At 42.3% G+C, this 144179-nt stretch overlaps 1 protein-coding gene across 1 annotated transcript; it reads left to right on the top strand.

Moving 5' to 3' along the window:
* The first annotated feature begins 4882 nt into the window (after nucleotides 1-4882).
* Nucleotides 4883-114113, top strand: msna (moesin a). Its single transcript, XM_068047404.1, has 13 exons — nucleotides 4883-5181; nucleotides 56012-56095; nucleotides 78355-78450; nucleotides 85527-85801; nucleotides 90240-90323; nucleotides 91991-92137; nucleotides 95675-95771; nucleotides 96614-96777; nucleotides 98357-98487; nucleotides 100444-100604; nucleotides 103093-103185; nucleotides 110401-110637; nucleotides 112145-114113. The coding sequence occupies exons 1-13, from the start codon at nucleotides 5170-5172 to the stop codon at nucleotides 112307-112309; spliced, it is 1746 nt and encodes a 581-aa protein (XP_067903505.1). The 5' UTR covers nucleotides 4883-5169; the 3' UTR covers nucleotides 112310-114113.
* The last annotated feature ends 30066 nt before the right edge of the window (nucleotides 114114-144179 follow it).

Below are 144179 nucleotides of genomic sequence, written 5' to 3' on the forward strand. Positions count from 1 at the left end.
TTGTCTGCTTATGCATTCTCTTGTAATATGTAAAACGTCCTCAGGCCACTTATAAGGCAAACGATCAGCTGGGTGGGGCCAAGGGAGGGATTCTCTTAGCTGGAGGTTCCTGCTACTGGGCCTCAAATTAGGCCTGCTGTTTCAGAAAGATGAGGTGCCCTGGCCTCCACTTGTGGGCCCCACAGTTGTCTGGAAAAGGGGACTGGACCCCCTAAGATAGATTTTTTCAAAAATTATTTCCTCGTTTGGTCATCTCGCTCAGGAGCTGCTCAAAGTCATCACAGGGTGGGGGGTGAGGATGGGGGCGGGTCGGTCGAAGGTAGGGCTGGGCAAGGCCCTTCCCCTCTCTGGCAGCCACTATAGGTCCCTGGCCCATGGAGCAGGCGGACACCAAGGACTCAGGGGTAGCAGTGCTTCCAGCTGTCAGCCCCGTGCAAATAGAATTCCCTCACAACCTCTGTTGAAGGGCATCAATGAGATGCACTCCCAGGTTTTGACCATTATGTACAATGGGGATTTAACATGATAAAGATTCTTGATGAAGGACAATTGTGTAACAATTTACTGTCATTGTTTATTTCTAATAATGATAAAAACCATTGAATATTATTTTCAAAGGTTATAGAGAGTGGTTTCAGATTCTGCTAAATCCAGATTCAGATCCTTGCAGTTATTAATTCAAATTTATTTTTCTTCTCTCCAGAAGCAGCAAGTTTTGGTTTGGGTACAGTTCCTCTGGTACCACAATTAACAAGTGGCCAGTCTTCATATTTTGACCTACATAATGACTGTGAAGTTACACTGCATTATATTAGTGTACAAATGAATACAAAGCATTTGCCTGAAATTCCTCTTTCCACTATTTTAGATTAGATTATGATTAGATTAGAGATACAGCACTGAAACAGGCCCTTCGGCCCACCGAGTCTGTGCCGACCATCAACCACCCATTTATACTAATCCTACACTAATCCCATATTCCTACCAAACATCCCCACCTGTCCCTATATTTCCCTACCACCTACCTATACTAGTGACAATTTATAATGGCCAATTTACCTACCAACCTGCAAGTCTTTTGGCTTGTGGGAGGAAACCGGAGCACCCGGAGAAAACCCACGCAGACACAGGGAGAACTTGCAAACTCCACACAGGCAGTACCCAGAATCGAACCCGGGTCCCTGGAGCTGTGAGGCTGCAGTGCTAACCACTGCGCCACTGTGCCGCCCTAATGAGACAGATTAACTTTAAAGCAATAAAAACAAGAAATGCTGGAACCACTCAGCAGGTCTGGCAGCATCTGTGAAAAGAGAAGCAGAGTTAACGTTTCGGGTCAGTGACTCTTCTTCGGAACTGACAAATATTAGAAAAGTCACAGGTTATAAGTAGGTGAGGTGGGGGTGGGGCAAGAGATAACAAAGGAGGTCGAGATTGGACCAGGCCACATAGCTGACCAAAAGGTCACGGACCAAAGGCAAACAATATGTTAATGGTGTGTTGAAAGACAAAGCATTAGTACAGATTAGGTGTTAATACACTGAATATTGAACAGCAGCAAGTGCAAACCTGAAAAAAAAACAGTGGGCAAGCAAACTGAACAAACTAAGATGAAATGAAATAAATGCAAAAAAAAAAAGATTGTAAAGAATGTAAAAAAGAATGTAAAAAAAAAGGAAGAAAAAATAACTAAAAATGAAAGTAAAATGGGGGACTGTCATGCTCTGAAATTATTGAACTCAATGTTCAGTCCGGCAGGCTGTAGTGTGCCTAATCGGTAGATGAGATGCTGTTCCTCGAGCTTGCGTTGATGTTCACTGGAACACTGCAGCAATCTCAGGACAGAGATGTGAGCATGAGAGCAGGGGGGAGTGTTGAAATGGCAAACAACCGGAAGCTCAGGGTCCTGCTTGCGGACTGAGCGGAGATGTTCCGCAAAGCGGTCTCCCAGTCTGCGCTTGGTCTCCCCAATGTAGAGGAGACCACACTGTGAGCAGCGAATACAGTATACTACATTGAAAGAAGTACAAGTAAATCGCTGCTTCACCTGAAAGAAGTGTTTGGGGCCTGGGATAGTGAGGAGAGAGGAGGTAAATGGGCAGGTATTACACCTCCTGCGATTGCAGGGGAAGGTGCCATGGGAAGGGGACGAGGTGGTGGGGGTAATGGAGGAGTGGACCAAGGTGTCGCGGAGGGAACGATCCCTTCGGAATGCTGACAGGGGAAGGGAGGGGAAGATGCGACTGGTAGTGGCATCAAGCTGGAGGTGGCGGAAATGGCGGAGGATGATCCTTTGGATATGGAGGCTGATGGGGTGAAAAGTGAGGACAAGGGGAACCCTGTCACGGTTCTGGGAGGGAGGGGAAGGGGTGAGGGTAGAGGTGCGGGGAATGGGCCGGACACGGTTGAGGGCCCTGTCAACCACAGTGGGGGGAAATCCTCGGTTGAGGAAAAAGGAGGTCATATCAGAAGCACCGTCATAGAAGTTTTGCTTTTATTTTAACTTTAAAGCAATTGTGTATATGAGAATCCTGTTCACGTGCATTTAATATATGTCACCTTTGTCTTTGTCAATTTGGCATAATATTTCTTTGACGTCAAGGAAAGGTGCAGACAGGTCATCAATGGAGACAACACGTTACCAGCTTTGATGTGTGTGCTGAAAGATCAGATCCAAAATGGTGGGCCCGAGAGCAAATGTACATTCAACCATCAGAGGCATCCTGAGAGACTTCTGGCAAAGGAGGACTTTGATCATCTCCAATGGCACTGACACCGAGATTTTACTTAACAAAGTTGCTACTGAGTATTGTTATCAGTGGAAATAAGGCAGTAAACAAGGTATCAATTCGAAAATACCCTCAGCCAACAACAGCAACTTTTATTTATATAGGGCTTTTAACATAGTAAACATCCAAAGATGGTTTACAGGAGGATTATCAAACAAAATTGACACCGAGCCACATAGGGTATATTTGGGCAGATGACCAAAAGCTTGGTCAAAGAGGTAGGTTTTGAGGAGTGTGGTAAAGTGGCAATAAGAGTTTAGAGAGGCGGAGAGGTGTAGGGAGGGAATCCCAGAGCTTAGGGTCTCGGCAGTTGAAGGCACAGCCACCAATAGTGGAATCATTAAAATAAAGGATGCACAAGAGGCCAGAATTGGAGGAGCACCGATATCTCAGACGGTTGTAGGGCTGGAGGAGGTTGCAGAGATAGAGAGGGATATGCCCATCCAGGGATTTGAGCCAATGTAAGTCAGCAAGCACAGGGTGATGGGCGAATGGGACTTGGTGCGAGTCGGGACATGGGCAGCAACGTTTTTGATGACCTCAGATTTATGGAGGGTGGAAAATGGGAGGTCAGCCAGGAGTGCATTGGATTAGTCAAGATAACAAAGACATGGAGGAGGGTTTCAGCAGCAGAAGAGCTGAAGCAGAGGCAGAATCAGGCAATACAATGGAGGTGGAAATAGGCAGGCTTAGTGATGGCGTGGATATGGGGTCAGAAACTCTCCTCAGGGTCAAATATGACACCAAGGTTGTGAACAGTCTGGTTCAGCCTCATACATTTGCCAGTGAGAGGGTAGAGTTGGTAACTAGGTAACAGAGTTTGTGATTCAGGCTGAAGATAGGAGTCAAGGATAGATCCTTGGGGGACATCAGAGCTTACAGTGCGGTGCCAGAAGAAAAGCCATTGGCTGTGATTGGAGAGATAAGAATGAAACCAGGCAAGTGCGCAGTCCACCTAGATGATGACAGAGGAGAGGGTTTGGAGGAGGATGGTGTGGTAAACCATCTCAAAGGCTCCAAATAGTTCAAGAAGGATGATGAGGGATAGTTTACCACAGCCACATAGGATGTCATTTGACTTTGAAAAGAATTGTTTCGGTACGGTGGCAAGGTGTAAACCTGATTGGAGGGATTCAATCGTGGAGTTCTTGGAAAGATGGGCATGGATTTGGGTGGCAACAGTACATTCAAGATCTTTGGAGAGGAAATGGAGGTTGGAAATTAGACTGTAGTTTGCAAGGACAGAAGGGTCAAGGGTTTTTTTGAGGAGGGGGTGTTGACGGCAGAGGAAGGAGGAGAGAGGAACAGTACCTGAAGAGAGTTAATGTTCACAATATCAGCTAATTTGGGAACCAGGAAGGGAAATTAGGTGGTCAGTAGTTTTGTGGGACTAAGCTCGAGGGAGCAGGCCGTGGGTCTCATGGACAAGATGAGCTCGGAGACAGCACGATGGGAGATACGCCCGCAAAATAAATTTTAATCAAATTTTAGAGTATGCTGCAGTAGAAGTGGTTGGTGTTATAATGCCATATCACTGTGCCAACACTCATGTGGCTATTCCTCAAATTTTGTTTTTAAAGCTGATAAAGCCATGGTATCATGGAATGATTCAGCACAGCATGAGCCCATTTGGCCCGCTGAATCTCTGCCACAAAGTGTCTTGGAAGAAGATTGTAGGCATCTGTGAAGGTCCACAGAGAGAAAAGGCCTTTTGTCCTACTTAGCTTGATCCAGAGTTTATGGATGATTATTTTTTCATACTCCTCCACCTAGTAACGCCCAACTTTAAGGAACATTAAGTTTCTTCGCTAACTCCTGATACTTCTAAGAACTCGCATGCCAATTCTCAAGAAATGCCATTCAGTTCCTCTTTAAATGTGTTAATTGATCCAGAATCAACCATGTATCATCTTTTGTTAAGACCTCTGCTTGCTAGAATAAGATATAAAGTACGAAAATAAGTCATATATGTGTTGAATATACTTTTCTACTTATGTGCAGAGAAACTGCGGCAACACAGAAGCCAACGTTATGAGGCGGGGTCTGTTTCCTCATCACTTAAAATGTGAACGTTTTCCTGGGTGTGGTGTCACATTCAGACATTCAAGTTCCGTTAGCAGGAAGTTCGAGCTGTGCTTCAATACTAAATACAAGCGGAGACAGTTCGTAGCGTGCAGATAATATAAGCTCAAGGCTGTTTTCAATCCATTCGCTTTTAAGAGCGTGTAATTGATCTGTTTGTACTGATTTGCATTTTGAATCGCAGTAGAGCGGTCGGAAGCCGCGTCTGGGTATAAAACAGAAACCGGCGATTTGGAGAAGGGGGAAAACTGATCATTTTAGCAACGTTTCAGTTGGAAGTAGGAGTTGGCAAGAAAACAAAATGCCGAAAACGGTAAGTAGACAACTAACAAATTTGTATAAACGTGATTTGTAATGTCTATCGTCTCCTCTCGAACACTTATCTGAGTAAAAATTAAGTTTATAACCGGGGATACGGAGTAATAGTTTTTTGGGGGAGTTTTCTTACAAAAAAGTCTGAGTTTGAGCTTTGTTTAATGGTTTTAGTGCGCGTTTCTTCTCTCGTCTCCTCTCTCTGCAACTATATTGAAACTTCAATTTCCGCTCAAGCTACTCCTGCTGACTATTAAGATGGTTTGAGTTGGCTGAGTGTGAGCAGTGTACCAGCTGCCAGCACTGACCCGCACTTTTCTCGGTAGTGTACTCGGTGAATGACTGGGCTCATTGCCAATCGCAGCCTGCCTTTCAGATGGAGTGAAGCAGTGGATTGCGCTGTTAGTTTGTAGCGGGGCTCCACGCTAGCTCAACTCTTGACAGTCTTAGAAACGAAACTGGCTCGATTGATATTAATTTGCAGCGGGTCAAATTAACTTTGTTACCCTTTTAAATCTTTCCTTTCTTTCTCTAATTAAAGGAAGCTAGTTTGCATTTTTTTGCTCATGTTTATTGCTATTTGGAAGTACTTTAATATTTTTTTAAAAAAAGCTCTTAAGTACTGTTATATTTGGCTGTAGTCCAATTTCTAACGGAACTAAAATGACTCAAAGCTTCCTGCAATGCGTCATGTATAGGATTCTTTCCTAACAGTAGTCTGGTGGGTAATGGAAGAACCTTATTTGGCATTTTAGCTGCTGTAAGGCCGCGGCTTTAGGACAATGGCCTTTTTTGAGTTTAACTCTGCTTAATCATTCACCCCTTTCTTGCCTCCCCACCCTCGGCAAATTAGTTTAGTCAAGTCCTGCATCAATGCAACAAGGCAATTTCTCATGAACCACCCACTCAATCTATTTTTTTTGACTCAATTAAAACTGGCAACGTCTTGAGCGTTATGTGAACTTTTGAGTTTCCTACTAAATAAGGTCAAGGACGCAAAGTTAAATTGAAGTAATGCAAGCTAATAATCTGGAGTCCTTTTCAATTACAGGTGTATATAGTCACAATAATTTCATTGGCAGTAAAAGGCCAATGAAAATTTTCTTGTGGATATTCATGGGTGTCTCAAGAAAATGAAAATAGTAACTTTAAATTTCAAAGTTTGGAAGTGATTTGTCTTCCTAATTTTAAAAATCTGAGTGGTGGTGGCGGTAAGGTACATATTACATAGTCAAAAGTTGGCATGTCCAACTTGTGTTGCCCACATTTTTAATTCAATTATATGTTGGAAAACTTTTCCCCCGACAACCCTGAAAGGCAACAACGTTGCAGTGCAGTGGCTCCTTTTTAAGAGTTTGTTATTGTGAGCCTTCACACATTGTGCTCATCCACTTTGGAATTTGTTTGCTATCTCCATCACTGCCCTCTGCTCTGCTGACATCATGGACTGCTGCTGTTAACCTTATGTTGTGTTAAGGTCCCTCTTTTAAGTTGAGAGATCTTTCATGAGAAGAGTGTGGTGTTTTTTCCTGAAGGTGCTGACTCACATTGGATGTAATTCCGTAGATGACGTCTGGTGCCTCGCCCAAGGGGCCATTCTTGTGTGTGCCTTGATGTCAGCAGGCATTGCCAATGGCTAAAATTAGCTAATGTAGCACAAATATAGGTTTGAAACTGGCTCAGTACCAGGTCACTGCATTTACTCAATGATCCTTCAGAGGAATTTATGTACACTGGTTTAATAGAAGTAGTTGTGAAAATGTTGTCTCTTGTGAACAGCCCTCACCATATTGTGACTTTTAATTCAAGTTCACGTAGGGGTGGATTTACTTTAGCAATTTTTACTTAACTTTTAAACAGAATGTCTGTGACTTCCCAATGAATAGTCTTGTACTTAGTGCTTGAAGGCTTGGGCAACACTGAGTCGGAGTCCCAATTCTTTTTTTGTCTCGACTCCTTGTAAACTATCACCATCTCCTATCTACCTTTTCCCTCAAGTCTGTGGCCATCTTTCCAAAAACTCCTTGTTTTGAATGTCTCCAGTCTGTTTTCTGTCCTGCCACAGTACCAAAACTGCGCTTATCAAAGTCACAAATGACCTCCTATGTGTCTGACAAAGGTAACCTAACCCTTTTCTCTGTCTGCAGCCTTTGATGTGGTTAACCACACTGTCTGTCTTCAATGTCTCCTCTATTTTCCAGCTGGGTGGGACGGCACTTGCCTAGTTCCCTTCTTACCTAGCTAATTGTAGCAAGAGTACCATTTGCAACAGCTGCTCTTCTGACTCCTGCATCTCTGGTGCCCTTAAGGATGTTTTCATGGCCCTCTCCTGGTTCTCCTGCACATATGACCCCTCAGTGACATCTGAAAATGCATGTATGCTGATGACACTCCACCTCCCCATCACCTCTCTGGACTCCTCCCAATATTGCTAAATTATCAGACTACTTGTCCAACACCCAGTACTGGATGCGCAGCATATTGATAAGATTGAAGCAATTGTCTTCAGTCCTTGCTACAAACTCTGTTCCTTAGCTACCGATTCCATCCTTCTCCCTAGCAACTGTCTGAGGCTGAACCAGACTGTTTGCAAACTTGTCATATTTGACCCAAGATGAGCTTCCAACCACACATCCACACCATTACTAAGGCTGCCTATTTCTATCTCTGACATCACCAGACTCTGCCCTGCCTCAGCTCATCTGATAACACTCATCCATGTCTCTTCCAAAGCACTCCTGACCAGCCTTGCACTTTCTATCTTCTGTAAAATTGAGGTAATTAAAAACTCTGCTGCTCATGTCCTTGCTTGTGCCAAGTCCCCTTCCCCCATCACCCCTCTGCTCGTTGACCTACATTGACTCCTGATCATGCAACGCCCCTTTTATAAAAAAAAAAAATATTCTCATTCTTTGTTTTCAAGTCCCTCCAAGGCCTCACTCCTCCCTATCTCATTTCCTACAGCCCACAACCCTCACACACCTGTTCATCTAATTCTGTCTTGAGCATCCCAAATTTTAATTGCTTCACCATTGGTGGTTGTGCCTTCAGCTGCTGTGGTCCTAAGCTCTGGAGTTCCCTCCCTCAAACCACTCTGCCTCTTCACCCCTCTCTGTCTTCCTTTTTAAGATGCTCCTTAAAACCTATTCCTGGAAATCCTGTGACAAATTTAGTCAGAGTATTTCGAGGATGTAATCAGTAGGGTAGATAAAGGGGAGCTAGTAGAAGTAGCATACTTGGATTTCCTGTAGGCATTTGATAAGGTGCTACACAAAAAGTTATTAGGCAAGATAAGGGCTCGTGGAGTTAGGGCTGATATATTAGCATGCATAGAGGATTGGTTAATGGCCGGGAAGCTGAGTAGGGATCAACATGGCATTTTCAAGTTGGCAGGCTGTAACTCGTGAAGTGCTGCAAGGCTCACCTTGCTAGCACTCTCGGCTGAGTCATAAGGTTGTGGGTTCAAGTCCTGCTCTAGGTCAAAGAATCAAAGCTGACAATCCAATCAGGGCTGAGGGAATGCTGCACAGTTGGAGGTGCCTTCTTTTGGATTGGATGTCCAACCGAGGCCCGATCTGCCTGCTTTGGTGGATGTAAAAGATCCCATGGCACTATTTTTGAAGAAGAGCAGGGGAGTTATCCCCAGTGTCCTAGCCAATATTTATTCCTCAATCAACACCACAAAAGCAGATTATCTGGTCATCACATTGCTGTTTATGGGAATTTGCTGTGTTCATACTGCCTTTGGTCTCTATATCTAAGGAAGGATATACTTGCATTGTAGGTGGTATAGTGGAGGTTTGCAAGATTGGTTCCTGAAACAGGAGGATTGTTCTATGATAGGATGAGTAAATTGGGCCTGTACTCTCTGGAATATGGAAGAATTTGAAGTGATCTCATTGAAACGCACAAGATTCTAAAGGAGCTTGATGGGGTAGATGCATAAGTTGTTTCCCCTGGCTGAGGAATCTAGAACACGGAGGGGCACAGTCTTGGGAGAAGAGGTCGATCATTTAAGGACTGAGATGAGGAAGTTCTTCACTTAAAGGCTATCTGGTCATTTTGCTGTTTGTGGGTATTTGAGTGCAAATTAGTTGCTGCATTTCCTACATTACAACACTGACTACACTTCACAAGTACTTCATTGGCTGCAAAGTGCTTTGAGATATCCAGTGGTTGAATTTTTGGAATTCTTTACCTGAGGGTTGTAGATGCTCCATCTTTGAGTATATTCAAGACAAAAACAAAAATCAATCTGATCTCTCGGAATCAAAGGATATGGAGAGTGGGCAGAAAAGTGGAGTTTTTTTAATTTCCAAAATATACTTTATTCATAAAACCTGTATTTAAAAAAAAAAATACTTTACCAAACAGTTTCAAACCGCACCAAGTCAAAAATTACAAACCGTGCAAAGGAGGTCTGTTTCCTTCAATACAATCGTGAGTTGCGCCTCAACCCTTCCATTTCATTGTCATGCCAGATACATTTTTACATTTTACAGCAGACAAAATTTTCCCGATTTACAGTTTGAGGGGTTTCCCATGGATCCAGCCCCTCAGGTTAGCTTGTTGGGGGGACCTTACACAGTGGTCTTTCCCCATTGAGCCTTTGCAGCTTGCCCCAAGCTTTAGTGCATCCCTCAACACGTAGTCCTGGACCTTGGAATGTGCCAGTCTGCAACATTCGGTCATAGACAACTCTTTGCACTGGAAGACCAGCAAGTTTCGGGCAGACCAAAGGGCGTCTTTCACCGAATTGATAGTCTTCCAGCAGCAGTTGATGATTGTCTTGGTGTGCGTCCCTGGGAACAGCCCGTAGAGCACAGACTCCTGTGTTAGAGCTGCTTGTGATGAACCTCGACATAAACCACTGCATCTCTTTCCACACCTGTTGTGCAAAGACACATTCCAGAAGGAGGTGGGCAACCATCTCTTCCCCCACCACAGCCACCGCGAGGGCATTGTGCGGAGGGTGTGAGACTTCAGGTGTGCAGGAAGGATCTGATGGGGAGGGCTCTTCTCACCACCAGCCAAGCTACATCTTGGTGCTTGTTTGAAAGTTCTGGTGATGAGGTATTCTGCCAAATGACTTTGGCGATCTGCTCGGGGAACCATCCGACAGGATCCACCGTCTCCTTTTCCCATAGGGCCTTGAGGACATTCTGTGCAGACCACTGCCTGATGGATCGGTGGTCAAAGGTGTTTTTCCACAGAAACTGCTCCACGAAGGATAGATGGTATGGCACAGTCCAACTGGATGGAGCGTTCCGCGGCAATGTGACCAGGCCCATCCTTCGCAACACCAGGGACAGATAGAACCTCAGCACGTAGTGACACTTGGAGTTTGCGTACTGGAGGTCTACATATAGCTTGATGCAGCCGCACGCTAAGGTAGTCATCAGGATGAGGGCGACGTTGGGTACATTTTTTCCCGCCTTTATCCAGAGGTTTGAACATCATATCCCTCTGGACCTGGTCCATTTTGGATCCCCAGATGAAGCGAAAAATGGCTTGGGTGACCGCCACAGCGCAGAAGTTGGGTATGGGTCAGACCTGCGCCACGTACAGTAGCAACGTGAGTGCCTCGTACCTGATGACCAGGTTCTTGCCCACAATGGAGAGAGATCGCTGCCCCCACATGCTCAACTTGTGTTGTACCCTGGCTACTCGCTCCTCCCAGGTTTTGGTGCACGCCCCGGCCCTTCCGAACCATATCCCCAGCACCTTCAGGTCATCTGACCTGACGGTGAAGGGGACAAAGGATCAGTCAGCCCAGTTCCCAAAGAACATGGCCTTGTTCTTGCCATGGTTAACTTTGGCTCCCGAGGCCAGTTCGAACTGGTTGCAGATGCTCATCAGTCTGCACACAGACAGCGGATCTGAGCAAAAGATGGCGAGGTCATCCATGTACAGGGAGGTTTTGACCTGAGTGTCTCCACTGCCTGGGATTGTCACCCCTCTTATGCTCACATCCTTCCTAATAGACTCAGCAAAGGGTTCAATGCAGCAAACAAACAAGACCGGGGCGAGAGGGCAGTTTTGTCTGACTCCAGATTGGATCGGGAAACTTTCCGATTCCCACCCGTTGATTGAGACTGCGCTACTGATTGTGTAGAGCAGTTTGACCCAATTGCAGATTCCCTCCCCAAACCCCATTTTGGAAAGCACGTCCATCATGTCGGTGTGCGATATCCTGTCAAAAGCCTTCTCCTGGTCCAGTCTGATTGGGCAGGTGTCCACCCTCCTGTCCCATACATAGGCGATCGTGTCCCTGAGTAGCGCGAGACTATCGGAGATCTTCCTGCCGGGTACGGTACAGGTCTGATCAGGGTGGATCGCCAACTCCAGAGCAGACTTGACTCGACTGGCTATGACTTTGGACAAAATCTTGTCAACATTAAGCAGTGAGATGGGCCGCCAATTTCTGATTTCTGCCGTCTTCCCCCTTCTGCTTGTAGATGAGGGTGATGATGCCTTTCCTCATGGATTCTGACATGCTGCTGGCCAAAGGAGCAGGAGTGGGCCAATTTCTTACATTCTCTTTTGACCAAGCTTTTTGCCATCTGCCCTAATATCCACTTGTGTGGCTTGATGTCAGATTTTGCATTATAATGCTCCTGTCAAATGCCTTGGGGTGTTTTTTTAGTTGAAAATGCTATATGAATACAACTTGTTGCAGTGTGGTGATGGGCTGAGAAGTTAACTTTTCCCCTTTGCAAGGAAAGGGAAAATATTCAAATAGAGCTCTTAGAAACTTAATTGTTTTGATCATAATATGGAGAAAAGAGTTTGTATCCATTGCTCCTTCGCTCCCACCAGCCTCCTTTTTTATATAGAAAAAAACCTTAGGAAATTGCAGTATTTGTAACCTTGTAGCCATTTGGAACAAAACATTTTCAAACAGTTTTTTTTCATCTATCCTCGTGAAGTTTAAAAAAAACCTGCAGATGTGAGACACGCACAAACTTGAATTACTTATTCTTTCCTCACTGCCCTATCCTGCCAACAACTTGTCGAGTGGGCTTGATATTTAGCATCGAAGTGAGTTCTTTTGCATTTGTGACACACCCAGAGAAGTTGCTACTATGTTTTTAAAAAAAAAAAAATTATTTGGAAGTAACCCACTTTAAACTGCTGAGAAATCCATTTTTGAGATTTTTTTTTCTCCAATAGTTTGTTTCTGAAGGTTCTGGCTCCGTATTGGGTTGCTTTTCCAGAGGTGCCCATTGCCACTCCATGTTTGAGCCTAGACACGCAAAGGACCTGATTTTTAACCCATTCAGCCATTCACTTTTACAGAGTTAAAATCGGGCTCTTGGTGTCAGCAGTGTTTTTAACCTTTTGGAGGAAACGTTACTAACAAATCTAGCATTGGCCTGATGTTTACATGTATGCACTTGCTAGCAGAGGTTTCTGGGTGGTAATTGAGTGCAAACCCTGCTATTTATTGTCTTATCTGGCTCTGGGGTGCTGAGCCAATTTTGTGCTGATGTCTTAGTTGACTGAAATCAGTTAACTCAATAGAGATTGGGGGGGTGGAATTTTATGCTCTTCCGTGGAAGGTTTGGAGGTGGGGGGAAGCATTAAACGGGGGTGGGGGGGTTTCCCGCCACCATCCTGCCTCTGCCAAAATTTAGTCCAGGACAAGAAGGCATGTAAATGGCCTTCCTGCCCTGCTGCCAATTGAGATCCTTAACTAGCCAGTTAAAGGCCTCCTTCTGCCGCAGCCGCAATTAGCCATGTGGTGGGCGGTGCTGTTGTCTCACGGAAAACCGCGGGGGCTGCTTCCTGGCTCTCGGGAGGGGTGGGGGGCAGGGATCCCTTGTTAAAAGGCACTTAGTGCCTGAATGAGGGACCCGGCATCAGGGAAGGGTCTGGGGGTGGAGGGTGCTGCCGACAACCTCCACCCCACCCCCTCTTTTTTTTCCCCCCCCCCAACCACCATGCGAAACTTCTCCTCCTCCTGTCCTGACCTACTTGAGGCCTGGTTCCCTGGTTCCAGCAATGCACTTAGGGCTCCATTAGGTGCCTCTGACTGGCAGGCAGCTCCACTGGTGTGGGACTTCAGGCAACAGGGTCCTTGATCCTGTGAAAGGCTCCCCCACTGTCCACTTAAGTGCCTGATTGGCACTAAATTCAGTGGACTTTCCGTAGAAGAGGCGACACAGGGGATCTTGGTGTCAGTTTCTCCGGACTTTGAGACCCCTGCCGCCAGGATAAAATTCTCCCCTGGGTATCAAACCGGAAAGTCATAGTTCAGGTACATGCTGCCTTTGCAACCCAAGTTAGTTATAGGAGAAAGTTGGGATGAAGTCTTTTCTAATATATATTTCATAATCCTGAAAACAAGTCATGAATATCTAATAATAACACACTGCCAGATCTGCAGCGCATTTCCAGCACTATCTGTGGATAGAGAAACAGTTCACGTTTTCAAGTCTGACCTTTCATCGTGTATATTTAATTGGTAAAAGATCCCCCACGGCATTGCTCACATGGATGATGTGCTGCTTTACAAAGATGGGCGTTTTTATATCCTGCAATACACATCTGTACTTTTCTTAGGCAGACAAGTCAAACTGTGAAATGAACAAAAGTTCTAATTGTTTAACTGTTTCCTCCAGGAACTTTGCAGATTGTGAAGTGTCAATTTATCACTTGGCTTTTCAATGTTTTGAATCGATAATGTAGTGACAACTTGTTCTAGATACCTGTGTTTGGCATTTAAATATTCTCTCATCTGTGCTGCTGGCAGTGGAAGAAACATTTTCCATGTATTCCACAGAAGCGACATTAAAATTGTTTAGTATCCCCAGTGGCTTTCCTCACTGATATAGCTTTCGGGTTTTTAGTACGGGTGATGCTGTGCTTTCCTGTGAAAGATATTTGTTTTAAAAATGCCTGACCGCGTTCTTCATTAAGATGAAGTGTTTTTGCATAGAATATCTTGCCTTTTTTGCCACTACTCATCTTATTTGACTTGTAACAAAGGAAACCGGTTCACAAACATTGCTTCCTGGTTCCTTGTCCTAATTTTTCCTTCCTCCACCCCGGTCTCAGTCTTGAGAGTAAAAATCTATTTGTGGGCACTGTAACTGCCCGTGATCTTTCATAAAACCAATACCCATGCTTATCCAGCCGGAGTCACTAGATTGTAATCAAGAGCAGGAATATTGACAGCCTTTCCTATCATTGAGAGGAGCTGTGGTGAATCAGCCTTACTGTTAGACTAGCTGGCATCATCTAAGTCAGTACAGAACAGGAATCCACTCTTGATGCTGGCTGGATTATATCACTAAGTGCTATACCAAGGAATCTGATAGCATGCAAGTCCAACTGTATACATTTTCTTGAGTGCAAATGGTCGTTATGGGTGATTAAAAGTTTCTACATTGCTTACTCACTTCAATAGTGGGGCTGGGTCAGAAACCAATGCCTTTAGATGCCAGACGAATGTCTGGAGTTTGCTGAGGTGGTCCTGAATGATTTGGGTAAACAAATTGTTAAATGAACAAATAAGAAATTTCTGGCAGTCTTGGCGAGCATGCACTTTGTATAGCATTTGGTCAGGTACACATTTCAGTTATTGTGTAGCTTTGGGAATCGAACTATCCTAACAGCACTTGCATAACTCTCCTAGGCTACTGATCTATGGGTACTTAATATTCTCAAACCTTACTAGAGCAGTCAGTCCATGTATAAACCTTAAAATAAAAGCAAAATACTGCGGATGAAGAAGGGTCACTGACCCGAAACGTTAACTCTGCTTCTCTTTCCACAGATGCTGCCAGACCTGCTGAGTGAATCCAGCATTTCTTGTTTTTGCATGTATAAACCTTGATGTACTGTGGGGAGTCCATCCGAGTGAAGTCCAATTTGCTCTCAATTGAGAGCAAAATTGCAATACAAAAGCAAAATATTGCAGATGTTGGAAATACTTAGCAGGTCAGACAGCATCTGTGGAGAGAGAAAAACAGAACGTTTCAGGTTGATCTTTGATCAGAATTGGGAAAAGGTGGAAATGTAATAGATTTTAGAAATACTTTAGTGATAGGGTAATGTGTGACTTGGAGGGAAACTTGCAGATGGTGTTCCCATGTGTCTGCTCCTCTTATTCTTCAAGGTGGTGTTTGTGGATTTGAAAGGTGCTGACTAAGGAGCCTTGTCAAGTTGCTGCAGTGCATCTTGTATATGGTACACATTGCTGCTACTGTGCATTGGTAGTGGAGGCAGTGAGTTTTTAAGGTGGTGGATGGAGTGCCGGTCAAGCAAGTTGCTTTGTCCTGGGTGGTGTCGAGCTTTTTGAGCGTTTGTTGAAGCTGCACTCATCCAGGCAATTGGAGAGTATTCCGTTATACTCCTGTCTTGTGCCATGTAGATGGTGGACAGGTTTTGGGGCATTTGAGGGTGGATTACTTGCTGCAGAATTCCCAGCCTCCAACTTGCTCTTGTAGCCACATTATTGATATGACTGGCCAACGGTAACCCCCCAGGATGTTGATGGTTTGTGCTTTTGTTTTCTTTTTTCTGCGTTCTTCCTTCTGCATCCCTCCTGAAAATTGGTTTAAGGCTAAAATAGCCCAGCTCATGGACAAATTTATACATCCTGTCATTGGCACTTGAGCACGCCGAGTTAGGAAGGTATTTTCTTTCTTGACCAGGACTAGCTAACCACACTGCTATGGACAGGTATAGTTTTGTTCACAGTTGCATCTCATTACTGTCCTGTATACTGAGAACAAGCCAAGGCTTTGGTGATAATTAAGCTTTTCTTATTTTGTTGTCCAATTATACTTGAACTACACAACCGCTGCTCACAAGTAGAGCTTTTGTTTGTGGAATTTGTTTTTTTCCTTCATTTTCTTTAAATTAATTTCATAGACCACAAGACAAAATGGAGAGAGTGCTATCAAACGATTTATAGTGAATAAGTTAGTAGAGGACTGGTGGAACTCTATCCCAGCAAAGGACTCTTCAGAGCTACCGAGAAAACTTTTCATTTTTCATTTAGTAGAAACCAAAAACATTGTGCAAAGGGGTCAAAAATTCAGATGTTAAATAATTCTGTTGGGTTAATCCTGAGATTATAATTTTTTAAAAAGCTTTTCAAATTGCTCTTTTAAAAGTTGTTAGTCTTTCTCCATGAGTTGCTATTACTAGTTCTTAACTTTATTGTGCCTTTTTTTCCCCTTGCAAGTGTTTTCATGTTTCCCATATGGGTTTAAAAGATTAAGTCAATTAATTGAGCTACTTGGTGTGAAACTTTCAAAACTCTTATTAACTTTCAGTATGTCGACAGGCTCTTTGATTTAAATGAGCACAGAGCAGGAAATTACATCATATGCCGATATATTCTTTTAAACTGCTTTTATATCTAGTTTATTTGGATGCGAAGGTGGCTGACTCTAAGTCTTGTGTAGCTGTTGGGACCCCTAAGTAAGCTTGCATTAGCTGGGGAAATTAAAGCAAAAACATTAGTCTCTACTGGGTTATCTTAGTAGATGACTGAATCAGGTAAGGTTAATTTAAGGCCTCCACCAACAATGAGACTTGCAGGTCAGAAATCGGTGATCCTTGTGACCCCACAAATGCAAACAAAAAAAACCCTCAATTTTTCTCTCTCTCTCGCATTTTTTTCTTTTGAATAGCATGCTTAATAGAACTCTAAATTAAAATGATGGTTTCCATCATGGATTTGTAGGGGTTGCAAAGTCTTAAAGATTTGTTAGCATGCTGGTAGTCTTGAAAAAAATTAATAAGCAGTTAAAGCTTTGCAAACTTGATGCAGACAGCTGTGGGTGGCAATGAGTTCTCGACTAGTTAAAATTCTGAAGTATGGTAGCCTCCTAGAGAGGAAAGGGTGACTGTTTTTTGAAACCTGTGGTTTGGCAGCCACTCCCTATTTTTTTTAAATTTATAGTAAAAATACCTCTTGAAATGATGAATGCAAGTAATAGATTGCACTTCATTTAAACAGAGAATCTGACTCATTTGTAACCTGGTAATTCTGGGCATATATTCAGGATTTGATGTATGTAATCGGATGAGTTTTCAATTGTGCTAATGATCTGACCTTGAACAAATGTGCAGAGGTGCGCTTGATGGGACTAAGTAATGGATGGTTTTGCTCTGCATCTGATGGTGCTATAATCTTGCCTCAGAGTTCCTTATGTTTAGTTTAGAGATACAGCACTGAAACAGGCCCTTTGGTCCACCGAGTCTGTGCTGACCATCAACCACCCATTTATACTAATCCTACACTATTTCCATATTCCTACCACATCCCCACCTGTCCCTATATTTCCCTACACTAGGGGCAATTTATAATGGCCAATTAACCTATCAACCTGCAAGTCTTTTGGCATGTGGGAGGAAACCCACGCAGACACGGGGAGAACTTGCAAACTCCACGCAGGCAGTACCCAGAACTGAACCCGGGTCACTGGAGCTGAGGCTGCGGTGCTAGCCACTGTGCCGCCCCAAACTATGTGACTAAGTGTTTTAAACAAATGTTACATAGCACAAACACTTCTCAAATCAAACCTCCCATTTACGAAAGGGCAGTTGATAAGAATGTGGCAGTTGCCAGCTCCTGACCAATCTTATGCCTTGCAGCTTTCAAAATGCAAAACTCTGGGAGATCAGCAAACTGCCTTAGGATGATGTCCCTAAACTGCAGCATATTTGAAAAGATACTCCATACTGAATAAGTTTTTGATCTATCTCTCTGGGAGAGTTCCTGCTATTTTTTTTTTAAACTTAGATTTCATTTGCACTCCGATAATGACCATGTGGAACTGAAGGTCCAAGCAGATCAAGGGAGTTTCAGTGAATTCAAGATGGCACTAGAGGTTATTAAAGATTTTAACTGTTGGAGGTGGTTCAGAAGAGCCATGAGACTGAACCCGAAGTATCAGGGACTGAATTATGAAGAAAGATTCAATTTCCAACAGCTGAGCAGTGTTGGAAAGGAAGTGATGGGGGCTTGTATTTCTATAGCACCTTTTCACATTGTTGGAATATCCCAAATCTGTACAGAAGCAATGAATTAATTTGGTTTTTCACTGTGTGGCCACTGTTATGTAGACACATGTGGCAGTTATTCAGAAGTACTAATAAGGCAAATGAACTAATCTGTTTTGTCGGTTGTGGGATAAATGTATGTTAGGACAATTCAACTCTTTTCCCACTCATCTGTGGGTCTTTAAAAATTACCATGGAATCTTTTACACCCCCATCTGAATATGTGGATAGGGCCTTGGTTTAATGTGTCATCTGAAAGACAGTTTTGTATTCCCTCAATAGTGTGTTGAAGTTTTTAGTCTAGATTTTATGCTCCAGTCTTGGCGGGGGGCTTTAATGCATCATTTCCTGACTGAGATATTCGTACTAAATGCACTGCAGGAGAGTGTGATGGAGGTAGATTCAATTGTGGCTTTCAAAAGGGAATTGGATAATTATCTGAAGAGAAGGGTGGGAGAGTGGGACTAACTGAGTTGCTGTTGCAGAGAGCTGGCACAGACACGATGGGCTGAATTGCTGCCTCCTGTACTGTAACCATTCTGATTCTGAGGGTGCTATCAATAATGATTACACTAGTGACCTTGAAAGATAGCGAGGTATCTTTAGAAAAAACACAATACAGAAGATTAAACTATATTTTTGTAGTAGTAAAAGGCAAATTTAGAACTAATGTTCAAGTATAGGGAGCAAATTGGGGACTGGGATTGGACTAGGTGACTAATGTAGAGAAAAATACTAGTGCAGACTTGATGGACTGAATAACAAAATAATTGATTTGCATAAAATTATGAGGGGGAAATTGGGCAGAAAGATCAATTGACAAAACATTGAGAATTATCCTGCAAACAAGTAGCAGTCCTAATGTCATGTCCACTTGCTCTACCTTTTTATTTTCTTTCAACTACCTGGTAACTAGGTGGACTTGTATCTGATATCTGCTTTGCTGTCCATGTGTATCATGATGGCAAGGCAGAAATTTGCAAACAATGCAATATTTGTTCCTACTTAGTTGCAAAAAATGTGTTGGTTAGTTCAGAAGGCATATCTACCATGTAAGCAGCTGGTGCTGATAGATCTTATATGAAATATCTTTGTCATTTGAATAACTTCACTTGGTCCTTCAAGCTTCTACCAAGGTTTTTGGGTCCCTTCTCTGAATGTTAAAGCACCAAGGCCCATTGTGTAGGGCACTACCAAAATTGAAAAGAATAGACAATGATGTAAATCAGATATTAGTGATGTGATTGTTGCAAAGTGTGCGATGGAGGAAAGGAATTTAGTAATTGAGTCCTGGGGTGGAGAAAGAGCAATGAATCCCTCAAATTGTGTTATGGGCATAATTTTTTAATATATACTGAGGATGTTGGGTGAAAGATTTTTTTGATTTCATTTGTTTTTAAAAAGCTCTTTTTGAGGGAGATCAATGAGGAATTCTATAGCCATTCATAATCAGTAACAATACTAAATTTTAACTTCTAATAGTGGATTTTTACCAGTAATGTTTTGTATAACTATACACTTAAACTTTTTTTTTTTTTAAACAATGAGAATTTCAAGCAATTGCTGTTCCACTTAACTAGCAGAGAGAAAATATTGTTAACCTGGCTGTTTTTAATGTGTCTATGCAAATGCTGACAAAATCTTGGCCAGGGTCGGGGTGGGTGCAGCTGAAGGAGGTGGTGTCTTAATTTCAAAAAGATGGTGTCAGCTGCTTAAAGGAAAATGATGCTGTTGATGCGGAGAACATTTGGTTATAACAGGAATACTATCCCAGTAGTAGAATACATTTATAAGTCTGAGTATAGGGATTCTCTATAACCAGCAGTGCTAAACCGATTACTTGCCACAATGAGTGGGTCCTAGATAAATAATTGTAAAGGAACTTCATTTACTTGGCTGAACAAAGATAATTGACAAAATCATGGACATCTCATACATTTTAGTATTTCTTAATGCTCTGATAGTACAATATATGAAGCAAGTTTGGTTTGGGGCTTGCTGAGAAATTGTCATCTCAAAACCATAAATGCCACAGTTGCTGTCGAACATTTGATGTGAAGCTGACCTTTTATGTTGCCTCTAAGCAAGTTCAAGACCACTTTTAAAATTGCTGTAGTTCCTAGAAGGAGAGAAAAGCAATGGTGGAATGTGTAATGAGTTCTTTATGTTGCTTGATGTCACATATGACATGTGTGGAGTCCAGTTGGTTGAATATCTCGAACAGCTTTATTAACAGCTGAGCTATTATGTACAATACAGAGCTAACTATATTTATAGAACCTTACTCTGGGTGTTACATTTGCAAAGTAACTCTGGCTCTGAGTCATATGACTGCATCTGGGTACATGGCTCCTTGCCTTTAAGATCTTGGTATGCTAATCATACAACAGAATATAGCAAAATAACAACTTGCATTTATATAGGACCTTTTTAATGTAAACATTCCCAAGGTGTTTGTTTAAAATACTTCATTTGAATCCTCTGCCAATGCTATTAGGTGAGCTGGAGACATTTTAATGTTCAGTTCATTTTGAGACCAATTTAAGATCTATGTTAAGGTTTTAAAGATTTTCTCTGAAAAGCCATTACTGTAATAGTTTTGTACAGAAGTCTATCTAATGTAGAATGTAAGTGATTACTAATTACCTTGCCTTATCTCCTTGGTGTCCTTCATCTTGGTCTTTATGAGCTAAGGATTTTGTTAAAACTGAAAAGGAATGTTTTTTTTTATTACTTGAAAAGAAATATCCTTTTTTTTCCTCTCTGCTAATGTTGTAGAATTGGAATTGAGGCCAAATCAGTGTAATAGAACTGTTCGCAACCTCCTGTTTTGTTTAAAGCCGAGCTGAGTTACTGACCTCATGTCCTCTTCATCACAAAGGCCACCTCTAACATTCAGTCCTCACATCTGCCAAAACCATCAGTCATAACTTTGTCAGCTTCAGATGCTAGTATTCAATACTCCATTTAGCCTCCCATCTTCATCCTCCATAGACTTCAATTTGATCATAACTTTAATGCTTGCATTCCATCCTGCATCAAGTCCTGTTCACCATCAGGGCATTAAAATGAATGAAATTGGTGTATTTGAAGTTGCTTTTCTGCTATGCATGGCTAATGCTATTAGCTTGTTTCTAGTGCCAATCTGTGCCTGCACCAGTTTACAATCATGGGAACCACACACCTCCAAGTCACAAATCATTGTAACTTGGAAATGTATCATTCCTTCATTGTCATTGGGTCAAATCCTGGAACTCCCCACGTAACTGCACTGTGGAGTAACTTCACAACACACTGCGGTGGTTCAAGTGGGGCTGAGCCATCACCTTTCTCAAAGGCAGTTGGTGTGGGCAATAAGTGATGCTCATGTTCTGTGAATGAATGTGGGGGAAAAAATTCAAAGGTAAAGCTTTACTGAGATTTCCTAGAATGTTTTACTTCTAACTTTTTAAAAAAAAAAAAAAAATCTGGTACTGGAAATATTATCCTTCAAACTACAACTGGCTGTGCATGATCTGTGCCTTGGGAAACAGCAGTACTAGCACAGGTCTTGTAGCTTTAGCCACGAAGTAGTGATAATGGGTGTTGATCCTTGACTGTCTACCAAAATGGAAGTGATCTTCATCTGTGATATATGGCAATATGCAGATGTTTTGCATCTCCCTGTATTTGAAAATTAAGGAGGTTCCTAAAAAGTTTTAGCATCCTTTTCTCCAGTTCTTATTTGTTAAAGTCAAGATATCATTTACTTAAGTATAGAACAAAAATTTCAATTTTGTGGATATGAAGGTGAACAAGGTGATCGGTGCTAGAGAAAATTTTCATTTTGTTCATCTTGCATCTGTCTGGAAAAGTGCAAACCCTGGCTTTAGGTCGATCATGTTTTCTTCCCTGTTACTAATAGAAAAAATGACTGGTCCCTTTGCAATTATCCTGTCCTAAAATAGCTTGAATTATGAGCATGTATTTATGTCCTTGCTCTCTTCCTCTCCTGCTCTATCCATGTTTTGTAATTCTTTTGGAAGTGACCTACATTGTGTGTGTGTGTACATCCTGAAAATTACTGCTTGCTGCTTCCTATCAAACTGACAGTACTTTTTACTCTAAACTAGATGACTCAGCACAACTGAAACTGGGATCAGCAGAAGTTTATTGCGTATTGAGATCAGGCCAATACAGTGTATGCTACTGAAATATGAGTATGTTGATCCTCAGCAGTTCAATATGATGGGGGATAATTATTTTGCTGAAGAGTGTGCAAGGTGCAAGTGGGAGAAGTGCAGTAATTCTGAAAATTGGTGTTCAGCCCATATTTAAAGTGGGGAAAACCAGCCAATCTGACACTTGGATATTAATCTAGTTCCTCTACTCAGAGGAACTACATTTCATGTAAAATGAATTAATTTGAAGTGTGACTTAAAATAATTGTATGTAGATATTTAAAATAATTCAAAGCTGCTTTGTTGCTAGAAATAGTATGATCTTGGGCATGAAAAAGAAAGTTACACACCTAATTGAATTATGAAGCTTGCAACTAATTGTACTGCACCTCCAAATCTGTGCCTCAGAGAATTTTGTGCTATTTAACAGTAAGAAGTAGTAGTGATGGCTGCAAATCTGCTGGTGGTGGGAACAATTTGAGAAGATGAATTGGAATTATTGCATAACTGTTCTATAACATTCAAAATTTATTGAGCACTCAAAAGTTGAGATTCAAGGCCAGCAATGTTGAAAACATTAACTACAAAGTAAATTTTAAAGTTAGAAGAGATCAAGCTTGTTTTAAAAGCCTACAGATTGGAGATTGATAACCCATATGTTGAAATATTTTTTAGCCTTATACTTGTAATGCTATTGTGAGGGAAAAGTGCCCATACTTCTGTCTGCATCAGTTTTAATTTTTTTTAAACTAACAGGAATAATATGTGTACAGCATGGGACTTTTTTTTGTGGGGGGGTAGTGGTGGTGATTGTATTTCACCCCTCTCTAACATCTACTCCTGTTGGCATACAGACATTTGTTTACCTTTTCCAAGTGGCTAATCAAGTGTTGTCCTCAATAGCGCACATCACTGCTCTTTAACTGCAAGCGCACTGCAGTTGAACTTGATCCTGTTATCTGGTGTCAGCAGAGGCAACAAATGGGGTGGGAGGGGGTGAAACAAATTAGTAACTTGAGTGGTTCCACTAGATCAGGAATAGTTATTCTCATAATCATTACAGTGCTGAGGTGCCATTTGGCCCAATGTATCTTTGCTGGCTCTTTGTAGAACAATATTTTTAAAATTCACTCACGGGATGTGGGTGTCGCTGGCTAGGCCAGCATTAATTGCCCTTGAGAAGGTGGTGGTGTGCTGCTTTCTTGAACCACTGCAGTCCATCTGAGGTAGGTACCCCCACAGTGCTGTTTGGAAGGGAGTTCCAGGATTCTGACCCAGCGACAGTGAAGGAACGGCAATATAGTTCCAGGTCAGGATGGTGTGTGGCTTGGAGGGGAACTTGCAGGTGGTGGCATTCCCATGTATTTGTTGCCCTTGTCCTTTTTTGAGGTAGTAGAGGTCGTGTGCTTGGAAGCTGCTGTCTAAGGAGCCTGGGTGTGTTGCTGCAGTGCATCTTGTAGATAGTACACACTGCTGCCACTGTGCATTGGTGGAGGGAGTGATTGGCACCCCGTCCACAAACAATCTAGCGGCATGCTTTGTCCTGGATGGTGTCGAGCTTCTTGAGTGTTGTTGGAGCTGCACCCATCCAGGCAAGTGGAGAGTATTCATCACACTCCTGACTTGTGCCTTTTATAGATGGTGGACAAGCTCTGGTGAGTTACTCACTGCGGGATTCCTAGCCTGTGACCTGCTCTTGTAGCCACAGTATTTATCAGTTTCTGGTCAATGGTAACGCTCAGAATTTTAGTGGGGGATTCAGCAATGGTAATGCCATTGAATGTCAAGGGGAGATGGTTAGATTCTCTCTTGTTGGAGATGGTCATTGCCTGGCACTTGTGTGGCATGAATGTTATTTGCCACTTATCCCAAGCCTGGATATTGTCCCAGTCTTGCTGCATTTCTACACGGACTACGTTAGTATCTCGGAAGTTGTGAATGGTGAACATTGTGCAATCATCAGTGAAAATCCCCACTTCTGACCTTTTATGATTGAAGGAAGGTCATTGATGAAGCAGCTGAAGATGGTTGGGCCTGGGACATTACCCTGAGGAACTCCTGCAGTGATGTCCTGGCGCTGAGATGATTGACCTCCATTGACCACAACCATTTTCCTTTGTGCTAAGCATGACTTCAACCAGCGGAGAGTTTTCCTCCGGATTTTCCCATTGACTCCAGTTTTGTTAGGGTGCCTTGATGCCATACTTGGTCAAGGGCAGTCATTCTCCCCTCACCTCTTGAGTTCAGCTCTTTTGTCCATCAATCCAGTCAGTCCTATATCGTTGCAAGTTTATTTCCTCAATTGCACATCCAGTTTCCTTTTATAATCATTCATTGTCTGTTTCCTCCACCCTCCAACAGCAATTCCATTCCTCACCATTTTTTCCCTTCCTTCATCACTGCGCCCCACCCCACCCCACCCTCCTCTCTGGCCCAAAACTTTACATCTGTGTCCCCTAGTCCTTGTACCATCAGCTAATGGGAACAGCTTTCTTTGTCTACCTTTTATCTAAACCTGTCATAATCCTGTACATCTCCTATCAAATCTTCCCTCGATCTCCTTTTGCTCCAAGGAGAATAACACTAGCTGCAAATAGCCTCCTTCTGTGATTCAATTATGTGATTCTCCAACCTACCTTATTTAAAATCCCTCATCCCTCAAACCATTCTGGTAAATTTCCTCTCCCTTTCAAGGACACTCTCATACTTCCTAAAGTGTGGTAACTGTTATACTCCAGGAAGCTTGTTTTAAGGACTATGTTGGAGCCAGTCTTTACTCAGTCTTGCATTTAATTTGAAAGTAAAAAGATTACCAACGTGCAGCTCTTCACTCAAACCTTTACCCAGTTCAGAAAGTGTCTCCTTTTTGTATATGCTCAAGTAAGATCCTAATTAACACACTCCAACTGCATATGATTAAACACAATTAACAAACTCAAGTTTTAAAGAAAAAGGGAATCTTAACATGCACAAACGAATCAAGATAAATTCCATATTCTGTACAAAGCATTATTTTGCGAGATGTCCTTCCTCTAGGACCCATAACTATTTCTTTGTGTAAGTATTTGTTTTATGAAAGAATCAGGTGATGACTTGCATGTACCCATTTTAAATTTGGTGATTTCCTTTCTCTGGCATTTGTTTCAATGCAGCAAGGCTTATGTGTAACCTTTATCGCTCACTTTTTGTAGTGTATTATTGCACAATGAATATAACATTCAATGGGTATCTTATCTTCAGTGCGTCCCTTGTACAGAATCTCACCCGAAAATATTTGACCAATAGAATCTCATATCCTCTGCCTCCACAAGAGCCAGTGATTCTACAGCTAAATTCTTTTAACAAACCTTTTTATTTTCTTAGCTTTCCAAGCTATAGGGCATTTCCCATTTTCACCCATCAAACATATTATGAAACCATCTGCACTGGAATACCCATCAGCAATGGTGAAGCATCACTTTAAAAATAACTAGTTTCATATTCTTTGGGCCATCTAAGGGTGGGAACTTAAGCATTTCTCCAGATTCAATTTTGATTTTATTTGCCCTTCAAACACTCAACATTTGATTGTTTCATTTGTAGTACTTAACTCCAATACATCAAAACTAGCATCAGGTCGAGTTAGTGCACAACCAGTTTATTTGACCAATCAAGATTTGCAATTGTTCTGTCTCCTCTTTAGATCTAATCATCTGCTTTCTGTAATCTAGTGTGATTAACTGGGCTGGGAGTAACACCTTCTGAATAAGATTGTTGATTTTATTATTCTAGACTTGCTCTGCTTAATATTTAAACCAATGTATTTAAAGCCCCACAAGCTGACTCTCAATCTTAATTTCTACTCTAATCTTATTAATGCATTTCTCAAATCCTGCAGTATGGTGCATTATGAGGATGCCTGAAAGTTTCCCTTTGATATCAATAAAACATTGTGGGATCTGCCTTTTAGCTTAACACAACCAATTTTCAGCAAAACAGATTTGACTGAGGAATACCACACCCTGGAAGCATCATTAAGGCTATAGATGCTTTTGATCAGTTTCCATAGTTTTCCTTCTGCATCTGCTGACCCTTCAGGTTTCAGAAACACTTCTCCAAGTATCACCCTGCAGAAATGTGGCTTTTATGTCAATTGATCTACACTTCCATGAATTGTGGCCAAAAGAGATAAGATTTAAGATTACTTTTCTAGTTCTAACATCTATCACCCAGCCGCTCTTCAAAAACCCCTCCAACGGCCTCTAAGTCCCATCTGCAAGAACTCTTTCAGTACAAATCCATCTATATGACAAGGCTGCCAGTGCTTTATCTGATACCTCAGAAGAAACGCAAAACTCTCCAACTCTAATCTCTTTTTCTTGTTTAACTTCTCAGTTTATCCTCAAGTTTTGGTGGCTGCCAATAAACTTAGTCATGAGGACCTCCTGCTTCTAGTTCTATTGAGATGGTTCTTCAGCCTTCGTTTCATTGAGCACTCTTTTCAAACTATGGCCTCTACCAGCACTTTGTTTTTTGGGACTCCTACTGTAAGATCTCCTTCTTGCACTGAGTCTCTTTTCTCCAGTATGTAAATGTTTGCTGACGCAAGATTCACTTCCAGACCCACTATTGGAGCTTGCACTGCATTTTCTTACTCTCCACACTCTCTCTCTCCTTTTTTTTCACCCCATTTTGCCAGTCTGTGAACCTCTCTTCTTGATTGAATGTTCAGCATGATGACCAATACTTAAACTTGTCAGTAGATTTTCCTGCATATCCCACAATTGTCACATCCCTCCACTTCCTAGACCCATCTGGAATACGTATCACCTAAGTACCTAATCGGGCGCAATTAGCCTTTGGATGCGATAGCTCTGTCATGATCACTCATTACCACTATCCAACCTTTGTACTGTATTTCTGTTCCTCCGGGCCATCACAAAACACCTCAGCATTTGAGGTACAAAGTGCCTCATTTCCTTCTATCAGCTGCTCGGATTCTGAGATTTTGTAATTAGTCCTGCTTTAATCATGAAGAATGAACCTTTAATTTTATTTCCATGTTTGATATCGTCCCATCATGACCGCCTATCTTAGCGGGGCCTTTCCATTCCCTATGACCTTCTCCCTCCCCCCACCCACCTTTTGTAAAAAAAAAAAAAAAATTGTACACCAATCTCCTGAATTAAATTCTCTGACAGCCTTATACAATGCTTCAGAGCTCTCCAAATTTTCTTGAGTCCTCAGCCTTGATGAAAGCCTGTCTCCCTGCATGTAAAGCATTCAAATATGCAGAAAAAAATGGAACTATATGTCGTACCTTTTGAGAGCAGGAGAACTGTTGCACAGCACACAAGACAATGAGATTTTGCCCATAAACCAATTGATAAGGAATGTATCTCCCAACCATCTGATGTGAATTATTTGCTTGAACTGTCCATGCCAGGGCAGTAGTCAACTTGCAGTTTGGTTGGTCAGCTAAGATTTTTATGCAGCATTTCATCACCGCATGATTCCTTTCACAGAGCCCATTGCTAAAATGACTTTGAGCTGTGGTATTCATGACCATAATGTTCATATTTTCACCAAATTTCGCTGAACTAGTTTGTGGCAAATGACCCTCTATCAGTCAGAAACTTAGCTGGTGCCCCAAGTCTCCATTTCTCCATGATTTTATCTATCCTTGCTATGTATTGTAGAAAGACTAAATAAATCTGGATGCCAGATCTATAAAAATGTGGAATGAAAATTTTGTCTTTGTCCCATACCTTTAAATCCATGGTAGCTACCTTGTTGAAGTCACATGCCAGTGGAAGGCTTACAATAGGACATGATGGCATCCAATACTTCTCTCAGATTTCAAGCTTTTCCCGAATCTCTATTCTCTTACTCTTCAATCACACCTGTATCCTTCAGGGTTTTAATTTTTGACCAGAAGGATAGCAAATTGTCTGCAACTTTAAAACGATTTAATTTCCCCTTTCTCTCTTTTCTCCACCCCCTTGATTCTTATTACCTGGTGCCATTAATACTTCTCTAACACTCTGACTGGGAACATCAGCTTTTGTTAAGGGGATACAATAATACCCTGACTGGGTAAAATGCAAATCCGCTGACTTTCCAAAAATGAGTGTCATCATGCTCCATATCAAGTTTCATTTGTGCCTTTTTCATAAAACCTTTACTCAGCAGTAAAGGTATCTCACGAGAGGTTACTTTAGTACTGATTGTGGCTTATTCCAGCTATTTTACACGGAATTACAACTGTCTCTTTAGTGACTTCAATGTGTTGTCATCACCTAACCAAACTTAAAGCAAGTCGTACTTTTATACTCCTTAACCTTGTGCAGATCCTCACTACTGAGTGAATCCAGATAGCATTTTAACCAGTCTACTCCACCTGTTGTCAGCATACAAGCACTATCTAACGGCACAATTGAATGAAATGTGTTTGCAGATTCATTGTCACAGAACCAAAATTCCTTACGCTAGTACAGTTCATTTCAGATTCATGATCTTCCTCTTCTGGCTCAATTCCCCGTCATGTCATTTCAAAGACCCTGCCTCTTCACTTTGGCCAGTTCATTGCATAATACTTCGAATCACACTTAAAGCACCTATTGACTGTTCCTTGGGCATTCCTGGGAATCATTTGCCCATTATTCCTGTTCCACTTGTGTCTTCTGCTGTATTAGCCAGACCTGCCAAAGGTGCTTTCATCCTCATTTCTCCTGTCTTGTCTTTTCTTTTGTACTGGTGCTGGCAGGCATCCAGTATATGAACCATTTCAAAATCTGGCAATCATTGAGTCCTCCATTGTTTTGTGTTGCTGCAGAATACCCCATTTGTTCCACCAAGTCTGCAGTTGAGGGGAGGGACTGGTTTTGGAGATGAGGAGGAAGAGAGAGAATAAATGTATGCATACCAGATCCATATTTTGGATGTGTTGGCACTAAGTTACAGTGAATGTGGGCATGTGGCATTCAACGCCATGTCAACTGAAGCATATATATTAACCCAACATAAAATTTTGCAAAATCATAGCTAAAATTAGTTGGGCAATAACTTGACTGTACAACACTCCGATGGAAAAACAATTATTCAATATCTGCTGTTCGATCATTTCATCAAATAAGAATAATGCCATCATGTAATTTTACTTTCCCCCATAACTTAATACCAATATGCCGATTATCTCATGCTCAAGTGTGATCAGTTTTTTTTTGAATCTCCTTGGTAAATGAATGTCAAGTACATGATGTCAATCTGCTGTAGGTTAGAAATTATTTTCATAAATTGATTCAATTTAGCAGGGCTGCTGAAATGACTGGATTTTAATAGGAAATGAAGTTCAGGAATAGAATTGGAGCACACAAAGATCATTATACAGGCTTTATTCTTAAAGAAATGAGAAGGAATTTTAGGAATAAATACATTGCTTTGGAAGCTTGTTCAAAGGATGTTTTTAGCAATGGACAAGACCTTTCAAAATATGTAGTGTTTTAATTTAATCACCCTTTTTTATAAAAGACATTGGGATTTCCAAATACAGTCCAGCTCCATTCTGATCTGTCCAGTCATTGCCATTGCAGGTGATTCTTTGGCTTCTCTTTCCCACTCCCACACCATTACCTCTGGAATTTGATCCTTTTGTGTGCTCGCATTCGGCAGCAGCATCTGAAAACATGTTGGGTTCCACGTATACACTGATGAAACCCAACCATCTTCAGCTACTCTGCCCACTGCCTGATTTTTTTTTTTTTAGACATTCAGCATTGAGCTGAAATTTCCTCCAACTAAACATTGGGAAGATCAAAGCCGTTGTCTTCAGTCCATGACACAAACTCCGTCCCCTACCTACTCTGAAGCTGAACCAGACTATTTGCAACCTTGGAGTCCTATCTGACCCTGAGATGAGCTTCAAGCCCCATGTTCTCTCCGTTACCAGAACATTGCCTGTCTTTGACCTGCCTCAGCTCATTTTCTGATGAAACCATCATCCGTGCCATGGTGACCTCTAGATTTACTATCCCATTGCTCTCCTGGCTGGCCTCCCACTTGTACACTCCATAAATTTGAGATCATCCTAAACTCTCTTGCCTATATCCTCTCTCGCATCAAGTCCTAGCCATCACTCCTTGCTGCATTACTACATTGTTTCCTGGTCTGGCAGTGCCTTTTTTAAAAGAAAAAATTCTCATCCTTTTTTTGTTTTCAAATTCTTCTATGGCCTCACCTGTGCTATCTTTGTAATCTTCTACAACCCTCCAAGATCTCTGTACTTCAATTCTGGTCTCTTGTGCATCCCAGATGTTAATTGCTCCCCCATTGCAGATTTTGGTTTCAGCTGTCTAGGCCCCAAGCTCTTGAATTTTATGCTTCTCTACCTCCCTTTCTTCTTTAAAATACTTCCTTTTAAAAGCACTTTTTTTTTATTAAACCAAGCTTTTAGTCACCTTTTCTAAAATCTCCTGACTCTGTGCCAATTTTGTTAAGACTTGAGTTATCTTGGGACGTGTTAGTACATTTAGAGATGATATTGTTTCAGTTCAGTGGTTTGAAATGTGTTGACTGCGATTTGTTCTAACTTGTACATTTTTGGCAAAAATGATGCTCTATCTCTGAGGCTTACAGAGCTCACTGAATATTTTATTTGATTTGCCGGTAGAAAGTTTAGCATCCTTCCATGTGTGATGTGGTCAGTAGATTTCCTAATCAGTTAACGGAATCTGAGTAGCGATAGAGGAAGAAGTAAAGTGAAAGTCCATCCGCATTAAATTCCTTTTGAAAATATAAATGTCCAAATCAACGTTGGGCTCTGTTTTTAATCTTTTCTGTGCCAAATCAAAACGGCTACCTGGTGGTTGTTGGACAATGGTATAATCCCCATTCTATGTTCAGAGAATAGTGCGATCGATGATTGGAATAAATGGTACCAAAGCACAAATAGGGTGGTTTTTTACTATGTTTAGCCATGAATATCATTAACTGTACAAACTTTTAAAGTAGCAAAAATCATGATTTGAAACACTTGGGCCTGTGTATCAGTGTTGTATAGGTGCTAGACTGAAATACTGTACATAGGTTATCTAATTACATTGCAATGACAAATTATATAAATGTATTAATTTATTGATCCTCCTCTCCCCACCCCAACCAAGGCTGTGAAGAGGGAGAGAAATGAGTACTCTCACCCCTATTGTTACACTAATGCCGCACATAGCCAAGTTTGAACTTTGGACCTTTTTATTATCTGTCGGGTATGTAACTGGGTAGCATTCTGCAAAGCTGTAAGATTTCTTCCTCCCTTAGCTCTCTATCTTTGTATGAACTTTTGCATTGGATAATGTCATCTATGGAACAGAATGCATGTGCTGAGAGCTGGCCTATAGATCAGTAGAATACTTAATTGAAAGCAGAGGAAAAGATTCTGTTTAACCGCTGAAGTCATGTATCCTAGGTTTCTAAATCATCAAAAATGTTCTCACAAGAGGTTCAATTGTTAAAGCTGCATATGTTATAATGGATTTGCCATCTGGCTGAGGCAGCTGTTCTGCCATCCATTAGCACACGTTTTGTAACTTCTCTTAGACTGATTTGGTGAGCTTCTGTTTAGAAATGGGTTTTCTTTTGCAGAATATTCTAGTTTCAGCTCTGTACAGTCTGGCATGTATTTTCATGTTTCTGTATGAGAGCCAGACGTTGAGGTCGCCTGCAAGTAACAGTAAAAAAAATCTTGTTTGGATGTCTAGAGCATTTCTATGTGCCAACAGATCAACGCTATACTAAAGTAGCATAATGACAATCTGCAGAGCAATAGTAAGTTGAACTGTTTTTAATGAAGCATTTTGTCAGTGGCTATTTAAGGGTTTTTAGCAGAGAAGAATTACTGCTGTTGTCTAGCAGTCTTAGAACATAAGAACTAGGAGCAGGAGTAGGCAATTCAGCCCCTCGAGCCTGCCCTGCCATTCAATACGATCATGGCTGATCTCCTCTTGGCCTCAACTCCACTTTCCTGCCCATTCTCCATAACCTTTCAAACCATTACTAATTCAAATTTTCTGTGTCTCTGTGTCTCTGTGTCTCTGTGTCTCTGTGTCTCTGTCTCTGTGTCTCTGTCTCTGTGTCTCTGTCTCTGTGTCTCTGTCTCTGTGTCTCTGTCTCTGTGTCTCTGTCTCTGTGTCTCTGTCTCTGTGTCTGTGTCTCTGTGTCTCTGTGTCTCTGTGTCTCTGTGTCTCTGTGTCTGTGTCTCTGTGTCTGTGTCTCTGTGTCTCTGTGTCTCTGTGTCTCTGTGTCTCTGTGTCTCTGTGTCTCTGTGTCTCTGTGTCTCTGTGTCTCTGTGTCTGTGTCTCTGTGTCTCTGTCTCTGTGTCTCTGTCTGTGTCTCTGTCTCTGTGTCTCTGTCTCTGTGTCTCTGTCTCTGTGTCTCTGTCTCTGTGTCTCTGTCTCTGTGTCTCTGTCTCTGTGTCTCTGTCTCTGTGTCTCTGTCTCTGTGTCTCTGTCTCTGTGTCTCTGTCTCTGTCTCTCTGTCTCTGTCTCTGTCTCTCTGTCTCTGTCTCTGTGTCTCTGTCTCTGTGTCTCTGTCTCTGTGTCTCTGTCTCTGTGTCTCTGTCTCTGTGTCTCTGTGTCTCTGTCTCTGTGTCTCTGTCTCTGTGTCTCTGTCTCTGTCTCTGTGTCTCTGTCTCTGTGTCTCTGTCTCTGTGTCTCTGTGTCTCTGTCTCTGTGTCTCTGTCTCTGTGTCTCTGTCTCTGTGTCTCTGTCTCTGTGTCTCTGTCTCTGTGTCTCTGTCTCTGTGTCTCTGTCTCTGTGTCTCTGTCTCTGTGTCTCTGTCTCTGTGTCTCTGTCTCTGTCTCTGTGTCTCTGTCTCTGTGTCTCTGTCTCTGTGTCTCTGTGTCTCTGTCTCTGTGTCTCTGTCTCTGTGTCTCTGTCTCTGTGTCTCTGTCTCTGTCTCTGTGTCTCTGTCTCTGTGTCTCTGTCTCTGTGTCTCTGTCTCTGTGTCTCTGTCTCTGTCTCTGTCTCTCTGTGTCTCTGTGTCTCTGTGTCTCTGTGTCTCTGTCTCTCTGTCTCTCTGTCTCTCTGTCTCTCTGTCTCTCTGTCTCTCTGTCTCTCTGTCTCTCTGTCTCTCTGTCTCTGTCTCTGTGTCTCTGTCTCTGTGTCTCTGTCTCTGTGTCTCTGTCTCTGTGTCTCTGTCTCTGTGTCTCTGTCTCTGTGTCTCTGTCTCTGTGTCTCTGTCTCTGTGTCTCTGTCTCTGTGTCTCTGTCTCTGTGTCTCTGTCTCTGTGTCTCTGTCTCTGTGTCTCTGTCTCTGTGTCTCTGTCTCTGTGTCTCTGTCTCTGTGTCTCTGTCTCTGTGTCTCTGTCTCTGTGTCTCTGTCTCTGTGTCTCTGTCTCTGTGTCTCTGTCTCTGTGTCTCTGTCTCTGTGTCTCTGTCTCTGTGTCTCTGTCTCTGTGTCTCTGTCTCTGTGTCTCTGTCTCTGTGTCTCTGTCTCTGTGTCTCTGTCTCTGTGTCTCTGTCTCTGTGTCTCTGTCTCTGTGTCTCTGTCTCTGTGTCTCTGTCTCTGTGTCTCTGTCTCTGTGTCTCTGTCTCTGTGTCTCTGTCTCTGTGTCTCTGTCTCTGTGTCTCTGTCTCTGTGTCTCTGTCTCTGTGTCTCTGTGTCTCTGTCTCTGTGTCTCTGTCTCTGTGTCTCTGTCTCTGTGTCTCTGTCTCTGTCTCTGTGTCTCTGTCTCTGTGTCTCTGTCTCTGTGTCTCTGTCTCTGTGTCTCTGTCTCTGTGTCTCTGTCTCTGTGTCTCTGTCTCTGTGTCTCTGTCTCTGTGTCTCTGTCTCTGTGTCTCTGTCTCTGTCTCTCTGTCTCTGTGTCTCTGTCTCTGTGTCTCTGTCTCTGTCTCTCTGTCTCTCTGTCTCTGTGTCTCTGTGTCTCTGTCTCTCTGTGTCTCTGTGTCTCTGTGTCTCTGTGTCTCTGTGTCTCTGTGTCTCTGTGTCTCTGTGTCTCTGTGTCTCTGTGTCTCTGTGTCTCTGTGTCTCTGTGTCTCTGTGTCTCTGTGTCTCTGTCTCTCTGTCTCTCTGTCTCTGTGTCTCTGTCTCTGTGTCTCTGTGTCTCTGTCTCTGTCTCTGTCTCTCTGTGTCTCTGTGTCTCTGTGTCTCTGTGTCTCTGTGTCTCTGTGTCTCTGTGTCTCTGTGTCTCTGTGTCTCTGTGTCTCTGTGTCTCTGTGTCTCTGTGTCTCTGTGTTTTACTGAATGTCGCAGCATCCACTGCACTCTAGGGTAGTGAACTCCACAGACTCACGACCCTTTTGAGAGAAGTAATTTCTCCTCATCTCTTTTAAATCTGCTACCCCTGATCCTAAAACTATGACCTCATTCTAGATTGCCCCACAAGAGGAAACATCCTCTCTATGTCTACTTTGTCAATCCCCTGAATCATCTTGTATACCTCAATTAGATCTACTCTCATTCTTCTAAACTCCAGAGAGTGAAGGCCTAAACTGCTCAATCTCTTTTCATAAAATAAAAGTCATCTCTGGAATCAATCTAGTGAACCTCCTCTGAACTGCCTCCAATGCAACTACATCTTCTCTCTTTTTTTCTCCTTTTCTCCCCCCCCCACCTCAAGTAAGGGGACCAAAACTGTACACGATATTCCAGGTGCAGTCTCACTAATGCCTTGTACAGTTGCAGCAACACTTCCCTACTTTTATACTCTTTCTTTAGCAATAAATGCCAAAATTCCATTTGCCTTCCTTATTACCTGCGGTACCTACATACTAGCTTTCTGCGATTCATGCACGAGGACACCCAGATCCCTCTGCACCGAAGCACTGTGAAGTTTCTCTCCATTTAGATAATTTGCCTTTCTATTCTTCTGACCAAAATGGATAACCTCACACTTATCTACGTTAAACTCCATCTGCCAAAATTTGGCAGATTCACCTAACCTATCCATATCCATTTGTAAATTTCTTATTTCTTTATTGCAACTTACTATCCCACCTATTTCAGTGTCAGCTGCAAATTTGGCTATAGTACCTTCTATCCTTGCATCCAAGTCATTTAATATAGATTGTAAATAGTAAGGGCCTGACGACCAAACTCTGTGGCACCCCACTAGTTACATCTTGCCAACCAGAAAAGGACCCATTTATCCCGTCTCTCTGTTTTCTGTTGGTTAGCCAATCCTCTATCCAAGCTAATAATTTGCCCCTAACCCCATGTGATCTTACCTTGTGTATTAACCTTTTGTGCGGCACCTTATCAAATACCTTCTGGAAGTCCAGATATACTTCATCTACAGGATCCCTGTTATCCACTTTGCTTGTCATGGCTTCAAAGAACTCTAGCAAGTTAGTCAAACACTATTTACCGTTCATAAAAACATGCTGACTCTGGATTGTGCTTTGATTTTCTAAATGTCCTGTTGTTACTTCCTTAATAATGGATTCTAACAATTTCCCAACGACAGATGTTAAATTAACTGGTCTATAGTTTCCTACTTTATGCCTCCCTCACTTTTTGAATAAGGGCGTTTATATTAGCTTTTTTCCAATCCACTGGAACCTTTCCCGCATCTAGGGAATTTTGGAATATTATAACCAATGGATCCACTATCTCCGCAGCCACTTTCTTTCAGACCCTAGGATTATAGGCCATCAGGCCCTGGGGACTGTCTGCCTTCAATCCCAGTAGTTTGCTCAGTACTTTTTCCATAGTGGTGGTTGGTCTAAGTTCCTCCCTTTCTATAACCGCTGTATTACCAGTTATCATTGGGATGGTCTTAAGGCTATAGACCCTCCCTCTGAGCTGATGGTATTTGCAAACTCCACTAACTGGAATTAAGCTGTAATTTCCTTGCAGCAGTTTGTTGTTTACACTTTTTATATGCTGAATTTGATAACGCTCCGCACCAATTGATATATGTTCACCGTATGCAGGACTCTGCTTCAAACAGGCGGATCAAGTTTAATATTAAAATGCGAGAATTCAAGCATTTCTGAGCGTTTTTTAAAAACGAGAGGTAATGGTACTTCTACCTGTGGGACAACCATTCAATCCAGGTTGTAGATTACACCTTGATAAAATATCTAACTTTTAAAAAGCTAGATGTTCCTCTCGTGCATAAAAGCTTGTATAGTTGTGATAAGAGGTGGTCTTGTCTATAAATAGTAAGTACTGTGCAATTTTAAATGTTTGCTCAGGCAGAGCACTGTTAGAATATTGGCAAAAGAAGTGAGGGAGAAAGTAACCAAAATTTGACAAATGTAGCAACATTATGCATAGGGTTCACTTTTAATCTAATTGCACAACAATTGGCAGCTACTTCTTTTAAGCACTTAAGAATGGGGCTTTATTTTTCAGGGCCAAACACAATGGTGCAAGAGGGTCATGCAAGTTCAACTTTTTTAAAAAAAAAAGACTAGTTCTTGGGACCTGGATTTGATTCTCTGCTGAGTTTGCAGGTCTTTTTTCCTTCAGGAGAAAGGCGAGAATTGGCACCACCAAATTTTTTTCCAACAATTTCTGTGGGATTTGGCTTTGGACCAGATACATATTTTGAGAGTTGGTCCTTGTCTTTTCAAAACTAACTAGCCAATTTGTGGCATTATGATAACCTTAGCCTAAAGTTCTTTTTTACAAACACAAAATACTGCAGATGTCAGAAATATTCAGCAGGTCAGACAGCATCTGAAGAAAGAAAGATTGATTTGATTTTTTTTGCTAATCTCCTTTTCTCTTGAAGGACAAGATCTGCAAACTCTGCAGAGAATCAAATCCAGGGCCCATGAGTTCTGATGAAAGGTTATTGACCAGAAATGTTAACTTTGGTTTGTTTTCTCCATGGGTGCTGCCTGACTTGAATATTTCTAGCATTTTCTGTTTTTATCCCTAAAGTTACTTTGTCCGCTTCATTTTAAAGGCACTAATGAAAGTAGGTTAAATTTCATCATCTCGTCCAGAAGTGGCCCCCACCCCCCATAACACTCTCGGCACATCAGTTTCACTTTCTTCTCAACCTCATGATCTTCCTAGTTGTGGGATGTTGTTTTGAGTGAAGAATTCATGCTGTTTCACGTAAATTCCAGCAAGTTAAAGGATCCTCTTCACTTACGGGGAAATGCCTGACCATCTCCACTCAGCAATGGTGTGTTTTTGAAATCTGATCGATGCTTGTTGTGTGGGACAATCTCTGTTTTGTGATTCAGCATTTTAGAGTGGCCCTTGAGTTACTGTTTAGGATTGTGGCCTTCAATTACAATTTTGTCTTAATAGTTGTGATCATTATTAGATGAAAAAGATTACATTTTGAGACAAATTCAAAATTTGTAATTATTTTGTTCAGTCTTTTGCCTGCTCTCCTGGGTTAACTGATCTTATCTAGGGTAAATGGGGCAACTACAAAACTTTGGGGGGGGGGGGGATGGAATAAGGGCAGGGGGAGGGAGAATTAATCACCATTACATTCTTGATCATTATTCTGTGATCCCTCAATATTTTAGCTTCAAGTGAGGATGGATGAGGTCCTGCTATGGTGCCCTACAGAGCTGCATAAGTTGTCCACGCATGGTCTAAGCTTCATTTCTGAAAATGAGACACTTTAGAATTATATCCCAGCAAGAGTCAAACCTCAAGAGGAAATTGATTTAGGAAGGTAGGAATAAATTGGCATTGAAGGCCAATCTTGAGACACTGACAGATGAGGATCATCTATTAATGCTTGGGTCATTTTTGATTTTAAACTTGGTGTTCTCTAAATCCTCACATTTATCCAGTTCCTATGCATGAGATCCCATTGTGCTTCACAGCCAGTAAATTGCTTTTAAAGTTATTTTGAGATAAATGAGGCAGCTGATTTGTGTACAGTGAGGGGTCTCAAACAGTAAGTAAATCATTTATTTTTTTTCTGGAGGTGTTTGGGAGATAAATGCTTGCCAAGACACTAGGAAAAGTTCTCTGCTCTTGCTGTAGAATTTATAGAAACCTAGAAAGATTTACAGCACAGAAGAAAGCCACTTGACCCATTGTGTCTATACTGGCTGGAAAGAGCTATCCAGTCTAATCCCACTTTCTAGCTCTTGGTCTGTATCCCTGTAGGTTGCAGAACCTCAAATGTATATCCAAGTGTTTTGAAATGCAATGAAGGTTTCTGCCTCTACTCGTTCAGGCAGCGAGTTCCAGACCCCAATCACTGTGTGGAAGTTACTCCAACTCCCCTCCAATCCTTCTACCAATTACTTTAAACCTGTGGGTACCTAAATGAGTAGATGAGGGTTCAGGTTAACATTTCATCCAATACATTTTTGACAAGACTGCCTTTTGCATCAGCTTGAATTATGTGCTCATTTCCCTAAATTGTGGCTCAAACCTTCAAACTCCATAATACCATGGGGCCAGTTGGCCACTTATTCTTTAAGAATGTTATTGAATGGTAAAACAGGCTCAAGGGGCCAAATGGCCTATTTCTTCTGTTCTTATCAGCATTTCAAATCTCCATTGCCCTCCCTTGTTAATTTCACAAATCACTTCCAATGGCCAAAATTATTTTGGGATTTCCCGTGATACAAATAGTGTACTGTTCCACCCAAAGCTACATTTTTAAATGTGGTGCCACCGCTTTCCTGTAACTAGAATTTTTTTATATTTTGTCAGGTGGCCTAGTGACCTTGTTGGATATCTATTCAATGTAATTTTTAAATGGGTCTGTCTCTCTGTGCAGGATGTGACTCAGACTGTGATCTAGTGATTTCAAAGGAATGGGCTCATAGACTCATTATTCTGGCACTAAGTTACACTGCTGCTCCTTTTTAAAAAAAAAAAAATAACTCGTTTTGTTGAAACCAGTTTGTTTCGCACTTGCGGCAGTGCTGTTTAATTTAGGATTTAATTTAGGATACTTATTCAAACTATGCCCTAGCAAGAATACTAGCAGCCCATACCCAAGTCTTTGCATTGGTGACACTAAATGGTTAGATATCAAAGATCTGATGGATTAGCTTAATTGTAGGTGGCATCTTTCCCACAAAACTATGGCAGGAACCTAGTGTTTTTACTGATCAGCACCAAACATTGCCCAAGATTTCTATCTACAACCAGCTGCTGAAAGGTGTACCACTGTCAATTTTATGCTTTTTTAAAAAAAAAATTAATTTCCATTTGCCACAAACGTGTAGTGGGATCTGAAGGCAGCAGATTTTGCAATGTGTATAAATTATACAAATTAGGAAAAAGGCAGATGCAATTTAGGGAAGTATTTTGTATCAGATGCAAACTAAATAAGCAACCCACATATTCCATGAATAGCAAAAGAAAACAAGGGACCTATGAGTCTGTGTAGACTCCACTCAACATGGCCAATAGAATAGCGAACAACATAACCAAAATAATATAGCTAACAGAGGAGGTTGCATTCAAACTGGCCAACGTGCCGGTTTCCTGGTTCCATTCCACCCCTGGGCAATTTTCTTGGGGGTGGCGGGGTGGGTACAGCAGTGCTACCCACCCACAAGCCGCAGTAGTCAGCTCAACTATTTAAGGGCCTATTGAAGTCCGTCAGAAGCATCTAAATGGAATTTTCCAGTCTGCCTACAGGTCCTGGCAGCTTCAAGCAACAGTGTAGCTGCCTGGAGGCAGCCTGCTCGCAGCAGATCATGGGTGGGAGGAGGGGGGGGGTGCGGGTGCAAACACTTGGGGGCCCTCCCTCCCTGCCTGTCTTCAGTTACAGCTACAGGATGGCCTGTGGAGGCATTCCCCCTCCCCATCCCCGCAATGGTGGCTTGGCTGCTCAGGCCATTTTTTTTTTTTAAATTTTGAAATAAAAGTTGGTGAGATGCTGCTTCCATCTTTGAGGTGCCCTCTCCCTTACTTGCCACAGTAGCCTGTTTGAGCTGGAGAGCCAATAGGAGCGCCTCCAGCTTTGAGAACCTGCCCTCTGGCCACTAATTGGGCAATTCTGGGAAAATAACAGATGAGTGACTGTTCCTTCACACAGCACAGGCTTCAGGCTCAAATGTGGGACAAACGGTAAGGTCCTGTAAGTCCTGCTCAGTTATTAAAGGACTGAGTTGCGTGAGAAGATTAGGGAACTTACCCCATTTCCGGGCTGAAATGTCCAACCATAGGTAACCTAGTAAAAGTATGTGACCATTAAGGTAATGGACAAAGTAAATCTGGAATATTTTAATTACAAGACTAGGGAAACTGGACATAAATTTCAAGTAGTAGGTAATTTTAGGGAGTGAGACATGCTTATCAATGTGTGAAATAAATCCTGGCATCTTTGAGACCACAGGATAGTGGAATGGAGGGCTAGTAGGATCACTCTGGATGAACTGAGTGGTCTTCTGTCGTATGTAACTTTGTTTTGCTTTTGAATATCCTTTCTTTGGTATATTTCTCTTTAGTAGCTGTTTTATTGAATGTGCTGAATAAAAGCCTAATATTGAAGTTACTTTTAAACCAGGCCCTTCAATGTTCCAGCCATTCAGAAGGTCCCAGATTCAATTGGTGCTGTGTGCTGAATGAGTAGATTGTAGTCAGGCCAGCAGTTGGGTTGCTTTAAATGGACTCCATGAAGAGATTTCTGCTTCTAATGGCTAGTGACCTTCTCTTGGAGAAGTGGTACCATTTGATATTTTATTGTGCAAAACTTTCTCAATTACTTTGTACATTCATACTCTACAGTGCATACATTAACTCACTCACATTATACATCCTATTCTGCATCCGCTCAGCTGTTTGAGTTTCTAGCTTGAATTTTGCCAGTGCATCTTAGAGGATTATAGAACTGCATCCAAACACGAGTTCATGCCTTCAGGAAAACTGGAAAGGGGGGGGAAGAGATAAGATCCATCTTTTTCCTTTTTTAATAGGAGAGGGACATGGGACGAATGGTAATGTAGCAAATTTACGAACGTCTGAGACAATCTCTACTGGTATGCTTGAAATCTGTAGTTTGACTGGACACCAACTGCATATGGTTTGTGAAAGTACCGGTATTTGAAACCATGCAATGCATTAAAGTTGAAGCACTGACATCTTGCCTCTGCACTCAACTAAACATTGAAGGAAATGACTACCTGGTGACCCTAACAACTATCACTCCGCTCCAGCTCTTTTTTTTGGCACTTAATCAGATTCTCACATTTTTAAAAGTTGCCGGTAAGCATATCTGATTTGCAAGAACAGCTATTCTCATTACCAGTTAGAAACAGACTTCCTTCACTGTTGGGTGGGTGAAGAGAAGTAGAAAATCAGTACTTAAATACTTGAGGGGAAACTGGGAGTCATAATCTTAAGTGAGAATCATCATATTTGTCCAAGGATGTTGTCCAAGTTATTTCCCCTACTAATTGATTGGACTCTCTTTAAAGCTTGTCACACATTTCTTTTAAATGTACAGTTATGGGCCAGAATATTGCACTTGCATTAAGTACCACTTAATGAGCAAATGTTCTCCACTTCCAGGATGTCAAGTTTATGGTAACTTTTTTTTTTGTGTGTGGTTAGCTTTCTATTTAAGGTGCTATATTCGTTCTGTTTTGAGTTTAACTGCTCCCAATTTACTTTTTTTTTTGCACCTAATCATTACCTTGTGACTCTTAACTTAGTTTGCAGTATGGGACTAAATCCTTCACCTGGACTATTTGAGTTTTCATGGTGGGAAGGAGTTTGTTCTATGTCGCCATTACTGTTAACTACAGCTGTTATAGGCCACTTAGTTGTATCCAAGGGGGTTTGTATCCAGCAGAATCCTCCTGTTGGATTGGATTTATAAGCATGAATAGTGTGTTTTAATCAAACTGAAACAGGACATGGCTTTAATTAAATATAATCCACACAAAAATTGCAAGCCCTTTCATGTGACTTAATTTGAGACCTGAGCTGCTCTGCAGGCTTGTGTTCTTTTGTGGGAATAAGAGACCAAACATCCTAAGTTTTGGCAACATTTTTTTCCCTGAAACACAATTATGTTTGCGAAAAGCAATTTGCAGAGAAGACATGAATATTTTTTGCTTTGTTCAGTATTGCCTGCTTCTGTTAATCAAACATAACACTAGGGGGTAAAATGGCAACTACATTAGAAATATATAATGAAAAGAAAATGTTAAAAGCACAAGGTGAGGATTGTCATTTTGTACATAATCAAAAAATGGCAGGTCAGTACTTTTTCTTTTGCTGAAGAAAAGCATGTCTGAGAGGAGGTGAATCCCAAAATGGTTGAGAGCAAGATGAGTGCTGTTATGATGGATAAAGGGGAAAATTTCAGCTAAGTTAGTTAAATGAAACATCAAAGCAGCAAGGCCTGAAGGAATGCATCCTAGGATCTTGGAGGAGGAATTTGTTGAGTTCATAAATGATTGCTTTTCAGGCCTCTAATATGAATGTGGGTCTGCACCAAAGGACTGGAGGGTGGCAGATCTCCCTTTTTTTTCAATAAAAAAAAAGTGAATCCAGGCCAGTTAGTTGACATTTGTTTTGGAGAAAATTTTTTGTTTTTGGAGGATGAAATTGTAAGCATCAAGATAGAGAAAAAAAAGTTAGATATGACTAGAAGGTATTTCGATAGAGATGATAGAGCACAATCAACCTCATCAAAATGCTGAGAGTCTGGAGCTACATGTAGGCCAGACAAGGTAAGGACAGCAGATTTTCTTCCCGAAAAGGCATCAGTGATCCAGATGGGTTTTTATGACAATCGTTGATGGTAATTGTGCCATGAAACTGAGACTAGCTTTCAATTCGATCGTTTGTTTGTGTATTTTTTGAAAAATCCGTATCCTCTGGTCTTCAACCCTTGCCATTGGGAATAGTTTCTCCCGATCCACACTGTCCAGACCCCTCATGATTTTCAACACCAATTAAATCTCCTCTCAACCTTTTATCTTCAAGAGAACAGCCCCAGTTTCTCCAAGTTGCCCTCTTAACTGAAGTCTCATCCCCAGAACCATTCTCGTAAATCTTTTCTGTGTCCTCTGTAATGCCTACACATCCTTCCTAAAGTGCAGTGTCCAGTACTGGACACAATATCCTAGTTGAGACTGAGCCAGTGTTTTTTTTTTTAAAGGTTCGCCATAACTTCCTTGCTTTTGTACACTCCTTTTTATATATCTCACTTTCTCCTTTTTAAAGCTGGTGTCGTGCTAGACCCCCCCCACCTGCCAAGAATGAGGCATATTAATTGCACCGCATAGATATTAAATTTCAAATTGTTGCTGGGGAGAAGAGAAGGCCTGTTACAAGGGCTGCCAGACACTTGGCTGGAAGACATTTACGTGCCAATTGGGCCAAGAGAGGTTACGCCCATTATCCATTTAACCGACAATGGACTTTGAGACATTGAAGGCAGGGAAGTTCATTCCAGGCCCTGCTAAGATGATGCAATCCACAGAGCCAAGATGTGGTCAGACCAGACTAACCTGCTTGGCAACCTGGGGTTTTCTGAATTGTACAAACATTTTGAACTCCGACTGTTTGCTCCTGAGCTGAGAAGATCTCTCCTGTCTGCTCCCATCTCTTTCTCTCAAGCTTCTGAATCCACTGAAGAAACATGAACCCCAAGAGAGAAAAGTCTGCTACAGCGAACAAGGCTTAAGAATAATACTGGGCCCCAACGAAAAGCAAGATCTACCTACAATCAAGGAGTCTACAGTGAGCTCGAAGAACTGTAACAAAAACTCTTCAGAGATTGCCTCAAACTTTTCCACTTGATTTTTTTTTCTTTTCTGTCTCTATTTGCATGTGTGCATCACATATGCATGCTGGCATGGTGTGTATCCGTAGGCGTTAACAATTACAGTTTAATAAATATCAACTTTTCTTCTTTAAACCTAAGAAAACCTGTTTCTGCTGGTTTCTTTGCCTTTATAATTGGATTCACTAAGGGGGAGCTAAAAACAGTGTGTTTAAAATTAAACCCTTTAAGACCAGTTGAAGGCTGAGGGACCCCTTTCTCACCTTGTAACACTGGAGAAGATAGCCCTGGGCCACCATTTGGGGTCCTCGGCATTACCAGGACTGCTATACCACAGATCCACCAAATAGATTTGAGCCAATAGGTCAAGTAAATAAATTCCTGTCTTAACTCAAAAATGAATGTATTCAAATTTTAGAGAACTGGATTCATCTGTATTATTGGGCACATTATAATCTTGAAAGGAAGCACATGCACCAACATCTCATCATTCCTTTTTCCATTTTACAATCTGGATTTTATCCAGTCCAATCTTCATGTTCACAATTTCTGCTTCGCACAACATGAATTTTTCCCTGCCCCTTGTTCTACAGCTCTTGCATTTCATTTTGTACCTGGCACTTCGTTTTAGACCCCATAGCTACTAAAAAGTCTGCTTCCATCTACCCTGTGCTATCCATAAAATCTGCACAGTTATAATTTGTTCCAATTTTTCTCAACTTGCATTTCTGTTTCACAGTAGCAGATTGCATTCTAGTGAATCTGGTATATCCTTCCTACAGTATGGAGCACAACAATACACATAGCACTCAAGGTCCTTCCAAAGTTTTAGAGGCTTATAATTAACTTTTTTGGCTTTTATATTCTATACTTTGCGATAACCTTAAATTTCTATTTTTTTTACAGCCAGTTTTAACTCTGCCTTTTAAATAGTCTGTGAACTGCACCACCAAATATTTAGTCTCTTGCATAGCACTGAGCCTACTTCCATTCAGAGTACTACTGTCACTTAATCAAAATGTACCATCTTACACTTGGTGATCTTGAATACTATCTGCCACTTTAACTCATCTCCTACCCACTCCCCACACCATACGCATCATATTAATACCCATTTGCAGCTTTAGATTAGATTAGAGATACAGCACTGAAACAGGCCCTTCGGCCCACCGAGTCTGTGCCGAACATCAACCACCCATTTATACTAATCCTATATTCCTACCAAACATCCCCACCTGTCCCTATATTTCCCTACCACCTACCTATACTAGTGACAATTTATAATGGCCAATTTTACCTATCAACCTGCAAGTCTTTTGGCTTGTGGGAGGAAACCAGAGCACCCGGAGAAAACTAAAGAATTAACTATTAATTCTATTTCGGCATCAGCCAGTTTCCATACCACTCCATCTAGTCTAAGATCCAAATATGGATTATAAAAAGCGAGTAATCGTGGCCCCAGAACTGAACCCTTTGGAGCAAAATTGCCCAGATTCAACCACTTTCTCCCTCCTAACTAGTATTTAATGCAATTTTCTATCCTCTTTTTTTTTTTTTCCTCTCCTCCTCCTCCTCCTCCTCCTCCTCCTCCTCCTCCTCCTTCCCCCCCCCCCCCACTCCCCAAAATCCATACCCCATAATCTTCCAAAGACACTGCATTTCTCCCAGCTATGTCTGTCATCTCAAACAAGCGGTTGGATGAGGTTGCTGGAGAGAAAAGAGTAGGATGTAGTTCAAATTGAAGTAGGTATTTGTGGTTCATGGTAAACCTGTTGAATTTTCTTAGTACAGTTTTTTTTTAAAAAAAAGGTGCAGGCCTGGGTTTCTGTATTCTTGAACTAGTTGAGATGTTGTAGAGTTCCAATGATTACAACACACACACAACTGGTGGTGTGGATTTTATTAGCTTCATAGATGGCAAGTCTTACCGTCGTTTTTTGAGATGTCTCTGCTATGGTGGTGGTTCCGTTTTTTTTTAAAGCAGGGTTCTTGCTTAGTTGGATCTCTTTCGCAGCTTCTAGCTGGACTGCTTTTCTGAAGGTTTTGGCTGGTCTATCTATCCTTTTGTTAAAGTAACATTTCATTAGGAGACACACAGCCCCCTCCTCTGGTGTGCCACACAATGGACCAGGATGTCGAAAGGAAGGTTATCGATTGATGTCTGAATGGGGACTGTTCTGTCAACATGTCCTATTTCATACCTATTCAGTTTTGGTTTGGGCTGTGAGTCTCTGTCTCCAGAATCCTTTGTTTGTTAATTCACTGAGTGCTATTTCAGACTAGGTTAATGAGTTCTGTACAGGAGGGGTTGCACTACTGCTACTCCGTTTTGACTGGTAAAAGTGTCCGTGTTGTTGTGGTTTTGTTTAACAGTTGACTTTTTAAATTCATAATTCTTACATTTCCTTATTTATTTCATCACTGCTCCTTCCATGCATGACTTTGGTTATTTCTGAATTGAAATAAAATATTGGATATGTACAGTAGTCCCAACAACATCCAAGAGGGAAAAGATGGGTTAATCCAAGTGTAGACCCTTAATTAGGCCTATTCTTTACTGAAACACACTTTAATCCCTCCTAATTTTTACATCAATGCTGATAGGCTTGTTTTTATTATTTTGTTTTTTGCTTCTGCTCCAGTGAGTTTTTCTTTTGGCCCATTGAGCTTCCTTTTTTTAATGGCATGAAATAGTCTGTTGTAAATACACCATAGGAACAACAAAGCAGAAGCTCCATTTCTTGGGCCGACACACTGGCACCACACCCTAAAGTTAATAGTTCCATCAATTCCTTGATGCATGACACAATGCTACCCATGTTATAATTAGCTTGCAGGTGGGGGGGCAAAGTGAAAGTGAGGAGAAAAACACACCAGATTTTATTTTAAGTGCAAATGTCAGAAATGCTGGAAAATTTTTGCTTTAAAAGTACTGACCCGTCATGGGCATGATGTCATACGAACAATCTCTCCTGACTTAAAAACAAAATACTACGGATGCTGGAAATCTGAAATAAAAACCAAGTGCTAGAAATACTCAGCAGGCCTGGCAGCATCTCTGGAGAGAGAGAGAAACAGTTAATGTTCCAGACCTGAAACTTTAACTGGTTTTTCTCTCCTGACTTGTGTGGGTAAATATAACCCATGTCTAACCTCATTAAACTTCTTGGAATTCTTTCTGTAAAGTTCTTTGACCACTTTTAAACACGTTCGAGTTTTCCTACATTCAAGTCTTCCTACATTCAAGTCATAGTCATTGCAGCACAGAAGGAGGTCATTTGGCCCGTGTCTTTGTTCCATGACCTTTTTAGCCAGTTATTCTCTGTGATCTTGTCCTATCTACACCTCTTTTGTTATCTCTTGTCCCACACCCGCTTTACTTGCTGATGAAGGGTCGCTGACCTGAAACGTTAACTCTGTTTCTCTCTCCACAGATGCTGCCAGACCTGAGTATTTGCAGCATTTCTTTTGCCCCCGCCCCTGCCCTCGCCCCTTCCAATTCATCTGCCCATTCTGCTAGCCTATCTTGTGTTCTTTTGGTATCCTCAGCAAATTTTGAAATTTTATTCATATTACAATATCTGTCATAAAGCAGTGAACCTGGTACAGTACCTTGGAACACCACTGTCTACCACCTTCCAGTCTGAAAAACAACAGTTTACCATGACTCACTATTTTCTGTCCTTAAGCTAAGTTTTTATTCAAGCTGACACTGAGCCTTCTATTCCCCGAACCTCAATTTTGTTAACCAGCCTTTTATGTGGTACTTTGACAAACCCTATGGAAAATATCTATTGCTTTCCCTTCATCAACCTTCTCTGTTACTTCATCAGACAAATTCAGTTTGATTAGTCAAGAACAATCTGCCTTTTACAAATCCATGCTGGCTCTCCCTAATGAACACAAACCTCCCAAGTGCTTGGTTTCCCTGCCCCTGATATTTTGTTAGCTTTTCAGTCATGGGTAAGGATTTACTGACTGGCTTGTAATTTAAGAATGTCCTTTTCATTCTTTCTTAAAGGTGTCAGATTTGCCACTCGCCAATCCTCTGGCACTTTTTTTTTCCCCCCCCTCCCCTGTATCTAGGGACGATTGGAGGATTATGGCAGAACGTTCCACTATTGCCACACCCACTTCCTTTTAGCAACCTGGGATGCAAGCCATCTGGACCAGGCAACTTATTCACTCTAAGCATTGCCAGCCTTTCCCATACATCCTCACTCCCAATTTTTACCATCTCTGCTTCTATCTTTAAAAAAAAAATTGTCAGAATTTTCTTCAGTAAGCGCTGATACAAAGTTACCCATTAAGTATTCTAATCTTGTCCTGTGCCTCAAGCATATATCACCCTCTTTGCCCTAATAGGCCCCACCCTGCCTCTTACCACCCACATGCTGGTAAAAGATTTTTTGGGTTCCCTTTTTATGTTAACTGCGATCCTATTCTCTCATTCTTTCTTTACCAGTCTAGTTTTCCTCTCGACTTTCCCTGTCAACTTGTTGTATTTTGCCTGGTTCTTGCTTGAAGAATTCACCTGACATGCATCATACACATTTTGTGTTTCTCACCATATCTTCTATCTCCCTCATCATCCAAGGAGCTCCTGGTTTTGGTTCCCTTAACCTTTTGCCCTTGTTGGAATGTACCTAGCTTGTACCTGAAACATCTCCTTAAAGATCACTTATTACAGCCTTGGTTCAAACATGGACAAAAGAGCTGAATTCAAGAGGTGAGTGTGATTTGCCCTTGATATCAAGGCAGCATTTGACCAAGTGTGGTATCCAGGAGCCCTGGCCAAATTAGTCAGAGAATCCAGGGAAAACTCTCCACTGGTTGGAGTCATACCTTGGACAAAAGATGATCCAACCATCTTCAACTGTTTCATCAATGATCTTCACTCTATTAGGTCAGAAGTGAGGATGTTTACTGCTGATTTGCACGTGTTCAGTACTAGTTGCAATTCTTCAGACATTGAAGCAGTCTGTGTCCAGATGCAGCAAGACCTGGGCAACATTCAGGCTTGGGTTGATAAGTGGCAAATAACACTTATGCCACACAAGTGCCAGGCAATGACCATTAACCAGAAAATCTAATCATCTTTCCTTCACATTCAATGGCATTACGATTGCTGAATATACCACCAGCATGGATGGTTACCACTGACCAGAAGCTGAACTGGAGCAGCCACATCAATACTGTGGCTACAGGAGCCCTGTCAGAGGCTGGGAATTCTGCAGTGAGTAACCCCCGCCCCCCCCCCCCACCCACCCACCCTCCTGATAAAGCTTAGCTCGGGTATAAAATTAAAGCCCGAGCCAGAGTCCTTTCAATTTTTTTGTTCATCGCTGACCCGAAAATATCAAACCCGCTATTGGTACAGAAAAAAAAATCTCGTCAAAACTTAGATTAAACGTAGTTGGGTTTGGTCGGCCTCAGGTCAAGTAGCCAACTTTTTCTTTTTTCTCCTGACTCCCAAAAGCCTATCCACCATTAATGAGGCACAAGTCAGGAGTGTCATGGAATACTCTCCATTTGCCTGGATGAGTGCAGTTTCAACAACACTCTAAACAAAGCACCCTATCCACCGTAAAGGCCTGCTACCCGACGACATGTCGGGCTCGGGTCGGGGACACACAGTAAGTATTACATTTTGCTCTGATGGTAAGTGTCAAAAGTTGAAAAGCCTACCTGAGTTAAGAGTCCGGGGCGTCAAGGAGGGAAACTGAGTCTGCGCAGTGAGCGTCTCTGACGTCATCACACTCGTGCTGCAGCTTCGGAATGGGAAGGTAGGCAAAGTGAACATTCCGGTGGTTGGGTTGGGCACGGGAAGCAATGGAGGGGCTCGGGTCTGATGTGGTTCGGGTCGGATTTTTTCCTGAATTGAGCAGGCCTTTAATCCACCATCTTCAACATTCACTCCCTCCACCACCAAGGTGCAGTGGCAGCAGTGTGTACCATATACAAGATGCGCTGCAGCAACTCGCTCATGACACCACCTTTTGCCAGCACCTTTCAAATCTGTGACCTCTTCTTCCTCGAAAGACAAGGGCAGCAGGTGCATGGGAACACCAACTGCAAGTACCCCCCCCACCCCCCCCCCCCCCAAGTCACACACCATCCTGACTTGGAATTATATCACCATTCCTTCACTGTCGCTGGATTAAAATCCTGGAGCTCCCGAATAGCACTGTGGATATACCCGCACCAGATGGACTGCAGCAGTTAGAGGGCAGCTCACCACCACCTTCTCAAAGGCAATTAGGGATGGGCCATAAATGCTGCCTTGTCAGCGATGCTCACATCCCATGAAACAAGTAGTAAAAAAAAATTAACTCCTGCACCTCCTGCCTCTTCCAACTCTACCACATGAGCATCCATTTTCTATCCTGAACTCTCGCTGCCTGTGGGGTGGCCACCCCCTGGAATGTATGGTCCATGAAACACTCATCCTACCTCAAGCTCGGAAATCCTGAGTTCAAGTTCCAGCAGCTGGAGAAACTTCCTGCACACATGGTCCCCCAAGACACGAGAGTCCTGAAGTTCCCACATGGTGCAGGAATTGTAAGCAACAGGTCTCAGCTGTCCATCCATGATATTTTTTTTTAAAAAAAAACTTATTTTTTGGAATATAGGTAATATCTTGTCTAAACCTATTTTTTATTAATGCTTCTAGATCTGTGCTATACACTTGATACTTATTCCCTTACTGTATACTTAAAATTTCAAATTGGGCTAGGTATAGTATTAACTAGTTGAGGCATAAATTTAACACAGTACTTTTAGTTTCCTGATCCTAGTTTAAACCACTGCCCTAGTTATAAAAAGAAACCAAAATACTGACTGACCACCTACCTGTTGTCCTCTGATATCACACCTTGCCTTTTTGGAAGTGCCCCCCCCCCCCCCTCTCTTTTTTTCTCCTCCCTCCACACCCCAAAAAACCCTCTTTTCCACACCACCTTCCCATTCGCTCCATAACCCCTCTTTCTCTTTTTTTCCCCCCCCCCCCCCCCCCCAATAACAAATATGCAAGAGAACATTCTGCCTGCCACTAAAATATCAGTAGTCTGGTAATATTCATTTCATGTGAATAAATAAGGTGAACGTATAATTCACTCGTCTTCATTGGGATTTGCAATTTTTTTTTTTTCAAGGTCATGCTTGAAAAGATGCTTGCTAATTTAGTCATGCAAAGCCAATTGTGTAAATTTTGAACTTGGTTTCTCCTACATATATTTTTGAATTTTATATTCGTGCAAAAGTGTTGATGGCATTTGGCCATATTACTTTAAGGATTATGAAGTTGTTTACTTGATGCTGTAGTGGACTATGGGTTTCATTTGGTGTGGACAAATGGAAGCCTTTTCAGTGTTTGTGAATCTTTCTTTGGGGGTGATGGTTTTTCATAAGTCAAGTCAAATCCTAATTCAAAATAGGGTAGGACTTCAGGGATCTTTACTATCTCTCCATGGTGGAATTTAGAACTATCGCTTTAGTAGTGAAGTTCTACAGTAGTTTTCCTGCCTTTTCCCCAGTTCCCCTGAAAATACTGATCAGAACAATTCTTTAGTACCGTGGCCCATGATGGTATTTTGTGTCAGCAGACTATTTAACGATGGAAGTTAAAACCTTCATGGGATGTATTGCTGGTAAGACCATCAATTATTGCTTATCCCTAACTGCCCGTGAAGGTGGTGTGAGCCACCTCCTTGAACCACTGAAGTCCATGTGGTATAGGCACATACACTGTGCTGTTGGGGAGGAAGTTCCAGGTTTTTGTCCAGCAACAGTGAAGGGACAATGATATAGTTTCAAGACAGGATGGTGTGAAATTTGGAGGGGGAAACTTGCAAGTGTTGGTGTTCCTATGTGCCTTTTGCCTTTGTTCTTCTAGTTGGTAGAGGTTGTGGGTATGGAAGGTGCTGTGGATGGATTCTTGGCAAGTTGCTGCAGTGCATCTTGAAGATGGTACGCTGTTGGCACTATGCATTGGTGATGGAGGGAGTGGATGTTTAAGGTGGTAGAATACATTGCATTCTCTCCAATATCTTGGTCAGTGAGGCCAAGCTTAGTTGAACTATCTGGGTGAGAATATAGCAAATGTGTTGCTTGGTAAAACGCCATGAAATACTACAGCATCAGGAGTTTTTGCATATCTGACAAACAAGGGAGTTTTGCAGTTATTTTAACAAATTATTTTAACAGATTAATAACTTGAAATATTGGCTAAAGTGATCCACCTTGGTGTACAACATCTTGATTGATTATCCTGATCTGTAGATGGGTGTAGGAATTTTACCCTACTGTTCACATTGTTTCTAATCCCTTGTAGATAAATACCTACAATTGTGCATTTTTCTGTTGCTTGTCTTTTCTGCACTTTAACAACAAACTGCAGAAATGGCGTTTCATTTCCTGTTTTAAACATGAAGCCTACAAAGTGACTTCCTCATGAAACTAAAGCTGTCTTTTTTTTAAAAAAAAAAGTAAGAGGAAACTGTCAAGCTGAGAATGTAAAACACAACTTGGCAGCATTTTGGGGTGGGGAAATGTCCCCTTTTTATGACGACTTTGCAAGTGTCTGCAATATGAAATTTACTAACTTTTTGAAGACTTTCATTTATTCTGCTTGTGTTGGCAGGTATTCCTTTTCACTTTCTTTCTGTTTCCATCCACCGTCCAGCAATTTATTACAAATTGAGACCAATCGTGTAGTAACTGATAGCTGCCTGATCTGTTTATATAAGGTGGATTCACTCAGTGATCCAGCTTAACTTAAACACTTTGGGTCAAAACCTAAGTTCTTTCCTCCACTAAATTTATATATTTTTTTGTAGTCTGGCTGCTAGATGCCCTCTTGGTAATGTCACTTTTGTTTGGTACATGTGGCTCAGTTTTCAATGACTCTATCCCAGCATGCTTTCTAGTAGGCCACCAAACCTTTTTTAAGGGAATCTCTGCAGCAGAGTTCAGCCAACTAGAAATCTGCTTTTTACTATGTGTCTTGCAGCAGATGTCTTTTTTCTGTGATTTTAAGCCCTTCATTATGAAGTATCTATATCTTGACCTATTTAAGCTTGAGGAGATCTATTTATTAATTTGCTTTTATGGAACAAGACTTCCAACATTGTTGACTGAAATAGTGCTGAACTCATTTAAATAAACTCCTGCATCTCCATTACTTCAAACCATCAGTAAAGATTTTAGTCTTTCATTAGCAACTACTTAATCTACCTTTCCTAGTTGCTGGGACTGGGGTGAGACTGCAGTGGTTTAGTTTGACACTTGCCAGTAATATCATCTGGGGGTTCTCGATCTCCAGCTGTAACTAATGTCAGAGATCAGCAGAAACCCCAGAGAAATGGTGTAAAATGTCTGTTCAGGTTGTTTCCTGCCAAAGTTGCAGCAGGGCAATGGGGAAAATCTTAAGCTGTGAACCTGTGGATAGATAGGCTTTATATAGATGGTCTTCCTTCCATTTCTCTTCAGTTGAAATTTTACTTTTCTTTGTCTACTGGAAGTTTCTGACTGGCTTGTCCCGTCCTGTCTGGCAGCAGTTGCCCTTTTTCTCCTGGGCAGAGCTTACTAATTTCCAACCAGTGATCTGGTTTCATGGACAAATTAGTTGGCTAATTGTGTCGCAGAGATGGACTTAGAGTTGACTATAGGCAATCAAGTTCTTTTTTTTTTTGAAAAGTCAAGTCATGCTGCACTTTCTTTTTTAAAACTACAATTACATGTAATACTGCAAGCACTCAACTCCTTTGTTTTTCTATGAGACTATTGTGATAAATTTGCTTTTAAAATTTTGGATTCGTAACAAACTGAACTGTGCTGAGATAGGGGTGGGGCGATGTGTAGAAAAGTTTACCAGTTGCCAAAAATTGTCTTTAAAATACAATAAAGGATATTTTTATTATTTTAGTTCTGATTCTGTGCTAGGATTTATCGGTTGGTAGGAGTTCCACAAATGGATGAGATATTAAACTGAGATTTCCTGATTCTGGTAGCTCACGTACATATTCAAGACCCCATGACACAACTTGAAAAGTAAGGATGTTTTCTGGTGACCTGGCTGACATTGCTCCTTCGACCAATTTAACTGTGCATCACTTGTTGCTGTTCATGGGACATTGCTGGCAAAATTTAGCAGCTGAGCTTGCTTGTATTTTGTTGCATTTCAAAAATTAATTATGTAAAGCACTTTGAGTCATTTGATAGGAGTATAGAATTGCAATGTCAGAGTCTTTAACCTACCCTTGACCTTTTAAACTTGCTCTAGAGATTGATTGCCCTTGCAAATTGTGCGCCTCCAGGTGATCGGAGTGGAAGCGATGGCTTCAGGGAGGATTCAGTGATTCAGCAGAATTGTCTTGTTGAATATTTAGGAGTCCGGAGTCCACCCAGTTTCACATCACAAGATGTGACTTGGTATTATTTCACAACTTGCATCTGTATCTAATCTAAGTGGACAGTGAGGTCCTTGACCTGTGTTATAAATGTTGCAGTCAATTTTGTGAACTCTGGTGATTGGTATTGCAAATACTTGCCTGTACAGCTTGTTGCAAAGATTTGATTATTGGTGTCTTTTTAATGCCATGTCATCATTGCTAGTGGCTGAAAACTTGATTTAGATTCTCAAATGTATAGAAAAAGAGGCTTTATTTTCTGTTCTGGGTGGGGGAGTGGGTGTTCAGAAGTCCAGTAACTAGCAAAATTTAACTACAGTTGATTTTTTTTTTACATTTTTAATTTCATCTATGCTGAACCACCACCTAGGAAGCTAAAATTCCTACTTAATTGAAATGTTCAGATTTCACATTCTTGTGATGATTTTAAACATTAAACTCCTGTAGTGCACAGTAAGTCACACCTAAGGTCCATTCTAGCCTTCTCAAGGACTCAATGGTAGGAATTTGACATTTATTTAATACTGAATTTAAAAATTCTTTTCCACAACTTAAGCACTAGAATACTGTTGAACCGTCGCATGGATAAAATCACTATGCCAACAGTGACAATGAAAGCAGTCGGACTAATCGTAATTGAAGTGTAACATAATTGTACTGTGTAGGTTAGCATGATTTTAGTGGGGCTGTAATGATTGAACACCACCTGGAGAAAGTAGCTGATGGACGGATGGATGCCAGACTAATTTCATGGCTGATTTATTCTTTATTGACATACAGGGGTTGACGTACATAAAGGAGGGTTAAAAGACAGCATAGAGCAAATGCTGTTGGGGAGCGATTTTGTTTAGAATATGTAAAATCTTAAATGGCTTGGATATGTTAATTTATTGTTTGCAAATTTGCAAACATTGTTAATTTTCTAATTTAACTTTATATAAATCTGTAACCATTAAAATACAACAGAAATCTACATGTTGCAGTTTAAAAAAAAAAAATTTAAGGTCCATGTCATCCGTATGCTTGGATAAATTGGCTGGATGTTCCTTCTCCTAATTTGGTGTTCATATTTAAATTTTGTTTACTCAAGTCCAGATAATTAACCAGCCTGCTTGCACTCTGCTCTAGGGGACCCATTGCAAATATTACACTTTTGGGGATCTCCTACCCTAACTTTTAAAAGTCAATGTCTGCTCCCTACACATTAGTGCATATAGTGATCATGAGATCCTTTTTTGAACTACCAAGCATCTGGAGATCATAGTTTGAAAATAGAGTCTAGGCTTGCACATGAAGAAGGGCTGCTTGGATAAGTTATTGTAGGCCATGCCCAGTAACAATACTTCAAGTCAGTGCCTTGGGAGAGAACATGAAACTTTTTATTTTAGACCCATGTTGAGGAGGTTTCATTTACTTTGAATCTGCTTCCATGCTGGAATTTGCTTTTTTTCTAACATAAAGCCAATAAAATATTGCTTTTTTGGGGCCTGTCAGTAAGAAATAAACTAATGTCAAATTTCCATTTGCAAGTTGTTAACCTTGTTGTTATTCGATCTAATGGAAGTATCTCTTATTTCAACAGATCAATGTGCGGGTTACCACTATGGATGCAGAGCTGGAGTTTGCTATCCAGCCGAACACAACTGGCAAGCAGCTCTTTGATCAGGTATGTTGAACCAAAACGCCTTCAGAAACCTGGCTTCATCTGATCACCTAAACAGTTGCTGTCCTCTGCTGTTCCCTGGCTCTTCAGGAGCATATTCATCCTGCTTTTCCAGTCACCATTAGATTGCCTATGCAATGATCAGAATGTTGTAGCCCAGTACTTCAAATTTTTGTTCTTTTGACTCTAAACCACCCTCTAAACAAAGACCTGAATATTGCTCATCATAGAGGCTGTGATCCATTTAAGCCCATGACACTTGATGGGATGTACCGCAGCAAAATAGCTGCCACAGACCGATGTTAAGCTGTTTCCATGTATTTCCTTTTTCTGATTTTTGTATTGTATTGCATCAGTCTTTCAAAATTTGACATTTAATATAGTTTTATACTGTCCTATTTATAAATGAAAAGCATTTCTCCATGCAAATCCAGTATACTTGGTAAGCAAAGCGTTTTGTTGCAAAATGGTATCCAAGAAACCTCTCTGGTTTACTGTTTGGAGCGTACTTCTGAGTTTTGTCTTTACTGTGGGAGTGTTTTCAGATGGAGTGGGGAAACGAGGGAATCCTAATATCGATGTAGTTTGAAAGTTTCCAATGGCATTTTTTTATATAACCAGTATTGGGTAAGGTTAGTGTCCTGAGTTATCTTAGTGACATACTTTTATTGATCTGCAAAACCTGGAACTAAAGTATCTACTTCCCATGTTTTTTTTTTTGTCATTTTATATGTCTGAGAATACAGAATTGGAAACACATCCTTGCTTCACATCTTTCAAGTTATGCTATGGATTTTGTAAAAGGGGGCTGGAGCTATGCTAGCCCATTTCATTCAGGGACTTGTCATTCTTTGAACCGAGTTGAACTCCAGGTCATAGTAACAGCACAATTTTGATCTGCTCTACCAAGTTTCATGCTTTAAAGTGCTTGTCATTTTTGATTTTTAAAAGTGCCTCAGAGACCTCAAAAGGCATCTCTGCAGCTTGTAGATATAACACCTAATTAGATAGTGCTGCAGTGTGCTATGAAACATGCAAGGCCGATTTTAAGCCAGCAATGGGGTTTTTCTGTTGCCCTGTACTTTAGCCAAGGGCAGGATGTGAGAACTTCCTGCACGCTTGGGACCGTTGAGCAGAGAAACAGACTGACTAATCCTTGATCTTGTATGAATAAGTTCACATCCTGTTCTATTGCAGAAATGCTCTTGCTGAAGTTGGCTGTTGCGTTGTTAGTAAATTGTGACTGATATGTTGCATAAGTTACCCAGGGTTCCAGTGAAGGTGAATGTTGAACACATTTGAAAAGGAACTGGATAGATATTTGAAAAAATGTTTTGTTGGGTGAGAAAGATGGTGTAATGTAGCATTTAATATAATTCAGAATAGCTAGAGCATAGAAGGAGGCCATTTGGCTTGTGCTAGCTCTCTGCAGCAGCAACCCACTCCCCCACCCCTTTCCTGTACCCCCTGCGATTATTTTAATTTTTTTTCCCCGTCAGGTGGCTATCTAATTCCTTTTTTGAAAGCCGCAATTGAAACTGCCTGCCTCCACCATACTCTTGGGTGGTGCATTCCGGACTTGTAACCATTCACTGCATTAAAAAAAAGGCTGCCTTCGCTGACAGTGCAACCACTTGGTGGCACTGTACCAGCACGTGCTCAAATGCAGCCTCATCAGCTGAAACGTCACTCTGAGATTCAGGTAGCTGCCAGGATTAAAGATGGTACTGCTCAACGTATCGCAAAAAAACAATATCCCGCACTCCGGCCTTTCACTCCCCCACCTCCCAGCTCTCTGGCTGCTTGCTCCCCGCTTCTCCAACCCATCCCTCCAGACGCTAGCTCTAGTCTGCGGGTGGTGCCGCTTCCCTCCTCTTGGCCACTCGCTCCTACGTTGCCCCAACATCCTTTGCGGCACGTTTTGCTTCTTTGGGCAGAGCGAGTGGCTGAGAGTAGGGTAGTGGCCAGTGGTCTGGAGGGATTTGTGGGGAGGGGGGTGGGAGGGAAAGCAGGGAGTGAGCAGCTGGTGGGCGGAGGCGAGAGCAGGCTGGGGTAGGGGGGGGAAGCGAGGAGTGGCAGTGAGCGGCCGAAGGGGGTAGAACGTTTTTTCTACACATGCATCAGTTAGTCCTGGCAAGACGTAGGCTGCACAGGAGACTGTGCATTTGCGCAGCTTGGAGCGCTCTGTTGACATCAGGCTGCTGTGTTGTCAGGAGTCACTTTGTTTTTTGAAAAAAAAAAATCCTTAGGTTGACTCGCTTTAAATTGATGACCTCTGGTTCTTGACCCCTCTGCCACATGAGCAGCTTCTCCCTATCTGCTTATGAATTTGAACATCTCTATCAAATCTACACTCCACCTTCCCTAACGAGAATAACCCCAGCTTCTCTGCTCTATCCACGTAACTGAAGTCCCTCATCCTTGGAACTATTCTCTCAAATCTTTTCTGCACCCTCTGAACCTTCACGTCCTTCAAGTGTGGTGCCTAGAATTGGACAGTTGAGGCTGAACCCATGTTTTATAAAGGCTTTTTATAACTTAATAACTCAATTTTTGTAACTAGACTCTTATGTTGAAACATATCAAACTTTTTCCAACACTCCTTTTTATACAGTTTGTCTTTTTTCTCAATTTCAAGCATGACTGCATGTCCTTGATTTAGCCCATCCGTTCCTACTATCTCTTTCACCTATTCTCTAATGCACACCATCTAAGCCGAGTAATCTATTTTAACTTTAGTACTGTTTACTTTTTTAAAATAGTTATCTACAGTTAGTGGCTCCTCTACATTTTTCCCTCTGGTGCTCCTGGAGTACCACATTCGCACTTCCTTTTGTTAAAAACCTAGCTGAAATTACATTTTTGTCATTCATTACTTAAGTACAGGATGGTCTTTTGCCACACCCCTTCTCCACTTGGCTATTAGCTTAACTATTGTATATTAAATCTGGTACATGGGTTGTGCATTTCATTGGAAACTGAAGTGGCAACTCACCCAAGGCTCCTTCAAAAGTACATTTCCCTCCAAGCCACAAACCATTCTGACTTGTTGCCATTCTTTATATTGTGCCTTTAATGTAATAAACTGTCTCAAGGTGCTTCACGGCCATTGAGTCACATAAGGAGATATTGGGTCAGATGACCAAAAGTTTGGTCAAAGAGGTAGGTTTTAAGGAGTGTCTTGAAGAAGGAAAATGAGGTGTAGGGAATGTATTCCAGATCTTGGGGTTTAAGCAACTGAAGGTGTGGCCACCAATGCTGGAGCGATTAAAATCGGGGATGCACAAGAGGCCAGAATTACAGGAGCGCAGATGAGTTGTGTGGATGGAGGATGTTACATAGATGGGGAGGGGAGAGGCCATGGTGGGATTTGAAAACCAGGATGAGAATTTTAAAATTCAGATGTTGCTTGAACAGGAGCCAATGTAGGTCAGCGAGCACAGGGGTGATGGGGAGAGGAACTTGATGTGAGATAAGACATGGGCAGAAGAGTTTTAGATGACCTGAAGTTTACGGAGGGTTAAATGTGGAAGACCAGCTAGGAGTGCATTGGAATAATCGAGTCTCGAGGTACCAAAGACATGAATGAGGGTTTCAGAAGCAGATGAGCTGAGAAGGGCAGAGTCAGGCGATGTTATGGAGGTGGAAAAAGGAGGTATTAGTGCTGGCATGAATTTGTGGTGGGAAGCTCATCTTGGGGTCAAATATGACACCAAGGTTGCAAACAGACTGGCTTAATCTCAGACTGTTTTCAGGGAGAGGGATGGAGTTGGTAGCTTGGGAACAGCGTTTGGAGCAGGGACTGCAAACTATAGCCTCAGTCTTCCCAATATTTAATTAGAAGAAATCACTTAACTCACAGTACTGGATGTCGGGCAAGTGGTCAGATAATTTTTAACAGTGGAGGAGTCGAGAGAAGTGGTGGCGAAGTAGAGCTGGGTGTTGTCAGCATAAATGTGAAAACTTGTGCCGTGCTTTCAGATGATGAGGGGCAGCATGTAAATAGGATATAGGAGGGAGCCAAGGATAAATCCTTGGGGGACCCCAGAGGCAATGGTGCAGGAGCAGGAAGAGAAGCCATTGCAGGTGATTTTCTGGCTTCAATTAAATGAGGATAGCCAGATGAGAGCAGTCCCACCCAGCTAGACCAAAGTGGAGAGGCATCTGAGGAGGATTGTGTGGTCAACTGTTAAAGCCTGTAAACAGATTGAGAAGAATGAGAGTGAAAGTTTACCTTTTGCTGCAGTATGGGCCAAGATGAGAGGAAATGTTTTGGTAATGGGACAACTTGAGGGTCCTTTCTTTTATATCCTTTAAACTTATTGCACAATATTAAAATGTGTATTTTTTTTATCAAATCGAATGGATTGTCATTTGTGCACTAAGCCTCGTGACACCACTAAAATCTCCTTGTTGGAGATACTTGTACCAATATATATGCTGATCGCAATCTGGAAGCAAGACTTGTGACCTGAATCTCCACTGTGCTGGTTGACTTGTATTAGAATTTTACACAAGCCTGGGCATGCTTTGTTTAATGTAGTCGGCAAGTTCATCGTTTTTTAAACTAGTGCTGTCATCAGCATGAAAAGGGCAGCTTTGCTCCATTGTTACTGGGTGTTGGATTGCTAAGGTTAGGTTAAGTTGCCAGGTCTCCAGATGAATGCACAAGTGATGTGTACCTGACTGAGGATATTTGGGACATTGCAAAATGCTTGAGTAAATGTATCCACCTTTCTTGTGTCTAGCTGACTTAACCAAGAAATACCCCTCATGCGGAGCAGCTAACCATTTCCTGCCTTCCTGCTCAGGAGTGTCCTGTAAGCCCAATAGATTGAGTGTAGCCATATATGGCTTTGTACTTTTTGACTACCTCAGCCAACAATATTACTAAATATCCTGCCAAAGTGACCAGACATTCCAGTCTCTTGTGTTATGTCTGAATGAGATGATGGGCTTGTGTAGATCATTGCATTTTAGTGTTGATTAGATTGCCATGGAACAGCATGAATGACTGATTTTTTTTTTAAAAATCAGTCAGCGAAGCTTGAGCATTCAAAGCACAGCTCATTAACTTCTTCCCAAGCCTATTGTGGGAAGGACAGGTTTTTGGATCAACACTTTCTTGGATCAACACTAAGTACTGGTTACTTTTTAACTTCCAATTTCTGTAGTTTGCACAATTATTCAAACTGAAGTACCTGTAGCCATCTGCCTTTTTTCATGTGAACATAGCAAGCATATGTGATGAGGCAAGTTTAATGATCAGTGGTGCAGAGGTGGGGGAAGCATGATGTGCTGTCTAAGGTCAGCTAACTGCATGATTTTAAAATGTGACTGCAACATTTAGGAAGACTTTTTAATATCCAACTTCATTTTGTGGAATTTTAGGGGTGAGCATTTAAATTATTTGACATTTGACACTGGAATCTGAAGTCTGAAAAGCAAATACAGAGGCAGCTAAGATCAAAAATAAACCTAACAGGAAATGTTCACACGATTAAGCAAATATGCTGAAATTTCTTTCTCCCTTGCCCTTCCCTTCCCCTCCCTCATTCAGTTGGCTTCTAATATTGCAACTACAAACCTGAATTACAAAAAAGTTTTGTTAAGCCATCTATTCACTGTCAGCCTTGTATTGGAGGAAGAGCAAGAAAAGGAGCCTTACAAAAGTGCATGGTATGACTATACAGTAGTCCATGGAGTCCCTAGAATGCTTAAATAGATGGTTAGTCACCAGAAAAGGGGCAAATAGACTCTCCAAACACCAAAACACAGCTGCTTGTGATCACATCCACTAATGCACATGAAATTGCATGTGTCAGTTAGACTCATCAAAAGTAAGGCCTATTGCCTTAAAGCAAAAGCTGACATCCACAAAACCAAATGAAGGCAAGAAAACCTGCAGCAATGTTAGTTGTGAAGTATGTGTAGCTTAAATAATTTTTGAAAGTTGGAGAGACATGGGAGTTGAGTGAAGTCTTTTTGCTGTTCCCCACTTTCTTTAACCTTGATGGTTAATTTTAGAGCTGGCAATTAACAACTGGAAATACTAGGTAAAGACAAACAAAGCATTGAATGTGAAGTACAAGTTGAAAAATGCATTTTGAAATTTGAATTGAGTTTAGTAGTGTGCTTGGACTTTTTAAAAAAAAAGACTTCCAAGAAATGTTTTTTGTAAATAGCTGAACCGTGCACTTTTTCTTCAAATCTAATTTTCCAAAGAACCATAGCATCTTTATGAAAATAAAACCAGTAGAAGCACTCTGCTGTAGCTTTACATTTTAAACTGAGCTTGTGAAATGTGTAGCCAATACAAACTGGCTTTGGTGCTGCAGTGGTGTCTGTAGTTTGCTGGCACTGAACAATCTTGGTGATTTTCTTTTTTTTTTTAAACTTATGATTTTTCACAAACATCAGTAATTTATTCCCCTTAGTTAAAATTCCTTGTCCCCAACGAACCCCCTCTTCTCCTCTCTTTCCCCCCCCCCCCGCATAACATTGGAAATCTAAAGTGAAAGAACTGTAAATACATTTGATTTTTACAAAAGTAAATGAAAACTAGTTTGGATAATCGACAGGAGTTTTGGTGATGTGCTTGTCCTTCAGAAAAGGAAATCTACTGTCCTTTCCTAGTCTAGCCTACATGTGACTCCAGACCCACAGCAATGTGGTTGACTCTTAACTACCCTTTTAAAATGGCCTAGCAAGCCATTCAGTTGTCAAGGGCAATTAGGGATGGACAACAACAAAAAAGAGTTCCTACACAAACAGGCCATTTGTCTCAACTAGCCTATACTGGAATAAAAACAAGAAATGCTGGAACCACTCAGCAGGTCTGGCAGCATCTGTGAAAAGAGAAGCAGAGTTAACGTTTCGGGTCAGTGACTCTTCTTCGGAACTGACAAATATTAGAAAAGTCACAGGTTATAAGCAAGTGAGGTGGGGGTGGGGCAAGAGATAACAAAGGAGGTCTAGATTGGACCAGGCCACATAGCTGACCAAAAGGTCACTGAGCAAAGGCAAACAATATGTTAATGGTGTGTTGAAAGACAAAGCATTAGTACAGATTAGGTGTTAATACACTGAATATTGAACAGCAGCAAGTGCAAACCTGAAAAAAAAAGTGGGTAAGCAAACTGAACAAACTAAGATGAAATGAAATAAATTAAAAAAAAAAAAATTGTAAAGAATGTAAAAAAGAATCCTTTTTTTTAAAAAAAAGGAAGAAAAAATAACTAAAAATGAAAGTAAAATGGGGGGCTGTCATGCTCTGAAATTATTGAACTCAATGTTCAGTCCAGCAGGTTGTAGTGTGCCTAATCGGTAGATGAGATGCTGTTCCTCGAGCTTGCGTTGATGTTCACTGGAACACTGCAGCAATCCCAGGACAGAGATGTGAGCAGGGGGGAAGTGTTGAAATGGCAAGCAACCGGAAGCTCAGGGTCCTGCTTGCGGACTGAGCGGAGATGTTCCGCAAAGCGGTCACCCAGTCTGCGCTTGGTCTCCCCAATGTAGAGGAGACCACACTAAGCAGCGAATACAGTATACTACATTGAAAGAAGTACAAGTAAATCGCTGCTTCACCTGAAAGTGTTTGGGGCCTGGGATAGTGAGGAGCGAGGAGGTAAGTGGGCAGGTATTACACCTCCTGCGATTGCAAGGGAAGGTGCCATGGGATGGGGACGAGGTGGTGAGGGTAATGGAGGAGTGGACCAAGGTGTCGCGGAGGGAACGATCCCTTCGGAATGCTGACCGGGGAAGGGAGGGGAAGATGCGACTGGTAGTGGTATCACCCTGGAGGTAATGGCAGAGGATGATCCTTTGGATATGGAGGCTGATGGGGTGAAAAGTGAGTACAAGGGGAACCCTGTCATGGTTCTGGGAGGGAGGGGAAGGGGTGAGGGTAGAGGTGCGGGGAATGGGCCAGACACGGTTGAGGGCCCTGTCAACCACAGTGGGGGGAAATCCTCGGTTGAGGAAAAAGGAGGTCATATCAGAAGCACCGTCATGGAAGGTAGCATCATCAGAGCAGATGCGTCGGAGACGGAGAAACTGGGAGAATGGAATGGAGTCCTTACAGGAGGTAGCTGTGGGAGTCGGTGGGCTTATAATGGATATTAGTAGACAACCTATACTGGTGTTTGTACATATGAATTGGGAGCAGGAGTAGGCCACTCAGCCCCTTGAGCCTGCTCCACTATTCAATAAGATCATGGCTGATCTAATTGTAACCTCGACTCCATATTCCTGCCTACCCCTGATAACCTTTTTACCCCCTTGATTATTGTGCTGCACATGAGCCTCCTCCCACCAACTTCATCTAGGTCTATCACTGTAATCTTTTAAACCTCCTCTTGTGGTCATGTAGCTTCCCCTTAAATGCATCAATGCTATTTGCCTCAACTATTCCTTTTGTGGTAGCACATTCCACATTCTTCGCATAAAGTTTCTCCTGAATTTCCGATTGGATTTATTAGTGTTTTATATTTATGACCATTAGTTTTGGATTCCGGTGCAAGTGGAAACATTTTGCCCACGTTTACCCTATTGAACTATTCCATTGACTGCAAAACTGGGCCAGTGACAAAGGAGCTGTGCTCACAATTGTTGCAGCTGCCCAGTGGTGTAGTGATTTATGGTTCCTGGAGATCCTTTCTAGCCTGCTGCCCTCTGCAGGGGATTTGTGGCATAATCTGAGCAGGGCAAGCATCTGTGCGCCTTAATCAGATTGAAGAATCCCACTGAGACACGGCAGAATTTTCACAGGCCATTTTGAGGCTGGTTCAGGGGTGAGCAGGGGAGTAAGGACTGGTAAAGCGATGTCTGCTTGGGATCCCATTGTGATCCCACCCTTTTGGCCTTCCCCAGGGCGGCATTGAAGGTGAGCCGGAACTCCCTTGCATATGTTGGGTAAGTAAGAGCTTGTTGAGGTTGCTATGTCAATTGAGGCTTCAGCCTTGAATCCCAGATTTCCCAGTCATGGAAAGTGCTTCCTGACCACCTAGCGTCATCGAGGCGACCGCACAATGGGAAGATCTTGTTCAGTGAAAGTAACAAGCTCGGAAGACGTTGGTCAATTACACCGAAGAGCTTCAGCCGTGGCTATTGAGAGGCTGCTGTTTAAAGTACTTCTCAAGTGCCTTCACTGCTTTACAAGTGATCTTCCAAACAGTTGGCGATCACTTCGGTCTAGCACTTCACTTACCTTCAGCTGCACATCCCTGCTGCCAGCCTTCACTGCATGGGAGCAGTTTAGGCAGCTCCAGCTTCCACCTCTGCTGAGAGCAGAGGCCACAGCACTGCCAACTGCTCCAGCAGGAGCAGCGGCAGAGGGGATGGACACTGAAATTCAGCTGGAAGGAGGTGAGACCCCCAACATGGCATCTACAGGCAGAGCATCAGCTCTCGAGACATGTCTGAGCACCCATGTCTCAGGTTCTCATGGCAGGTAGCTGCTGATATCTGCCTCCTGGAACAAGACGTCCTTTCCAGTGGACCAGATGGGCATACATTATCAATGGCTGACAAAGTACCATTCACTGGAGGCCCAACCAATCCTCACCTTCCAGTCTCTGCATCTCGCCAAGTTGTGTGCTCTCTCTTTTTGCAAGAGGAGAAAACAGCAAATGCTTGTAATGGTTTGTATGAAGAGGATGGAAGAACACCATTTGTGGAGGGTGACTGAGCTATGTATGTGAGGGGGCATAAGGTGTTGAGTGAGTGTAGGCTACTCATTTGGGGATGTGAGATGCTTGCAGGGAGAAGAATGAGGAGCTGCAGTGTGTTTTGACCTGAAGTGTGTGGTGCATGAGAATGCTGGGCAAGTCTGAGTGTGGGGCTTAGCACCTGTAAATGTTACGCCACTCACTAGTGCATGCCATCGGGAGATCTTTGATCCTGTTGGTGCACTGTTTACAGGTTTGTGGGAGCACATCCTGTTGCTGACTTCCTCAGCCACTTTTCAATCCACACCTTGGTTGGAGAGGTGGTCCTTCTTTGCTCCCATCCTTCAGTAGTACTCACCTCGCTGCAGGAGCTCCATGTAAGATTGAAGCACCTGCGGGGCAGTCTTCCCAAGTCTCCTCTCCATTTCTGGAGTTGCTGCAGGCTGAAAAATCCAAGTGCTGATGAGCTTTTCTGACCCATGCCACAGTCCCTTTAATTAGAAATCTCTGACAGAATGCGCATGTCAACCTGCCTTTGCTTCCTACTTAGTTGGGGAGCCCTGAGGCAGGATATTAATTGGTTTGCTCTGGTGAAAAGCAACTGCTGGGTTTATTGTGCCAAGAGTGAGGTTCCAAAGCTGAAAAGGTCCCACTGTTGCGGCAGGGACTAAGGTGGTAAGATTCCTGCCACAGGATCTTAACCAGGAAGCATAAATTAAATATTTGTTATAAAATCATGTACAGAAAGTGAAATAGGAAGGGAAAGATGGGATAGAAAGGGGTAAAACTCAGAGGAAAAAGTATAACAATTATGGCTGGAATTCTAAGCCCTCCTCCCAGGAGTGGGCTGAAGGCAGGGAGGAAGATGTAAAATAGAGGTGGGAGGCAGGGGGTGCTGTTCCTGTTGTCTACCTGCACCACTGCTATTGAACCAGCAGCAGGGGAGATGGCAAATGGCCTGCCTGCTCCAGGCTAAATGAAGCTCTTGTGGCCAATTAATAGCCACTTAAGGGCCTCTTGCTACCATTGGTTTATTACCAGTGGCGGCTGGGCACCACCTGAGGCGGCTGTCCAGAGTTGGGGGGAGCCTCCCGAACGATCCCCACCCCCTTCTCCGGGGCTCAGCCGATTGTCCCCGGCGAAGCCCGAAACCCACTTAGCAGTTTCGGGGACAGCATCCCTCCTGCTGTTCTTGCTGGGTGCAATCCCAGCAGTGGCCAGCGTTTCCGGTGGCCACTGCTGAGACTGAGTTGCCAGCCTCTGATTGGCCAGTAGCTCTTGGAGGTGGGAAGTCCTGCCTCAGAGGGACGGAAGGCCGATCAAGGGCCCAGGCGATGCAAAATCGCTGTGTGGCTTCCGGGCCTGGCGGAGGCAGACTCTTCCCCCAACTATTAAACTGGTGGGCGGGGCCTCCGTCACAACGTAAAATTCCGGCCTAAATCCTGATTGATTTAAATGCTGAAGGACTGGGACTTGACATTTGTCAAATTCAATTTTCAGGGCCAGAAGTTGTTTTGACAGGTAACTAAGATTTATCACGCCACTAAAAATTCACTTATACTTGAATGTACCAGCCGTAACTTTTTCTGGTGTGTTTAGTGGATAACTAGTAACTTCAAGCACTTGCATAAATTTCAAGGCTCCGTCTCTTGGCCAGGTATGGGTGTAGTGAAGCTTGTGAAGTTGCTGTCTGATTTACTCCATAATCATGGTGAGCGCTGATCTTCTCACCCTTGTTATATTGCTAACACTCTGGGCAATTACCTTTTAAAAGATCACCCTGACCACCTCAGCCGTCTTTTTCAAGGGAAAAGAGCCCCTGTCTAATCAGCCTTTCCTGATGAGTATATCCTCTCAGATCTGGTATCATCTTTGTACCCCCTCCAGTGCCTCTACATCCTTTTTATTTTAATATGAAGCCATAAACTCAGTTGTCAGTGTAGCCTCATCAAAGTTATATTCGAGTTTAACATGACTTGCCTGTTTTTCAGTGCTTTTTCTCTAGAAACGAACCCCAGTGCTTGGTTTGCTTTTTGTATGGCCTCAGTAACCCATGTTGCTACTTTTTTTTTAGTGATTTTGTGTATCTGTACCCCAAGGTTTCTTTTGCTTCTCTACCCCATTCAGACTCTTGTGCTGCTTGGATAATGCGATCTCCTTATTCTTAACAAAATGCACCACACACTTGCCTATATTGAAATTCACTTGCCAATTTCATGCCCATTCTAAAGCTTGTTAATGCCTTCCTGTGTATTTTGTCACCTTTTTTCCATTATTCGATTAACTGCACCACAATTTGGTATCCTCTGCAAATTTTGAAATCCGTAATTGAATAATTAAATTCTCTAACATTTAATGGGTGTACACTATTAATAATTGAATAGTGAATTTATAACCAATTGAACAGTGAAAATTCTTCTTCTTTGGCCTCCTTGTCTCGGGAGACAATGGGTAAGCGCCTGGAGGTGGTCAGTGGTTTGTGGAGCAGCGCCTGGAGTGGCTATAAAGGCCAATACTAGAGTGACAGACTCTGCAGATAAAATTGGTTGTCAGGGCTGTTTCTCAGTTGGCTCTTCCCTTGCACTTCTGTCTTTTTCCTGCCAACTGCTCAGTCTCTTCGACTCGCCACATTTTAGCCCCACATTTATGGCTGCCCACCAGCTCTGGCGATCGCTTGCAACTGACTCCCACGACTTGTGATCAATGTCACAGGACTTCATGTCGCATTTGCAGACGTCTTTAAAGCGGTGACCTGGATGGCCAGTGGGTCTGATACCAGTGGCAAGCTCGCTGTACAATATGTCTTTGGGGATCCTGCCATCTTCCATGCGGCTCACGTGGCCAAGCTATCTCCGGTGCCACTGACTCAGTAGGGTGTATAAGCTGGGGATGTTGGCCGCTTCAAGGACTTCTGTGTTGGAGATATGGTCCTGCCACCTGATGCCAAGGATTCTCCGGAGGCAGTGAAGATGGAATGAATCGAGACGTTGCTCTTGGCTGACATATACGTTGTCCAGGCCTCACTGCCATAGAGCAAGATATTGACGACACAGGCCTGATACATGCAGACTTTTGTGTTCCGTGTCAGTGCGGCATTTTCCCACACTCTCTTGGCCAGTCTGGACATAGCAGTGGAAGCCTTACCCATGCGCTTGTTGATTTCTGCATCTAGAGACAGGTTACTGGTGATAGTTGAGCCTAGGTAGGTGAACTCTTGAACCACTTCCAGAGCGTGGTCGCCAATATTGATGGATGGAGCATTTCTGACATCCTGCCCCATGATCGTTTTCTTGAGGCTGATGGTTAGGCCAAATTCGTTGCAGGCAGCACAGTGGCGCAGTGGTTAGCACCGCATCTCACAGCTCCAGGGACCTGGGTTCGATTCCGGGTACTGCCTGTGTGGAGTTTGCAAGTTCTCCCTGTGTCTGCGTGGGTTTTCTCCGGGTGCTCCGGTTTCCTCCCACAAGCCAAAAGACTTGCAGGTTGATAGGTAAATTGGCCATTATAAATTGTCACTAGTATAGGTAGGTGGTAGGGGAATATAGGGACAGGTGGGGATGTTTGGTAGGAATATGGGATTAGTGTAGGATTAGTATAAATGGGTGGTTGATGTTCGGCACAGACTCGGTGGGCCGAAGGGCCTGTTTCAGTGCTGTATCTCTAAACTAAAAAACTAAACTAAACCTGTCGATGAGACTCTGCAGAAACTCTTCAGAGTGAGATTTAATGCAGCATCGTCAGCAAAGAGGAGTATCCTGATGACTTTACGTACTTTGGACTTCGCTCTTAGACGGGCAAAGTTGAACAACCTGCCCCCTGATCTTGTGTGGAGGAAAATTCCTTCTTCAGAAGACTTGAACGCATGTGAGAGCAGCAGGGAGAAGAAAATCCCAAACCATGTGGGTGCGAGAACACAGCCCTGTTTTACGCCACTCAGGATAGGAAAGGGGTCTGATGAGGCGCTGCTATGCTGAATTGTGCCTTTCATATAGTCATAGAATGAGGTGATGATACTTAGTAGCTTTGGTGGACATCCAATCTTTTCTAGTAGTCTGAAGAGACCACGTCTGCTGACGAGGTCAAAGGCTTTGGTGAGATCAATGAAAGCAACGTAGAGGGGTATCTGTTCGCGGCATTTCTCCTGTAGCGGACGAAGGGAGAACAGCATGTCAATGGTCGATCTCTCTGCTCGAAAGCCACACTGTGCCTCAGGGTAGACACGCTCGGCCATCTTCTGTAGCCTGTTTAAAGCGACTCAAGCGAAGACTTTTCCCCACTATGCTGGAGATTCCATGGTAGTTGTTTCAGTCACTGCGGTCACCTTTGTTTTTATGGAGGGTGATGATATTGGCATCGTGCATGTCCTGCGGTACTGCTCCGTCATTCCAGCACAGGCAAAGCAGTTCGTAGAGTGCTGAGAGTATAGCAGGCTTAGCACTCTCTTGATTATTTCAGGGGTAATGCTGTCCTTCCCAGGGGCTTTTCTGCTGGCTAGAGAATCAATGGCATCACTGAATTCTGATTTTGTTGGCTGTACGTTCAGCTCATCCATGACTGGCAGAGGCTGGGCTGCATTGAGGGCGGTCTCAGTGACAACATTCTCCCTGGAGTACAGTTCTAGGTAGTAGTTTAGTTTTAGATTTTCACCATTCCAGATGTGTTGGACTGTATCTACTGAGTTTTTAAACTGTATAATACAGATTGAATTCTTGTGACTTATAGCTGTCACTGTACAAACAGTTGGCAGTGGTGAAATGGGCCATGACTGAACAAGCGTATGGTACGACCTATTGACTTGTTTGTTTTGTTAGTAATGCATTAAAGTTCCGTATACTGATGAAGGACATTTCAAATAGGTTAGGCTTCATTTCCTAAAACTAATTTAATGAGTTCAACTGAATTTTTTTGTGGACTTCTATTTGTGGGTAGTGTTGAGTATGCTCCTTGCAATTCTTTTGCAGCATCCAATTGGAGAAATTGGTAATTTAGATGAAATTCAGAATTTGATTAACATTTTTTTGTATAAAGTCGTCATTTTAGTTGGATACATGATTTACTAAGAGTTGTGTTCCTGCAATATTGCAAGACAATTTGTTGGCACTGGCGTAAGTAAATGTGGGACATCTTCTGTATTCATTAAGTGAGTGAGCACCTGCTGGAAGTAAGTTACCATGATTGGGTTAATAAATTTAAAAAGTTAGCTGCTAACCATATTTTCATCGCATTAGGTGACCTGGAAATATTGTCATACCACTTTAAATAGGCTAGATTGCTGTTCTGGATTTATTTAGAAATGAAGCCGAAAGATGTGTACAAGATAATTTTCATGATTAGCAAATTTGTACTATATGAAAGAGCAAGTCAGTAGGTTAATTTTGCTGATTGCCTCTGTATACAAATAACTTAAATTCTACTGTGATAGTGTACATCAACTGGTGGTGATGCGTCGGTCCATTACTCTTGGTGGCTCTAATGTTTTTCTGAAGACTTTTGGGTTAAAGTTGGACAATTCCCTACAATGACTGCTTTACTGAATACTGTGGTTTCAGGTTCTTTACTTTAAATTTTTATTATTGAGACATCTAGGGAATGGAATTTCCTTTGTGGGTGCAACTCAAATTAGACCACAAAAGTGTGATTCCCCCTCATATATTCTACTGGTTAAAAGAAATAGGAGCTGGAATAGGCCATTCAGCTGTTCGAGCCTGCTCTGCCATTCAATAAAATCATGGCTGATCTGCCCTAGACCTCAACTCCTCTTTCGTGCCAGCTCCTCATAGCCCTCAACTCCTTGATATTTCAAAAATCTATCTACCTCCTCTTTTTAAATACTTTTGTGGTCTGGCCTTCACAACTCTCTGGGGTAGAGAATTCCAGACATTCAGTACCCTCTGAGAAAAGAAATTCCTTTGCATCTGTTTTAAATGAATGTCCCCTAGTTTGAGATTCCCCGACTAGTGGAAACATCTCAACATCTACCCTATCAAGCCTCCTCAGAATCTTGTACGTTTCAATAAGATCACCCCCTCATTCTTCTAAACTCTAATGAATAAAGGCCTGACTTGTTTAGCTATTCTTGATCAGTCGACTCCTTCATCCCAGGAATCAGCCTAGTGAATCTCTTTGAACTGCTTCCAATGCCAGTATATCCTTTCTTAAATACAGGGACCAAAACTGTACACTATGTTTGCAGTGGCTGCAGAAATGAAAAGTAGAAGCACCCCAGCATTTCCACTCCCCAGAACCAGCATCCTCTAACCCATTGTGGTCTGAAAGAGACTGGCTAATTGATGCCAAACTGAGGTCCTTCCACAGATCTGCATTCATTTGGCAGACTTGAATGTAAGCCTTGGGGAAATGTTCATTCTCTAAACTCTGACACACACAAAAATTCTCAACCACAAGAATACAAGGTAAATAGGAATTGGACATTTCAGAGAATGATTGGAAGCATTTGTCTTTTCTAATATCTGCATATACAAGTCAGTAATCAGGTTTTTCTTCCAGCTCTAGTAATGTCCAGCAGGTGTGGTCAGTAAAGAAGACAGGAATATGGAACCCCTTTCATACTAGAGAATGGGAGAGTTAGCCAACATTTCACAAAGTGCAAGACCTTCCCTTACTTCAATACTATTGAAAACAAACCTCTTCTCTCCCTTTTAAAAGTCCTGAAATAAATTACTTTTAAAGTTTATAAAAAAAAAATGACACCATACGAAACATGGTATGGTATAGTGGCAGCCTAACCCCTTTCCTCACGCATAACTTCACAGCAGCATCTTGGACAGTCACTCACTTTTATCTTGGCAACAGTGCGCTGGAGAAGGTTGTAGGTTTAATAATGACCAAATCAAATTTCCCACATTTTTCTTTAGGGAATGAATTTTCCAGTTGGCAAAAAAATTTTTTTTTGAAGTACTTAAATATTCACAGCTGATTTGCAAGTGTCAGCTTCCAGACTGGGCACAGTTTGAATCCGTGGAACTAGGAAGACTCCTGGCTCATCTGATTGTGGCCTTAAGTCTACTTTCCTGCTGAATCCTCTATAACCCTTGGCTCCCTTGCAAATCAAAAAAACTGTCCAGCTCAGTCTTGAATTTATTAAATCACCCAACCGCCACTGGTATCTGGGGAAGAGAATTCTAAAGGTAAACAACCCACAGGAGAAATGTCTCATCTGTCTGAAAAGGGAGATCCCTTTTATTAAACTATACCCCCTAGTTTTAAAATTCCCCCACGAGGGGAAACCTCCTTTCAGCATCTTATGTCACGCCCCCTCAGGATCTGGTATGTTTCAAATAAGATCACATCTCATTCTTTTAAAACTCCAATGAGTATAGGCCCAACCTGCTCAACCTTTCCTCCATAAGTCAACCCCTTCATCCCAGGAATCAGCCAAGTGAACCTTGGAGTCATAGTCGTACAGCTGAACTGTTTCCAATGCAGGTATATCCCTCAAGTAAGGAGAGCAAAACTGTACGCAGTACTCCAAGTGCAGTCTCACCCTTGTGCTGTGCAATTGTAGCAAGTTTTTCCTACTTTTATATTCCAACCCCTTTGCAATAAAGTCCAGCATTCCATTTGCCTTCCTAATTACTTACTGTACCTGCATGCTAATTGTAATGTATTGTATTGAACTGGCTGAGCCAGTTCATGGTGATAACTAAACATTTTGTTATACTGCTATATTGCCTCCCTGCTGCCCTCTCTGTTAGGGAGGTGTAAATAAAAATTTCCACAATGGCTGCTTATTTTAGACTTCAGTGAATATACTACAGAAAGATGATGTGACTCGCGCTGAAGATGGCTAAGAAGCGAAGGAATAACTGACGTGCCAAGAAAGGTCGTGGCCATGTCCAGCCCATCAGATGCACGAACTATGCCTGCTGCATCCCCAAAGACAAAGCCATTAAGAAATTTTGTCATTCGTAACATTGTGAAGGCTGCTGCATACGTGCTGCCCAAGCTGTACATGAAATTGCATTACTGTCAACTGTGCCATGCACAGCAAAGTGTTAAGAAATCGTTCACGAGAAGCCAGGAAGGACCGAACACTGCCTCCACGTTTCAGGCCAGGCGCCAACATCCCACGTGGACTTACTCCCAAGCCTCTAAACATTAGCGGATCATATAAGTTGATTTGAAATAATAAAAATGTTGGACCACTGAAAAAAGAGGGGACAGGATTGAAATTTCTGTTTTACATCTCCTCTGAAAGATTGTAGTCTGCAGAATATTGACACACGTTTTGGAACTCCCAAAATTGATTTTGAGGAAGTTTGGGTGATTTGAAAGATTGCTCCGGGCGTGTCTGCAATTTAGTGTTCAGATTTAACTTGGTAAGTCAGCACGGTATGTTTATTTAAAAAAAAAAAAATGGCACTAAAGGCATATTTTGGGACAATGGGGGAATTCAACCCTAACAGAGGACTGGTGTAATTATCAACCAAGGTTACCTATTTGGCTGCAAGCTAGTAAAATAGGGGATGAGGATAAAGTGAATGTTTTCTTCATGATGGGGCCAGATGATTTTGAGGTGGTGTTTAACCAATGTTGCCAGGGAGAACCCAGTACTTTGGACTATCCAGAAATTGAGATTCTGGACTCCTATTACAGCACCATTAAGAATGAAATTGTGCTCAGAGTTGCACTTCATGGAAGGAAGCAGTAGCCAAGTGAGTCTATTGCAGATTATATTCTTGAATTAAAGGAACTCTCTTGTTACTATGGTTATGGTGTGAACTTAGAAGTCAACCTTTGAGACATGTTCGTTGAAGGTCTTTTTAAAAACAAAAAGAAAATCCAGGCCAAGCTTTTGAGTAAAGGCAATAAGTGGACATTGAAGGAGGTCTGCGATGAGGCAACATCCATGGAAATGACAAGAAGAGATATTTTCAGATTGCGAGGAAATCCTTTTCCTGAGCTGGCAGGGAAGGTCCACTGGATTTCAGTGGGAACCAGGCCATGGCGGCCAAGTTCCTTAACGCAAAGTCAGAAATTTAGGTGTTACTGTTGCAGTGTTGGCCATCAACCATCTAAATGCTACAATTTCCAGTCAGTGCTGTACCTGTGGGAAAGTTTTGTCATATCCAGATTGCATGTAGGAGAAGAGGAAACAGTAATTTTCCAGGTGGTAGCATTAGACCAGGTTGAAGTAGTGGTAGATCTAAAGCTAGTTCAGGAGCCTGGAAGTCCTCGAATGTGCAAGTGATCGATATGGAAATGGAAGTGGATATCAAGCAGGAAGATCAAGAGTTGTACTCTGACCAAGAAAAATGGCACTTGGAAGTTGAGAGTTAAAAGGGCTGAAAATATGATCCCAGTGCTCACAGTAAAATTTCAAGTCAGCTTCACAACTTGCTTTCATTGATACAGTTGCAGAAGTATCTGTCATCTCAGAAGGAGAGTCCAAGAAGTCCCTAAGTCACATTCCCTTAGGAAAAACTGGTGTGAAACTGACTAGTTATTCCAGTACTAGGTGCAGTTTAGGATGGAATATGATGCATCCAAACACTATCACTTGTCATTGGTAGTAGCAGGAAGGAACAGAGTTTCCCTGATGGGACGAAATTGGCTTAAGAAAATAGTTAAACTGAGCCCAGTTAGTTACAGTAGGGATCAGTAAGTGTATGTCTGTCATTGGCTAAATTGAATCTCTCTTCAGTTCTTCGGTGAGATATCTGTGAATTACTTCACTTACACAAATGACATGCCAGTGTCTGCCAGAGAAATTTCTGAAGAAATGCGCAAAGATGTGCTCCGTAAAGTACTCCATTATGTCGTGAATGGCTGGTCTGAAGAGTGTGATGAGAAATTGCAGGAGCATTTCACACACCAAAATGAACTGTGTAGATCAAGGCGGTCTCCTATGGGGTTTAAGAGTCATTATTCCGCCAAGGTTTAAGGAGTGATTTGTTAGAGGAACTTCAAGAGTGCATAAGTGTAGTCTTAAAAAAAAAACAGTAGAAAGATGCTATTTTTAGCATCCAAAGGTAGGTAGAGATATTGGAGCTGGTGAAAAGTTGACATATCTCCTGAGAAAGATTCAGTCAAGGTTCCTTTTTATTCCATAAAACTGAACGAGTACATGTTGATTTTCTTTGAAGTGGAAGATAGAGTATTTTGCTTTGGTTGATAACATTTATCCAATTGCTATAGTTAGTTGAGTCTACGCCCAATACCATAAGTGCCAAAACTATTGAGGTTTTGCGAAGTTGGTTTGCACTTTATGGGTTTTAGCAGTGTTGGCGTCAGATAACGGTCCACAGTTTGTCAGGAGAGTTTGAAATATTTGAGTAAGAGTGGATTCAAACACACTAATACCACCATATCACCCAGCAGTGAGTGGTGCTGCAGAAAGAAGTGTATAAATTGTGAAGCGGTCTTTGCAGAAGTATTTGCTAGGTGACAAGCAAGGTAGTAATTTCCATGTTTCTCTTTGACACAGCTAGACAATTTTCTGTTCTCTGACAGAATTATCCCACAGTCTACAATAGGTTGCTCACCTTAAGAGTTAGTGTTTAAACACACTCTTAGCACAAGGTTTAGTTTGCTTAAGCCTGATGTCAATAGCAAGTAACAGAAAAGCAAGACCGAGTGAAGATGAGGCATAAAACAAGTTCAGTGCTGGTCAGAAGGTAATGGTGAAAAACCACAGAGGTGATGAGGAAAAGTATGTGTTTGGAGTTGTTGTAAGAAGACTAGGTGCATTCACATATCTAGTGAGGATTAGAGAGACTGCATCAGTGTCATGTAGATCATTTGCTTGAAAGAGGAAATCTGACACTGGGAGAGCATTAGAAACCTCCTATAGTCAAAGTTCCAAGTGAAAGTGTAAGTCACAAAGAAACTGAAAGTTTGCCGATTTATCACAGAATCCACTAGTAGAGCAAAGTGAGTCAGGGTCTTTGACTAAGACTGATAACTTTCACAGTTCCAACCATTTAGGTGGAGTTGGGTAGTCAGTCGAAGTTCAAGGTCGACACAGTCTGAGATGTTGAGAGCAGAGTCAAGCAAATGGAAATAGATACCCAAACAGAGAAAGGAGCCAGATGGGTTAATTGAAAGTATGTAGGAAGAAGAAATAAGTTTTCATTTTTTTAAGCAAATTTCGTTAAGGAAAATTTTTATACATTAAATTACTCTGGAAATATTGGCTGTATGTTTTAGTTGTGATCATAACCAGCATGCAACCCAACCTGTTAAATTTCAGGGTGGGAAATGTTCATGTACCATTTTGCAATGTACTGTATACATTTTTAAGTGGGGAGGGCATGTATTGTATTGAGCTGGTGTATGTGATGGCAAAGCATTTGTCATACTGTTATACTGCCTCTCTGCTGCCCTCTCTTGGGGAGATGCAACTAAAGTTCTACACTGGCTGCTTGCAATAGACTTCCTTTTAGATTTACTGTGGACATCCAGATTCCTCTAATGCAGCATTCTGCAGTCTCTTCTGTCTTCTACTTAAGTCTGTCAAGCTATACTCAATGAATCTAATTTAGAATACATCTGACCATGAAATCAGCATAAATAATTGGGATCCAAGCAAAGTGACAAATTTGCATGGTGTATATCCAGATTTGAAAACTTATGTTTGAGCCTCCAATCAGGGAAGCATTTCAACTTTTAATGTGACTTTATTTGTACCCAGGAAAATGTATTAAAAGGAGCAAAATGCCAAGCAGGTCTCAGGATAAATTTAAAAAAAAACTTGAGGCAGGGCCAGTTTTTTTTTTTGTTGTTGTGCTCGGGTGGAGGGATTGCTAGAGGACCTTTTTTTTTTAAAAAGAGTTTTGCGTGTAATGCATTTGTCTGTGTAACTCACTTGCACCCAAAACTCCATGATCTTTTAGGATGTGTAAATGATTTGTGCCCTAGTTCTGTATGTCTGGGTGCAAAAGCAGGGAAAATTAAAGGCATTTAACCATATTGTAATAGTGATGGTCTTTACTACATCCCTGTGCAGACCTCTGAAAACATTGGTCCTAAGTTGGCTTTTTGCTATGGACATTTTAGAAGCATCAGTTTAAGGTGAAAGTAAGTTACATCTAAATGGGGATCTTTTTTTTTAAATACTTAATTTAAAATCCAGCAACCTTTTCAACATTTTGGGAAATATTTTGATGTACTAATGAATTGGTATATGTACAATCTGATAGATATTAGGAGTACGAAAATCGAATGTGGTTAGAGACCGGGTGTGACCAGAGTCAAAAGGAATGCTGCCATCCTGAACGAGCTGTGAATAATGACCTGCACTAGCTGATGTGGATTGCAAATGGTTTCCACTTTGGATTGAATCCTGTTGCCAGGCTGGGCTTGAACAAAAACACAAACTGAATTCTTTGGAATAGTCTGTACAACAGTAATATGACCCAAAATAGCTCTGAGTGACTTGCTTCCCCTGCAACATTTTCTGCCCAAAACTGCAGCAGAGGTTTGATGCAATGATCTATCAACTGTTGCCATGTCTTTTTTTTTTTTGGTGCTTATGCCAAGCAAGTGTTTTCGTTGTCACTTCTGTAAAGAGTAGGCAGCCAGCTTTATTCCCCTTTCTCCCTCATAATCCTCTGTTTTGTTTTTCCTCCCTAGGTTGTAAAAACCATTGGGCTTCGTGAGGTCTGGTTCTTTGGCCTTCAGTACCAAGATACAAAGGGCTTCTCCACTTGGCTGAAACTCAACAAAAAGGTCTGCTACTAAGAAATGAGCTTGCAAGTGCCACATATTGCTGTTCAGGGGATAAATAAGTAAATTCTTTGCTGTAAAGATTGGGGTTTCTGCTTTTTTACTGTTTATTTGGGATTGTATATTACTCAACTTGTATTTATATAGTGCCTTTTTAAAATAAAAACATCTTGAGGTGTAAAAGAACATGCGTGATGAGTCAAAGGAGAAGATATTGGGGAGGGCTGATTTTTTTTTTTCACTGACTTTTTGCTGAACTTGACATAGGTTTAGCAGTGATTTTCTAAATACAAAGTGAGGAAGTCCTTTTTTTTTTCTCTCCCCGCAATTTCTTGAGCTAATATTTTCTGAAATGTGTATGGGAGTTCAGTGTTAAAATACAGTGTACAGACTGGATGTATTGGTGAAAGTTGTCCTACAAGCAATTTGGGATTCAAATTATTGCTCCGATAACTTGAGCCACTGTGAGGATAACACAGGCCTACTAGTAGATTTATATTCAGACTGGCTACTTAATTCCTTACAGTAAGTGCTTCTCCCTGTACGCAGTGTGAAATTGAGACTAACCTGTACTTTCTTCAACAAAATTTAGAAAAATTAAAACCCAAACTTGGAACCACCCAATCACTTTTCTGATTTACCTGGTTATCTTGCATTTTTTAACTTTTTGGCCTGAACTATTGGCATTGGCACTTCACCTGGATTTCTTGAGACCTAGCTGGCAGATCTTGGATGTACTTTTGTTTTGATTCATTCATGGGATGTGGGCATTGTAGGCTAGGACAGCATTTATTGCCCATCCCTAATTTCCCTTGAGAACTGCTATGAAGTCAATAAGGAATGAAACCAGACGGAACACCCAGCATTAATCTAGGCACTGGAAATGACAATGGCAAACCCAGCCCTGCTGACCCTGCAAAGTTCTCCTTACTAACATTTGGGGGCTTGTACCAAAAAAAAAAAACTGGAATTAAAAAGCCAGTCTAATGGCCATGGAACCATTGTTGATTGTTGTAAAAACCCATCTGGTTCACTAATTTCCTTTTTAGGGAAGGAAATATGCTGTCCTTACCTGGTCTGGCCTACATATGACTCCAGACCTACAGCAATGTGGTTGACTCTTGCATGCCCTCTGAAATGGCCTAGCAAGCCACTGAGTTGTATTTAACCACTACGAAGTCAATAAAAAGGAATGAAACTGGACGGGCCACCCGGCATCAACCTAGGCACCGGAAACGACTATGGCAAATCCAGCCCTGTCAACCCTGCAAAATTCTCCTTACTGATATTTGGGGACGTGCCAAAGTTAGGAGAGCTGTCACACAGACTAGTCCAGCAACAACCTGACCTAATCATACTCACAGAATCAGACCTTACAGACAATGTCCCAAACGTTGCCATCACTATTCCTGGGTATGTCCTGTTGCACTGGCTGGACAGACCCAGCAGAGGTGTCAGCACAGTGGTAGACAGTAGGGAGGGAGTTGCCCTGGGAGTCCTCAACATCGACTCCAGACCCCATGAAGTCTCATGACGTCAGGTCAAACATGGGCAAAGAAACCTCCTGCTGATTACCACCTACTGCCCTCCCTCAGCTGATGACTCCGTACTCCTCCATGTTGAACACAACTTGGAGGAAGCACTGAGGGTGGCAAGGGCACAAATTGTACTCTGGGTGGGGGACTTCTATGTCCATCACCAAGAGTGGCTCGGTAGCACCACTACTGACTGAGCTGGCCGAGTCCTAAAGGACATAACTGCTAGACTGGGTCTGCAGCAGGTGGGGAGGGAAAAACATACTTGACCTCATCCTCACCAATCTGCTTGCCACTGATGCATCTGTCCATGACAGTATTGGTAGGAGTGACCACCGCACAATCCTTGTGGAGATGAAGTCCCACCTTCACATTGAGGGTACTATCCATTGTGTTGTGTGGCACTATCACCGTGCTAAATGGGATAGATTTAAAACAGATCTAGCAATTCAAAACTGGGCATCCATGTGATGTTGTGGGCCATCAGCAGCAGCAGAATTGTACTCAATCACAATCTGTGACCTCATGGCCAGGCATATCCCCTACTCTACCATAACCATCAAGCCAGGAGACCAACCCTGGTTCAATGAAGAGTGCAGGAGGTCATGCCAGGAGCAGCACCAGGCATACCTCAAAATGAGGTGTCAACCTGGTGAAGCTACAACACAAGACTACTTGCGTGCCAAACTGCATAAGCAGCACGCGATAGAGCTAAGCGATCCCACAACCAACGGATCAGATTTAAACTCTAATCCTGCCACATCCAGCTGTGAATGGTGGTGGCCAATTAAACAACTAACTGGAGGAGGTGGCTCCACAAATATCCCCATCCTCAATGATGGGGAAGCCTAGCACATAGTGCAAAAGATAAGGCTAAAGCATTTGCACCAATCTTCAGCCAGAAGTGCCGATTGGATGATCCATCTCTGCCTCCTCCTGAAGTCCCCAGCATCACAGATGCCAGACTTCAGCCAATTCGATTCACTCCACGTGATATCAAGAAACGACTGAAGGCACTGGATACTGCAAAGACTATGGGCCCTGACAATATTCCAGCAATAGTACTGAAGACCTGTGCTCCAGAACTTGCCGCGCCCCTAGCCAAGCTGTTCTAGTACAGCTACAACACTGGCATCTACCCTGCAATGTGGAAAATTGCCCAGATATGTCCTGTACACAAAAAGCAGGACAAGTCCAACCTGGTCAATTACTGCCCCATCCGTCTACTCTTGATCATCTGTAAAGTGATGGAAGGTGTCGTCGACAGTGCCATCAAGCAGCACTTGCTTAGCAATAACCTTCTCAGGTGACACTCAGTTTGGGTTCCGCCAGGGCCACTCAGCTGCTGACCTCAATACAGCCTTGGTTCAATCATGGACAAAAGAACGGAACTCGAGGTGAGGTGACAGTGACTACCCTTGACATCAAGGCAGCATTTGACCGGGTATGGCATCAAGGAGCCCTAGCAAAACTGAAGTCATTTGGAATCGGGGAAAATTCTCCATTGGTTAGTCATACCCAGCACAAAGGAAGATGGTTGTGGTTGTTGGTCAATCATCTGAGTTCCAGGACATCACTGCAGGAGTTCCTCAGGGTAGTGTCCTAGGCCCAACCATCTTCAGCTGCTTCATTAATGACCTTCCTTCAATCATAAGGTCAGAAGTGGGGATTTTTGCTGATTGCACAATGTTCAGCACCATTTGTGACACCCTCAAATACTGAAGCAGTCAGTGTAGAAATGCAACAAGACCTGGACAATATCCAGGCTTGGGCTGATAAGTGGCAAGTAACATTCATGCCACACAAGTGCCAGGCAATGTCCATCTCCAACAAGAGAGAATCTAACCATCTCCCCTTGACATTCAATGGCATTACCATTGCTGAATCCCCCACTATCAACATCCTCGGGGCTACCATTGACCAGAAACTGAACTGGAAACTCACCACCTGACTCCCCGAAGCCTGTCCACCATCTACAATGCACAAGTCAGAAGTGTGATGGAATACTCTCCACTTGCCTGGATGGGTGCAATCCAACAACACTGAAGAAGCTCAACACTATTCAGGACAAAGCAGCCTGTTTGGCACCCCATTCACTCCTCCACCACCGACATACAGTGGCAGCAGTGTGTACCATCTACAAGATGCACTGCAGCAACCAAGGCTCCTTTTAGACAGCAGTTTTCAAACCCGCGACCTCTAGCAACTAGAAGGACAAGGGCAGGGTGGCACAGTGGCGCAGTGGTTAGCACCGCAGCCTCACAGCTCCAAGGACCCGGGTTCGATTCCGGGTACTGCCTGTGTGGAGTTTGCAAGTTCTCCCTGTGTCTGCGTGGGTTTTCTCCGGGTGCTCCGGTTTCCTCCCACAAGCCAAAAGACTTGCAGGTTGATAGGTAAATTGGCCATTATAAATTGTCACTAGTATAGGTAGGTGGTAGGGAAATATAGGGACAGGTGGGGATGTTTGGTAGGAATATGGGATTAGTGTAGTATTAGTATAAATGGCTGGTTGATGTTCGGCACAGACTCGGTGGGCCGAAGGGCCTGTTTCAGTGCTGTATCTCTAATCAATTAATCAAATGCATTGGAACATCACCACCTGCAAGTTCCCCTCCAAGTCTCACACCATCCTTACTTGGAACTATATCGCCGTTCCTTCACTGTCGTTGGGTCAAAATCCTGGAACTCCATAATAACAAAAGGTAAGATGGTGTCCTACCAACACCTTGCCTTTTGTTATCTCTTGCCCCATCCTGCTTTTATTTGCTTAAAACCCATTACATTTCTAACCTTTGCCAGTTCTGATGAAGGGTCACTGACCTGAAACGTTAATTCTGCTTCTCTCTCCAGATGCTGCCAAACCTACTGAGTCTTTCCAGCATTTCTTGTTTTTATTTCAGATTTCCAGCATGTGCAGTATTTTGCTTTTACTCTCTCAGTATGTCCTGCCATCTTCAAAGATCTGTGCACATAAACCCCCAGATGCCCCTGCCCCTGCATGCTCTTTATAACTGCCATTTAGTCTATATTGTCTCTACCTATCCATTCTGCCAAAATGCATCACCTCACGTTTCTCTTACATTCTGTCTACCCATTCTGCTAGCCTGCCTGTGTCCTGTTGAAGTCGAGTGGTATCGTCCTCATTGTCTGTCTGTCTGTCTGTCTGTCTGTCACACCTCCAAGTTTGATATCACCAAATTGAAATTTTACTCTCTTCCAATATCCAAGTGAAGTGATCCTAGACTGAACTTTGGGAAACACCACTGCCTGCCATTCTCCATTCTGAGAAACAGCCATTTACCATGACTTGCTGTTTTCTGTGCTTAACTTGGATAAAAATAAATTGGCTTAACGCTGACCCTCCTATTCAATGAGCCTCAATTTTGTTAACCAGCCTTTTATTTGGTACTTGGTAAAAGGATTTCTTAAAATCTGTGTAGACAATATCTATTGTTTTCCCTTCATCACCCTTCTCTGTTACTTCATCAAAAAACAATTAGATTAGTCAAGCACAATTTGCCTTTTACAAATCTGTGCTTCCTCTCTCTAATTAATTCAAACCTCTCCAAGAGCCTGTTTTTTCTTTGTTTCTAAAACCTTACCTCACCCACCACTAAAACTGACCACATGTAGTTACTAGGAATGCCCTTACACCCTTTCTTGAATAAGGGTGTCACATTTGCCACTATCCAATCTTTTGGCACCTTCCCTGTATATAGGGAAGATTGAAAGATTATGGCATGCTCTTCTGCTATCGTCACTCCCACTTCCTTTAGCAACTGGGATGCAAACCATCCAGACTAGGCGACTTATCTATCCTCAGTATAGCCAGCCTTTCCAGTGCTTCCTTCATGTCATTTCGTCACCTCATCCATTACCTCTACCATCTCTGTTGACAAAATAAAATTGGTAGATGCATCCTCTTCCTTAATAAATACCAATGCAAAGTACTCATTTTAAGTATTCTAGCTTTGCCCTCTGCCTCTAACCCTGGCTAGATCCCCCCCTACTATATCCCATTTGAAGTTAACCCTCTTCCAAGTTATAAATTCTACTTCAGAATGTGATGCATGCATGGCAGAATCTTTAGTCACTAAATATCGTAAGCAGATAACTTCTAAATGGGATGACTTTGAGGGAACCTCAATGTCAAATTGCTTAATTTCTCTAAACTGTGACTTGGCCAGTTTCTGGAGGATGTCTTCCGTTTGCATTTTTCTTATGGGTTTTTCTGTCCTTTTTATATACAAAGCAAATTCCACTCTTGTTTGCCAAGACCTAATAAATTAAATCCCATAATACCCTAGTATTAATGGAAATGGCATATAGCCACCACATTGGCTTGCATTGCGCAATGACTGGCAGCGCAATGCTTTGGATAAAATTCAAAAGAGCAACTGGTGTCGCATCTTTATCAAGACCAGCAAGTAAAATAAAAAGTTATCTTGCCTCTGCTATATAAAGCATGAAGTATTCCTTTTTTCTGACTCTGAATCTGACTTGTTTTATGTATTATGTTCAGAGCTGGGTGGTGCTGTTGGGCAAAGGTAAATATTTTGGGGCCTTTGTGAAATCTGGTCAGTAAGTACTTTGTAGCTTATGCAGTATATGTATGGCGAGTGCTGCTCTGTCAGATGTACCATTCTTTGGTTGCGACGCCAAGATCCTGTCTCTTCAGGTGGATAAGATTGCATGATGTCTTTCAAAGAAAAGTGGGAAATACTCCTGTTGCCTTAGCCATTATCCATTCATCTCATTGCTATTTTTGGTCTATTGCTCTCATGGAAAAGCTGCTATATTTGCAGAAATAGTTCATGCACTCAAAGGGATTCATTCTTGTTAACTGTTTTTGAACCATTGCAATGATGTGGTAATCTATATAACATTTTATTCCACATCTATCATGCTTCATTGTATGGGCAAGCAACCTGCTGCTAGCCCTCTGCCAATCATGGTTTTTTTAAACCCACTAGGAAATCTGAAAGAATAGCCCATTGAAACATTCCCAATTTTTTCCTTTTCCTCTCTAAGCATCACCTCTCCTTTTCATGAGGGCATGAAAGGCACAAAATTTCATTTTCAAAGGTTATATATCAATCCAAAATACACAGGAACTTAATGGGCTGTGTACTTGGTACTAATTTTTTTTTTAACTGAGTTAGTTTGTTGGCACTTCTCAACCATCCAGTACTTTGTCAAAGTCTCAAATCATTTATATGAAGTTTTATATAATGCATATTCAGGGACTGTTTTTTGCCAAGAGCAGCAGCGTGCTGTGTTCAATCATATTTCAAGAATTGAGTTAAGGACTTCATAGTCCTTGTGGTTTAATTGCAAATGGAAGCTATTAGAGTAAGTTAAGACATTAAATGTTGTAAGTGAAATTATTCGAATGGGGATGATGTCCTTGTTTTTGATTTATCTAAATTTTTGCACTGGCAAAATGCATTATTTTGCTTTGTTACATTTATATCAGGGATTATCTGTGAGTAAAATTGAAAATTTAGCATTAAGTTGTGATTTTGATCTGTTTTGTGCTTTTAGGTAACTCAGCAGGATGTCCGTAAAGAAAGCCCACTGCTTTTCAAGTTTAGAGCAAAATTCTTTCCAGAAGATGTATCTGAGGAACTGATTCAAGAGATCACCCAACGCCTCTTCTTCCTGCAAGTGAAAGAGGGTATTTTGAATGATGACATCTACTGCCCCCCAGAGACTGCGGTGCTGCTGGCTTCTTATGCTGTGCAAGTCAAATACGGGGATTTCAATAAAGATACCCACAAATCAGGCTACTTGTCAAATGACCGTCTACTTCCACAGCGGTAAATATCTTTATTTGTCAATAATGGCTGCAATTTGAAGTTAATTCACTTCAATTCAAGCAGTTTAGTATCAGTTCTGTGGATTTGTAGGTGGAGCAGTGAAGTTAAATAGGTAAACCAAAATTACGATCAAATTATAACATGTTTTAGGCACTAAGCACATTCTATAATGCCAAAATGTGTTTTAAATGGTGAATGAGAACCATAGATCAGGGATTCTATGTTCTGATGAAGGGTCACTGACCTGAAGCGTTGGTTCTGCTTCTCTCTCTGCAGATGCTGCCAGACCTGCTGAGTATTTCCAGCGTTTCTTGTTTATATCTAAACCTGATATCATCAGTCCTCCAGAACCTATGTTCATTAAGAGTGTCCGCATCGGAGCATCCCGGCGTTGCGCACACTCACTGCCCCAAGCGCCTGCCACTCCAGCTTCATTCTAATTGGTTACGCAGTGAGATTATTGGGCGGTGCTCCGGCCAGGGCGGGTGCTGATTGGCAGAGCTGCTAGCCTATCTTGACCGTGACACGTTTTCGGTGGCAGTGTGAATGCGTATGGGTGGCTGGTTGGGGATTGACAGCAACTGCCATGGTAGTGCGAGGGAAGAGGCGCGAGCAAGTGGTTGCCTGGCTGAACCGGGTCGAGTGGGAACAGGTGATTACATTTCAGATTTCCAGCATCCACAGTATTTTGCTTTGTTATATTTATATCAGGGATTATCTGTAGTGAGTAAAATTGAAAATTTAGCATCTGGAATTTTTAAGTGAAGTATTTGCTTTGTTCGTAATTTAACTGTAACAATCACCTTGCAGTCTATTAACTAAGATGAAATTTCTGATTTTATAATGTCAGTATGACAGTGAGCCATATAGGCTACAAGGTCCCAAGTTTTATTAGGAGGCTGAACTGAGTGAGTTTAAAAATTGGGCAAGGTGGTGATGAAGGAAAGGATTCGTGATGGTTCCTGCTCCTGATTCCTGTCCAGAGACCATTGCTGGAATGCATAAGTGTGTGAAGGGTGGAATTGTGTTTGGTCCCAGTGGGATTTCTTTTTATTGATCCTGCAAAAAATGAATGCAGGTACTATGCCAGTGCCAATAGAGCTCATGCATAGTGAAGACTGAACATCTTTGTGGGGGGGGAGGGGGAAGAAAGGAGGAAAAATGAGTCATAAAAGTGAACAGCAGTTGGAAATTTTGATGCATCATATTCGAATGGTATAGATTTGTACAAACTTGAATTGGACAGGGTCATAAATTTTGCTAGAGTTGAATTATTTTGTTGGCCCATTTCTTGTCTTTTGTCAGTGAATACTTTCCTTTTATTGTTTTGCATTTGTCCTTTTTACTCCCCCTTGTATATAATATATATTTATATATTGTGTATAATTTTGTGTATGTATCCAATGCTTTTGCTATCTACTTGTACATTTGTACATTTACTCCGTGACGACATCCATGCCTATTGTATTGGTTGTCTGTTTTAGTTGTCCCAATTTTGGCCTTTGATTATGTTCTGTGTAGTAATGGCATTGCCTTGTTTATGCAGAAAAATCTGAAACTGAAATGCATTTTCTTTTTGCACGTGCCAAAAAATGTTCTCTGCCACTTCATGGTCAAGTGCCCAGCTGGTTGGATACAATCCAAGTTGTGTTGCCTTTCTCTGATTTTTAGATGCAGGAATTAAGACTAGGAACTAATTGTTAAAATGTTTTTTTTTTTGTCATCCAGTTTTGTTGTGTAAATTTTTAATGAGTTAAATATCCACTGTTTTTCAGTTCCTGGAGACACAGGTGATATTTTTTATACTAGTTTTTTAAAAATATATGTGTATATACCTTCTACTGTGTGAGGGTAGTGCTGTGGTTTGGAGCACTTTCCTTATGTCTCCCAAAAACTCCCAGATCTGATCTGGTACAGAGTAATGTTCTCTCCTCTTCTGTCTCAGCAACATATCTCAGCCCAACCTCTGCTGCCCAATGTTATACCATTCCACACCAGCCATTCTATAGAATGAGAAATTTTGGCAGTCAGTGTTGGTGGGTGCTTTTGTAACGTGGACCCATGGCCATAGGAACTATACCGAAATGGCCCAAACCATGTTAAACTTCCTCTGCTTTGCTTCAACAATGTGCTGCAACCCAAATCTCAAGCATTGTCTGCTTTACTGTTTTCTATTGCACGTACCTGTCATCTTCGGACCTCCTGAGCATGTTTATCAATTGGTGTGAATTAAGGACAATTTTCTTTTCACCAGGAAACAAATTGAGATTGCACAAATTTAGTTCATTTCGGTCTCCGTACAGCCAGCAGAGAAAGGAGACTTTCAGTCGAAACATAAGGCTGAATTTTAAGCCCCCCACCCCTCCTGTCCACAAAAGAGTGGGGAGGGGGCCCTGCTCGACCCGCTTCCAGCGCCACGTTACGCAGGGTGGCGGTAAAAACCGCCCACCCCAGGCCAATCAAGGCCCTTAAGTGGCCAGTTAACAGCCACTTAAGGGTCTCTGTCCGCCGCCACGGGGATTTTGTCCTTGGCCGGTTGGGCGGATCAGGCATGAGAAAAGCTGCCTGACAAGCAGGCAGCTTTCTGATGGCCTGGGGGTTCCCTCGTGATCGGGCACCCTGTGCCCGACAGAGGGCTGCCCTGATACCCCCAACACTGCACTCCCCCCAATTGACCACCCTTGCCTCACCAGGGCCCGAGCGATTGCCTCTGGCGAGGCCCCAAATACTTACCAGTCCTCTGGGGCTCCCCAACATCATCTGTCTTCAGCTGGGTTGCAGTCCCAGCAGTGGCCACCCCTCCCAGTGGCGCTGCTTGAACAGAGCTGGCGGCCCGCTGATAGGCCAGCAGCTGTATTAGGTGGGACCGCCTGCCTCAGATGTGGAAGTCCCGCCTCAGACCAATTAAAGACCTGGGGACTATTAAATGCGGTCTAGATCCCCAGGCCAGGCGGAGGCGGGTTCACTGCTGACTTTTCAGTCAGTGGATGGCACTCGTCTGCCGAGGGTAAAATTTCAACTCATCGAGTCCAGGGCCTAGTACAGCCCTCCCTTCTCTTTCTCCCTTCTTCCTTCCCCAGCATGCTGGGTTTGGAGATACTGGCTGGAATTCAATGCTGGGTGGGAAGCCCTGCCCACCGGCTGAAAGTTTGGGGGCAAGCCCATAGTGGGATTTTGTTGCTCCCCAAGCCCTAAATTGGCTGGCTGGCAGCTATTTGTCCCAGCAGCGCCACCAGGAATGTTGGGGTTTCGGGGATGTCCCTCCATGAGGCACGGGATGCCTGATCAAGAGGGCCACTGCCCCCACCCCAGCCTGCAAGAAGGCCGCCAGGTTTTGTCCGAGTGTTTTTGGCGCCTTTGGCCATCACGGGTAAAATACCAGCGGTGGCAGTTAATTGGCCAGTTAAGGGCCTTGATTGGCCTGGGGCTGGCGGGCTGTTTCTCGCTGCCACTGCCTGACGTAAAATTGCAGCGGAGGCAGGAAGGCATCTGGAATGGCTGCTCTCACCGCCTCCCACTCGATCTTTCGGCCCCCCACCCAACCACCAGTCATTGGGGGGGGGGGGGGGGGAGGGACTGTAAAATTCTGACCACTGTTGTTTCTCGCTGGTAGGATTGATACAGATCCAGTACATAAATACTATATTAGTTGGGACTTCTAATTCAGGTTATCATTCCTTTTTTAATGAGAATGGGCAAATAGGGTGCTCCACAATTCTAATACTTGGCACGTAGTTACTAGGCAGTGCTGAAATAGTTCAAGATGACTTTTTTTTTCCCTTGAGGAGAAAGTGCTTCAGCACTGCTTGCCACGTTCACTTCAGTTTACAAGTTTTGAGAACTCCGTAAGAGAATACCGAAGATCAACTGCAATACGTGCTCTTCCTCCTCACTACGTTCTTGCCTGTGTTAAAATCAATGCATCTCCGACTCCTACTCGCTCCTTTTCCTTTCCAAGACTTCCCATCTGTGGAATTCTACCTACCTAGGTCAATCTTGCCTCTTGCTGTCAAAATGCTTTTAAAGTTTAAGCTTAGTATCACCTAATCACCATTTCCAGGTTTATGTAGTCCACTTTATTCAACTTTTGACATCCTGCACTGAGTGGATTTGGTTTATTAATTTTCAGACTGGTTTTGGATTTTGTATGTTTCAATTCAGTTGGAGGTGCAGCTATCAATCTAAAAGTATGACTGCTGCACTGATGTTGAATTCAGTGATACAAGAATAGAAACACAGCTAGCTGCTGTTTTTTCAGTTACTAGATCTTAATGATCAGAAGTTAATTATTCCTGAAAGTCAATTGGTATTTTCATGTGGATATGACCCAATACAGACTGAGTCAGAAGCCATTCTCCATTTTAGGTGACTATTTTGTGGGAATCTGTTTAATGTCTATGATTTTATAATAGTGCTATCTGTTCATTGCTCCCTTCAGTGTCCTGGAACAGCACAAGTTGAACAAAGAACAGTGGGAGGATAGAATCCAGATCTGGCATGAGGAACACCGAGGAATGATCAGGTAATACCTGTTCTGATCTGTTTTTCTTTCCACAGATGCTGCCTGACCTGCTGAGTATTTCCAACATTGTTTTTGTTTCAGATTTCCAGTATCCACAGTATTTTGCTTTTGTCGTTGAGGTCATACCAGGAGTTTGCAGTTTAATCCTTTTTGTAGAAAGGTTAATCTTTTTAACTAAACTGGAATAATTTCAGTTAATCTTTCTTAGCCATGCCAAAAAAGTTGAGGTCACTCCGACTATAAGCTGGTGTTCTTTCCATCCGAGATTCTAGTATTGACCCGAGTGACAATTCCTTCAACAGCGAATATGTCTTTGTTCAGGACCAAAATGACCACCATATGCATTAACACCTGTGGTATGAATAGCACAAACATGGCTAACTTGTATCGTGTGGCTGCTTTTGGCTACTGGTGTAAATGAAAAGGCCTCTTAGTGATTTGTAGGCAGAGGGTAAATAAGAGATTGTACCATATTTTGTGTGTGGTGTGCTGAAAGAAAACTCTCTGCAACTCCAAATTACATCTTGTGTTTCACTGGTATGGTGCCCAAGTTTATCACTCTGCTTTTGAAAGAAGTTGTCTTTTTATTGGCTTGAGGTTCGTTTTACATCAGATGAGGCTCTCCAAGCTTTCAGATTCATCTGTTTGATTCAGACCAGTCAAGGATTTCACTATCATCTATTTCTTTTCTCATTCAGCCATATCTTTTATGGTGGTTACATGCATGTCAGTAGTGGCAGGACCAATTTAGAGTGAATAAAGCTTGCAGTGTATTTGCTAAAGTATGCCTTTTCAGATTAATGGTATCATACAAAAATAAACCTTGTGGTGATGCCAAATATTAACACCATAATTTTTAGTGTGCTGTGATTTGGCTGCCTCCTTATGGCTGCTGTGCTCCAAGTAAAATGATTTTAAACTTCTGAGCTGAGCTCTGGATAAACTTATCCTGCATTCGTTATGATGCAACTATGTACTTATTTTTATGGGTTGTTAGTTTTGTTGGTTTCAAGCTCTGGAAATGTGCAAGTATAAGAGCTAGATGAAATAGTATGGTTTCTGCTTTATATATTTCCCTTTCTTGGTATTTATGTTGGCCAAAATTTAAACAAAATAAAATCTTTGCTTGGTACAGAACTATAAGCTTTTTGAGCTTGATGTCGTTATTTCAGTATCATTTATTGCAAATGAGGTTCATTGAAAAGTTGTAGGCTGAGTACAAGGCACTTGGTGAAATGTGTATTGCATAGCTTGTGCACAGAGTCCAGTGAAGCCCAATAACAGAACCCGAGTGTCTAAGAAGCTGAAAAATGTCCGAGTAGCATTGGATCTTAAGTCAGCAGTATAATTTTCCATTATTCTCTCTTCATATCCCTTCCTGATTTTTACTTCACTAAAAGGCAGTTTGAGAATGTTTGTTTTTATTTTGTAAGTTGGTTTTAACTTCAACTAGATGACATAATTAGAAGGTATTGATTTCTGTTTCAAGCAAGTGTAGAAAAAGCGTTGTAGCCAAATAGTAGCAAAAGTATATTTCCAACAGAGCATTATTGTGTTTTGGTCTTGAACTGCTGACCTTTTGTTTCTTCAGCCTCGCCCCAACATTTTAAAAAGTTGTTCTTTAAACAGTTATTGGAGTTTTTAATAACACCTGCTTTTGTTAACAGGGAGGATGCCATGATGGAATATCTGAAAATTGCTCAAGATCTTGAAATGTACGGTGTTAACTACTTCAGCATCAAAAACAAAAAAGGCTCTGAGCTGTGGCTTGGAGTCGATGCTCTTGGATTGAACATCTATGAACATGATGATAGGTAATTCCTCCATGGGGACTGCTGTCTGTAATTTAAGCAAATAGAGGAAGATGAAGTTAGGAAATGTTTTTTTTTGTTTTTGCACCCTCTGCCTCCCTGCTGACCTCAACACTTTGAACGCTGGAGATGAGCCTAGACTGGTGGTGTACAACATGTTAGCCACAAGTGGTTAATTGGAAATCAAGGTGTTGGTAATTACATTTTTAATTAGTAAGAGCAATGGACACAGTCATTCAGCTCCATGGAAACCCCAGTAACAGTGCATGGAAAGAGGCACTATCCTCATGGTTAGCTGCTTAGCTTGACCAATTGATATTGGTGGAGGCAGATTTAATTGTGGCTTTGAAAAAGGAATTGGATAATTATCTGAAGTGATCCAGGTCAGCAGAAGTAAGTAAGCCCAATCGGTAATTATCAGCTCCAACAGGAAACATCATGGCAATGGGCAAGCAGAATCCAAACATTCAAATGAGTCTGTCTCATTGTGTGAGCTAATACTTGTAACTGCTGGCCAAAAAATCTAGAAACTACACTGAGATAAAACCATGCCATCATTGCAAAGTTTGATGAAAAGTGACAGGAAAAATTTTAACACTGGTAGATGTTTCTTGAGTAAGTATACACGTGAAGTATATTTGCCTGTACTGTGTAAGGTGTTCGGTTAAAAATTGCATATAGCTGAAACAATATTGGCATATCCATGCCTGTGGCTGGTCAGCAATTTCTATTTAACAATAGTAGTTTTGACAGGTCGGTGGCTGAACATTAAAATGCGAAGTGCTATTTTAGCCAAGTCCAATCCGGTCGTCGCCTTACCTGCCATCTACCCATGCATCTGTGAGAGTAGGAGTTTTGCCTTTTAAGTTTTTCCTCCCTTTCTCAATTCTTCACTCTGCTCCAAACCCCAGACGCATGGGGTAAATTATACTTTAATTGCTGCTTTGGCAGAAATTAGTTAACCCTACATAAGCCAGAAATTGAGCACAGAATGTAATCTAAATAGCTTGTTAAACTGGGGAGGAAACTCCTGGATTTCTTGTTTGGGGAGAAGTTAACCAATGTAGAATCATAGAATAGTTACAGTACAGAAGGAGGCCATTTGGCCTATTGTGTCTCTGCTAGCTCTGAGCTACTCGGGTCATCCCACTCCTCCTGTGTTTTCAACTTTTTTCACGTCAGATAATTATCCAATTCCCTTTTGAAAGTCACAATTAAATCTACCTCCACCAAGCTCACTTCTGCCAATGGGGAACAGTTTCTTCCGATCTGCAGTGCCCAGACTCCATGATTTTGAACAGCTCTAACAAATCCCCAGTCTATCCACTTATCTGAAGTATCTCCTCACTGGAACCATTCTCATAAATCTTTTCTGTGCCCTCTCCAGTGTCTTCACATCCTTCCTGAAGTGTGGTGTCCAATTCTGGGCATAATACTCCAGTTGAGGCCAAACCAAGTTCATCATAACTTCCTTGCTTTTGTACTTTTCCTTTGTTTATAAGCCCAGGATCCTGTATGCCATTATAAATCACTTTTCTCAACCTGTCATGCCGCCTTCAGCAATTTGTACGCATGTACCTCCAGGTCCCTCTGCTGCTGCACCCGTTTTTAAAATTGTATCTTTTTATTCTATATTACCCCTCCTCGTTCTTCCTACCCAAATTAATCACTTTACACTTTTCTGCATTAAATCTGCCCATTTGAATAGCCTGTCTTGTGTCCTTTTTGAAGTTTATCTGTCCTCACAGTTCACAGTACTTCCAAGTTTTGTATCATCTGCAAATTTTGAAATTGTGCCCTTTTACTTTCAAGGTTATGAATATAGACCAAGAAAAGCAGTGGTCCTGATACTGACCCCTGGGGAACACGACTGTATACCTTCCTGCAATCTGAGAAACAGTCGTTCACACTGTTTCCTGTCACTCATCTATGCACTTCAACTTTGACAAGCCAGTTATGTGGTACTTTATCAAATGCCTTTTGGGAGTCCACGTATGCCACATTAACTGCATTGCCCTCATCAACACTCTCTAACTTCTTCAAAAAACTCATCAAATTAGTTAACCACGATTTGCCCTTAACAAATCTGTGCTGGCTTTCCTTCATTTAAGCCACATTTGTCCAAGTGAAAATTTTTGTCTCAGATTACTGTTTCTAAAAAGATTGTTAACTGTCCTGAAGTTGCTGGGCTTGTCCTTTTGCCCTTTTTGAACAAGGTGATAACATTTGCAATTCTGCAGTGCTCCAGCACCACCCCTGTGTGTTAGGAGGATTGGAAGATTATGGCCAGTGCTTCCACAATTTCCACTGTTATTTTACTCCGTATACTCCGATGCATCATCTTCGATCCTGGTGACTTATCAACTTTAAGTGCAGCCCGCCTTTCTAATGCCTCCTCTCAACTACTTCCCTCTTTCGCTATGACTTTGCCAATATCATCATCCTTGGTAAAGGCAGATGCAAAACATTCATTTAGTTCTTCAGCCATGCCCTCTGCCTCCATATGTAAATCCCCTTTTGGTCCCTAATTGGCCATACTGCTGCTCCTTTTACAACTCTTTTACTATTTATATGTAGAAGACTTCTGGCTTCCTATTTTATGTTGGTTGCCAGTCCCTTATGCTTGCTCATTGCTTGTCTTTGTTTTTAACGTTCTCACTTGCATTATCCATCTGACGTCAGTCATGTGCACCTTTTTTTTTTCTGTTTCATGGTACCCTCTATCTTCTGTCAACCAGGGAGCTCTGCATTTGTTTTACCTTTTTGTCCCTGATGGGAATGTACCTTGACTATACCCAAACCATCTCCTTCAAAGGCAACTCCGGTTCAATTAGTTTTGCCTGCCAATTATTTGAGTCCACTTTACCTGGGCCAGATCGGTTTCCACGCCATTGAAATTGGCCCTCCCCCCAATTAATAATTTTTACTCCTAGATTACTCTTTTTCCTCTTTCATAGCTAATCTAAACCTTATGATCGTATGATCACTGTCCCCTAAATGTTCACCTACTGACATTTGATCCACTTGTCCCACCTCATTTTCTAGAACCAGTTCCAGCATTGCCTCCTTTTCTAATTGGTCTGGAAACCTACTAATGTAGAAAATTCTCCTGAACGCAGTTTAGAAATTTCCCTGTCTGCCCTTTACGCTATTACTATTCCAGTCCCCCCCCAATGATGCTACTGTGTAGTTTTTGCACCACTCTGTATTTTCTGGCAAATGTGTTTCTCTCCCTTTCCCACTAGTTGGAGGATTATAGAATACACTCAATGGTATAATTGTTCCCCTCTTTTCCCATTTGTTCCACAATTGCAACTCCTGTGAGATAGTTAGTGTGCTTGGCTAGCTTAGAGATTAGTGTTCAACCTGATTATAAACACAAACTGATTATGATAAGAAAATGGCTGGTGGGACAGACAGGTGGGGGACGAAAGAGAAAATCAACCAAAATCAATAATGCTGGATGCAGTGTGAGGAGTTGGAAATGTGGATATCCTTTTGTGGTTGTTGAACTAGAATATTTCTATTTGTGTTTTTAAGGTTGACGCCCAAGATTGGATTCCCATGGAGTGAAATCCGCAACATTTCATTTAATGATAAGAAGTTTATCATCAAACCAATTGATAAAAAAGCACCAGTAAGTACATAAAATATGCAGAAATCTGCAAAATATCACTTCACAAAACATGTTTGGATGGTGAAGACATTTGCCCAGTTGACCACCTTCAATTTACAGCATTGAGTATTCTGGCATCAATTACTTTTTGTCCGGTAGTCCAGATGCAGTCTAACCAGAGAACTGTATAGCTTAATGTGACTTCTGAGGATTTGAACATTTTCATTTTGATAATGCAACCTGGTACTCCCAAGAATGGAAAAGCACTTGCGTTACAAATCAGCGAGTTTGGTGGTGACGTCCCTGTCAGTATATTTTACAATGAACATGAATATACATCGCAATGACTTTGAACCTGGTCTTGATCACGATTTAAAACTCGAGCATTCACCCTGCTCTTACAGATTAATTGCTGATGATTAAGATTCTGGTGCAAGAGATCCCTGATGCTTTGAAAGCTTAACTGTGTTTGTGCTGAGTGTTGATGTTTCTGAAGGTAGAGATGAATTCATTGCAATCATTTTTTTCCAACCCTGCTTGCCCAGAAAACCACTTAAAAGTGGCTAATCTTGGCTTCTACCCAGTGTTCACCTGTGTTGTGCCAATTTCTCCATTCTGTGCTGAATATAGGTCACTGACAATAGTTGATATGGTGAAATTTCTAGATTTGGTTCATACAACTTTCCTAACTGAGGGGCTGGGAGATCTTTGGGGAGCAACGCAAGATAAAATGGAGAAAAAGTAATAGGGGCTTGTGTTCTGATGGTGCCACACTTTGCATAATGCTGTCTGTAGAATAGCATTTAATGCTTTTGTTGTAAATACTGAAATGTTATGCCAAGTTCTCTCTCTCATTTTCATAGGATTTCATATTCTATGCACCTCGTCTCCGCATTAACAAGCGTATCCTGGCATTGTGCATGGGGAACCATGAACTGTATATGCGCAGACGTAAGCCAGATACCATTGAAGTCCAGCAGATGAAGGCTCAGGCTAGAGAAGAGAAGCATCAGAAACAGCTGGAAAGGTCAGGAATATTTTAGGATTTGAAGCAATAGTGCATTTCAATTTGTAAACTTTTTTTTTTGTTGGAATTTAAAAATGTCTGTGCATTCCATTTCTCTAAGCGTGCACGCACCCTTTCCTTGGAACACTCTCCATTTAGATGTTTCTATGAGAAATTACATCTACACCCATATTGGACAATGCAACATGACACTTGCAAATTTCTTAGGTGTGGTTTGGAGACTCTTGAGTGTGGTGACAGATGTTTGTTTATCAGTGAGAAAGCTTGCAGGTGTAATCAATACTACTCTGTGTATACCTAAAGGGTTCAGTTGTTCACTTTACTGTTCCAGGTTACTTCACACTCCTTGTCAAGTTTCACTTCAGGGAAGTGTGGTCTTTCCTGTGGTAGTGGACATTTGGGCTAGGTTTGTGAAGAGTTATCTACAACACCTGAACTATCCCACCCTTCAAATGAAACATCACACCAAGGTCCTGCTGCCTTTTCAATTGGATTGTAATGATATGGCATTAACTGAAGAGGAACAGAGTTTTGGCATATTGGGCTCGATTTTTAAGCAGCCCTCGACGTCTGGATCTGTGACGGGGTGTGCCTGAAGATGGCCCCACCCGATCCTCGCGGCAAGGCAGCATAGCGGCCTCCCTGCCCGCTTGGTGACGGGACTGCAATTTTAATATTCAAAGCAACTAAATTAATTTAAATATACTTGCAGCACCTTTTGATGGCCTGCTGTGATCTTCGGCCTGGTGGCCAGCACTCCCACACCTTCGGATCCCCGTCCGGGAAAACGAGGCGCAATACTGGTGGGGAGGGGGGAGGAAGTATGTTTCAGTGAGGGGGGAGATAGGGTCAAATTGAAGTCTTGGGTGTAGGGGGTGGTGGAGAAGGATTGTAGTTTAAACTTGGTGTAGTTTTGGGGTAGGGGAAGCTCAGATGGTAAAGGCAAGTGTTTTGGGTGGGAGGGAAGGGCATGTAATTAATTTAATTGTTATTGGGGGTTAGAGGGGCAAAATAAATGTATTGATTTAATATTATGCCATGTATCTTTTTTAAATATTTAAAAAAGCCAGTAGGGCTGACAGCATTTTAAAAAATGGCGCAGTGCCTGCACACAGGCAGCTGACACCATTGCCGGGGGCAGACAGCCCACCCCCTCCACCTGATCAGGGTGGGATGGGAGACGGCCCGCCCCATCTATTTAAATGAGCTGCCACGCTTAAGATCGCAGCGGCTCTTTGACGGGCGGGCCACCATTTCAACGTCGAGCTTATAAAATCCAGCCCATTGTGTCTAATGTTCCACCTTCAACTGAGAGTTGTTATTGAATGTTTGTTTATGGATTGAAGTGACTGCTCTAGTTAGTTGTATGTCATTGCACTCAGAGTAATTAAATTCAGGTAGAATATATTGATGCATTTCAGCTGAAAGTACTGTATACAGTACTTTATTAAAAAAAAAAAGTTCCTGCTCCCTCCCTTTTCTTCCCAATGTGCTGAATTTTTTTTTTAAATTGAGATTAATCAGTTTTGACTAAAGTTAATTTTAAAATATTGATTTCTAAGTGTTCCATTGTCTCTAGAGCACAGCTTGAAAATGAGAGAAAGAAGAGGGAGCAAGCAGAGAAAGAGAGAGAGAATATAGTACGTGAAAAGGAGGAATTGATGGAGAAACTGAAGCTGATCGAAGAACATACTGAAAAAGCCCAAAGAGGTAACCTTGATAAAGAAACAAATTGAGCAGGAAACATACTTCCACTGTTGTGGTTAGCGCCGCAGCCTCACAGCTCCAGTGACCCGGGTTCGATTCTGGGTACTGCCTGTGCGGAGTTTGCAAGTTCTCCCTGTGTTTGCGTGGGTTTTCGCCGGGTGCTCCGGTTTCCTCCCACCTCCAAAAGACTTGCAGGTTGATAGGTAAATTGGCCATTGTAAATTGCCCCTAGTGTAGGTAGGTGGTAGGAGAATGGTGGGGATGTGGTAGAAAATATGGGGTAGTGTAGGGTTAGTATAAATGGGTGGTTGTTGGTCAGCACAGACTCGGTGGGCCGAAGGGCCTGTTTCAGTGCTGTATCTCTAAATAAAAAAAGTTGATTCTTAACATGGCTGGAATGAAGGAAGGACTTTGAACAATAAGTATTTCCTGAAGATCCTCCTTTTCCTATTCAGTGTTTGTGGGGGAGGGGCAAATATATTCAATCATTTGTAATTATAAAGGACATACTGAATATCTTCCGTACATGGGAATGAATGATCATTATGGGAATTATTGCACTTTGTAAGCATATAAAAAGACTGGTCCATCAAGCCTGCCCTGGGTAATAATGTAACTAAGCCTTATGACCTGCAGTATTCCTTCACACCAGCAGTCATGTGATGTCCTGGGATCGGTTTTAAAAAAAAAATGTCTTTGTAAAATTAACGTTGGTCAATTTGTTGGGGCAGGGGGTGGATGGAGGGTGAGGGAGGTAGAATTTAGGGGGCCGGGGAGGAATTTACTAAGGTAACCATGCAGTATATACCCAATGCTTCCATATCTTCTGTACAGTTGTATTAACCTCAGCAAAAAACAGGGCCTGCTCCTTCAGTGATGGTTAAGACTAGTAGTTAAAATTCTCAAGGGAGGGAGAGGACCATCAATTGGTCAAATTTATCTTTAAAATCTGTGATTAGCAATTGTGATCCCATACTGCCTTCCTGTAGCAGAGCAGGGGCTCTTTTTTTTTCTCTTTTTCTCCCCTTTGTTATGAAAGTGCGATCACAAATAGCAGGTCCTCTTGGGGCTGCTTTTTGGGTGCACAGAGACCACCGAGCCAAATACTTGAATTTTGTTTTTGAAAAGGTTAAGTGGAACTGTCATGTTAGGGGCAATGCCAGTTTTTTTTTTTTAGTAGATGTGGGGGGGTTGGGGGGGTTGCCGTGGGCGGGGCTTAATGTCTTTTTCTTTAAACTGGACCCGAATAGGCCACATGACTTATTTTAAAACAAAAGTTTAAAAAAAAACACTGCGGTAGCTCAGGCTGCAGGGCTGAATTGCCCAAGAATTCATTGACCATCGTCATAATGCTAATTATTTAAAGAGAGGCTGAATGGGGTGCAACTGACTAGGCTGCCGTAGTTCTGAAAAAGTGGGACTGACTTAGGATGGCCTGATATAAATGAACAATAAATAAACAGTGGAACAGGAAAAGTGGAACATGGCAGCAGAACCAGAGCAGGCTGATTTTTAAGCAGGGCATGGGCAGTGAATTTAGCATTTTTTTTGATTTGGGCAGTGGGTTCTCAAGCAGACAGTAGTAAAGGCCAAGTGGTCACCATGGGAGCTTTAAGGCTGAATTTTTCTTTTTGTAAGGAGTCATAAGGGAATGGGGCAATTTTTTTTCCAAGAAGTCTGACAGTTCTGTAGTTTGCATTGTTGCTAAGACTTTGCATTTCTGTCTTAACCGGCCAGGAGGAGAGGTTGAGATGGAAAGGGTGCCATCTAATGGCCATTGGCATGTAATTATACATGGCAACACGCGTTTACGATGTTCAGTTGCTATTTTTAAAAAGAAAAGTGACAAAATGTGATGCAGGAAATAAGCTTTTGTGGACTGTTGTGCATGCTATCCACAAAAATTTCAATGTACCCAGTACTGTTTATATTTCAAGCTACTTCTGTGTTGTCTTCCAGAACTGGAAGAGCAAACTCGCAGAGCACTGGAGCTGGAACAAGAGAGGAAAACTGCTCAGGTGGAGGCTGAACGACTAGAACAAGAGCGCAGGACTGCAGAGGAGACTAAGGCTGCCATAATTGAGCAGTCCAAAAATCAGATGAAAAATCAGGAGCAGCTGGTAAATAGCACCATTGCTAAAATCAAAAAAGAATTTAAAGTAACGCTTGTATTAGCATGCTCATTATGAATATTCGTACAAAGGAGTTTCAACCCGATAGCTGACAGTTCTGGACTCTAGGTCCCCGTCAGGCAAAACAAAAACGTGCACAATTCTGGAATGAAAACAGTGCTGGAAATACTCAGCAAGTCTGACAGTAACTGTGGAGAGAGAAAGGCCATTGACCCGAAATGTTAACTGTTTATCTCTCCACGGATGCTACCAGACCTGCTGAATATTTCCAGAACTTTGGTTTTATTTCAGATTTCCAGCAACTGCAGTATTTTGCTTTTATTTTGGTGGACAATTTTGGCCCTTTTTTTTTTGCCTGCCTACTTTGATCCCTACAATCTAAGGGGTTCTGAGATCGATGATCTGCAGCTGTCATTCTTGGGAGCTCAACTGGCCAGCCACGTGAAAGTGAGGTGGGACGTCTGGGAGCATAATCTCCTGCCTGATATAAGTGCAAATGTTAGTCTTGCATCTAATACAGTTGAAGACACTGCTCTGTCTTTCAAGGGAAGTCCTGACGTGTATGAGGTGTTGGGGTGGGGCTGGAGATCTGACATCAGATCTCTAACTTTTTCATGATCTTTCCATTTGGAAAAATTAAATCTGGAAAATTTCCCCTATGATTGTAATAATTCTTTAAAATAAAATCAGTGAATGTTGGAAATAAACTGTCAAATGCTGGATTAAACAGTTTGTGGGCGTTTGAGATACAAGATGGGTTAATTTTTTGGGTGCAGAGTTCTGATGAAGGTTCTCTCCCAAGCCGTTTGCCTGCTTTTTGGCTTGATAGAAAATGCTAGCGATACACACCTGTTTATAATCCTTCCTCAGGCTGTGGCTTGATAGCTCACTGGGTACTGCATGATTCCCTTTTTAAAAAAAAAAAAATATTACCGGTGATGACTGTGTTGGATATGGAGCCCCCTTCAAGAGCCTGCTGATATCCGGCACTGGTAAAGGCCGTGCAACAATGCGCCATTATAATACTTTGGATTAACCTGGTTCGGCATTAATTTCCTATCCAGAGCTAGTTTGGATCTTGATGGATGGAGTGATATCTATTGAGGGGGCTGTACCACACAGCCAGGCTGAGGGATTGTTATTTCACTTGGTCTGTTAAAGCTATATGTGAAGAGGGCAACACTAAAAGCAAGTTAGCACTGTTCATAAAACTAATCAAGTATTTTTACATTTTGGTACTGCCGAAGAGCAATATAGGCAGCATTAGCTCCTCATGTTTGCATTGCTAAAACTTGCTGCTATGGCTTAACAGAAGTGTAGGGATAAGGGTGTGGTTTGAGCAATATAAATATGGAACACTAGTGCATAGATGCTGCTCTCCATATTCTGAACCACAGAAGCACCAAATGTAAAAGTGCTTCCAGATGAGAATTGAGGGGCTTATCCTGCATCCTAATGTGACAAATATGAACTTGTTCTTTAAACATACCTATTTAATGTCAAATATTTGGTCTTGACTATTGTACATAACTCTAACTACAGATCTCGCTCCTGGTAAAACATTTGTCTTTGTTTTGCAGTGTGGCCTCCTGTGTGAAACTGTTGAATTAGTGTTTTTGTGCTGAGTTCTATTGTGTTAAATATTCGTGTTGATATTTACACAAATGAAACTTGTTTGTGGCCTGGAACTTCAACTGGGTTGTGCTGTGACTTTTTTTTTAGTGCAGTTTGCCCAAAACCAGTGCAGAAATCTGAATTTTAAGTGCAAATTGAGTTTCCCTGATCCTTTGCACTAGTTTAGAAATGATTGTGCTAGAAGTTGGCAGTCCCCCAGCTTGAATCAATCACCAATGTTTTTCTGCTAATTGTATCTGTTTGCAGGTCTATTTTTAAGCGCAAGGATGATAATAGGGACCCTTTTTGAAGCTTTTGAATTTGCTAAGAAATAGACCACTGTAGACCAATATAACTAGCAAATGGTTTTAAACTTTTTAGTCACTTCAGTTATTTAAAATTGAGTTAGTCACAGGTGATGGGCTAGAGCTGCTGATTAAAATGCTTTTTTGTGATGAGCCCTTTTTCAGCATATATCAAACATATTTAACAGCAAAGTTGAAAAAATTACATTCTAAAGCACTGACCGCACTGGTTCATGACCGATTTTACATTTGGCAATGTGCAAATAAGTGACCAGAAACTCTGGGCATAAAGCACCTCTCAAAACTAGTGCAATTTGTGCCCTGATTGCAGATTGTGCCCAAAGCAGGAACTCTACCCCGTATGTTTAAATTCAGCTGTTTTCTTCTAGTTTTCCAAACCCTAGTTGAGTTGCTGCAATATTACTTCATTGTTTCCTTTTTTTTTAAAAAGGAAATGTATGAAACAAAAAAACTATCTTGGTTTATTAAGTTCACTCCTTCCATTTTGAACGAGATGATGGGAAAGTAACTCCATGACAACTTGCCCTTCTTTGCAGGCCTCAGAACTTGAAGAGCTCACTTCTAAAATAAATTTATTAGAGGAAACGAAGAAGAAGAAGGAAGAGGAGGCCTCTGAGTGGCAGCAGAAGGTAAGGCTATTTGACCATGAGGTATTAGAATGTCATAGATGCTTTTGTATTTTTCCCCCTCCTCCTCAAAATTGCAGACTCTTGCTGAGATACATCTCCATGTGAACCAGCAAAACTTGCCCAAATACTATTCTTCTTGAGTGCAGATGATGGGTGCTGGTTGACCTTGGAAGGTGTCATAGCTTTAACAAATCTCATCCTGTTGTGATGCCCCCACATAGGCACTTGCCAGTAGGAGCCATTCAGCTTTTTACCCAACTGTCCATTTTGGATGAGTTATCAATAATACTGGAATGATGATCTAGGGTTTTCCCATTGTAAATATTGACCTAGATAGTTATTAGGACTGTCCTAACACCATTTCTTGAATAAAGGTGTCGCATTTGCTGCACTCTCCAGTCCTCTGGCTCCTCCCCCATAACTAGAAAAGATTGGAAGATTTATGTGAAGCCCTTCAACTATCTTCTTTCCCCACTTCCTTTTAAGCAACCTTGGATGCAAGCCATCCGGACCAGGTAACTGATCTCTTTCCCACCCCCCACCCAGTAGCTAGCCTTTCCAGTACTTCCTGTCTCAATTTATTTTACCCCATCCATTGCCTGAACATCTCCACTTCTACCAATATTTTGTCAGCATCCACTTCCTTCGTAAGCACCAGTACAAAGTACTTATTAAGTATTCTAGCCCTGTGCCTCTAAGTATATATCGCCCTCTTTGTCACTAATGGGCCCCGCCTCATACTACCCGTCTGCTGTTTGTGCCAGTCGAAGACTTGTGGGTTCCCTTTTATTCTCTCATTCATTCTCTTTCCCAGTCTTATTTTCCTCTTCACTTCCCCTCTCGATGTAGTGTATTTGACCTGGTTCTCACTTGAAATCACCTGAATTGCATCATACTCCCCCCTTTTTTTTTTATTTGTTTCTTCATATTTTCTATTTCCCTTGTCATCCAAGGAGCCCTGGCTTTGGTTCCCCTACTTTTCACCACTGTTGGAATGTACCTATCCTGTAGCTGAAGCATCTCCTTTAAAGCTCGCCCATTGTTCTGTTACCTATTTTCCTGTCGGTCTTTGCTTCCATTATACCTTGATTAGATCCCTTCTTATCCCATTGAAATTCATCCTCTTCCAATTTAGACATTCTGCTTTAAATTGTTTCTTGCTGTTCTCGATTACTAGTCTAAGCCTTATGATTCGATGATCACTCTTCCCCCAAGTGTTCCCCAACAGATACTTGACCCACCTCATTTCCCAGCACCATATCCAGTAATGCCTCCTTCCTAGTTGGACCACAAACATACTAATCAAGGAAGTTCTGCTGAACCCACTTCAGAAATTCCTCCCTTACCTACTTTTTTTTTCTTTACCCAAATATCAATTGGGATAGTATTAAAGTCCCCCAATATCACCACTGTATAGTTCTTGCACATGTGATTTCCCTGCAGATTTGCTCCTCTATCTTTCCTCCTCACTATTTGGAGACCTATAGAATACCCCCAGTCGTGTGATCATACCCTTTTTGCTTCCAAACTCTAACCAAATGAATTCTGTCTTTGTCCTCTCGAGGACATCCCCTCTTTCCAACACTACAATGTCTTCACTAATCAGCACTGCCACCCCACACCCCACTTGCCTTTTTTCCTTCCCTATCTTTTCTGAACACTTCGTATCCTTGTATATTAAGGGCCCAGTCCTCAACATTTTTGAGCATGTTTCTGTTATTGCCACTACAGTCATATTCCCACAGGGTTATTTGTACTTGTAGCTCACATACATGGATTGTAAACTTGTCTTTGTGTTCCTAGAAGTCCTCCTTAGTCTGCTCCCATCTAATGGGTATTATCCAACATGCGCACCTTTGTGCACTTTTATTCCTCTTCTTCCCTACTTGTATATGCTGGTGCCTATCCCCCTACCAATTTAGTTCAAAGCCTCCCCAACCACACTAGGGCATGAGGACATTGGTCCCAATCGTGTTTAGGTATAACCCGTTGCTTTTTGAATAGGTGCCTCCTGCCCCAAAGCCCCAAGAATCCAAAGCCCACTGTCTTGCACTATGCCTTCAGCCATGCATTGATCCTCCCCATCTTCCTATTTCTACTCTCAAGTGCATGACATGGGAGTAATCCAGAGATCCTACTTTTAACCTCCCGAGCTCCTGAAAATCTGACTGAGACCTCAATACCTGCTCTCTGTCGTTACCAACATGTACTGCAACTTCTGGCTCACTACATTCTCCCTTTAGAATATCTTGTACCCTCTCCATGATGTCCTTTACCCTGGGAGGCAACACACCATGCATGACTCACTATGACCATTGCAGAAATGCCTGTCTGTCCCCCGATAATGACTGCATTTGTACTGTTTACTGTTCCCTCCTGTACAGTCCCTTGTCCATTGGTGCCATGATCTGGACTGCACTCCAGCATTCTCCAATGCTGAGTACTTGCTTGTGACGCGCACACGCACGGTATGGTCCAGGAACCATTCCTCCTCCCTGATGCTCTGCTGTGATTCCACTTGCCCTTCAAACTTGGAAATCTTGAGCTGCAGCTGGAGCTACTTTCTATGTGTTTTCCCCCAAGATATGTGAAGTGTCCTGAAGTTCCCAAATGGTGCAGAAATTGCCAACAACTGGTCTCAGCTGCCCATCCATGATCAAGAAAATCTCTAATCCCTCTCTTAGAATCTAGTTGGTACCTTGTTTAAACTATTCATTTTAATTAATGCCTCTAAATCTGCTTTGTGCTAATACTTGTATTAATTCACTTGCTGTTATACTCATCCTGATTTGAGGTTTTTAATTTCCTGGCTCCTATTTTGAAAGAATGGCCTAGTTTAGAGGGAGGAAGAGAAATACTCACCAACCAGTCACTTACTTGCTTTAATAAAAACAAGAAATGCTGGAATCACTCAGCAGGTCTGGCAGCATCTGTGGAAAGAGAACGTTTCGGGTCAGTGACCCTTCGGAACTGACAAATATTAGAAAAGTCACAGATTATAAGCAAGTGAGGTGGGGGTGGGGCAAGAGATAACAAAGGAGAAGGTGTAGATTGGACCAGGCCACATAGCTGACCAAAAGGTCACTGAGCAAAGGCAAACAATATGTTAATGGTGTGTTGAAAAACAAAGCATTAGTACAGATTAGGTGTTAATACACTGAATATTGAACAGCAGCAAGTGCAAACCTGAAAAAAAAGTGGGTAAGCAAACTGAACAAACTAAGATGAAATGAAATAAATGCAAAAAAAAATTGTAAAAAATGTAAAAAAGAATGTAAAAACAAGGAAGAAAAAATAACTAAAAATGAAAGTAAAATGGGGGGCTGTCATGCTCTGAAATTATTGAACTCAATGTTCAGTCCGGCAGGCTGTAGTGTGCCTAATCGGTAGATGAGATGCTGTTCCTCGAGCTTGCGTTGATGTTCACTGGAACACTGCAGCAATCCCAGGACAGAGATGTGAGCATGAGAGCAGGGGGGAGTATTGAAATGGCAAGCAACCGGAAGCTCAGGGTCCTGCTTGCGGACTGAGCGGAGATGTTCCGCAAAGCGGTCACCCAGTCTGTGCTTGGTCTCCCCAATGTAGAGGAGACCACGCTGTGAGCAGCGAATACAGTATACTACATTGAAAGAAGTACAAGTAAATCGCTGCTTCACCTGAAAGGAGTGTTTGGGGCCTGGGATAGTGGAGAGAGGAGGTAAATGGGCAGGTATTACACCACCTGCGATTGCAGGGGAAGGTGCCCTGGGACGGGGACGTGGTGGGGGTAATGGAGGAGTGGACCAGGGTGTCGCGGAGGGAACGATCCCTTCGGAATGCTGACAGGGGAAGGGAGGGGAAGATGCGACTGGTAGTGGCATCACGCTGGAGGTGGCGAAAATGGCAGAGGATGATCCTTTGGATATGGAGGCTGGTGGGATGAAAAGTGAGGACAAGGGGAACCCTGTCACGGTTCTGGCAGGGAGGGGAAGGGGTGAGGGTAGAGGTACGGGGAATGGGTCGGACACGGTTGAGGGCCCTGTCAACCACAGTGGGGGGAAATCCTCGGTTGAGGAAAAAGGAGGTCATATCAGAAGCACCGTCATGGAAGGTAGCATCATCAGAGCAGATGCGTCAGAGACGGAGAAACTGGGAGAATGGAATGGAGTCCTTACAGGAGGTAGGGTGTGAAGAAGTGTAGTCGAGGTAGCTGTGGGAGTCGGTGGGCTTATAATGGATATTGGTAGACAACCTATCCCCAGAGATGGAGACAGAGAAGTCGAGGAAGGGAAGGGAAGTGTCAGAGATGGACCATGTAAAGGTGAGAGAAGGGTGGAAATTGGAAGCAAAGTTGATAGTTTTCCAGTTCGGGGCGGGAGCAGGAAACGGCACCGATACAGTCATCAATGTACTGGAAAAAGAGTTGGGGGAGGGGGCCTGAGTAGGACTGGAACAAAGAATGCTCGACATATCCCACAAAAAGACAAGCATAACTAGGACCCATGCGGGTACCCATAGCGACACCTTTTACTTGAAGGAAGTGCGTGGAGTTGAAGGAGAAGTTGTTCAATGTGAGAACAAGTTCAGCCAGGCGGAGGAGGGTGGTGGTGGATGGGGACTGGTTGGGCCTCTGTTCCAGGAAGAAGCGGAGAGCCCTCAAACCATCCTGGTGGGGGATGGAGGTGTAGAGTGATTGGACGTCCATAGTGAAGAGGAGACGGTTGGGACCAGGAAACTGGAAATTGTCAAAATGACATAGGGCGTCAGAAGAGTCACTGATGTAGGTGGGAAGAGACTGGACCAGCGGAGAAAAGATAGTCTAGATAGGAAGAAATAAGTTCAGTGGAGCAGGCTGACACAATGGGTCTGCCGGGACAGTCCCGTTTGTGGATTTTGGGAAGGAGGTAGAAGCGGGCTGTCCGGGGTTGTGGGACTGAGGTTGGAAGCTGCAGAGGGAAGATCTCCAGAGATGATTAGGTCAGTGACAGTCCTTTGGACGGTGGCTTGATGTTTGGTGGTGGGGTCATGGTCCAGAGGGAGGTAGGAAGAGGTGTCTGTGAGTTGGCGTTGAGCTTCTGCAAGGTAGAGGTCGGTACGCCATACAACAACAGCACCACCCTTGTCTGCAGGTTTGATGACCAAGTCGGGGTTAGACCTGAGAGAACAGAGTGCCTCAAGTTCAGAGGGGGACAGGTTAGAGTGAGTGAGGGGGGCAGAGAAATTGAGATGACCAATGTCTCGCCGACAGTTTTCAATGAAGAGATCAAGAGTGGGTAAGAGGCCAAGGGGAGGGGTCCAGGTAGAGGGAGAATGCTGGAGGCGGGTGAATGGGTCTGCTGGTCGGGGGGGAGGACTCCTGGTCGAAGAAGTGAGCCCGGAGGCGGAGGCGACGGAAGAAGAGCTCAACGTCATGCCGAGCGTGAAATTCATTGAGGTGGGGGCGTAAGGGGATAAAACTGAGACCTTTGAGTACAGAACGCTCAGCATCAGAGAGGGGTAGGTCAGAAGGTATAGTGAATACACGGCAAGGGGTCAGATCAGAAGGGGTGGGGTCAGAGGGAAGTGAAGCGGAAAGAGGATCTGGAGGGGCATTAGTCCGCATCAGCTGCTGGAGCTTGCGTTCCTTAACACCTGAAAGGAAGAAAAAAAGTTTTTTGTTAATGCGTCTGATGAGACGTAAGATGAGATGAAACTGTGGAGTAGAACAGCTTTGAGATAAGGTGAGACGGTGCTGCTGGAGAGAGAGGTCCAGTGTGTGCATATGGTGGCGCATAGCACTGAGTGTGGCTCTCAGGATGCGGCGAGAGTAGCAGTCCGAGGAACGTTGTATTTCTCGGAGATACCTGTGATCCTGGGTGGTTTCAAAGCATGATGGATGAAACTGCAGTTCGAATCCATGTGGAATAAGTCGGAGCCGGAGACAGTCACTGAGGAAGGAGATGTGGCTGTGAAAACAAGTTTTGGTAGATACCTTATCAAACACCACTTACTTGCTTTCTTGTGATGTCCCGCTTTGATTTTTTCTTATGCCGTGAGCCCACTCAACCCTCCCAGAATTCTGTTATCCTCCCTGCCCCTCTCGCTGGGCTGTTCCATTATCCTCCCTGCCCCTCACTGGTAAACTGCTTCTTGAACATCTTCCAATACTTAATATTTATGATGTGCATCATTAGGTAATTTGTTTTGCATACACCTCGCGCTCTAACTGGAAAGCTTGCATGAGTAGCTCATATTGGCAGCTGTCTTTTTTAAAAAAAAAATCTTCTAAGGAGCAATGGTTCACTTGAGGTACAGGGTATGCTACACTCTTTTACAGTAGTGGAATAAAAAGCTGGTTATATGGGATTTCTGCATGAGAGGTGAGATTGAAAGGGATTCCACAGTCGGGCTTTTGTTTTTTTTTCCCCTCCCCTCCTACCCATTTGCTGTCATGCTGGAGGATGCTACAATAAGCAGTAACACTAAATGAGTTGTCCAATGAGTTTTCAGTGCGTTCTTATCTGTTTATTTAACCTTGGTGTCAAAAAACCCTTGTGATCCCTTCAGTGTGTATTTATTGACTGCAGCATACGACTAGCAGAACTACTTTCTGTTTCTGGCATAGAAACATCAACATATTCTTTTGGCTTGATTCTCCTGGGAGGTTGTCGGCAAGTTTTCTCATCGATAGCAGCACTTTTAAATTTGCAAACAAATAATCCTGTCCAGATTAACTTGATTGCATCTATGAATCAACTGTTCCAATTTCTTGAATCTGGTGTTCTTTCAGTGGGTGGGAAGATGGCCTCTAAAGGTATATTGTTACAATACTGTTGTAGTGGTGGCAAAAATGGTTTCACTGCACAGAAGTAGCCTGAATCTAGGCCTTCCCTGACACCACCTCACTCCCACTTTCAGTTCAAGGCCTTAGCACCTGGTTTCCACTTCACAAGTTTAGTGTTACTGCAAAGCTAAAACCACTTAACACGGACACTGACCATGTATTGTCAATGCAATCAAATTAGTTTTCTGCCAGTTTTCCTTGCCTTATTATTGGAGTCTCTTTATTTTGGACAACCTAATCAAGCAAATAAAATAGTTCTGGTGCAACAAAAAATTTTTTTTTCATGTCTTTGGTCAGGAAATGTATGTAGATCATAAAATTGTAATGTTTGTAACTGACTTCAATATGGATAGAGTCAAAGTACATGGCTAAGTGAGATGTAGTGAATTATTAATTGCAATTCTGTTGTACAGGCTACATTAGTACAACAAGATCTGGAAAGGACCAAAGAGGAACTTAAAATAGCCACAACAAGCCCACCCATCCAAGTGACTATCCTGCAAGCTGAGAATGAGCATGCAGATGAGCACGATGAGAATAGTGCAGAGGCTAGTGCTGAGCTCAGCTCTGAGGGGACTGTTCAGGATCGCAGTGAGGAAGAGAGGCTGACTGAGGCAGAGAAAAACCAACGTGTACAGAAGCAGCTACAAGTAAGTACATTTGCCAATCTGACTTCTAGGCATTCTGTGGTTTAGAGTAAAGCTTTAGAGCTCCAACTTTTGAGTAGGCTATCTGGATTTTTCTAAGTGGTAAAACAAAAGTGATACCCTTTTGACCCCTCAATTTCTTTGATATGAAGGCATTAATTACCTGATGAGGTTTATAGCAAATTCTCATCAATGAAGATCCAGAACACATTCCTGTCTGGGTTTGGACTTGTGGGAAGACGACAAAGCTAAATGTGGACAGAATATAGTCCTCATTTATCCATCTTCTGTTAAACTCTCCCCTTGACTGCAGTACTAGCACTACCCTATTTGGAACACTGAGGGGAGAAGGCATTCTGCTTATCTGGGCTGCTCTACCTTTTGTGACTGCACTTCCCGATTTTTAAATATTTGCTTTTTAAAAAAAAAACACTTGATTTTGCATCTGTGGTTTTCCCAAGAGAGTGCAATGCTTCTACGGATAACCTTTTTTTGTGTAAAACTTTCCTTTTTAATTGGCTTAATAAAGATTTTAAGTTTGTCTTTTTTTGGTTCTAGATACCCCTATTATAAGAAAAAAGAATTCATTTATGTGCCCTTTCTATTTCCATCATTTTAAGTACCTCAATTAGGTTACCATTGTCCTTCCCTCTGGGTAAATGCAGGGCCAGATTCCCTAAATCATGGTCATAGTTAATTTTTTTTTTTCCATCCTAGATATCCTTCTGGTGAATCATTATTGAATTCTCCAAGCCCAGTATATTCATAAGATGGGGTGCCCAAAATTGAGCACTACCCAATGCTGTTTGACCAGTGCTTTGGTAGTATTTTCTTGCTTTTATATGCTTGTAATAAAGCTAGCATATCATGAGCCTTATTCACTTATTTCTGTACCTCCTGAGAAAGCTGCAAATAACTTTTATACCCTGAATTCTAAATTGTTCAATTATACTATCCTCTCTTTCGTCCATGCCTGGATTAGATGTTTGCAAGTAAAAATGGTACAAAGGAGTTTCCTCGGTGTGTTTTTTGAACTTAAAGCTTCTGTGTCCTGATGGCAGTTTGAAACCAGTTTTGGGCTAATTTGATTCAAAGTGGATTGTTTGGTTCCAGTTCGAATTCCAGCTTGACTTTTATTGAATTCTGATCAGCAAAATTTTGTAATCAGGCACACCTAAATGGGAAGGACCATCTAGGATGGTGACTTTTTTTTGAGGCTGAAGTGTCACTGTCAATTAAATATTTTGGAATATATTAAATGCTATTTTATAAAATCTTTTTATATAAATTATTTAAAAGTAGAAATTTGGATTTGTTTATTGAATTGTCTTTGAGCTGTATAGATGGGCCAAGTCTCCCTCACCACTATCCGTTGTGAGGTCAATAATCAGAAGCATGCTGGAGTGGCTCAATTAATTTCACACTTGAGGCCAGCTAGAAATTTAAACTTGGGAAACTCTGCTATCTGCTGTGACTTTTTATGGTGACTGAAATGCTATTTTTCCCATAGGCATTGACTTCTGAGCTGGCCCAGGCACGAGATGAGACCAAGAAAACAAGGAATGACCTGCTACATGCAGAGAACATGAAGGCAGGGCGAGACAAATACAAAACCCTGAGGCAGATTCGCCAGGGCAATACCAAGCAGCGGATTGACGAATTTGAATCCATGTAAATCCCCATTTCCTGTGACCTGCGTAAGCCACTACATGGGAATAAATTCGGTTTCATTAGGAGTTGCCGAGAAACCTTTTTTTTATTAATATATAGCTTGTGCAGATCAGCAACAGAGATGTATTAAATTGTTTGTCTTGTGTAGCACAAAATGTAGCCTTTGGTTATGAAGTTCAGAAAGATTGCCCTTTTTCTCTCCCTGACTCCAATAGAGCAATAGGTTTTAGGGGAGAATTCTAGTTGATCACTGTACACCATTCAGTATTTTAAGTAACATATATTTTGGCCCATGTTTGAAATGAGAATCTTCTCTATCCTAAGCTCTATAATATAAAATAACTTTGTGAAAAGGAGATTTATGCAAGTTAGGTATGATATTGATGTTGGTTCAAATAGGTATAGTTCTCTCCATAAAGGAGGTGTGGCTCCTGGAACAGTCATACTTGCAACTGGTAACCGTTTTTTGTTCATCTCCTCGCCTTTAGTTTGTGGAATGCTTTTTCACAGTGGGAAACCTGGCTGGCATTCATTTATATCTTTTTAGTCAGTGATTATCACCAAGTGCATGTCAGAATACCTAGATTAGACTAGCTTTTGTGATGGCACAACTTGTGAACTCTCATGTCTGGAGGTGAAGTTTCATTCTTGTGAAGTTAACTCTTATTGAATATAATAGACAATAGTCAGGGAGGTCCTTGTATTTGTTTGACGTGATTTACATTCTGCTTTTTTTTACAAAGATTGATGTGCACACACCTCACTCGGCTGAAATTGGTGATGCTTTTCCTATTTTTTTAAAGCTGCATATGATTCTGCTATGTAAACCTGTTCTGACTGGACTATATTGCACTAAAAATTTAAATTCATGAGTGGCTAAGTTTGTAGAAGGGTTTTGTCATTCGAAAACCCACAGTACCTGGGAGATGATGGTGCTATTCCAAGTCACTGGTGATTGCAATCCCACTTTTCATCTTAATAGGAAGAGTTAATGTTGGAAAAACTGGCAGATTTGAAATAAAATGCAGCTCCACTAATTTCTGGGCTGAGAAGTATATGTCAAGATATCTAATTCAGTCTTAATTCAACTAAAATCCCCTTCAAGTTTTATGTTTAAGGCTGGAGGCTGTTGAGGTGTTGCTCATGCAGACTTTTTGGAGCTTCCTATTCCTAACTGAACCTCTGCCAAGGGCTACCATTTGATGCTGAATCACTTTTTTTTATATAGAAGCAAAAAGTGCCAAAAAATCTTTTTCTCCGTGTTAGTGCCTGTGTTGTTATATTTGCAACGAAGATCACTCCTTGTGCAGTCGATTGCTCCTTTTTTCGAAATAGTGTTATGTACTTGATGTAGTTACTTTGGACTTTTAACTATGCAAAGTAGGAAGAGCAGAATTATTTTTTGTAACCAGAGTGTTGGTTTGCAGACTATCATGTAACCATGCATCATGTATTTTGCAGGATAATTGATTATAAGAAATGTGCAGTATTATATTAAGGAGACAGAACTGTTCATTTAGCGTGAAGTGTTGATCTTTTGTTTCTATTACAATGACTTTGTAAAATGGGCAATTCCAGCCAATAATGGGGCTCTTCAGCTCATTGACAAAAGCTGCTTAATCTCATTCTCTGTTTTGAATATTTTCTATAAATTAAATAGAAAATTGGCCAGTGTAAATTTCTTCTAGTGATCTCTACTCCCTATTTAACAATTAACAAATGGGATCTCGGTAACAAACTATTTGCTCTTTGGGGTTTGTATTCAATTTGGTCTTTCAGCTCTAATAAATTTTCATATTTCTGCATTAGTTTTGGTTGCTTTTTCTTTTTTACCTTTCAAGGCACCTTTTTAATAGGTTTTAAACCTGTGAACTAGGAAAATGGTTGGTTGTATGTGTAGGGGAGCTATTGCAAATATTGACACAATTTGGTAGCTCCCTTGGCTTCCAAAGGACAGTGTTGGCTAGCTATCCAGAAGGAAACTCTGATGCTCTTATTAGTACATCAACAGAGATGTGTAGTAGCTCAACAAAATAAAGACATTGAACCACGAGGACCCCTAGGATCTCTTTGCAGGCCCCAGTTTCAAAATCCATTTGCTATGTAGTGGTGAAAGTTAACTTTATTCCAAAAATGCTAAAATAATTAACTGGAAGAATAATCAAGTTTATCGAGGGTGAATTTGTTCGCTCTTCAGTGCATAAATGGTGCAGGAAATTTCGTGAAGGTCTGATCTGTTTCCTGGTGCTCTTTGATCCTTCCCACAATCTGCCGACAGAGTCCCTCCTGCCTCTTTTACGCATCCCCCAAGTGAGAGCCAGGGGTGCCAAAGCTACATGTTTCCTGGGTTTGCATTGTATATGCACTCTGGGTACATCAGACTAAGATGCAGCAGCTGTCAATCCAGGTGAAAGTGAGCACTGTAACGATTAAAAAGCCTGAAACGTTTAAACAATGATTTTGTTTCACAGCCTGGAAATGTTTTTTAAGATTTTACTTATTATTTTGATGTATCACTGAAAAATGCCTGTATTGTGCTCCTCATGGTCATCTGACCAGACATTTTCATCTCCTTTCCCCCAACTACAATTGGGCCTTTTTGGGAGCAGATATGGCATAACAACATTGTGCCATCCTCATGGAGGAAGAGGAACAGCGAGGAGCGATGGAGGATCTGGCACCATTTTTAAGGAGGATGTAGCCCACCAGATATTTTGCCCCCCCCCCCCCCCCCCCCCCGCCTCCATGGGATTAATGGGAAGCACAGTTATATGAACTGGATGAGCTGTGCATACAGTACATAGAAGATCTCAGGACCTGCTGCAGTCAGCCCTCAAGCCCGATTCTTCTGTCCATACTGCTCTCTGGCTATGATGGTAACCACTGTGCACCATAGATGAAGGCAATCATTTCGGACAGTGACAGGGATCTCTAACATTTGTCAGGGAGTAGTACAGACACTTGTTTGTTAGGCAACTACCCTTAGCAGGAGAGCAGGCCAATTCTTGACTTTGAATTACAGCAAGGCAGCAAATCGATAGGGCCAAACAGTTTTATGGGATTGTTGGCTTCCCAAAGTCCAGGATGCAATTGATGGCACCCACATTGCTTTAAGAATGCCCACAGAACACCCACTCCAGCTATGGAAGCACTTCCACTCCTTTAAATGTACAGGTCTTGCATGACAACAATAGGGATCTTGTAGATCAGGACCTGATATGCAGGAAGTTGCATGATGTCTTCATGTGATCTGGCCCTCCTTGACTATTGCAAGGAAGAGAATCAAAAATTGATGGCTTCTAGGAGACTATGCATACCACCACTCCCACCCCACCACTATGACTAAGGGCCCCAATCAGAAAGGCTCAAGTAGCAGCAGAGGAGCAGTATAAGAAGTCTCATGCCTCTACTAGGCTGGTCATCAGGAGGACCATTAAGCTTTTACTGCCTGGGAAGGGATTTTCAGAATGGTTTAGGTTGATTTTCTAGAATGAATCTAGTTTCCTGTGCTGAAAACAACTTTGCCTTTTAGGACGGGCTGCACTTCGGCATGGCTGATGAGGATTCTCTTGCTCTATTGATCCCGAACAACATGGAGCAGACTGGCTTCATGACCTGTACTCTGCAAAGTATTGCTTCTATAGAATATCTGAATGATGTATGGTATCAAAGTTAAGCTTTTCATTTTCCTTTTCTGTCCTGAAGGTTCTGGAATACTTTGAGACATTGCTCAGGTGAGTGGCAGAATAGCTTGCTGAGTTGGCATCAAATCTAAGCTTTACACCTACACTTAATTACCATTGGTTGTCTGCATAGTAACCAAGAACAGGACTCTTTATTTGCTTTACTTTTACCTCCCAATCACTGTTCAATGATTTGGATAGTGACTACGTACTTGGTCTAATGGGTGCGCACAAACTTTTTTAATTTTTTCAATCTACATTTTCTACCCCATTTACAGTTACATAGCCCAACTTGTCTCTGCCACTGTTTATGCTCCTCATGAGCCTCCTCGCATCGCTCTTCATCTAACCCTATCAGTATATCCTATTCCTTACTGTCCCTCGTGTGCTTATCTAGCTTCCCCTTAAGTACAGCTGTGCTATTTGGCTCAGCTACTTGCAGCACATTCTACATTCATACCACTTTTTGGGGGATAAAGCAGTTTCTACTGAATTCATTGGATTTTTTTTTTTTGACTTCTAGTTTTGGGCCACCCCAGAAGTGGAAACATATTGCTCTATACTCTATCAAACCTTTTTATTCTCGTAAAGACTTATTTCAGGTCACCCCTTTGTCTTTTTTCTCGAGTAAAGTGCCCCAGCCTGTTCTACCTTTTCTAACCAGTATTCCTCTCAATTAATGGTATCATTAGGTTGAACTTCTTGTTTGATACAACTTGCTTTCTTTCATCACAAAATAAAACCTTCAATTCTGATCTGCTGAGGTAGGAAAGTATTAACCAAAACCAAGGGATGTTTCCATGAAAACTGCCGATCAGAAATTACTAAGGACTTGAAGGTGGTGCAGAAGATCAGAACTATTCAGTGGTTTTGGTGGTTGGGGAAGGGCATAGAAATGGCTGCAATTTTTACCCTCAGGAATTGAAATTGTAGATGACAAAATATAGGTTTAACAAAAACACCAAGAAATTGTTCCTCATTTTTAGCTGAGTTTTATTTTAATACCTTTTTTCAATTTTTATTTGAAGGCCTCTGCCTTTCACTATTTGTTCAGAGATGCAACTCTGTCAGCTGGGTGCTTGTTTCTTTAAGTTGAATCAGAGGAAAATGAGATCCATTTCCAATATTACAATTAGAAGCCAATATATAGTCTATAAATGTATCCCATTGAAAAATTAACAGTCTTTCCTCATCCTAATTTGATTTTTTTAATTGAATTTTCATAGTTTGTGTTTTGATGGTCAGAAGATAGAAACATTCTGACACCTGAAATAGGTGGTTGCATTCAGCAACCAATCACAAAATGCTGAATGTGATGTTTGCAAATATAGCTGTAGGCTATAGGGTTGATATTTCGTTGGGTGAGAGGCTGAAAAGTTGGGGGTGAGCCCGCCTCCACTGGGGCCTGAGGAGCCATGCAGGACTCCCTTAATTGGCCATGGGCAGGACTTCCACCTCCCTGAGGCAGGACATCCTGCCTAATGGAGCTGTCAGCCAATCAGCAGGCCGGCAGCTTAGTCCCAGAAGTGCCACCGGGAGTGATGACCACTGCTGGGACTGCACCCAGCCAACGGAAGCAAGAGGAAGGACAGCCCTGGAACTCGAGTAGGTTTTTGGGCCCTCGCTGGGGACAATTGGCTGGGCCCCAGTGAGGCAAGTGGGTTGCTTGGTGGTGGGGTCCCTCTGTGGGGAACAAAGTGACCGATTGTGAGGGAACCCCCCCCCCCCCCCCCCCCCCCCCAAAGCCTGCAAGAAGGCTGGCGGGGTTCTTGGCCTTCTGCTGTCCGACCGCTGCAGGTAAAATACCAGCGGTGGTGAGAGGAGACCCTTGTAGTTAAATGGCCACTTAAGGGCCTTGTTTAGCCTGGGGTGGAAGGGCCGTTTCCTGCTGCTGCCCCACGTAAAATTGCAGTGAGGGCTGGAAGAAATTGGGAAGAGCCCCCCCGCCCCCCTCTCCAATCTGCCACCAACCCACTCATTGGGGGTTGTATAATTCCAGCTGACATCTCCCCCTGGGCCAGGTGTTTAAGATTTCAGCTCCCATTCACTAAGTGGCAATCCTCTAATACAGTAGTCCATGGAGAGGTCACTCCATAGTTGCCTCACAGCGACTGAAACAACACGGAAGGCAGCAGTTACGGGTTATAAGTCCAGATAAATTGGCGTAGAAACTGGGCGCCACGGGTTGCCTTTGTCGGTGGGAGAGGTCATTGCACCTCACTGGACAGCTACCGCCCGCCTCAAACCGGGCAGCCCCCGGTCAATAAGGTTCTGTCCCGCCACAGTCTGCCTGCTTCAATGGGTGCTTGGAGCTCAGGGTCATTGCCCGAAAGGTGGACTGATACACCGCACCAAACAACATGAAAAAAGGAAAGAAGGTACCAGCCCTTCGCTTTGCAAGCTGGAACGTCAGAACTATGTGTCCTGGCCTGTCGGAAGACCTTACACAAATCAACGATTCTCGGAAAACCGCCATCATTAACAACGAGCTCAGTAGATTCAATGTGGACATTGCAGCACTTCAGGAGACTCGCCTCCCCGCGAGTTAATGGTGGCACTAATGCTTTGTCTTTCAGCACACCATTAACATATTGTTTGCCTTTGCTCCGTGACCTTTTGGTCAGCTATGTGGCCTGGTCCAATCTGCACCTTCTCCTTTGTTATCTCTTGCCCAACCCCCACCTCACTTGTTTATAATCTGTGACTTTTCTAATATTTGTCAGTTCCGAAGAAGGGTCACTGACCCGAAACGTTAACTCTGCTTCTCTTTCCACAGATGCTGCCAGACCTGCTGAGTGAATCCAGCATTTCTTGTTTTTGTTTCAGCCAATTATATACTTAGTTTCAGAATAAAATCCACCAATCAGGTTTCTTTGATCAAAGTAGTAAATTATAAAACAAGACTTATTCAATAAAGATGCAAAGCTTTAACATGGTTTGAAATATGACCGTAAATATATTCCCTTCTAAATACCTAATGTGTGTGCGCATGCACGCGCGCACTGGTTGATGGAAAAAAAGATGCTTTGGCCCAAGTACTTGTTAATGCTTAGAGAAAAAGGATCAGATATGCTATGTTCCAGGTGGCATACAATCTGGTGTCTGAGTGAACATAGTTGGGTCGCTGGGATCTTTTCAGAAGCCGTTCGTTCAGGAGATGTCGAAAGGAAATCTTCCATAAGCTTCTCCGGAGCAATGCGGCATCAGGCATTACAGCTTTCACACACTGAATTTTTTTGCAAGGTTTCTCAGGTGGAGAAAGGATAGAAGGATAAGTTGGGTGTTTCAACAGGCTACAAAGCCAACTGACTTAAAACAGTATTCAGATGAAAAAGAAGCAAAAATTCAAAAATGAAACCCACTCTTGAGCACATAAATCTTGACATTTCACTTGTCCATTTTTTTTGTGTATATGCTGCTTATGTGACCTGTGAACTGAAGAAGGCTTAAAATATGAAAACAATATGTAATTTAAATTTCAGGATTTTGCTCTAGAGACGTTGGGTGAAACCACTCGAGCCCCTCCCAAAGGTCTGGGCTCATTTAATTATGCTTGTTCCCCTCCAGCACTTCTGAAATGCTCCCCATCTAAAATGATCAGAGCCTTTCTGCTGTGCCTTTCATGCAATATTGGCCATTCCTGCCTGCACTTCTGCTTCCTGACAATTGCTACCAATAATTCTGTACTTTGCTGTGGCACCCCTATTGTGCTCCAACTGGCAGCTGTGCTCTGTTCTTGGGTCTCGCTACTCTGGATCTGGGCCTGAGGATGGGCCAGTCGTTCAAATGTGAGTCGCATCTTCCCCCTCAGTTACATTTCGTTCAGTGCTTTGTGACGACTCAACCTAAGGCTATAGTCATTTAGTATTAGAATTGAAAACTAAGATTAGAATTTTTTTTTTAGAATTCTTAACTTCTAGATAATGTAGAGTCTGACTAGTTATTTTAGTTTGTCCAGAACAGTAGAACCAGAGGACATGGCCTGTGCTTGAGGGGGGTGGGGGGTGGTTGGTGGGGATTCAACATTTTCAGGATCTGCAGAATTAATAAGGTAAGTGGTCAATATATGCAGGCTCCCTGAAAAATGCTGGAAATACAGTATTGATTTATTTAAATGTAAATTAGACATTTCTTTCAGGAAATAACATTTCAGGATCCAGTATGAGTAATTTGCGATATGACATGTAAGTGTAGTATGCTTGGCAGGGACGGGTGACATTGAACTAATGGTTCCCACGGCACTTTACCACTGGGGTTTTCCACATTTTGTCTGGGTCTGTTGTGGATTAATTGATGGATTAAGAATTAATGAGGGAAGTAAACTTGCAGGGCTATGGGGATAGAGCTGGGCAATGGGGCTGACTGAATTGCTCCATTATGACTCAAATTCAGCAACTCCATTATTGTATCATGTGACTACCAGGATGGTGGTAGGAGGACTAAGTGAACCCTGGTCATTTTTCATTTAGCAATTCCTATTTCTTTCAGTTTCATGTTCTCAAACATGTGAAGAACATTTGTGAAAGCAAAAGTTGCCTGTTATCACCATCATGTGGTAAGAAGAGTAATTGCAGGGGATAGTTTTCACGTTCTGCATAGTGAATGTGCCACTGCTCCAAATAAATATATTGGAGTTTGTCTGCTGGTACCACAATGGTTAACATGATTGCTTAAAATTCTATTCTACACTGTTTAAAATCACATGTTAACCTGTTTACTAAAACATATTAATCAATGTCCTCTCAGAAGAAGTTAAATCTTTTTGTTCTTGAATCAAACATTAATTATCTTTGACAACTATGCTAGACCTTGGTGGTAGTGTTAGCGAAATTCCATCAGTTTAAAAATGATTGAACAACATTATGTTACGTGAGGACATATTTAGATGCTATCTCTAATGTCAATATCCTCCTTGCCTCATCGCCTGGTAGTGTTGACCCTTGCTGGAGTGCAGTTCTACTGGCTGGGGATACCAAATTAAAGTCACCATTTCTTTGTAGAGAGAGATACAGCACTGAAACAGGCCCTTCGGCCCACAGAGTCTGTGTTGACCATCAACCACCCATTTATACTAATCATACATTAATCCCATATTTCCTTCCACATCCCCACCTTCCCTCAGTTCTCCAACCACCTACCTACACTAGGGCCAATTTATAATGGCCAATTTACCTATCAACCTGCAAGTCTTTGGCTGTGGGAGGAAACCAGAGCATCCGGCGGAAACCCACGTGGTCACGGAGGCCTTGCAAACTCCACACAGGCAGTACCCAGAACCGAACCCGGTTGGGAGCTGGAGCTGTGAGTGTGGTGCTAACCACTGTGCCACGCCAGTGCCTGATCTCCCATGGAAGTGCACCAACTGCCAAAATTAGAAGCCAGCAGCTTCTGGGTATTCAGGGCCCCTGCCTGATGTCGACTAAACAACTCTGATCAAAACTGGTTAGCAAGTCAAAATAAGAAAAAGACTTGGATTTATGTAGCGCCTTTCAAGATCACTGGTCCCAATGCACTTTACAGCCAATGAAATACTTTTAGTGCAGTCACTGTTATATAGGAAATGCAGCAATCAATTTGTGCATAATAAGCTCCCACAAATAGCAATGTGATGATGACCAGATAATTTCTGTTTGATGTTGCTTGGATAAATATTGGTCAGGACATTGGGGATAACTCACCTGCTCTTCTTTGAAATAGTGGGATCTTTTATGGCCACCTGAGGGGTGGTTTAATGTTGTAGCCAAAAGACAGAACCTCCAATAGCAACACCTCCAGTGCTGCACTGGAGTGCCTGCCTAGTTTGTTGTGTTCTAGGCTGGACAAGCTTGAAAAAACTATGACTAAGCGACCTTTTAAGTCCAAAAAGTACATGAACATTGCAGTCACATACTGAAGGTGGTGATAGTGTGCCCGACCCGAGCCCGAAAGCCGGACCCAGAAGAGTGATCCGACCCGACCTGACACATGTCGTTCGGGTTGGGTAGCCATGTTCTACACTGTTTCCGCTGACTCAGAAAGCTATTAACTAAGCCATGGCTGACACTGGACTGAACAGAGCTTGTCCCGAGTATATTGTTCCAGGTTTCCAGAGGCCTAACTAATGGCCCTTAATGGGCTGCTGGAGGCCACCCAAACAAATAAGAACAATTTTTTTTTCTATCTTTTTGTGGAGCCAGGAGAGGTCTGAGCTGCCTGCCTGGCTGGTCCTCCCTGCTTCCCCTCCCCTGACCTTCCTGCTCAATGTTTGAGACGGGCAACATTTGTAAGACCCAGATTAGAGATGCTGCCAGGACCATCCAACCTGTGTAATTGTGAATCCAGTGAAAGGGCACCTATGCAATGCTAACGACTGATCCCTGATCTCCTTTCTTCCATTGCATTTAGATAAACTTCAAGATGAAGAAAGGCAATTATTATAACTTATGCTTGGATAGTTCAGTTGTGTGCATATCATTTTACTTTTTTCAAAAAATATACTTTATTCATAAAATTTGTAAATACATTGATAACAGTTCAAATTTAACTGCAATACAGTTCAATTTCTTTCATTACAATATGTTGTGCTCTCTAATTGTAAATATAACCTGTAGTTGAAGTGACTCACTACAGTGTACATTTCACACCAAACATACAGCCTGAGGGGTTATACACAGATTCCAGCCCCTCATTGTACTATAGTGGGAAGGCCTTGGACAGTGACCTTTCTCCATTAAGTCTTCGTGAGGCAGGAGAAGATGATGTGCAGGTTTCCGATAATTTGCTGTGAGCTCTGACCTCCACTTCATTGCCCCTCCTCATGTCATGGCTCGTGAGAAAAATACAAAAAATTCACTCCTCACGAATTGTATCATTGAACAACTCATTTATGCAAGACCTTGTAACTAAAGAATGAAAAGTTGGTTTCTGAGTTGTCCTGTGACACATACATTTGTGTTTATCATTCGATCAACTATTTTTGTGTTACCTTTTCTGAAGGTGGCTTTTCATGCTCGTGTGCATCATTGCCTAATAAAATGAAGGGTCCCTCCGACCTGAAGCTTTGCATGGGGGACTGACCAGGCAAACTCTGCTGCACTCCTTGATTGAGCCGTAACAGCGCACCCCGTTTACGGCTGCAGTTTGACAGGTGATGCACATCGCACCACCAGGCGAGTTGAATCTCTCTCCATGAATGTCACAGCTCAGTTAATCCTGTCCTCCCACCCATGTGATCAGGAGGGAGAACTCGGGCTGATTTATACCTCCTTATGCCAGCTTAAGTATAATGCCCAATTTCTTCTCAAACACTGATCAGAGAATCACAGAATAATACAGCGCAGAAGAGACCCATCGAGTCTGCACCGATGCATTAAAGACACCTGACCTGTCTACCTAATCCCATTTGCCAGCACTTGGCCCATATCCTTGAATGTTATGACGTGCCAAGTGCTCATCCAGGTACTTTTTAAAGGATGTGAGGCAACCCGCCTCTACTACCCTCCCAGGCAGTGCATTCCAGACCGTCACCATCCTCTAGGTAAAAAGTTCTTCCTCAAATCCCCCTTAAACCTCCTGCCCCTCACCTTAAACTTGTGTCCCCTCGTAACGGACCCTTCAACTAAGGGGAACAGCTGCTCCCTATCCACCCTGTCCATGCCCCTCATAATCTTGTACACCTCCATCAGGTCATCCCTCAGTCTTCTCTGCTCCAGCGAAAACAAGCCTATCCAACCTCTCTTCATAGCTTAAATGTTCCATCCCAGGCACCATCCTGGTGAATCACCTCTGCACCCCCTCCAGTGCAATCACATCCTTCCTATAATGTGGTGACCAGAATTGCACACAGTACTCCAGCTGTGGCCTTACCAAAGTTCGATACAACTCCAACATGACCTCCCCGCTTTTGTAATCTATGCTTCGATTGATAAAGGCAAGTGTCCCATATGCCTTTTTCACACCCTATTAACCTGCCCTTCTGCCTTCAGAGATCTATGGACAAACACGCCAAGGTCCCTTTGTTCCTCAGAGCTTCCCAGTGTTAGGCCATTCGTTGAATACTTCCATGTCACATTACTCCTTCCAAAGTGTATCACCTCACACTTTGCAGGGTTAAATTCCATCCGCCGCTTTTCTGCCCATTTGATCATCCCATCTATATCTTCCTGTAACCCAAAACACTCAACCTCACTGTTAACCACTCGGCCAATCTTTGTGTCATCCGCGAACTTACTGATCCTACCCCCCACATAGTCATCTATGTTGTTCATATAAATGACAAACAATAGGGGACCCAGCACAGATCCCTGTGGTACACCACTGGACACTGGCTTCCAGTCACTAAAACAGCCGTCTATCACCACTCTCTGTCTTCTACAGCTAAGCCAATTTTGAATCCACCTTATCAAGTTACCCTGTATCCCATGTACATTTGCTTTCTTGATAAGTCTCCCATGTGGGACCTTGTCAAAGGCTTTGCTGAAATCCATGTAAACTACATCAACTACACTACCCTCATCTACACACCTGGTCACATGCTCAAAAAATTCAATCAAATTTGTTAGGCATGACCTCCCTCTGACAAAGTCATGCTGACTATTCCTAAACAAATTTTGCCTCTCCAAGTGGAGATAGATTCTCTCCTTCAGAATTTTCTCCGATAATTTCCCTACCACTGACGTGAGACTCACTGGTCTGTAGTTCCCTGGCTTATCTCTACAAGCTTTCTTAAATAGTGGGACCACATTAGCTGTTCTCCAGTCCTTTGGCACCTCCCCCGTGGCCAGAGAGGAATTAAAAATTAGGGTCAGAGCCCCTGCAATCTCCACCCTCGCCTCCCACAGCATCCTGGGACACAAATCATCCGGACCTGGAGGTTTGTCCACTTTTAAGCCTGCCAAAACCTCCAATACCTTGTCACTCCCTATGACAATTTGCTCAAGAAGCTCGCAGTCTCTGAGTTCCATATCTACATCCTCATTCTCTTGGGTGAAGACAGATGTGAAGTATTCATTCAACACCCTACCAATGTCCTCTGGCTCCACCCACAAATTTCCTCCTCAGTCCCTAATGGGTCCTGTTCTTTCCCTGGTTATCCTCTTCCCATTGATATACTTATAGAATATCTTGGGATTTTCCCTACTTTTACCAACCAGAGCTTTCTCATATCCCCTCTTTGCTCTCCTAATTGCTTTCTTAAGCTCCATCCTACACTTTCTGTACTCCACTAATGCTTCCATTGATTTGCTCTCCTTGTATTTGCTAAAAGCCTCTCTTCCTTCTCATCGTACCCTGAATGTTTCTGGTCATCCATGGTTCTCTGGGCTTGTTGCTCCTACCTATTACCCTAGAGGGAACATGTTGGGCCTGTACCCTCCCCATTTCCTTTTTGAATGCCCCCCCACTGCTCTTCTGTAGATTTCCCGACAAGTAACACTTTCCCGTCTACCTTGGCCAGATCCTGCTTTATTTTACTAAAATTCGCTCTCACCCAACCCAAAACCTTTTTTTGCAACTTGTCTATTTCTTTCTCCATAACAAGCTTAAATTGTACCATGTTGTGGTCGCTATCACCAAAATTCTCCCTCAACAACACATCAACCACCTGTCCGGCTTCATTGCCCAGAATTAGGTCCAGCACTGCACCCTCCCTTGTTGGATCCTCTACATATTGAGCTAAAAAGTTCTCCTGAATACATTTTAAGAACTCCACTCCATCTAAGCCCTTTAACACGATGACTATCCCAATTAATGTTGGGAATGTTGAAATCACCTAATATAATTACCCTATTACTTTTACACACCTCTGCGAATTGTGCACATATTTGCTCCTCAATTTCCTGCTGACTATCTGGGGGTCTATAATAAACACCTAGCAATGTGGCTGTCCCTTTTTTATTATGTCCCTCTACCCATAAAGCTACATTTGATGCCCCCTCCAAGATATCATCTCTCCTGACTGCAGTAACTGACTCCTTAACTAATATTGCAATACACCCTCCTCTTTACCCCCTCCTCTGTCTTGCCTGAAGATTCTATATCCCGGGATATTGAGCTGCCAATCCTGCTCCTCCCTCAACCATGTCTCCGTGATGGCTACTATATCACAATTCCACGTGTCAATCCTTGCCCTTAACTCATCTGTTTTACCTGTAATACTCCTGGCATTAAAGTAGAAGTCATCCATCCTGGTCTTACTCCCTTGAAACTTACTTCCGCTGTATTCCCTCTGACTTGTTTGCTTTCCTGTGTTTAGCTGTGTCCCTATTCTGCTCGGAGTCTGCATCCCCTCCCCCGCCAAATTAGTTTAAACTCCTCCCAACAGCACTAGCAAACCCGCCAGCAAGGATGTTAGTCCCCCTCTGTTTCAGATGTAGACTGTCCCTCTTGTACAGGTCCCACCTTTCCCAGAAACGGTCCCAATGGTCCGGGAATCTAAAACCCTCCCTCCTGCACCAACTCTTAAGCCACGCATTCATCTGTGCTATTCTATTTCTATACTCATTAGCACGTGGCACTGGAAGTAATTCAGAGATTACAACCCGAGAGGTCCTGCTTTTTAGTCTACTGCCTAACTCCCTGAATTCTTGATGCAAGACCTCATCTCTCTTTCTACCTATGTCATTGGTACCAATATGTACCATGACCTCTGCCTTATCACCCTCCCCCTTCAGGATGCCCTGCAGCCGTTCAGTGACATCCTAGACCCTGGCACCAGGGAGGCAACACACCATCCTGGAGTCACGTTGATGGCCACAGTAGCACCTATCTGTTGCCCTGACTATAGAATCCCCTATTACTATTGCTGTTCCTCTCTTTCCCCCTTCCTGTGCAGACAGGCTGCTTGTGGTGCCAGAAGCTTGGCTCTGTCTGCACTCCCTGGAGGAACCAGCCTCATCAGCCTCCAAAATGGAATACGGATTTGCAAGCGGGACCCCAGGGGACTCCTGAACTACCTGCCTGTTTTTCTTGGACTGTTTGGTGGTCACCCATTCCCTTCCTTCAAGTTCCTTCAGCTGTAGTGTGACCACCTCTGTAAATGTGCTATCCATGATGCTCTCAAACTCGCAGATGCTCCACAGTGTTTCCAGCCGCCGTTCCAGCTCTGAAACCCGAGCTTCCAGGAGCTGCAGCTGGACACACTTCCTGCACACATGCTGGTCCCGGGGACTGGAAATGTTCCCGGATTCCCACATGCAATAAGAGGAGCAAACCACGGCTTTAAGCTCTCCTGCCATGACTAAACGCTTTAAAGTTAAAACTTTAGAAGACTATTATAATAATAAAAAAAATAAATCAACTAGGTCTTGCTAAAACAATGACTTACAATTCAATCCAGTTTGAAAAATACCCACCAGGACTTACTCACCAGTCAGCTGTGCTCTTTGGAAACTCTCGGCTCCCCTCACGCTCTTTGAGGACAGATAGGAAATGAAAGGAGCTCCTCGCTCCCTCCTCAACAAAATTCCTCAGTCACAAAACTCCCACTTTAGCACTCTAATGCAGCCCCAAGTCAGCACTCCAGTGCAAACACTCCAGTGAAAACGCACTGATCTTGGAGCCTTCTTGTTTGTTATTGTTTGCAACATTTGTAGCAATGATTACAAATGACACTAGACATTTTGCCTTTTTCCTAAATCTGTGGACATTAGCACCTCAGGAGACTAAGTTAGTAACTAGATGTAATGACGTGTATCCATTATGTTGTTCTTCAATCCAGTTTGGGACATAGGAGCAGGCATAGGTTTGCAGTTTGCATGCATTAGTAGCAGCAGAGTTATACAGAAACTACTTCTCTTGCCTGTAGAAGTTCCAATGAGTGCGTGTGTGTGGTGAGTTAGCTGGGGTAACAGCCGAGGAAGTATATTTGGCTTCAGTGCCTTAAATTAGGAAGGGAATATCAACAAGGATTCCCACTCCTGATCACTAGCCAGTGCCCTGTAGTGGTGTGCCAGTATGTGAAAGGCCATTGAGGACAGGATTGAGGTTGGCTGTGATGCCATTTCACATTTGAAAAGTCTGCTGACTCTCCTGTCTAGCCTTACCGGAGAAAAAGAGGCAGATGAGGTACTGGAAGGCAGATGAGGTACTGGAGGGCTGTCCAGTCAATTTGTGCCTTTAGGAAAGAAAACATAAACAAAAGCTGTGCACAAATTGTTCCTGCAGTGGACTGAATGTTCTCTGCCAACCACTTCCTCCAGTTTCTTACACAATAAGTCATACTTATACGCATACGAAAAATGCTAAAAATTGAAAGTGTTGCTTTTAAATCCAGTTTTAAATTGGTTACTCCCAAAACAGGAAATAATACAATCAAGCTTCCTCCAGGCACAGTCCTGAAATACAAAGACAAAATGGTGTCTTCATTGAGTTTAGCATCTCAAGGGAACTAGCTGGAATTTTTTCATACGAGCAGCTTGGACAGAAAAAATGTTTTCTGAAATTAAGATTAATTAGTCAAAGATTAATTAGTCGTGTTTAAATGAGGTAGAGCAGAGGTTCTCAACCTGGAGTTCGTGGAATCCTGGGCATCCATAAAGACTATCCAGGGGGTCCGTAAAATAATTGAGCAGAAGCTGGAGATGGGCTTAGTGTGATCCTCAACGTAGGAGTGGAGTGTAGCTGCCATATGTGCCATCCCAGTTTGAGAACTACTCCTCATTAGAGAAAAATCAGAGGGGCAAAGTGTTACTGCTCCCCAATTTGTGAATGGGAGAGGTTTTTTACAAACTCTGTATTGATTGACTGTCCATTAGCTATTTATTCCAATAACACTTCGAAATGTCGACAATTAGTTCTGGATGTCTCACTCATCATTGTTCTGTGTGTAAAAGAAATTAAACTACACACTCAAAAAAAAATTGCAAGACGTTGTGTATTTTTGTCAAGTTTGGAACAATGAGTTGCACTGTTGAATTTCTCATTGGTTTAATTACTGGGTCGGAGAGGTTTGATCTAGTTCAACACCATCTAGAGCACCGCATTCAGTTCTGGGCACCACACCTCACGAAGGCTGTATTGGCCTTGGAGGAGGTGCAGCACAGCTTCACCAAACTGATACTTGGCCTCCAAGGGTTAAGTTATGAAGATTGGTTGCATAGACCAATGATTCTCAAACTGGAGTCTGTGGACACCTGGGGGAGGGGTCTGTAGAGACTTTCCCGGACATCCACAAAATAATTGAGGAGGTGTCGGAGGTGGGCTTGATGTGACCTGGAAGGCAGGAATGGAGTGCAGCCACCACGTGCAGTGCCGAGTGGGCTGGCTGCCTGCCTCCCCTGGAGGGTGCACAAATTGAGGGGTGCCGAGAGCAACATGAAGTCGCACAGACTTGCCGTTATGAAGCTAGTGGTGGGCGCCAGGTGAGTTCAGCCTTGTTCAAGAGAAGGAAGTTTTAAAAATATTTCAGTATTACACACTGTGCAGTGAGAAGCAGGCACACACCTCGATTATATCTGTAATTAAAAGCTGTTTCCTTCAAAGCATTATGAAAACATTCTTTATATGCAGCACTTTGATATGTGTATTATACAGGTTCATGGGGACAGTAGTATAGTGGTAATATTAAGGACTATAGAGGCCCAGACTAATGCTAGACATGGCAGCTGAGGGAATTTAAATTCAATTAGTTAATAAGTCAGAGTCATAGTCATTTATAGCACAGAAAGAGGCCATTCAGTTCATCGAGTATGTGCTGGCTCTCCACAGAGCTATTCAGTCAGTCCCAGTCCCCTGCTCGATCCCAATAGCCCTGTAGGTTTATTTCCTTCAAGTTCTCTTCCAAATTCCTTGTGAAATCATTGATCATCTCTGCTTTCACCACTCTCGTGAGCAGTGAGATCCAGGTCTTTACCACCCGTTGTGTAAAAACAGTACTTCCTCATATTCCCCCTGCATCTCTTTCTCAAAATATTCAATCTGTGTCCCATAATCCTTGTACCATTAGTTAATGAGAACAGTTTTTCCTTGTCTAACTTATCTAAACCTGTCATAATCTTGTACACCTCTATTAAATATCCCCTCTAAGGAGAACAAGCCTAGCTTTTCCAAACTTACCTTGTAACTAAAATCCCCCATCCCTGCAATCATTCTGGTAAATCTCCTTTGCAACCTCTCAAGGACCCTCACATCCTTCCTAAAGTGTAGTGATCAGAACTGGATGAAATATTCCAGTTGAGGCTTAACCGAAGCTTTATAAAGGTTCAACATAACTTCCCTACTTTTGTACTCAATGCCTCAATTAATGAATCCCAAGATCCCATATGTTTTACTAACCACTCTCTCAATATGTCCTGCCACCTTCAATGATTGATGCACACGCACCCCCAGGTGCATCTGTTCCCACACACTCTTTAGAACAGTGCCATTAGGTATATATTGCCTCTCCCTATTCCTTCTACCAAAATGCATCACCTTACACTTGTCAGTATCAAATTGCATCTGCCATCTCTCTGCCATTCTGCTAGCTTATCTATATCCTGTTGCAGGCAGTTCCTATCATTCTCAGTTTGTCACATCTCCAAGTTTGGTGTCATTGGCAAATTTTGAGATTCTACTTTGTATTCCAAGATCCAAGTCATTTGTTTATAGCAAAAAAAGAAGTGGTCCCAGTAATGACCCTTGGGGAACACCATTATCTACCATCCTTCGGTCTGAAAAACAACCATTTACTATGACTTGTTTTCTGTCCTTCAGCCAATTTTGTATCCAATTGGACACGGACCCTTCCATTCCATGAGCCACAATTTGTGAACCAGCCCTTTATGTGTTACCTTATCAATTGCTTTCTTAAAATCTGTATAAACAACGTCCACCACACAACATGGACAAAAGAGCTAAGCTCCAGAGGTGAGGTGAGTGACTGCCCTTGAAATCAAGGCAGCATTTGACAATGTGGCATCAAGAAGCCCGAGCAAAACTGAAATCAATGGGAATCAGGGGGAAAACTCTCCGCTGGTTGGAGTCATACCTAGCACAAAGGAAGGTGTGGTTGTTGGAGGTCAATCATCTTAGTCCCAGGACATCACTGCAGAAGTTCCTGAGGGTAGTGTCCTAAGCCCAACCATCCTCAGTTGCTTCATCAATGACCTTCCCTCCATCATAAGGTCAGAAGTGGGGTTGTTCGCTGATTGTGCAATGTTCAGCACCATTCGTGACTCCTCAGAGACTGAAGTAGTTGATGTCCATATGCAGCAAGACCTGGACAACATCTAGGCTTGGGCTGATTAATGGCAAGTAACATTTGTGCCACATTTGACCATCTCAAACAAGAGAGAATCTTACCATCTCCCCTTGACATTCAGTGGCATAACCAGTGCTGAATCCCCCACTATCAACATCCTGGGGGTCACCATTGACCAGAAACTGAACTGGACCAGCCACATAAATGCTGTAGTTACAAGAGCAGGTCAGAGGCTGGGAATTCTGTGGCGAGTAACTCACCTCCTGTCTTCCCCAACGTCTGTCTACCATCTACAAGGCACAAGTCAAGAGTGTGATGGAATACTGTCCATTTGCCTAGATGGGTGCAGCCCAGCAATACTCAAGAACCTCGACACCAGGACAAAGCAGCCCACTTGATTGGCACCCCATCCACCACCTTCAACGTTTACTCCCTCCACCACAGATGCACAGTTGCAGAAGTGTGTATCATCTACAAGATGCACTGCAACATCTCACCAAGGCTCCTTAGACAGCATCTTCCAAACCCGGGACCTCTACCATCTAGAAGGCCAAAGGCAGCAGATGCATGGGACCACCACCACCACCACCTGCAAGTTCCCCTCCAAGCCACACACCATCCTGACTTGGAACACTACACTGGCACTGGGTCAAGATCCTGGAACTCCCTAACAACACTGTGGGTGTACCTACACACCAAGGACTGCAGCAGTTCAAGAAGGCAGCTCACCACCACCTTCTCAAAGGCAATTAGGGTTGGGCAATAAATGCTGGCTTAGCCAGCAATGCCCACAATCACTGAACGAATGAAAAAAAAAATTTCCAACATCAACTTTCTCGGTTACTTCCTCAAAAATTAGATTAATCAAGCATGATCTGCCTTTTACAAATCTGTGCTGGCTATCCTTAATTAACTCAAACCTCTCCAAGTGCCTGTTGATTTTTTTTCCCCACTGATTATTGTTTCTAAAACATTACCCACCACTGATATTAAACTAACTGGCCTGTCATTGCTAGGACTGTCCTTGCACCCTTTCTTGAATAAAGGTGTCACATTTGCCATTTTCCAATCCTCTAGCACCTTTGCTGTATCCAGGGAAGATTGGAAGATAATGGCAAGCCCTTCTGCTATCTCCATCCCCGCTTCCTTTAGCAACCTGGGGCATTTTTAAGCCCAAATGGCATCACTCGACACTGGAAATGACCGTCCGGTGTGACAAAAGCCAATAGTTTTTTAGCTTGGGGTGTTAAAGGAACTTGCCAGTATCCCTTTAACAAATCTATCTTTGTAAGAAATATGGCACAGCCCACTTTGTCAATACAGTCTTCCAAGCAAGAGTTTGGGTAGGAGTGTGCCTTTGTTACTGCATTAACTTTTCTGTAGTCTATGCAAAGTTTAGTTGAACCGTCAGGTTTAGGCATGAATACTGTCAGTGAACTTCAGCTGCTTTGACTGATTTCGATTAGGTAGTTTTCCAGCATGCATTGGATTTTTGCTTTTACTTGGACCTGTTTGGCTGGAATAAAGCAGTAAGGATGCTGTTTTATAGGAACGGATTCCCTTACATCCACATCACGTGTTGCTAAGGTTGTACATCCTGGCTTATCCCTACAGACTCTTTTAAATGCTGTGAGTAGCCTTGTTAGGTCTTCTTGTTGTTCTGCATTTAAATATTAAAGCATAGTGTCCAATCTTCCTAGCAATTCAGTATTAGCTAATCGAATAGTAGGAGGTGCAATTTGAAAATTGTTTAGGCTTCCTTCTGCCTCATCCTCACTATCCCTTTCATTCTTCACTGTCCTTACTACCTGACATCCTTGTGCTTGCTTATCCTTCTCCCGGCAATGATCTTGTTTCAACATATTGATATGACACAGCCGATTCTTTTTCCGGCGATCTGGGGTGTCAATCGAATAATTTACCTTACCAATTCTCATGACCACTTTGTATGGACCACTGAACCGTGCTTTTAATGGTTCACCCTGTAAAGATAGTAATACTAATACTTCATTCCCTGGTTGAAATGGTTGGGTCTTAGCATGCTTGTCTGCCCATTTTTTCATAGTTGTTTGGGATGATTTAAGGTGTTCCTGAGCCACCTTGCAAGCTCTTGTAAGCCGTTCCCAGAACATGGATATAGAATCTAACACAGAAGATTCATCCCTCTGTTCTAAAAACCTTTCTTTAATTATTTTAGAGGACCTCTTATCTCATGTCCGTAAACTAATTCAAAAGGACTAAAACCTATAGACTCATTAGGTGAATCTCTAGCGGCAAGCAAAAGAAAGTCTAGCCTTTTATCCCAATCATGGGGATATTCATGACATTATGCCCTGATCATTGTTTTGAGGGTTTGATGGTACCTTTCTAAAGCTCCCTGTGTCAGTCGGTGGTATGCTGAAGACTTTAACTGTGTTGCACCCAAATTACCTATAACTTTTTGAAATATTTTAGACGTAAAATTGGAACCTTGATCTGACTGAATTTCAATCAGTAATCCATATCTAGTGAAGAATTGGTTAACTTCTCTACCACTACCTTATCCTCAATAGAATGGCCTCTGGGAATCGAATGTCCATATCCATGATGATGAGTATATTTTGGTGTCCTGCTTTTGTTTTCAGTAAGGGTCCTACACATCCTACTAAATGGTTTCTCAATAACTGGTATGGGAATTAGAGGTGTCGGTTTTATGGCAGATTGCAGTTTTCCCACAATCTGGCACGTATGGCATGTTTTACAAAACTGCACCACGTCCTTGGAAAGACCTGGCCAGTAATAATGTTGACTTGTATGTAATTTGATATTGCGGATCCCCACATGTCCTGCTATAGGAATTTCATGCGCTAACCTGAATAATTCCCAGCGATACTTAGGCGGTACCACTATCTGCTGAACAACCGTCCATTCTACATCCGCAGGTCTGTGAGGTGGTCTCCATTTCCTCATCAGAACCACATCTTTAATATTATAGCCTTCTGGAACTCCCTTTGCCTCAATTTCTGTTAGAGCTGATTGTGCCACTTTATTTACGCTGGATCAGCTTGCTGAGCTGTGATCAGAGAAGCTTTATTAAACATTTCCTTTGGATTATCTAAATACCCCAAAAACGTTTCAGATATATGGCTATCTGTCTGTGGCACCAATGTTACCTCCGACAATGGAACTTATTTACCCATTGCTCGGGTTACTACACACGAAGGAAAAATTCCTGGAACCTTTTCCTGTATTTGTTCTGTCTCTTTAACTTCACTTGGTTTCTCTGTGACTACAGGAGAAGCTACTACTTTTGCCAAATCATTCCCCAGGAGTAGATCAACTCCATCTACCGGCAAACTGTGGACAACTCCTGCAGTTACCATTCCAGATATTAGGTCACATTCTAGGTGCACCCAATACAAAGGTACGGGGAGATACACCCTGCCAATACCATTCACTAAAACTTTAGCATTCAGTATGCTCTCTGGTGGAAATGTTATGCATTTCCCCAGCAAAAGAGTTTGGGTGGCTTCTGTATCCCTAAGTATAACTATAGATTTGCCTGCCTCACTTGAGGGATAAGGAGTTACTTTTCCTTTTGACAAGAATTCCCTATAACTCTTAGATATCTTATTCACAACCCCTGCACTCACATTGGTTTTGTATTTGGCTTTACAGCTGCCGTCAAAGCTACAGCCTGATCTGCAATACTCTCAGTCAGGGCCCCTTTCTCTGCATTGACTTTGTGTACCCCAATAAGGTCCATGGGTTTACCTTGCACTTCCAGCACTCTGTATGAAGATGTCCCACCTTGTGACAATGGTAATACTTAGGCTTGCAGATCTCAATTCCACCCTCAGCACCTTCCTTTCTGGCCTGAGGAGGGGATCCTGGGCATTCCCAGCTGTCCCTTCTTGTCCACAGCTACTTGCCTTCCTTTCACCCGCCTATCTTCTATCCTTCTCAGGTTTGTCTATCTGGCTCTTGAAACCTTCAGTTTCTCTACATGAGTTCATACCAATGGAGGGAGTGAATTTTTAAATTCTCCCAGGTGAATTACTTCTCTAAGATTCTCATACGTGGCTCCCATCTTTAGTGCCCATATCCAATGATCAAAATTAATTTGCCTTACCCTTTCAAATTCTGTATAAGTCTGCCCAGCCAATCTCCAGAGGTTCTGAAACTTATGTTGTTAAGCTTCAGGGACTAACTCGTACGCAGAGAGAATAGCCTTTTTTGCCATCTCATAATTTGCAGGAGCCTCCTCAGAAAGCATGGCATAAACTTCATGAGCTCTGCCCATCAACCTGCTTTGCATAAGCAGTGTCCAGCTTTCCTTTGGCCATTTCATTTGTTTGGCTATCTTTTCAAAAGAAATGAAAAATTCCTCTATGTCACTTTCCTCAAATTTAGGGAGAGCTTGTATAAATTTAAACAGCTTTTCGCTAGGTCCTGGGCTGGACTCAGATTCTTCCTCACCACTGGCTTCAATCCACTCTGTTGTCTTAGTTCCATCATTTTTAATTTGAATGCCTTTCCCTCTCTTTTTCTTGCTCTTTCACTCTCCTTTTCCTCAAACTCAACATTTTTCATTGGCACTTCTTTTTCAAACTCAAATTTAAGTTTTTCTATTTCCTGTTCCTGCTCAAGTTTTCTTTGCTTTTTTTCCGTTCAAGTTTGCTTATTGCTACTTATTTTTCTTTTTCCTGTTGAAGCTCCAATTGTTTCATCTGGAACTGAATTTTATCTAATTCAACTTCACTACCCTCTAATTTACTTTCTTCTTCAAATTTCAAATGTTGGGCTATTACTTCAATTATCTCTGCTTTATTAGCTCCCTGATTTCAATTCTTACCCCAACTGTACTGTAAGCTTAACCTTAGTTAAGTTTCGCAAGTCAATGAGGGATACATTCTCCTTCCCCAGAAAAGTTTCCGGTGGTGTAAACTTTACTTTATTTCACAAGAAACCTGGTTCTTTTATTTTACTTTTTCAATTATTATTACCCCAATTACAATTGAAGGTTGTCAGCATTGGGTTTAAATCTTGACAAGAGCCCCCAATTAATATGTTATGACCGAGGCGGGAGGAGTGCCTTGTTAATTCAGTCCCACTTCTCCACAGGTCACAACATATATTTAAATTTTCCCACTTTACCAAAACAGTCAATCAGATACTCTATTTTCCCCCCACAATAAAGCACACCAAACCAGGATTCTTTCATAAACAACAACATTATCCATTTATTATAAACCAAGGGCTGAACTTTACGCTGCCCCAGCTGGTCGGATGGTGGCGTGGGGGGTGGCGTAAAATTGAGTGGGAGGCTCCAGGAGGCCTACCCACCCTGCTGCTGCCTCCGGTCAATTTTACGGCAGTCAGGCGGGGTGAGGGGAAACGGCCCGCCTGCCTGAGACCAATCAAGGCCCTTAAGTGGACACTTAACGGCCACTTAAGGGCCCTCGCTCACCTCCACGGGTATTTTACCTGTGGCAAGTGGGCGTGCTGGGGACGTGAAAGGCCGCCCAGTGATAGCTGCCGGCCTTTCTGCGCACCGGGGGTGGGGGCCCATGGCAGTTGGGTACAGGGTGCCCAATTGAGGGCCACCCCCACCTCCCAACCCACCCCTGGGACCCAAGACACCTCCCTCTCCCCAAACGACCACTCCAGCCTCACCAGGGAAGGACCATTCTCCCTGGTGAGGCATGCCCAACTTACCTCGTCTCTTGGCTCCATCTGGTTGGCTGGGCTGCAGTCCCAGCAGTGGCCACCACTCCCGGTGGCGCTGCTGGGACTAAGAGCTGCCGGCCCGCTGATTGGCCGGCAGCTCACTGAGGCGGGACCTCTTCCCTCAAGCAGGTGGAAGTCCCGCCTCAGGACAATTAAAGCCCGGGGACCCATAAAATGCAGGACGGATCCCCGGGCTAGGTGGAAGTGGGTTCGCCATCGACTTTTATGTTGGTGGTGAATTCCTGTCTGCCTAAGGTAAAATCCAGCCCCAAGTCATAACCAATAATTAAACAAACATATGCGCGAATTGAGATATTAAAGCCTCCTATTTATCCTAGCCCTCACGTGCACACACACATACGCAACCAATTAACCGGGAAAAAAGGGATTTTTATTTACAGCTGTTACAAAGAAATAGAAGGAATAAAAAAAACACTGAGGCTGAAAAGAAAATATGGAAGTCTTTTGTTTTACAGCCCTCTGTCTTCATGTGTAAATCCTCTTTAAGGTCCCTAATCAGCCCAACTCCTCCTTTTACCATATATAGGATTAGGCACACTATAGCCTGCCGGACTGAACATTGAGTTCAATAATTTCAGAGCATGACGGGCCCCCCATTTTACTTTTATTTTTAATTATTTTTTCTTTTTTTCTTTTTTACATTTTTTACAATTTTAAAAAATGTTTATTTAATTTCATCTTAGTTTGTTCAGTTTGCATACCCACTGTTTTTTTTAATGTTTGTACTTGTTGCTGTTCAATCCTCAGTCCGTTAACACCCTACCTGTACTAATGCTTTGTCTTTCAACACACCATTAACATATTGTTTGCTTTTGCTCCATGACCTTCTGGTCAGCTATGTGGCCTTGTCCAATCTACACTTTCTCCTTTGTTATCTCTTGCCTCACCCCCGCTTTACTTCCTTATAACCTTTGACATTTCTAATATTTGCTAGTTCCGAAGAAGGGTCACTGACCCGAAACGTTAACTCTGCTTTTCTTTCCACAGATGCTGCCAGACCTGCTGAGTGGTTCCAGCATTTCTTGTTTTTATTTCAGATTTCCAGCATCCGCAGTATTTTGCTTTTATCCTCCTTTTACCATCCTTTTACTATTTATATGTCTGTAGAAAACTTTGAGTCATAGCCATAGAGTTATACAGCACAGAAACAGGCCCTTTGGCCCATCATGTCTGTGCTGGCCATCAAGCACCTAACTATTCTAATCCCATTTTCCAGCACTTGGCCCGTAGTCGTGTATGCTATGGCATTTCAAGTGCTCATCTAAATACTTCTTAAATGTTGTGAGGATTCCTGCCTCTACCATCTCTTCAGGCAGTGCGTTCCAGATTCCAACCACCCTCTGGGTGAAAAAGTTTTTCCTCAAATCCCTCTAAACCTCCTGCCCCTTACCTTAAATATATGCCCCCTGGTTATTGATACCTCCGCTAAGGAAAAAGTTTCTTCCTATCTAACCTATCAATGTCCCTGTTGGAGAAATCCAGATTATGCCAAATTGTTGAACAAAATTCTCCGGACTCAGACGTTGAGAATAAAACACTTTATTGCATGATATCATGGGGTGCACACCTTCCCTAAAGGCGGTCCAGTGCTACTCCACCGAACAAAGGAAAATCCACAATGGATATACAGTTACTCAGCCCATCCCGGCTCGACATAATCCAATCATAACGGTTATTGAATACATATATTACACATATTACCAATTAGATTACTCATTAGGCATCATGTGGCTATGTGATCAGCTCATGCAAGCCCCTGATCACCAATTGATGATCTCAGGCCCCATCAATTATCCTTGAGTCTTCCAACTGTCACTTTTAATTGGGCCTGCATTCCTGAGGGTGCCGTGCAGTCTGCAGTTACACTGATAAGAGGGGCCCCTCTCGTTGTCTGTGCTATGGTGTACCAGGCTCAAACTGCGAGCTAACTCATCTGTCCCACAATGTCTCGGTCAAATACTCCATTTTGTACCAATATGTAGCTATACTTTCAACTCATATATGAGAGTATATATATGTATACGTATATTCACTAGGATTATATTAATCCTTACTCAAATAACAGTTATAGAAGCAAAAGCTCAGCAAAACTGCTCCCACAATCCCTCCTTTTATCATATCATGATAACAAAACATCATCGTATGCAGAGGGGAGAGGTAGGGGTTAAAATGTTGTTAAAGCATAATGTCTCTCCCCCTCCACACTGCACCAGCCACAAGGCCAAGTTGCCTCGGCAGCCCTGAAGCTATGAAGTCATTTCTGATAAGCTGTCCCTCCCTCCAGCACTGAAGCTAGCTTGTTAGAAATACATGATTGATTAATTTCATCTTAAATGTCCCCATAAAATTCTGTTCTTAAAATTCTAAAATTCTGTTCCCACAGTCCCCTCTTGACTCTTCAAAACCTTTTAAGAATCCTTCCCTTGATCCCACCTAGGTGCCTTTAATGGTCTCTATTTGTCGAGAAACAGCCTTCAACACCCGGAGGGGTCGCACTCAATACGTTGCCTGCTTGTGCCACAAGAGGGGCCTGCGGAAACTCTGTAACGGCATAAGTTTTGCAAGGGCTTCAGTTACTCGTTTACAATATAAAAGGTGGTACACTCATACAATTACAATTTCGATTGTACAAACATCTTAGAGTACATTGATCATTCATTAATTCATTTTAAGTATATATGAAAAGGTTATACAATTACCCTTTTATGGCATAACTAATTGTCCCTCCTTTGACAGAGCAAGTTTGAACACTAATTGCTTTTTCGGGTAGCTGTCCAACCTGTGTTCATACATCCTCTTACATCGCCTAATTAATTTCTTAAGTTGCCAAATTAAGTAGGTCACATCTAACACCATGATACCCAAAACCACTATCAGGACATGGGAGATAATTCTAAACCAGGGGTGTATCTGCACGTCTGACCCCCAGTTCCATAAGTCCTCCTGCCATTTATCTCGTCAATCTCATCTTATAGCATCTTCGACTGTTGTTCCAGATTGTAGTACACTACAGCAATGACTTCTCGCTGCTGTCTCTCTTTACCCAAGCGTGTGGGCAATGGCTGAATAGTCAAATCCTCCTTAATACTTTTTGTCACAGTTATCATTTCTGTCTTTTGTTTATGTATCTCTACCAACTCCATCTTCCCTACTCGGGTTGGTATTTGTGGGTTGAACCAAAATGTACTGTTGCTCACCGGCCAAGTCCGTTTATGTTCATACTGGTACTCCCTCGCTGTGGTAGTTAAGCAATATCTCCCCTTTCCCATATAGGCCACATGGGTTAGCCCTGACAATGCTTTCCTAGTCTCCATGGTGCAATTTACAGTGGCATTAAATCCACATTTTGATTCTGCCAATTTATCTATAGGATGAGGACATATGACCACCTGGTTTTCCAGACTACACTCAGACAATGGACAATGTTGTTCCAATTACCTCTTTTCCAATTTCCATAACATAGGGTAAAATATTATTGTATTTTATGTAATCTTTTCTCCTTCTAACCCCTATATTTTCTACTTTGTTCTATAAAGCTGATCCTGGCCTCTAAATCTAGTGGCACCCATGGCATCGGCAGCCTGCTGCATTACAATCTTACTTAATACACTATACATATTTCTTGCCTGTTCCGTACAATATCCCGGCATTTGCATCCCTGATATATTGACCAGGGCAGGCACAATCTCATGTTTAACATTATCATACAACGCTTCCCCTGGGCTCGATGTACCCACACACATCCATGTTCCTTTCAACTTTCCTTATCATCTGTTGCCCAATGGGAGGGGCACAAACAATTCCAAAGACACAGCTCTCAGTTACCCCTTCCCCTTTCTGTCTGGTCACGCAGTTAGCACGGTCATCTGTGGAACACCGTACACACTTTCCATCCAACATGTTGTGCAATGCCCCGTAGTTCATATAATCCATATTAATACTCCTTTCATTAATCCGTTGTGCATCCATTACCGGGTCTTTGTTCTTCAGGCCCCGCAGCCACTGCAGTCCGGTTCTTTCCCATTCGCCACTAGTGGTTATATCTGTAGTTTAAACACACTGCCCTGGTGGTCACCAGGTGTTAGTACTTGTCCATGTTGTGGGTATCCCCCGATGAGAGATACATGTCTACCTGTGGGGACCGAACATGTCCTGGGGAATCCAGGAGTTCATTTATTTTCTTATCATCTCTACTCTTTCGAAATTATCTATATGGTCCCGTTGTGCTCGGGTTTCGTTCCCCACAATCCTTGCCCAGTTAGTAACCCATCTAATAATAATCCAAATGCCTATCAATACTACCATTATTCCCTCATTACCAAATTCCTGTCTCAGCAATTGTTACAGTAATACCTTGTACAACTCTCGGGTCTTCTCAGGGCACCAGCCAGGTAGCTGGATATCTGAGATATTCAATATTACCGGTTCCAACTCAAGCTTAATATTATCATATACAATTTTATTAGTTTTTATTATCGCAAGTCCATTTTCTGGTCCTGTAGTCAAGGCCGGGCAAGGGAGACCAGTCACTTGTGGCTGTTGGGTCATAACCTTACTCATTAGTAATTAAAATGTGGGGGTAATCATGGTGATTGGAGCTTGTTGTCCGTTTAATAAATTTTGAGTGCTGGTTTGATTGCTGGCTCCTTCTCTTGTACACCCCCCAATTATTTTGACACAAAAGGTCCCTGGAGGGCTTTTGCTGTCAAAATCTGACACACCTGGTAGATTAAATTGTCCACTAAAATAAAAGCAAAATACTGCAGATGGTGAAAATTGTCTCATTGATGTGATATTTGATGTCTGCAATTAAGGTCTTAAATTCTCAAAGCTGCTGGATCTCTTGCTGTGGCATCAATTCTCACATGGCCTGCCGTCACCTGCTTAGAAACAACCCACAAAGAATCCATTGTGGCTCTGCCCCTGAGCCCAATGGGTTAATTTGTCCAATTCTATCTGTAAATTTAGAAATTTATGGTTTAATAATGTCCATTATATATAAATTTTACTCTCAGCAATGCAAAATTGTGTGGTGGGTTAAATGGAAACAACAGCAGCTGCAGCGGGGGTTTTTTTTTCAAGGGGCGGAGCAAAATCGTCTCAGCTGCGTCACTTTACAAAACCTTTTTCTTCTCTGATCGAAAAAAACCACACTCCATTTTAATCTATTTTTTTTAAAATCCTTTTGGTATTCTTAGGGTTGCTCTCCTTTGAAGTTGAAAATGCCACAAATGCTTCCGTTGCTTTCCAAATAACAAATCACATCTGCACACTTACACTGGTATTCCACTGTCATGCCACATATTCTGAACTCTCAGGTGATCTTATCAAAAGATCAAAATCATCGGTGAGGAAAAGGGGGGGTGCGCTGGTGGTGTCTATTTGAGATCTTTGCTTACCTCCCCCTGCAGGGTCCTGATGTCTCAGGTTATGGCCAGACTTTCAAATGTAGCTCTCTTAAAAACTCATATCTCTAAGAGAAAACTATCAATTGCTAGTCTTATCTACACTTTCCTGACTTTCACTGGAAAATTCGAGGCTTCTTGGAAATTAGCTGTTTATTTCACTATTTGTTTATCCCCGGAATTCCTTTATTAGCGCTTGCATCAGCCAGATCTGATTGCCAATTCCCATTAATTATAATTCTATTTCATTTTGAGCCCTGGAGAACCTTTACAATTAATATTCATAATTCCTTAAAACAGAAATCAAACATTTCCATTTGATTCCAGACATTAGTGTATATTGTTTATGTTTTTATTTTACCTTAGATGACATTTTAATTCCTTAAATAACTTGCCAAATTAAACTGGATTTTCGACATCTCAGATTATTCCAAATTCAAATAACAGCAAATTTCCCTTTGAATGCTTTAAATAACCACTCATATCAATTAAATTTTGTTTATCGATTCCAATTTCTTATGCCCAGACTTGGTTGTACTTTTTGTACGTTAAAGACAGAAGTGCTTGCGACTATCTCTCCTTCTCAAGCACTTTGTCTCATTGATAAAGATAGTCGCAGCAGGGTTAATTTCTTGCTTGTCTCCAAGGGGGCGGAGCAAAGCATTCTCCGCTGCGTCGCTTTACGTAACCCTTTTGTTTTAATGGAAAAGAACTAAACTCCATTTTAAATGGTTTTTTATTGTATCCTTAGGATTTTCAAACAACAAAATCTTCAGTAACATTATCAACTTCAAAGGAAACCATCTCCATCAGGAAAGACAGCATTTTAGATTAAACTCCAATTGTTTCCAAACTTTTTTTTTTCTTCATCTTTTATAAGAGGTTTCTAATCCAAGGATTATTATTTTTTTTTAACAAAGATGATTACAAATTCCAATTCACTGCACTTGTGGCAACAAATGAACTTTCCAGTTCTTCAACTTAAACAGGTCAATTAACCTTAACAGTATTAATTCAATTCAGACTTATTAACTTATACTACTTATTAACTACACACAGAACAGAATAGCACGTGCTTATTTTAAAAGATAGGTAAATTACGTCATTTTTCTTGTTCTTCAGGCGCCTTTCAAATGACTGTAATAAAACCAAAAACTAAAGAAAAAGTTATTTAACATTCTTACAACAAAAGATTTAACACTAGGTCCTTACACAAACTTTAATCTTTCCCATTACCTCCTTTTTTTTTTATCCTTCTCTCCCTTAAAACAATATTCAATTCCTGACATTTGCTACTTAAAACAGTCAGTAAAACATGTCTTTAATTTAAACTCAAAAAAACTAGAACAGATTTTAAACTGGAACTCCAATTAAAGCAGGAGTGGTAAACTTCAAATTGGATTTCTGCCAAACATCTTCAGACCTTCAAGGCTGAAGCTTATCTCTTCGAAAATTGTTCATTGCCTTTTCACAGTTGCAAAACCAACTTTTAAAATAAAAATAAAATTTTAACTTAAAATATAATTCAATTTTATATCCCATTCCTGGGTGTACAACACTAAATAGAAATGAACACACTCAACAATCACTTTTCACACTCATTCAATTCCAAACAACTTCGAAAATTGATTTCTGTAATGGGTTACAAATTCAAAATACCAAATCTCTTTCAAAATTCCCTGTCCCGATGTCAAGGAACACACACAGGTTCAACTAATTCACAACCAAAACATGACTCAAGGTTCCCACAAAATATACACTTGTAAAAATAGAAAAAGTAACAGACTCATTCTCTCATCATTAAGGCCAGACAACAAAGAGTTAACGACAGTCAGTTCTACAGAACACAAGTTCTACAGAACACAAGCTGTACATCCCAGACATTCAATTCATTCGCGG

The sequence above is a fragment of the Heterodontus francisci genome, chromosome 15 (genome assembly GCF_036365525.1).
Source record: "Heterodontus francisci isolate sHetFra1 chromosome 15, sHetFra1.hap1, whole genome shotgun sequence".
Taxonomy (NCBI): Eukaryota; Metazoa; Chordata; class Chondrichthyes; order Heterodontiformes; family Heterodontidae; genus Heterodontus; species Heterodontus francisci.

Coding starts and splice junctions, on each gene's coding strand:
- msna (XM_068047404.1), top strand. Junction 103,186..110,400: donor CCTCTGAGTGGCAGCAGAAG/GTAAGGCTATTT, acceptor TCTGTTGTACAG/GCTACATTAGTACAACAAGA. Junction 110,638..112,144: donor GTGTACAGAAGCAGCTACAA/GTAAGTACATTT, acceptor TTTTTCCCATAG/GCATTGACTTCTGAGCTGGC.